This window comes from Marmota monax, unplaced genomic scaffold (genome assembly GCF_021218885.2).
Source record: "Marmota monax isolate L192 unplaced genomic scaffold, Marmota_monax_Labrador192_F-V1.1 WCK01_AAM20220418_F8-fsc00127, whole genome shotgun sequence".
In the NCBI taxonomy this organism is placed as follows: domain Eukaryota; kingdom Metazoa; phylum Chordata; class Mammalia; order Rodentia; family Sciuridae; genus Marmota; species Marmota monax.
The window spans coordinates 1,331,029-1,472,864 of record NW_026692894.1 but is presented as its reverse complement, the minus strand read 5'-3'; the positions used below and the strand labels follow the sequence as shown (position 1 = coordinate 1,472,864).

Genomic DNA, 141,836 nt, shown 5'->3' with positions numbered 1-141,836 from the left:
CCATTTCTTTGTGAGGTACTTTTAAACATGACTGCAAATACCCTGCTCCTCCTCCCATGGAAAAGTGGGTTTATGTCCCTTACCATTCATCTGGATGGGGACTTGATTTCTCCCACCAACAGAATATTTGGGAATAATGCTATGTAACCGCTAAGGCAAGGGCACAGACAGCCATGCAGCTTCTGACCTGCTCTCAAAGACTATTTGTTTGCTCTTAGAATCCAGAGCCCCCTTGTAAGTTCAACTGCTCTGAGTTCTCTGTGCTGGAGAGGCCACATGTAGGTACCCCCAGCAGCTGCCTCAACGCAGTTGATCCGGCAGTCAGCCCAGCACAGCTGCCAGACAAGGGAGAAAACTCCATTGGAAGTGGTTCCTCTGGCCCCCAGCAATTGAAGCAACCACCAGTCATCCGAGTCCTCCCCCTGGGGCCCCAGACACCGTGGAGCAAAGAACAGCTACCTCTGTGCCCTTTCCTAACTCCTGAACCACAGAATCCAGGAACACAATAAAATGATCATTGTTTTGTGCCACCAAGTTACAGGTCTGGGGGTGGTTTTTAATATTGACGTAGACAACCTAAACAATTAGCAGCTTCTCACAGTGGCTAACAATGGATCTTGGGTTCCCTGTCCCTGAGTGACCAAGTGACTTTTAGCCCACAAGGAGAGGTGCCCCCCCGCCTCCTCACACCCTCGTAACCCCCACCCAGCTCCAGTTCGGGCAATGCACCAAGATTTTTTATTAATTAATTTATTTATTTTAATTAGGTATATATGATAGCAGAATGCATTTTGATTCATTGTACACAACTTTTCATTTCTCTAGCTTTGCATGATGTAGTGTGTACCTTATGTGCACACGTACCTAGGGTAATGATGTCCATCTCATTCCACCATCTTTCCTGCCCCTATACCCCCTCCCCATTCCTCCCTCCCCTTTGCCCCATCAAAGTTCCTCCATTTTCCCCCAAGTGCATCCAGATTTGCACCCAGCTCCCCAGGCAGAGTCCTCTCTCCTCCCAAGGTTCTTCGTTTTTGCCATGAGCAGCAGGCTCATCACACTGGATAGTGACAGATTTATCTGTCGTCTCCAGCTAGACTGTGAGCTCTCTGGGGGCATGACTATGTTCATCTCCCTGGGCTGATTCTTTGCACACAGTTGGTGTGAAATAAATGCGTGTGGAATAAAACTGCACACAGTTGGTGTGAAATAAATGCGTGTGGAATAAAACCATGTGGCCAGTTGCTGGCCCAGCCCCTGCTAAGAAACAGCAGACCCAGGGCCTCTTCCTGTTCTCCCCGGGGCAGGACATCATTTCCAACCCGGCTCCATCTGCTTCCAGTCAACTCAAGAACAGAGGACCTGAAATGCTCCATGCTATGGAGACAGGGTTCAAAGGAAGCCTGAGAGAGAGCTCTGCCAGCCGGGACTGGGAGCGGAAGAGAATTGAACCATTCCAAGGTGCCAGACGTCTGTTTTGTGGTCCTTGCCTTTATGAATCCTTGTCCTGAAACTCTGGTTAATTTTCTTGTCCAAACATTAATTTGAAATCGCTGGCTCTGGGAGATACTGTCCTTCAGCAGGTTCTGTTAAAAACTTTGCAACTCCAAGGACTGATTTAGCGGCCAGCTGGAAAACTTCTTGGTTGCTAAGAGACCAGAAAGCAAATTACTAGCTCACAAAAGACCCTGCTAAGGCCAGTAAAACACAAAACAAAAACAAGGTAGAAATTGGACCTCCTCAAAATCCAAGCAAGGTAAATAAACTGGCTAGCAGAGGGTCTGATTGGAAACAACAATTAGAAATATTCTTCATGCTGAAATGCCACCTTGCGCTATAGGTAGCTAAACCCTTTATCACTTGAAGGAAACAGCAGGGGAGCCCCTGGCCAGGCCTGAAATTCTGGATCTAAGAATCAGAGGCATAAAACAAATTGTCCTAGTTGTTAAGAAAGCAAAAAAAAAAAAAATTGTCAAATCGGAGTCATCTGCCTCTTTCATGAGCTCTGCCTGTCAGGACGGTGAATGGGCTGCCTGGGGCTGTGGCCCAAAAACATCCCTGCAAGCCAACAAAAGCTCCCTTCCAGAAAGGTTTCTGATCACTGCCTGTCTGAGGTGCCCGAGTCACAGCAGAGATCACTGACCCCCACAGGAGTCGACCAGACACTTCTGAGATCTGATGTGGGCCTAGAGCAAAGGTGAGAATTAGCCAGGGCTTGTGATAGAAAGGAGCCCAAAGAAAAGTCCCGAATGGGTCCCAGGTGTTTATTTTTTTGAAGTGCCTTGAAAGCTATGATGTGTAGTAATTGCTTTTCTGGCCAGAGGACTTAGTAAACTATTATATTAAAATGCTTTTTAATGATGAAGAGAAAAAGGAGGCCAGTCTCTCGGCTAGGTGGCCACTCAGTCCCTCAGGCACAATGTCTTCTTAAGAGACCACTGCTTAGCTGTACAAATAGTAGGAAATCCCACCCTCACCCTACCACCCTGCGAGTGGAAATTATCAGCCTTTTGAAAAAGGAGTCTGACAGTCTTAGGTGACCACAGAGGAGTCACAGTCATCTGAGGTGTGGAGATGAGAAAAGAAATGAAGAGTGGGGCATAAAGGGGTGGGGGTGGGTGGGGAGCTGGGAAGAACCAAAGCCAGCCAATAGGTGTGTGTCCGGGAGTTATGGAGGGATGTTGCTAACGGCTATGTGACAGGAGTTTCCACTTATCAATGCTCGTTGGACAGCAAAAGATTTCAGAATATGACGGATCCAACAAGCATGAAATAATCTTTAGGGGGAAAAATACAATTCCCCACATGGCAGCTTCCTCCGGCTCGCTCCTGACAGTCTGGTTTGTCAGGCTCCCAAACAGCACGCCGCTGCTCTATTTTAGGCAGAGTGAGTAGCCTCCCGTGAAAAACTGTATTACTGTCCCAAATGTTCAGTGCCACTCCTTGCAGGAGGAATAGGCACTTGCTCTCTGTTGTACACAGCTGCAGCCATTCGATTTGCTTTGACCCATGAAAGGTGAGCAGTGGTCACCTGGGTCACTGTTGAGTGAAATTTCTCAGAGTGACCCTGGGGTTCTCCAGATTTTCTTTCTCCTGCTGTCACAATGGCTAAAAACGTTCTAGGGAGTGCCTTACCCTACAGCCTTGAACCTGGGAGAAGAAACGGCAGAGCAGAGCAGAGCAGGGATACAACTGGGTCTCCAGGGACATGAAGCATCAGTGAGAAATAAAACTCCGGAGACACGCAGGGTCATCTGTCATCACGGCAAAGCCTGGCCCATCTGACCAAGACACACTGCTCACGAGAGCTTCGTGTCAGAAATGCCAAGTTAGCCGGGCGTGGGGGCGCTGTAACCCCAGGGACTTGGGAGGCTGAGGCAGGAGGATCACAAGTTCAAAGCCAGCCTCAGCAAAACCAAGGTGCTAAGCAACTCAGTGAGACCTTGACTCTAAATAAAATAAAAATAGGGCTGGGGATGTGGCTCAGTGGTTGGGTGCCCCTGAGTTAAATCCAAGGTACCAAGGAAAAAAAAAAAAAAACAAGTTGGAGCTGCCTCACCAGTGCTCATTTAAACCAAGAAGCAAAACACAAACAAAAACTAGACCTTCTTATTTCAACCTTAAGAATGTTAGAGAGGGCTGGGGTTGTAGCTCAGTGGTAGAGCGCTTACCTAGAACATGTGTGGCCCTGAGTTCCACATAACCACCAAAAAAAAAAAAAAGGTAAATAAAATAAAGGTATTAAAAAAGAATATTAGAAATGTCCATTTAATTTTTTTTAAAAAAAAGCTTGACTCCCTAAATTGATATAGGACAGAAAATGTTGGACACCTGAGGAATTTTCAGGAAGCAGATTTATTGGCTGCAGGGTCCAGAGGGGCTATGGCCTAAAAGTCTCTGGACCATGAGTCTGGAGATTCTTTGAATTTTATACCCTGTGGGAGGAGGGATTTGAAGGTTTCATGACAAGCGCTTTTTGTTCAATATTTTTTAGACTAGACAAAGATTTTACAAGTTCTTTTTTTTTCCTCTGAAAACCTGGCATTTACAAAAAAAGAGGCAGCTACAAACCACAATGCCTTCTGCAGAAGTTGTTGCTGATATTCTGCGTAAAATTCTTTCCAACAAGAAGAGAAGCTCAATTATGATGGGGGTAGGGGCCAGAAAAGCTTATATGTTATAAATATGGTAGGGGGGGCTCTTTGGTGGGGCACCTGGTCTGCTTCAAAACCATGGGAAATAGCATGTATTTATTTAAAAAAAAAAAAAAAAAAGTATTACCTCCTCCAAAGCCCTTTCACCGCTCCGTAGCCCACAGCCTCCCACCCTTCAAGGCTGCTCTCCTTCCCAAAGGCCTTTTATAAGATGTGCGATGCACCCCTCAAATTAGAGCAAGTGTCCCTCTCTGCTTCAGTCACAGGGGAGCTGAGGCCACTTCTTGGAACATCCGCAGGACTGGACAATTTGCGTGTCTGTGACTTCCCTCTTCAATGTGCTTTTAGTATTTTTCTGAACTTTCTCCCAACTCTCCTAACTGTGTTTTCACTCTTTTCCATTTCTTGTGTGGAGATCCTTTGTGGAGGAAGTGGGGTGTGAGTCTATGAAGAGGAGCACTAGCTTTCCCTCCAAGAGGATAGACGTGTCGCAAGTCTGTCCTGATGTCGTTGCTTTTGTTTGTTTGTTTTAACTTGATACTGGACTGAAAATAGACTCCCTTAGGTTTTATTTCATCCTCATTTTCCAGGCTGTCAACATAATCTTGAAAACCGGTTCTGGGATCCAACATGATCGCCAGCCTTGTGTTCTCTCTAGCATCAGGGAGCACGCATCCTGTGTCCTCATCCCAGTCGCTGTAAACAGGGTTGGATGAGACCGGCTAAGACAGATCCATGAAATGCCTCTAGATCTCCCTCCAGCCATATCGACACATTAACCACCTTTTGTTTTTTATATGTTTAAAGCTGTTAGTACACCATATTTCTACCTTCCAACCTCTGGGGTAGCTGAGAGACCTGGTCAACTTCCTCTGTGGACTCCAAGGAGCCGCTCCCAGGCCTCCTTTAGACCTGCTACTCTTCATCTCTCTCCCCAAACAGGAACTTTTACTGTCGTTGTACTGCTGTTACCTCTTCATTAGAAATTTGACATGGTCTTCCAAAAAACAATAAGCCTGGGCTGCCAGCAGAACCCGTGGTATGGACATGCCACCCAGAGCTCTGGGCTTGATGTCCAGTCAAAGTCTAACGTAGGCTCTCCTCATCAATGGAGGTTGGGTCCCATGACCAGCTGAGAATGTCAGCTCTCTGCATTCTGCCTTTGGGCCGGCAGTTCCCATACATCAGGAACTCAAGCAACAATTAGGACAGCACTCAACGGCAGGCAGACCACATGAAGAATGTCCCTGGAGCCCACACCATAGAACATGGCTGCCCCCCTGAGCCCAGGCTCCACTCTGCAGATCTCAGGCCCTGCTCCAGGCTCCCAGGAAAGGAAGCCTGATGGGCCGACCCTGGATCAGATACTTTCCACCGACAGGCTCAGCGTGTTTGGCCAGGTTTATGGGGTCAGGTGGCTGTTGGTGGCTCACCAGTGTCCTTGCAAAGTCCTTGAATAGCTCCAAATGGGCTTCCACCTGAGTCCGTGCACACTGGGGTCTGGGGTCAGAGAGCTGTTCTCAGGCTGCCTCTCCTCTGGCAGCTGACCAAGGGACTGCAAATGTACCCCAGCCCCTCCCTGATCAAGATGTGCTGGCGAAGACCACATATCACACGGGTTCCCCTGGGAGACTGTGACTAGTTACCTTCTGTGGGACTTTGCCACATACCCCTTCCTTCCCTCCCTGGAGACATTTCCTCACTCTCACACAGGTCCTCAGGGTCTTCCTCTGTGGAAACCAACCTAAGACAGACACACAGGCCACCAGAGGTCTTCAGCGGTCAGTCCCGTGTTCTAGAGAAGGGGTAATGGGAAGACCCTGCAAAAGAGCCCATCTTTCTCCTGAGTTTGACCCTTTCCAGACCACCTGGCTCTGAAAGCGGGGACGTCACCTCCACAACTCCGCCTGGTCCCGCCCTGGCCCAGGAGCAGAGACAGGACTCAAGACCTACTTTGCCAAAGGCGCACACACCTTCCCATGATCCTACTGGCGAGAACCTCCCAGCCAGTGCTCTACCACTCCCAGAATTCACTCTCCCTCCAACCTCCCCTGTGAATGTCAAGAGATCCTATCTCCATTGTTGTTTTTGAGCACAAATCCCCTCCTAGGTCATTTATCAGAGATTAATGACAGCAGCTCCAAAATCACATGTCAAATCCCTCCAAGGCTGCAGGTCATAATTCATCAGGCCCAGAGCCCCAAGTTCATTACAGCTGCTGCTGCCGGCTTCACACTCTCCTGGCCTGTCCTTGCCTCCAGTCCCCTCTTTGCAATGCTTACTTTACCCTCTCGGATTGGAAGATGGCTTTCCTCACTGGAGAAAAAGGAGGTAAAATAGTAATTAGGCAGCTCTGCCCTCACTTTGTCTTTGGCGAACATTAAATCATGTTCTCCAAGCAATGCCTGTGCTTCATCTCTGCACCCTGGACAGAGATAAACGGGATTCCTCACGGAGTTCAGCACCCTTCGCCGTGCGAGGCAGTACTTACACACCTCAGTGGCTACAGATGGGGCCACATGTGGGATCCAGCCCTCTCTCTGTGTCATGGAGGGGACTCTGATGGCTGTTTTACAGTCTTAATCCCTAATACCTCTGGGAATCCTAAACCAACTGTTTTGGTCTCTTGATGACAGCTGTCATTTCTTCTTTATCCCCAGTCACCGTCCTCCACAAGAGTCTGATGAAAGAGCTCTTAGTTTTCACCTCTGAGCCTACTTTGAATCCCCTTTGCTTTTATCCCTGGGGACTGGGCTCATGCAATGCCCACCTCCATCACTTTGAGGGGAGGGCATGTTCTCAAGAGTACCTTCTTCCTCCAGGTTCAGCCCACAGGGGCTGGTGTCTGTGGGTCCTCAGAAGCTTCAGACTCCTGGACCTGGGATCCCCTGGCTCCCTGGCGTCTGCCCCCTGTGCTACACTCCCAGTTCCCACCACTATTTTTCCTGACATTTGTGTACTTTTTTTCCTCAAGCTGACCATAAGAGAGATTCACCTAGTTTCTTTCACTAAATTTTCCTTTTCCTCTTCAGCTGGATCAATGCCCTTTTAAAGCAAAGCCAGGGAGAGGAAAGGAGGATCTATTGAAAACAGTTACCTACAGACTGCGGGTGGAAGGGAGGGAGGGCTTGGTGAGGGAGACTTCGCCAAGTGTACCTTTTATATATTTTTGAATTTTCAGACATTCAAACGTTTTTACTTGTTCAAAAGTAAACTTAAATCAGGAAGGACGAGGAAAGCAAAACCTATAGTTGAATTTTAACAAAAATAAGTGAATCTAACTTTATACCAAGTCACAGAAAAAAATCATCGTTAAAACAATTTTGGGCACAGTCCCCTGACTAGCCCCTCTTAATGGGATATGTTCTACAAAGACGTCTCAAACCTGATTTGGTTTGTGGCTTGAGGTGTTACTGGTATAGTCATTCAAAGTTAGTGACCATGTCAACCTTGTTAAGAACCAAATTCTCACTGTGAGGAAAAGAAAATGTGAAAATGGAATATAGGAAGGGGAGAAAGAATCTGAAGTTCTGAAATTAAATTAAAAGTATCAAAATTAATTCAAGATTTTTATGAAGTATTTTCTATCTCCATCTACTGAAAAGGGCCTAGAAACAACAAAAACCCAGTGATAATGAGCACACCAAGCACCCGTCTCTGGCGTTTTAAATACTATTCTCCACTCAAGGAACCAGGGTTCCTCAGAGAAATGACTGGCTCAATTCTGGAGCAAAGAAAATACAAAGTGAGCTCAGAACATCGGGGCACATTAAAAACCCAGGAAGAACTTGAATGCTAAGGGACACCTGTCAAAGGTGCTCAGCAGCCAAGGGGCCACCAGGCCAAATATGAGCAATTGGAACTTTAATATTTGTAATGCATTATAACACATTGCATCTTTAAAACAACCTTGAGTTCATGATGATATTCAAAGGGGTAGGGAAGTCTTTACAGAAGATTGCCTGCTAATGAAGTAGAAGAGATGATAGAATTAGAAAACTACCATTTTACAATGCAATAATTTATTCAGCTAAGGATTATCAGTGTGTTATGTCTTCCTTGGGTAAAAGATTGGTAGGACATTCCTACCATCAAAATAAATCCCCTCATTACTTATTAAGAAAAGGGGAGAAGGAAGATGGCGGCGAGGGGAGTGCATTGCCCCCGTGTGCTGCTTCACTGTGTGGGAGTATGACAAGTCAGGACGGCTAAAGGATATCTTGTTAGGAATTTCCAGCAATAGTGGGGTGCTCCGGAACCTGGAGGAAGGATTTCCATCGCACGAGGATCGGCTACGGGGACTCAAACGCGAGAGGTTTGTCGCACGGAGGGTAACACTGCTTATTCAGCAAATCGCCCCGCGGCTAGAGTCTGCAGCGCGCGCTGGGAAACGAGGAGATAGCGACGCAGGGATACAGCGCTGCAGTTTCTGCCAGCCGTGCAAGCACCGTACTCAGGGCTGAATTCTGGGTTCGAGACGGGGGAAGGAAGCGGTCCATCTCGGTTCTCCACACCGGTCAGACCACAAAGGAGGCCAGCAGCCACCATGTTGGAAAGCTGACATCACCATCCCTGTTTGCGACTGACCGCAGCTCATTCAGCCATAGAACAGGTAATTTCAGGCTGCAATTCGCCTGCGGCTTGCAGGCAGACTGCTAGGGTTCAGTGCCTGGGTGCTTCTTAGAACCTGATCTTATCGGAGCGAACACCGAGCGCGGGGTGGCCGAGTTCCGGCTCCCAGAACCGTCCCGGAACCGCCCTGGCCCAGGGCTGCGGAGCCTGCGGAGGCTGCTTCTTGGACCCTGCTCCTATCAGAGCATACACCAAGCACTAAGCGGCCGAATTCCGGCTCCCAGAACTGAGCCCGCGGGGACTGCTTCTTGGAGCCTACACTTATAGGAGCTTACACCGAGCACGGAGCGGCCGAGTTCCGGCTCCCGGAACTTCCCGGGCCCGGGGCTAGGAGCCCGCGGAAACTGCTTCTCGGTCCGGGTCCTGCTGAGGGCCGGTCAGGACTCACCCGTTGCTTTGGTTGCCCGGCAAGGGGAACGAAATGCTGCCATTCGCATAGGATACCAACATGGCAGAGATCTGATGTCATCAGAAAGCGGCGGAGGAGAGAGCTTCATCAATACCAGCGGCGACAGAAACAGTTGGTCTCCTGGTAGGGGGGGTGAGGCACAGACACCCGAGTCTCCTCAATTTGTCGTCGAGCCAGAGGGGAGGAGCTGGGCCGCCGCCAGCGCCCGGAGCAGGCCCAGCGGCTCGCCAGCGTGGTGACCGCGTGACCCCAATTGGAGAGGGGGCAGAGCGGAGCCGCCACCCGCACCCGCAAGGTGGGCAGACCCGCGACCCAGAGGTACATGGGCGTGGTAGGAGGGGCAGGGCAGAGCCGCCGTTCGCGCTTGCAAGGTAAACAGACCTGTGACAGCCTGGCAGGTCAGGCCCAGGGGCCTGCCAGTGTGGTACACACGTCACCCCAACTGGAGTAGGGGCAGAGCAGATCCTTCTCCCATGCCCGGATCAGGCCCTGCCGGTGTGGTGGTCACGTGACCCCAATTGGAGTGGGGGCGGAGCGGAACCGCCACCCGTGCCCGCAGGGTGAGCAGACCTGTGACCAACCTGCAGATCAGGCCCAGGGGTCTGCAGGCATGGTAGGAGGGGCAGGGCAGATCCGCCGCCCGTGCCTCCAAGGTAGGCAGACCTGCAACAGACCAGCGGATCAGGCCCAGGAGCCTGCCGGCGTGGTACACACACCACCCTAATTGGAGTAGGGGCAGAGCAGAGTCGCCGCCCGTGCCAGGAACAGGCCCAGCGTCCTGCAGGCGGGGTAGTCACGACACCCCAATTGGAGTAGGGGCAGAGCAGAGCCTCCACCCGTGCCCGAAAGGTGGGCAGATCTGCGACCGACCAGCGGGACAGGCCCAGTGGCCTGCCGGTACGACAGACACATCACCCCATTTGGAGTAGGGGCAGAGTAGAGCCGCTGCCCGCGCCTGCAGGGTAGGCAAACCTGCAACCGACCAGCAGATCAGGCCCGGTGGCCTGCCGGCGTGGTACACTCGTCACCCCAACTGGAGTAGGGGCCGCCGCCAGCGCCCAGAACAGGCCCAGTGACCTGCCGGCATGGTAGCCACGACACCCCAATTGGAATAAGGAGAGAGCAGAGCTGCCGCCCACGCCTACAGGAAAGATACGCAAGCAGTATGAAAAGACAAGGAAAGAAAGGACCACAAGCAATGCAGGTCAACGCAACTTTAGAAGAGGTAACAGCTGCAGCAGATGGAATGTCAGATAAAGAATTCAGGATATACATGCTTCAGATGATCTGGAGTATCAAGGAAGACATTAAACAGCAAAATCAGACAATGAAAGATCACTTCGACAATGAATTACGCAAACAAATCCAGGAAGCAAAGGATCAACTATACAGGGAGATAGAGGTTATAAAAAACAAACAAACAGAAATCCTAGAAATGCAGGAAGCAATAAACCAACTTAAAAACTCAATGGAGAATACTACCAGCAGAGTAGAACACTTAGAAGATAGAACATCAGACAATGAAGACAAAGTATTTCAACTGGAAAAGAACATAGACAGCTCAGCAAGACTGTTAAGAAACCATGAGCAGAACATCCAAGAAATATGGGATAACATTAAGAGACCAAACTTAAGAGTCACTGGGATACAGGAAGGTACAGAGCTCCAAACCAAAGGAATGAGCAGTCTATTCAATGAAATAATACGAGAAAACTTCCCAGACTTGAAGAATGAGACAGAATCCCAAATCCTAGGAGCCTACAGGACGACGAATGTGCAAAATCATAAGAGATCCACACCTAGACACATTATAATGAAGATGCCCAACATACAGAATAAGGAGAGAATTTTAAAAGCTACAAGAGAAAGGAAGCAGATTACATTTAGGGGTAAGCCAATCAGGATAACAGCTGATCTTTCAACACAGACTCTGAAAGCTAGAAGATCCTGGAATAACATATTTCAAACACCGAAAGAAAATGGGTTCCAACCAAGAATTGTGTATCCAGCGAAATTAAGCTTCAGGATGGAAGATGAAATTAAAACCTTCCACGATAAACAAAAGTTTAAAGAATTCGCAGCTAGAAAACCATCTCTTCAAAACATCCTCGCCAAAGCATTACAGGAAGAGGAAATAGAAAATAACAATGAAAACCAACAGTGGGAGGTAGGACAGTAAAGGGGGGGGGAAATAATCAAAGAGGAAAACAAACCATGTTTAGTAACAGAAATAAACAAATATGGCTGGAAGAACAACCCATATCTCAATAATAACCCTAAATGTTAATGGCTTAAACTCACCAATTAAGAGACACAGGCTAGTAGAATGGATCACAAAACAAGACCCAATAATATGCTGCCTACAGGAGACGCATTTGATAGGAAAAGACATACATAGGCTGAAGGTGAAAGGTTGGGAAAAATCATATCACTCATATGGACTTCGGAAACAAGCAGGAGTGTCCATACTCATATCAAATAAAATAGATTTCAAGCCAAAGTTAATCAAAAGGGATAAAGAGGGACACTACATACTGCTTAAGGGAACCATACACCAACAAGACATAACAATCATAAATATATATGCCCCAAACAATGGTGCAGCTATGTTCGTCAAACAAACTCTTCTCAAGTTCAAGAGTCTAATAGACCACCATACAATAATCATGGGAGACTTCAACACACTTCTCTCGCCACTGGACAGATCTTCCAAACAAAAGTTGAATAAGGAAACTATAGAACTTAATAACACAATTAATAACCTAGACTTAATTGACATATATAGAGTATACCACCCAACATCAAGCAGTTACGCTTTTTTCTCAGCAGCACATGGATCCTTCTCAAAAATAGATCATATATTATGTCACAGGGCAACTCTTAGACAATATAAAGGAGTAGAGATAATACCATGCATCTTATCTGATCATAATGGAATGAAACTGAAAATCAACGATAAAAGAAGGAAGGAAAAAGCATACATCACTTGGAGAATGAACAATAGGTTACTGAATGATCAATGGGTTATAGAAGACATCAAGGAGGAAATTAAAAAATTCTTAGAGATAAATGAAAACACAGACACAACATATCGGAATCTATGGGACACATTGAAAGCAGTTCTAAGAGGAAAATTCATTGCTTGGAGTTCATTCCTTAAAAAAAGAAAAAACCAACAAATAAATTAGCTCATACTTCATCTCAAAATCCTTGAAAAAGAAGAGCAAAACAACAGCAAAAGAAGTAGAAGGCAAGAAATAATTAAAATCAGAGCTGAAATTAATGAAATCGAAACAAAAGAAACAATTGAAAAAATTGACAAAACTAAAAGTTGGTTCTTTGAAAAAATAAACAAAATCGACAGACCCTTAGCCATGCTAGCGAAGAGAAGAAGAGAGAGAACTCAAATTACTAGCATATGGGATGAAAAAGGCAATATCACAACAGACACTTCAGAAATACAGAAGATAATCAAAAACTATTTTGAATCCTTATACTCCAATAAATTAGAAGATAGTGAAGGCATAGATAAATTTCTTAAGTCATATGATCTGCCCAGATTGAGTCAGGAGGATATAGAAAACCTAAACAGACCAATATCAATTGAGGAAATAGAAGAAACCATAAAAAGACTACCAACTAAGAAAAGCCCAGGACCGGATGGGTATACAGCAGAATTTTACAAAACCTTTAAAGAAGAACTAATACCAATACTTTTCAAGCTACTTCAGGAAATAGAAAAGGAGGGAGAACTTCCAAATTCATTCTATGAGGCCAACATCACCCTGATACCTAAACCAGACAAAGACACTTCAAAGAAAGAAAACTACAGACCAATATCTCTAATGAACCTAGATGCAAAAATCCTCAATAAAATTCTGGCGAATCAGATACAAAAACATATCAAAAAAATTGTACACCATGATCAAGTAGGATTCATCCCTGGGATGCAAGGCTGGTTCAATATACGGAAATCAATAAATGTTATTCACCACATCAATAGACTTAAAAATAAGAACCATATGATCATCTCGATAGATGCGGAAAAAGCATTCGACAAAGTACAGCATCCCTTTATGTTCAAAACTCTAGAAAAACTAGGGATAACAGGAACATACCTCAATATTGTAAAAGCAATCTATGCTAAGCCTCAGGCTAGCATCATTCTGAATGGAGAAAAACTGAAGGCATTCCCTCTAAAATCTGGAACAAGACAGGGATGCCCTCTCTCTCCACTTCTCTTCAACATAGTTCTCGAAACACTGGCCAGAGCAATTAGACAGACAAAAGAAATTAAAGGCATCAAAATAGGAAAAGAAGAACTTAAATTATCACTATTTGCAGATGATATGATTCTATACCTAGCAGACCCGAAAGGCTCTACAAAGAAACTATTAGAGCTAATAAATGAATTCAGCAAAGTGGCAGGATATAAAATCAACACGCATAAATCAAAGGCATTCCTGTATATCAGCGACAAATCCTCTGAAATGGAAGTGAGGACAACCACTCCATTCAAAATATCTTCAAAAAAAATTAAATACTTGGGAATCAACCTAACAAAAGAGGTGAAAGACTTATACAATGAAAACTACAGAACCCTAAAGAGAGAAATAGAAGATCTTAGAAGATGGAAAAATATACCCTGTTCATGGATAGGCAGAACTAACATCATCAAAATGGCGATATTACCAAAAGTTCTCTATAGGTTTAATGCAATGCCAATCAAAATCCCAACGGCATTTCTTGTAGAAATAGAGAAAGCAATCATGAAATTCATATGGAAAAATAAAAGACCCAGAATAGCAAAAACAATGCTAAGCAGGAAGTGTGAATCAGGCGGTATAGCGATACCAGACTTCAAACTATACTACAGAGCAATAGTAACAAAAACAGCATGGTACTGGTACCAAAACAGGCGGGTGGACCAATGGTACAGAATAGAGGACACAGAAACCAATCCACAAAACTACAACTATCTTATATTTGATAAAGGGGCTAAAAGCATGCAATGGAGGAAGGATAGCATCTTCAACAAATGGTGCTGGGAAAACTGGAAATCCATATGCAACAAAATGAAACTGAATCCCTTTCTCTCGCCATGCACAAAAGTGAATTCAAAATGGATCAAGGAGCTTGATATCAAATCAGAGACGCGCCGTCTGATAGAAGAAAAAGTTGGCTACGATCTACAGTCGGTGGGGTCGGGCTCCAAATTCCTCAATAGGACACCCATAGCACAAAAGTTAATAACTAGAATCAACAAATGGGACTTACTCAAACTAAAAAGTTTTTTCTCAGCAAAAGAAACAATAAGAGAGGTAAATAGGGAGCCTACACCCTGGGAACAAATCTTTACTCCTCACACTTCAGATAGAGCCCTAATATCCAGAGTATACAAAGAACTCAAAAAATTAGACAATAAGAGAACAAACAGCCCAATCAACAAATGGGCCAAGGACCTGAACAGACACTTCTCAGAGGAGGACATACAGTCAATCAACAAGTACATGAAAAAATGCTCAACATCTCTAGCTGTCAGAGAAATGCAAATCAAAACCACCCTAAGATACCGTCTCACTCCAGTAAGATTGGCAGCCATTAGGAAGTCAAACAACAACAAGTGCTGGCGAGGATGTGGGGAAAAGGGTACACTTGTACATTGCTGGTGGGACTGCAGATTGGTGCAGCCAATTTGGAAAGCAGTATGGAGATTTCTTGGAAAGCTGGGAATGGAGCCACCATTTGACCCAGCTATTCCCCTTCTTGGTCTATTCCCTAAAGACCTAAAAAGAGCATGCTACAGGGACACTGCTACATCGATGTTCATAGCAGCACAGTTCACAATAGCAAGACTGTGGAACCAACCTAGATGCCCTTCAATAGACGAATGGATAAAAAAAATGTGGCATTTATACACAATGGAGTATTACTCTGCATTAAAAAATGACAAAATCATAGAATTTACAGGGAAATGGATGGCATTAGAGCAGATTATGCTAAGTGAAGCTAGCCAATCCCTAAAAAACAAATGCCAAATGTCTTCTTTGATATAAGGAGAGTAACTAAGATCAGAGTAGGGAGGAAGAGCATGAGAAGAAGATTAACATTTAACAGGGATGAGAGGTGGGAGGGAAAGGGAGAGAGAAGGGAAATTGTATGGTAATGGAAGGTGACCCTCAGGGTTATACAGTGGAGGGGGTAGAGAGAGAGGAGGGGAGGGGAGGGGATAGGTGGGGAGGGGGGAGGGGGGAGGATGGGAAGGGCAGCGGAGCACAACAGACACTAGTATGGCAATATGTAAATCAATGGATGTGTAACTGATGTGATTCTGCATTCTGTGTATGGGGTGAAGGTGGGAGTTCATAACCCACTTGAATCAAAGTGTGGAATATGATATGTCAAGAAATTTGTAATGTTTTGAACAACCCACAATAAAAAATTTAAAAAAAAATGGCATTAGGGAGCAATTTTCCCATAATAAAAAAAAGGGAAGATTCAATGGATAATTATGGTGAACCCCACTGAACCACACCATCAGACTTAGCATCTAATAACGATACCAATTGACAAGAACAGGCTCCCAGAGTGCTGAAATGGAAAGTGCGTCCCACTCAGGAGCCATTCTTGCCAAACAAGTTGACACAAGTACAATCCAAGGAACCAGCCACAGAGCCAGATTGCAAGACCCTCTACAACGGAAGTGCATGGATTCTCCAAAACTACCAATGTCACATGACACACAAAAAATTGGGGGAGTGCTATTATATATTCAAGGATAATAAAGAGGCAATGCAATGCATGACCTTTGACTACAGTGGACATTCGGGGAACAATGGGGACATTTGCATATGGCTAGCTCTGTCTATTAAATGGCATTGCAGTATGGCATTTCTTGAGGGGCACTGTGGGTTTGTGCAAGCATAAGTATTTCAGGGGAAGTATTATGATGTCTACTACTTGTTCTCAAATGATTCAGATTTATATTTAGAGAGACGGGGGGACAGAACTGCAGCTGAGAGGTGGCAAATGTAAGTGGAAGGTTTTGGTTAGCATTGGAATCCTGCCACTTTTAAGTCCTTCTGGCTCTCTTCCCCCAGCCAGAAGCCTCTGCCTTCTCAGAGCCCTGTCCCCAGAACCTCAGCCCTCCAAGCAGCCCCTCCCCCAGTTCTGCTGCTTCTTCGGGCTGCCCCTGGAGGCCAGAGGCCTGTCTTCCTCCTCCTGCGCTTGTATGGTCTCCAGCCAGGGGGACCTCAACAAGCAAGTGCCAGATGAGCCAAGGTGGGCTCACTTACACTGCGTCCTTCCCTGCCACCCTCAGTGGGGAGAAGTGGGAAAAGCTCATCTTCAATCGGTACAAAGGATTTTATTTCATCCCCCTCAAAGAAAAAACAGAAACAGAAGGTCAAAGAAGAAAGCAGAGAAGTGCGGAAGGAAGAGAGTATTTTATAAAGGACAGTCACGTTGGCCCCCTGTGGACCCTCCCTAGGTACAGATGCTGCCTGTTATCTTGTAAAATCCACCCAGTTGCACTGTCTTGTGATGCAGGTGCCCTCATTCACAGCAAGTTCACCCAGCAGCCGTACACAGCTTGAACCCGGCAGCCTGGGACCAAAGCCCAGCTAGCGACGGAGCTAGACCTTGCTGCCTACAGAGGAGACTTTAGGGTGAAGAAAGAAGGAAGGTCTGGAGATTGAACCCAGCTACTCCTAAGCTACATCCTTGGTCCTTTTTCTGTTTTATTTTGAGACAGGGTTTCACTAAATTGCTGAGGCTGGCCTCAAACTTACCATCCTCCTGTCTCAGCCTCCTGAGTAGCTGGGATTACAGGCTTGCTCACCACTCTGGGCCTTATTTCTTCTTTTGATGAAGCTAAACAAATGGACTCTGAGACAAAGATATTCATTTCTGGCATGTTGCTCAAGGCTAAAAGGCATCACCATTTGCATGGTCCTGTGAGCCACACCCTGGAGCTGTGAGAGGCAGGACCAAGAACATTGCCAGGGTTATGCTGCCAGTCAGTGAGAGTCCCAGGATAGGAACCAGAGTCTTTTGGACTTTGACCTCCCTGGAAAAGCCCTGCTGCCCTCCCCCATCTCAAGTCATCTCTCTGCAAGGATAGAGCTTTCTCTTACAAAAAGAGGGGAGTCTGCCACTGTGCTCCCCAAGAAGGGGCCATTGCCTGAGCTTTTCTAGACAAGCCTCAGCTACTATACACGGGGATTTATCCTTCTGGGGGGGTTTACCTTTCTAGGGGTGAGGAGGTGGTAGGGCTAAAAGGTAAGAAAGGAGAGGCAGAAACGTCTGAGGCACCCTTCCCCTTCCTCTGCACACTGGGGTGGCATTGCCAGCTAGGGTGATTGGTTGTCCAAGTTTCCCCAGGACTTTCCCAACTCTGTCCCAGCAAATGGAGAGGGTTAATGTCCAAGTTAAGGCTACCATAACAAAATACCACAGATGGGGGGGGGGGCTTGCAAAATAGACATTGATTCCTCAGAGTTCTGGAAGCTGGAAGTTCAAAGACAAGGTACATGCAATTCAGCTTCTGGTGGCTTATAGACAGTCATCCTCTCCAGGTTGCTCACCTGGACTTCCCTTGGTTCATGGAGTGGGGGGGGGGAGAGAACAATCTGATATCTCTTATAAGGACCCTGATCTTTTGAGGCCCCTACCCTCATGACCTCATTTAACCCTAATTGCTGCCAAAGACTCTGTACCCAAATGCAATCACATTGGAAGTTAGGGCTTCCATGTAGGAATTTTAGAACATAGCTGTTGGATCTCCTATTGGAGCCAGGCCCCTCTTCTCACTCCTGACTCCCAAGATGCTCAGGAGAAAAGGTTGACTATTCTGCCAGAAATCCACCCAGCCACAGGAGCTAGAGAATCAGTCCCTCCCACAGGAGTCTCTGATCTTGCCAGCCTCCACACTCAAACAAAGAGCTCCGAGTGGCTGGTACCTGACATTCTTTCCCAGGGCAGTCTAGTAAAGAGAGGGTGGTCCTCAGAACTTCTAGCTACTATGGATAAGGAGACCTTGCATCTGTACACAAGGTCAAACTCAAGTGCCTCTCCTGTAGACCTTCCTAGAGGCCCCGATCTAGAAGGGAGAGAGAGACAGGCAGGCTGGGCACAGATGGGGCTAAAATCCTGGCTACTACTCAGCCTGTGTAACCACCCTGTGACTCCAGTTCCTTCTCTGTGAAATAAGGATGATAATGCCTACTATGCAAAGGCGTGGTAAGAGTTAGAAAACAAGGAATTTTGTCAAACTTTTGACACTCAAAAGTTTCTCAGTACCTGGTAGCAATTTTCATTGCTTTTTCATATCTTCCCCCACCCACCTTTCTCTCTCTCAACTTCCTATGTCCTTGGCCCTGGGGATGCAGCAGTGAATAGGCCCAAGTTTGCTGGAGCTTGCATTATGGCCTGAGGAAATCAACAGACCAAGACACAATAGCAGCCAAAGTGACCGGAGGTGACAAAGGTGGGAATGGGGACCAGAGGAGGCAGGAGCACCAGTGACTCTGGAGTCTGGAGCCTAGGAGATCAGAAAGAGGCACCTGGGAGTCAGCAGCACTGCGGTGGTCTCTCAAGCCCGGGCTAGAGGAGATCATCATGGGAGAGACTGTGGAGGTTCGCTGAGGCCTGGGGAGGCTGAGGTGGCAGGAGAGACCTACGAAAGAGACTGAATGGGACTGATGGCCACAGAGGAGGAGGTCGGGAGAGCATGTCTCCCAAGCTCACACTGGAGCAGATCCAAGAGGAAATGGGAAGAAAGGATTGAAGACAGAAAGCTGTCCCCCATCCAGGGTTGTTTCCCTGGGTGTCAGTATCCCCAACTCCATGGAGAAGGCACAAAGGTACAGTCAAGGTTCTGCAGCCTCTCGGTCACCCCAGGACCTATACGGTTCTCAATCAAACTCTGCTGACTTGGAACCAGCTAAGATGTCCTACTTGTGGCCGAGGCAAGGGCTAGGGCTTTCTCACTTCCCAGGCCTTTGTTCTAGGCCTCTGATACCCTGGGGGTCACTGGCAAGCCCACCCATCCTCTGAGAGGCCCCGGTCTCAGGAGGTGTCCGCACAGGCATCCAGCAAGTCCTCAAGTGGCTTCACACCACAGGAAAGTCGTGTGGGCATTCCTGGCTCTCTGGTTAACAAGAGAAATAAATGTCCAGGAGCAGGGGAAGAACTTGGCTGAGATGAAGGGAAAAAAATTTAAAATGTCAGCAACCACTACTTATTGAGCTCTGTGCCAGGCACTGGGTCAAGTGCAGTTCGTGTGCTGACCCTGTCTTACCGCATCCCAGTCGGCTCAGTCTATCCTTGGCCACCCCTCAAGAGAGGCATCATCAACCCTGCCCTACAGTAAGTGACCTTCCTAAAGCTTGAGGTCACCATCCATAGGTTCTGAGCTGCTCTTTCTCAACCTCTGTGTGAAAATTGTCACTGAAGGGAGGAGAGGGTTGATGTAGTAACAGCGGAGAAGAGAGACAAAGCCACTCACACTGCCATCTCCTTCCATGCCTCAAGCTCTATTGGAAGACCTGGCATTCCCTCTTCTCCCCAGCCCACCCCCTGCCACACCACCTTTGCTGGCTGGTGGGCTGGAGCCAGCAACCACACAGCTGTCCACCATCATCAGGGACACAGAGGCTTCCTGAACAACTCTGACCTGGTCAGTGTCCTTCAGCCAACCTTGTCATGGTGACAGCTGCCCGTGCAGTGACAGCTAAAAGGACATAAAAGAGACAAAACACAAACACGCACACACATGTATGTACATGGACACACATACAAACGTGTGCACACAAACACACACACACTCCAAAAAAAAAAAAAACTGGCTCATCTCATTACCTGAAATATTGCCAAATTAAGGTCCACCGGAGACCTATGTGATTGTTATTGTTTATCAATATATTTGCATTCTCTGCACCTCTGGGAAGCCAACATTTAGACTAGAAACAAAAAGAGATCAGCTGTGCTGGCAGAGGGACAAGGATCCAATGAAAAGGCAGCTCAGGACAGTGGGGGAGGCAGAGAGGCCGAGGGTCTCTTGAAGGATGGAAGTCGAGCACGGCGGAGGGCAGGAGTGTAAAAGGTCATCCTCTGCTCTCCTAAGAGCAGTGCTTTGGGGTCATGATTGAGAACGTGAAGTCAGCCAGCCAGGGGTCAACTCCCAACAGTGCCACTTGCAAATGTTGTAGTGTCAGGAAACTTGGCCTTTATCTTTTCATTTCTGTATCTTTATAACAGGAGTAATGAGGGCACTTCTAGCAGGCTTATCTGGAGACTTCAGTGAGGTTATCTATGTACGGTGCTTAGCACAGTTCCCAGCACTGAAGAAATGCACTGTAAATGTTTAATGCTATTATTAATATTTAACTCAAGCCTGCAGCCTGCCTCTGCCATGAGATCCTGCAGCCACAGACTTCCTTTGGTATCTGCCAGGATCTTAGGGTTCAGTGATGCTCTGGGTGTGAATCACTGAAAACAGATTCATGTCTTTAGTTTGGGAAAAAAAAATCTCTCTGCTCCTTCCAATGGTAAAACATCTCGAGACTTTTCTGGGAGAGAAAAGGGTGGCCCTCCCTCAGAGCAAGAGCAATGTGTCCAAGGGACACATCCCTCCCTCTGTGACCTTCGCGCTCGTTTGAAGTTGGCATGATGCAGAAGATCACTAGTAATATGTAAACTGGTACCAGCTGCAAAGACAGCAAAGTGCTAGTAACTTTCAAAATTCCAAATGCACAATTCCTTTGGCCCAAGAATTTGGCTTCTAAAGTTTTTTATACAAATGTGCTTACATGATATAAACACAATGTTATTCACTGAAGAATTATTTGTCATGGCAGAGATCAAGAAAAAAATCTAAACACCCATTCATTTGTTCCACAAACAATGTTCTCTCCTTACAATGGAATATCATACAACTGAAAAAATATGAAGAAATTTTATCCATATTATGGAAAGATCTCCAAGATCCATTGTTACAAAAAGCTATGCTGGAAAGAATATGGGTAAAGTGATAAGAAATAACATGTACTGTTCCCATGTTTACTTAATATGCATAGAATAGCTGGAAGAAAACTCAAGAAATGGTACTATCATCTTTAGGAAAAGAACAAAGAGTCATAAAGACAAGATTGTCAGTGACTTCTCTTTTATGAATTTTGAATTTTTAAATGTCAAAAATGATCAGATGTTATTTAGGATCACTGAACTTGGAGTCAGACAGACCTGGATTCAAAACCCAGATGCACTGATTGTGCTATGTGGGACAGGTCAGTTTGATTTCCTTAAGCCTTGGTTTCACAAAACAAGGATGAAATAATTCCTATATCACAGGGTAGCTGTGAGCATTCACTGAGATTGTATTTTAAAAAACATATGTGCAGCCAGGCATGGTGGTGCACACCAATAATCGCAGTGACTCTGGAGGCTAAGGCAGGAGGATCGCGAGTTCAAAGCCAGCCTCAGCAACTTAGGGAGGCCCTAAGCAACTTAGCAAGACCCTGTCTCTAAATAAAAAATAAAAATGTCTGGGGATGTGGTTCAGTGATTAAGCACCCCTGGGTTCAATCCCTGATACAAACAAACAAACAACAACAACAACAACAAAAACATGTGCATCTTCTGTATTTATCCTAAATAATCAAAGTCATTTACTACCATGATACATGCATATCTGTTAATAGCAGCACAATTCACAACTGCCAAACTATGGAACCAGCCTAGGTGTCCATCAATGGATAAATGAATTAAAAAAATATGTTCTACATATACAAGCAGTTTTATTCAGCCATAAAGAAAAATGAATCATGGCATTTGCAGGAAAATGTATGGAACTAGAGATGGTTATGTTAAGCAAAATAAGCCAAACTCAGAAGGTCAAGGGTCATGTGCTTTCTCTCATATGTGGAAGCTAGAGAGGAAAAAGGAAAAGAAAGATGGAGGGGCTGGGATCTCATGAAAATCAAAGGGAAGTTAGCGGAGGAAAGTGGGTGGAGTTGAGGACCAGAGGGTGGGAAGTGGGCAGGGAGGAGGGAAGTGCTGGGGAGAGATATTGGCCAAATTATATTGTGTGCATGTATGAGTATGTAACAACAAATCTTATCCTTATGTACAACTATAATGCGCCAATAAAAAATGTGGAAAGATTTTTTTAAATTATGCTTTGCTTTACCATAACCATGAACTATATCATTATTGAAGATTTATAGAAATCCCCCCCACAAAAAAAAAAAACAGCCATATAGAAGTGGTCAGAGCAAAGTCAGTTTTGAATAAATGTGAGGTGCATCTGAATTTCTTTCCTCCCACGTGCCTAGGAGAGCATTGTGGGGTGACGTCAGGGACTCACAGTGGAAAGAACTAGAGAGAAATAAAAATAAGGAGCAACTATGTCATAAGTAGTGGGGGCACAGGTTCCTTGGTTTGTGTGTGTGCTGAGGAATCCACGCAGCTCATTGCTTATGGCACCAAGGCAGGGGGTAGGCAGATCCTATCACCAGGTCACTGGGTCTTCTGTAAGGATCAGGTAGCATGAACAATGTTATGCCATTATGAAGATGAAGACGCCATACCGGGCAGCTGAGCAATGAGCCTAATGTTATTAGTCAAGCACACATGGATGGGGAGTTAGCCTGTCACCATGAAGAAGCATGGGTTCTGGGAAGAAAACTGTATTCTGGCTGGCCATTCAATCACCCTGCAGCTCAGCTTCTGCATCCACAAAATGGAGATCACAGAGCTGCTTTGCGGGATGTTGTATGAATTTCAGCTTCAAGCCTGGTGAGGATTGCAATTGATGAAATCTGTGGTTATTTGCCTGGGATTTGTCCCAGGTGCCGGGGAAGGAGTCCGTGTGCACAAGTGCCCAAAAAGTGCCTTCACAATTCAAATAAAGCATCTTTACCTTCAAGCTGCTCACAGTCTGATAAGAGAGAGAGTGCCAATGTGGGTACAATATTCCCTGGCCAATCAAGTTCCCCTTAAAGAAAAAACAAATCTCCTTTGCACAAGTGTATTTCTGAATATTACTGTCTCAGTCTAGGTGTAGTGTAAACCGTTCTCATTGGATGTGATTTTAAAATCAGGAGGTAGTTGTCCCGGAGGAAAAAGGGTAGTAAGGCAGGATGCAAGCAGAGAAGAGGTTTTGCAAAGATCCTGGGAATGGTAAATGAAGGTGGGAAGCATCTGGGAAGAGATAGCCCCGTGAGACACACACCCAGGGCTGAAGGGGGAGTAGATCCCAGGCGGTATCTTATGGAGGGAAGAGAGCAGTGTAGCCCCGCACACCCAGGTGTGCCGGGCGTGTCCCATGCAGGCTGTCCTGCTTTTGTGTTTCTTTCTTAGGAACCTGCATTATTGCAGAGGCTGAGTCAACAACCCTGAGTCATCAAAGTCAAAGGCCTTGACAGTGGGGCACTGATAACAGCAGGACATCATGCACTCTCTGACCAGATGGTCTCCTTACCCTTCCTAGCAATCCAGGGAGCAGGGGACTGATTTATCACCACCATTCTTCAGATATGGAAGGAGGCTCATAAAGATAAAGTCATCCACATCCAGGGCCACACAGCCACCCAGTGGGAAGCCAGGTCTCTCTGTGACCATGCTCATGGGCTTCCTCGTGTCACTACAGATTTTTTACATTCTTTTCACTGCTGTGAAGCAAAATAGATTTGGAAGTGATGGTGGTATATACAAATCTACAGATGTGATAAATGTCACAGAATTATGCACAAAGACAGACCAAAAAAAAAAAAATGAATACAGTTGCCCCTCAGTATCTTTAGAGAACTGGTTCCAAGATCACTGCAGATACATAAATCCACCGGATGCTCTCATTCTTTATATAAAATGATGCCACATTAACATATAACCTATATAAGTCCTCCCATATACTTTAAATCATCTCTAGATTACTAATAATACCTAATACTATGGAGATACTACATAATGCTATGTAAAAATGCTTCATAAATACTTGTTATATACATGGGTTAGGGAATAATGACAGAGAAATGTCTGTACACATGTAGTACAGATGCAGGTTTTTTTTTCTCCAAAAATTTTCAAATGTGTGGTTGGTTGACTCCTCAGCTGCAAAATCTGTGGGTCCAGAGGGCCAATGGCAAAAACTGTGCTTGCAAAACCTGGGGAACTCTGGGGAAGCTCTGGGGTCTGGTTAATTGTACTGTACTGGGTGTACTAAAAAAAAAAAAAAAAAAAAAAAAACACCCATTTTTGTCTCCTTGCTTCTGGTGAGAAGAGGAGAAAGGCAATTGCTCTTCAGCTAAAACTCAAGTTAATTGCCCAGCATTAAGGCAGCAAGCCAGTGATGGACATTGCATGAGTTAGAACTTCCACAATTGACAATCTTGACCATCTTAAAAGAAGCAAATGGGTGATGTAGTGAAATTGTCAGTATTGGTTAAATCCACTGTCTCCATGAAAAAAGGGATTTAAGTTGACTACTGACATGGAAAACTTACTTGTCACGTGAATAGAAGATCAGATAGAGAAGCACATGCCACTCAGGCTACTGACGACCCAGGTTAAGGCAAGAAATCCTTTCCCTGCATTATAAGGGCATAGTGATGATCTTATATAGGTAGCCATAGATGTTTATAGCAAGTGATGGGTGGTTCCAATGCTTCAAAAGGGATCATAATTTTCATAATGTGAAGGTCATTGGTAAAGCAGCAAGTACTGATATTGAAGGTGCTAAAGTTTTTAAGGAAGAGTCACCTGGGAGATTGTGAATGAGAAATATTTGCCAAAACAAATATTTAACATGGATGAAATGAGCTGGTTCCGGAAGCATGTGCCACACTATACATATATTCCTCAAGAATCTAAGACAAGGCTGGATTTGATGCTGCTTTGGGCTGGAAATGTTGCAAAGTTCAGATTAAAGCTTTTCCTAATCTACCAGTCAGAGAACCCTAGAGCAATCAAGAATGTGAGCAAGCATATGCTTCCTGTTTATTATTGCTATTCCGAAAAAGCCAGCATGACATCAGCATTGTTTGAAGACTGGTTTTTGAACTATTTTATCCCACAAGCAAAAGAATACTGTAGGCAAAACAACATCCTATTCAAGAAGCCTGTTTTAGATGATGCTCCAGGGTAGCTACTGCATATCGGCAGCATGTCCTGATGTAAAGGTTGTATATTTGCCTAGGAACCCGGAGTGCTCATTCAACCAAGGGACAGAGGCTCAGTGGTTGTGTTGAAAACAAATGATGAACACCAAATGTTTGCAAAGGGGGTTGAAATTACAGAATCTGGTCAAAGGCTCTGAGAGTTTTGGAAAGGACTTCATACTCTAAATGCAACCCGCAACATTGCAGCGACCTGGGAAGAAGTCACAGCAAGGCATGAATGGCATTTGGAAGAAAGTTTTGAAAACACGTGAACTCATTCAAAGAGTCTGATGTTGATGAAATATTATATAGCACAATAGTAACCCCCATCCCAAATGAAAGAACTGTGGAATGTCACAGCTGCCCCCTAACCTAGTAGACTCTTCCACAGATTTAGCTTATATTAGAGGAACACAAGTTTTCCAGCCTCACCTGCAAATAGAAGGGCTCACATTCACAGAATCACCTGTGTTATCGCCCCTATTTGCTATTACAGAGCTTCTTCTACCCCACCCCAAATCTCACCCACCCAGTCATTACTTGGGGCTCCAGGATGGCTATAGTTAGGCTCCCTCACCAACACTTGCAGCCAGCTGTGATTTCAGTATGTAATCAAGGTCATGAACACCCTCATTCAGCAGATGCACTCAAGACCATAAACATCTGCTTGTATATTGCACTCACTTATGTAACCTGTTGGCATTGTGCCCACTTTGGCCTACACATGTAAAAGGCCTATGAAAAGCTGGGGCGGGGGGAGGCCTGCAGGAGGGTTGCTGCCACATCCAAATAAAGCATGTCTATTACCCCAATTGTGCCTTGCATCTTCTTTCACCTGCTGAGATCCTGGGGGTGAAGCCTTCAGAAAGACAGTGTCTCAAACTAGATTGCTGGCTATATGCTGGTGGGCTGCTGCCCACCCATCCCAACTGCAGGTGCCATCAGCACTCATATACCCCAGGGTGTCATCTCATGAGAGGCCCCAGGCTAGGCATGGAGGTGACTGAGATCTGATACAAGAAGTGCCTCTGGATAGTAGCAGACCCCAACCCAACCCCACTGGGCTCCTTTGGCCTAAAGCCACCCTGCATTCCATGCAGGAGAGTGAATTCAAGGCCATACTCGGTTGCTGGGGCACCAAGGCAGGAGAGCATACGCCCAACAGAGCCCTTGTGAAAACTGTTCCCGAATTCTGCTCTCTGTGTCGAGATTTAGAGATGAGTGCAAGCTTTGAAGCGCAAATAGTGATAAGAGCTAACATTTGCTGAGCATTTACCATGTGCCGAGCCCTGTGGGTAAACTTGTCAGACAGGAAGTGTGCTGTAATAATGACACCCAATAGTAACCAGTGGTTGAAACAAGTTAGAAATGGATTTCTCTCTCACATAATCCAAGGGAGGCTTCCTGATCAGCAGGTGGCCTTGCTCTAGGCAGAGCATGGGACAGGTTCTTTCTATCTCATTTCTCTGCCTTCCCAGAGACATGGTTCTCAACCACACAGTGGGAGCCGGGTCATTGCCAAGCCCACTTGCAGCCAATGGAAGCAGAAGGATTGCCTGGGAGGCATGCTTATTGCCTCAGGCTCTGGGCGGAAGTCCCCTGGAACCTTCCACTCACACTTCGTGATAAGAATGTCATTACATGGGCTCACCTAACTGCAGCAGGACCCGGGAGATGGTGAAATATGTGCCAACAGGATTCTTTTACAGCAAAAGAAGGGGAGATGTGTTATGGTGCGCATCTTTCCCTCACCATCCTCCCTTCCATGTAAAAAAGATGCTTTCTGCAGGTATGTACTTGCCCTGAGTAACAGATATCTGACCTGATAAACTGGTCTCAGCAAATGAGATATAAAATATGTGTTTGGTGTGTCTTAACAGGGAGCTAACAGAGATCAAGATGTAATCCAGAAGCATAGTTCTAGCCAGAGTGGGAGCTGGGGTAGACTGTTCTCTGTGGCATCCGAGTCCAGGCTTGAGATGGGTAGGCTTGGATTTGAAGCCAGGTCCTTCACTTGGGAAAACCCCTGAACATCTTGGCCTTCAGCTCTCCATAGAGGAGCATCCAGGCAGATCATGGATGCAGCATGGCCTGGTCAGCTGTGAGGGGCTATCACATGTTGGGGGTTATTTGGGGCCTGGTGGTACCACACATATCCCACCACCAAACCCGCCCTTTGGGGAGGGACATAAAGACGGTCTTGTTTAAGGCCTGGGCTTGGGATGAACAAGTTTCCAAAGATGAACTGTAAGGAGTTTGAGTGTGTGTGTGTGTGCACGCGCGCGCGTGCGCGCAAGTATGTGCATGCATATTATAAATATGTGTGTGCACAAACGTGCAGCTTCAGCCTGCTGGACAGCCATGCCCGGATCCCCATATATAACTTGGATTTTGATTGAGTTAACAAATACTTTTTAAATAGTTTCCTGAGGGCCTATAGCCAACTGAATGCTATAAGTTACCCTGTACATTTTCATAACTCTGCCTTCTTCAAATGTTGGAATAACGTAAAAATGAGGAGTAAAAGGAAGGAAGAGTCAACACCGAGGAGGAAGATGATGGAGTTAGAGGGGAGAATGGTTGTCATCTGGTTTCTAAACTCCCATGAGTGTATTCATCAGTGAGTACAAAACAACACATCATGCAAATTACCAGAATACATACCCCATCCTCATCTGAGCTAAGGTTCTTTTCAAGAGCCCACTTTTGCTGAGTAAGGTTTGTGAAGCGCCAGGTGCTGTGCTAAGTGTTTCCTATCCACTATCTCATTCAACCCTGACTACCCTGAAGACTGGTACTACTTTCTACTGAGGCAGTGTGTGATCCGCTTTACAGATGCAGAAGTGAAAGCAAGATAAAGGTTAAGCAACCCACCCAAGGTCACACAGCTAGTAAAGGGCAGACTCAGGTTTGATGACCAGACCTGTCTGATTCCTGACCCCTGTACCTAATCCACTGTGCCTACCACTGGCCACAGGCCTGGGTCTCCTCATTTGCAAACTGGGGTCACTACATCTCACTCTGCTTGACTTAGAGGGCTGTCATAGGATCCCTCCAGAAATGATTGCCAAGACACACTGCAAACTTATAAAGTTCGTGCAAACAAATTCAACAACACGGATCCAAGTTTTGCTGTGATATTCCTACTTTAGACAGCTGGACAGCAAAATAGTTGAGAATGACCTAGACCAAGTCTTCCTTTAGTATTGTTAATAACAATGTATTGTGTTCTTGAAAATCACTGCAAAAGTGGATTTTAAGTGTTCTCCCCATAAGAAATAAGTATGTGATGTAATGCATATGCTAATTAGCTCTATTTAGACATTCCACAGTGTATACATGTTTCAAAACATCGGATTGAAAAAAAAAGAAATGAATAAATAAAGTAATCCTCCTCCACTTGCAAACAACTTGAGAGGAAGGATGTTGTTGACTTGTCTGGCAGAGAACTGTTCCAAGCCTGAGAGCTCACAGCTGTTTTTAACCTCAACCGTCTCATCAGAGCATCTAGGAATCAATAAAGCACAAATCAATAATGAAGTCATCATCCTGCAAGGGCTCTCAAGAAGTCCTATGAAGAGCCCCATATAGAGAAAAAGAGAGACCCCCGACAACAAAGCAGCATCAACTTCCAGATACATGAAGGGGTCACTAGGGAGATAGGTCCTCTGGCCTCAGTCAAGCCAGCAGGTGACCACAGCCTCATGAGAGCCCCCCACCAAAACCTGCTCTGAATCCTGACCCACAGAGATGGTGAGAGATCACTAATGACGATTGTTGCCTTAAGCCACTAAACTTTGATGCCAATTTGTTAAACTGCAGCAGATAACTAATACAGAACCTATGGTATTTCATGGCTTAAATGTTAAGGTTAAATGGTATTAATCAGAGTTCTTGGTTCCGAGCAAGAGAAATCAATTCTGGCAAATGTAAGCCAAATGGGAATTTTCTGGAATTGTGTCAGGATTCATCAGCTCCCTGAGAAGACGGAAGGTCCAGGCTCAGGATACCCTGGCAGTCTAGCAACAGAAGTCCAGCCCTGCTCCAGAAAAGAATCAGCCAGGTAGGCACACCCAGATCTCTGTGGCTCTGAAGAACCGCTAACCACGTCACATATGCTGTGTTAGTTCATTCAGGCCACTCTGACAGAATACCATCAACAAGGTGGATCTGTGAAGATTCATTTCTCACAGTACCAGCAGCTGGGAAGTCCAGGAGGAGATACTGGAATATTCAATGTCTGGTGAGGGCCCTCCTCCTCATTTTCAGTTGGACATCTTTTCTGATCCTCATATAGTAGAGAGCAGGAAGAAGGGAAGGCAGTTCCCCTTCTGTCTCTTCTTATAAGGATACAAATCCCATTCTCATGAGCTGATTACTTCCCAGTGTCCCCACTTCCTAAAACATTGGGGGTTAGGATTTCAACATATGAATTTGAGAGGGACACGACCATTCACTTGGTCCCTAGTACATCCTCAATCTACCCTCTCAGGATTCGGGGACTTGTATTGTGTCCTGCAGGCCCCTGGCTGCACCAAGGCAGGAACTCTTATGGGGAAATATGATTCCTGAAAGGTCAGGGTGCTATTAGAGAGGGGCTGGGATGCTCTGCAGCCAGAATCAGCAAATGCACAGCCAAAGGACCATGTCAGGGAGTTCAAAGAGGAAGGCCTTTGATGTGTAAGCCATGGACCAAGTACTGTGTGTCCGTGGCCTTGGTGGTCCTCACAACAGGATGAGGTGCTATCCCCATCATCTGGAGGAGGAGATGGAACCTCCGACATTTTAAGCACCTTGCTGAGATCTGCAGGGAAAAACAATAAAGCTGGAGGTTAAGCCTGTGGGCTCCACAGTCCTTACTCATCCCGATTCATCAAGACTGGGCCTCAAGGGAATGGAAATTCATTCTGCATTGATGGAATCAAATAAATTTAAAAGAGTTCATAAAGGAGAAGAGACAGAAGCTGGATTAAAGGAGTCCCCTGATCTCTCTTGATGAAGAGTGAACCAGAGTCCTACCTAACCTCCTTGGCCCAGAAAGGGGGTAGTCGGAGGCAGAGAGGACAGTGTGGGTGGCAGGAGGGAAGGTTTCCAGAGCCTGCACTTCTCAGGGTTCCAACTCTGTGCACTGACAGTGGCCCACTTCCTCCACCTGGCCACAGATGGTCTCTTCAGCCAGAGCGCTAGCAGCCTGATTTGGGGGAACCCTGTGGGTACACAGCAGGTACCAGACAGATGTGAAGGCTCTCCTGGTAGATTTCTGAGATGACAAGGAACAGGAGAGTCAGGTGTTGGGCCCTTCCCCACCCCATCTCCACTCCCTGCTCCACTAAGGGACTTTTCTTCCTTTCATGTCCACCCTCTTCAGCATTTCCCAAACATTACTCTTCATTGTCTGATTGTATCCTTCCTAGTTGTTTGGAAAGTGTCCCCACCTGAGGCTTGACAACTGATAATAAGCACATTCCTGTCTATGGGCTAATATATTTATGACAGGATGACACTCATCTGCCAGGATTGCTGTTAGCTTTTGCTGGCCAGAAAGTCAGAACATCTCTACCAACAAGGATCTGGCATAGTCTGGATTAAAGTTTACCTAAAAGGACAAAAATAAGTAAAGGCCCACCATGAGTTTAAGCCCATCGTGAGCACTCAAATATGGGCTGGGTACATGAATAAACATACCTGCGGGAGGATTTTTAAAATATGGATAAGGATGACAGGTCTCATAAAAAAGCATTGTTGGTGTTTGTTTTATTTTTTAATTTGGGGGTAGGGAGGTGCTATCTCCATCAGCATAGGACTGCTCTATCTTTATTTCACCTGGTAGGAATACTTGAGCACTATCATCTCTCTTATACCCTTTGGTGATATCATGGACCCTTCCATACCAGCAGAGCAGGAAAGGTATGATACAGAGTAAAGGACAGACTGTCCGGAGAAGGAATCACTGGCACATTGGACAGGGGTCTTTTTTGTGCACTATTAACCCCTCCCTGGCCAGATGAAGCCCACATACTACATTGCAGAGGCTTGGTAGTTCACAGAGCGCTGGGAGGGTTGAAGGAATACACTTGAGGCCAAACCTATGGCTCCTCAAATCGGCACTAGTTTCATGCCCTATTCGATGCCCCTCACCACATACACAAATATTCAATTCCAAATTAAAGCCCTGCCTGGGTTCAGCTGGTTGGCAGAACATAAACAGATCTAGATTTCCCATCTGCTCAGGAGTCTAGGAAATATAATTTGTGTTTTCAGCCTCTGCAGGAGGCACATGAGGCTAGACAAGGTGCAGAATAAACCAACTCATTGCTGTCGGTGAACTCATTTGCTGAATACTTATTGTCTTCATCTGGTTGGACTGCTATAACGAAAATACAATAGACTAGGTAGATCATGTAATCCACAGAAATTTATTCCTCACAGTTCTGAAAGCTGAAAAGCCAAAATAAAGGTACTAACCCAAACGATGCATGATGAGGGTCTGTTTCCTGGTTCATGGATGCTGCCTTCTCATGATGTCTTCACATGGAGGAAGGGACCATGTCCCTCTGGGATCTCTTTTGTAAGAGGAATGATCCTGTCCATGAGGGCTCTTCCCCCATGACCTAATCACATCCCAAAGGCCTCCACCTCCTCATACCACCACATTGGGGGATTAAGAATTCAACACATGAATTTTGGGAAGATGTGAACATTCGGATCACAGCACTTACAATACATGCTGAAGTCTAATCCTGGATTACAGAATCACATGTAGGGACACTGGCCTGAGAGTCCTCCTAAAACTGTGCAGTTGTGCTTTATTGAGAAGATTCTGAAAGTATCACACAGGCACACGCTGAAGGCATGACTCCCTGTGAAGAATTTGCTAGACGGGACAAATTCTTTAAAACTATAGTAGATATCTGTCGTATTCATTTCTGCCCACCAACATTTGAGTATCTTTTCCATATTCAGGGATACAAGCATGTCATAAGTCCCACCTCCTAAATATTGAAGTCAGAATTCCAGTTTCCAGATGTCTTTTCAGCTAGGATTGAACCACGTGATCTGGGCTCTGATAACCTGATGTCACCACTAGAGATTTGATTCAGGAGTGAGTCACATGAAGGATCAGGAGGTGCTCTGAGCTTCCACTTTTGCTGGCCTGGACAGCAGCAGAGGCCTCAGCATTCAGAGGTGGTGTGGAGGTCTTGTTCCTCACTCAGAAGTGACATCAATGTGGCTGCAGTAAAGTCAAGTTCCTGTCTAAAGTGAAGTAGCAAACAGCATAGAGATACAACCCCCGCCCCTCCACTTGAGTCAGCACAGTTTAAGACATTGTTTACAGAAACTTCATCTTAAATCTATTTGCAAGCCCTGCACATGATTGTTTATTCTTTAGTATTTTCCCATAAATCCCACTTGCCTCAACACATGGGCCTTTTGTTTAACCTAGTAGATCCAGAATGCTGATGTCTGGATCTGCAGTGTCCAACAGAAGTACAATGAAAGCCACATATATAATCTTACACATTCTAATAATCACATCAAAAAATGTCAAGGGACTGTGGTGGTAGCTCAGTGGTGGAGTGCTTGCCTAGCATGTGTGAGGCAGAATGGATTCTGTTCTCAGCCACCAATAGCTCACCTGATCTGCTGGGTGTTGAGAGCCAGAGCCGAAGGGGCCCCAGCAAACTTCGAGCTGCCAGCTGATGATTGGCTCACAGCGGCCCCAGCAACTTCTAGCTGATTGGCTCCTCTGCGGTGATGCTCATTGGGCTGTTTCCCCGCCCTTTCAGACTATGGAGCTGCTCACTGGGGGACTTTTTTTGGCTCCGCCCATGCGACCCAGCCAATCAGCCTCAAGAGAGGAGGATTGTGGGAGGTTGGGAGGCTTGGGAGAAGCCGGTGGTGGCAGTTGGGCTCTGAGGGTTTTTCCTGAGGAGCTGTGTGGTGTGGTGTGTGGTTCTAAAACTAAAGTTCGTTTCTTTTGACAAGTGGTTCCTGAATTGTGCCCAGCCAGACTGCGGCAGCTGGGAATCCAGGAACACGTGACTTTGCATTCACTGCCTCTGCACCTGGGCAAGCCGTCCCAGTACAGAGGCCCAGTACAGAGGATGTTTGCCTGCACCTTGTCTCCATTTCCTTCTTGAGTTAGATGCAAAGAAGCTTGGGAGGAAAGGGCCCTTCCCTCTGACTCTCGCCATCCCAGGAGCTCCTACGGAATGAAGATGTTCTTCTTCATTGAATTTTATTGCCAGCAATTTCCACATGGCTTTGCATAGAACAGATATTCAGCAAATGTTGGATGAATGGATGGATAGATGGATAAATGGATGGATGGATGATCAAGTACAATAAAAAGGTATATCCAGCTAGATGCATAGTACAAACCTGTGCTGTCCATTAACTGTACCCACTAGACACACATAACTATTGAGCCCTTAAGATGTTGCTAGTGAAATTAAGGAATTTAATTATTTTATTTCAATGAACTTAAATTTCAAGACCAATTCCTAATGCTATTTTTGAAAAAAAAAAATTAGCTGGTTTAACTTGTATGTGTAAATATAATTTTTCAGCTGTAAACTTTAGGAAAGTTAAATTCAGATCAAATATTTCCCATAAAAATTAGCATAGGTTATAGTCAGCATTCTACCACTGTGAAAAATACCTGAGATAAACAACATGTGAGAAGGAAAGGTTTATTTTGCTTATGGTTTCCGGGGCTTCAGGCCATGGTTACATGGCCTGTGGCTTTGGGCCTGTGGTCACGCAGTACATCATGGCAGGAGCCCATGGTGGAGAAGGCCTGTTCACCACACAATGATTGGGAAGCACAGAGCAAGAAGGGGCTGGAACCTCCATATGATAAGCATGCCCCTAATGACCTATCTCCTGCCAACCAGATCTACCTCCCAACAGCACCACAGCCTGAGGACCAAGCCTTCAACACATGCGCCTTTATGAGACATTTCAGAAGCAAACTATTGAAGAATACAATTTGAGATGTGCTATAATTGTAAAGGAAGTGCCAGATGCCTGACACTCAACATGAAAAAATAACTTAAAATATGGCATTGATCTTCTAATGATTATGTGAGGAAATCATATTCTGGATCTACTAGGTTAAACAAAATATTTAAATTGATGTCACTTGTTTCTTTTTTACTTTTTTTTTAATTGTAGATGAACATAATACCTTTGTTTCTTTTGATGTGGTGCTGAGGATCGAACCCAGTGCCTCACACATGCTAGGCAAGCACTCCACCACTGAGCTACCACCACAGTCCCTTGACATTTTTTGATGTGATTATTAGAATGTGTAAGATTATATATGTGGCTTTCATTGTACTTCTGTTGGACACTGCAGATCCGGATATCAGCATGAATACCACTCAGCAGTCGGAAGGGATGCTGAGCACAGGGTATCCCTGAGCACTGGAGGCTCTAACTAGACCCCCACCTACTTCCTCAACCCCCAACCAACCCACACTCTGATCCCAACAGGCGGAAGTTCAGATGTGGGCCTCAGTTGTGAGAAACATGCTCACCTATCCAAGCCCAAAGAATGGACCCAGAGATACAAGGAAGACCAAAGGGAGGTTCTACTTTAGTAATGGTCTTGCAAGATCTGGTGCCTGGTGGTCAGGGACACACAGATTGGGTAAAAAAAAAAAAATAGTGTTTTATCCCCTAGAGCACAAGATCCCTCCCTAGTTTCTCATTGGCTGGGTAGTATGGGGTGCACAATTCCCCCAAACACCACCTAGGTCTTGCTGTCTCCTACTGGCTTACAAAATATACCTTTAGTTGTCTCCACCTCCCCCACCCCCACCCCACTTTGTTCTCTTGGGGCACTAAAGTCCCCTTGGATTGAGCACCTTTGGGCACATACAGTTTCTCTCTGTTGGTCGGTGCTGGGTGCTGGGTGGTTCCCTCTCACCTCCTGTTTGTCAAGGGGCGGTGAAGTTGTACCCTGGGTGTTAACTGCTTGTGACTTTTCATTCTGCTCGCCCCTGCAGCTGCCTTTCTTACATCCCAAGTCATTTTACACTTAAAGCTAAAAACTGTATTCTGAAAATGGACCCCTAGACTTTCTATTTCTCATACTATGATACCCACAAGGCAGAAGTCATGAATTTGTTTTAGGGACCAGGCAGTAACCTATTAAGGAAAGGGCTAGAGGTGAGGCCATAAAGCCGTGATCAATTGTTCCCTCCAAAGGCAACACACAAAGGAAAATTCTCCGGCTCAGTGAATCTTCCTTGGGTCATCAGTGTGCCATCTCTTCACAGTCTGTGGACTCAAAGGGGACCCTTGACGAGCCTGTAATATGGTCAGTTTGTTCCAAGGGTGGAGAGACTCATGCCCACAGACATGAGAGCTGTTGAGTCAGCCCAACAGCCATGGCTAAGCATTAAGTCCCCAACACCCCTTAGAACACATCTTGTCTCAGCTTTAGGTGCTGTAAATACACACAGGTTTGATTTGAGAAAGGAATGGACCCTTCTGTGGGAATCACCCAGCCTGCACCTGCCCCAGGATTTCTAAGCATCCCTCTGCCAGCCCTGGGAACCCGTTCTGAGAAATTGGAATTGGACCAGAAAGCATTCTATCCCATCCCAGAAACCCCCACGGTTTCTGTTCACAACACGGGGAGACCTGAAACCTTTTAAATGATTTGTTCCGGAGTAGGAAGGAATGCAGAGATGTCTTTGGCTGGACTGAAGGGCTGGGAAGAGCCCATGGGAGACCATAAGAAAACAGAGCAAGGGTGTCAGGGGAGGAAGGCGGCCTTCATGGGTCAATTTTGAACCAAGCAATGGGATAAAGGCCAAGGAGCCAACCCAGAGTGATCAGCAGCCCCTGGTGGGGTGGAAAGAAGAGAGGAGAGGACAAGTGGAGCCCAACTCTGTACCTTGCTTCTACAGAAAGGGAAATGAATCTGCCTGACTGATCATGCTGGACGATGTTCACACCGAAAGCACAACCTACTAAATGCTTCCCTCTAACCCTTATCCATGGGTATAATTTAACTACTCATCCCCACATTCAAATTTACCAATCAGAGCAAAATACAGTTAATAACAAAGAAAGACAATTTTCTTCTTTTTTTCTACATTTTTTATTGGTGCATTGTAATTATACATAATTCCCTGTACAGATTCACTGTTACATATTTGTACATGCACACGACATGACCAGATAATTTGGCCAATAGCATTCCCCAGCATTTCTCCTTTTCCTCCTCCCCCTCCCTGTTCTTGTACTCCATTAGTCTCCCTTCAATTTTCATGAGATCACCTTCTGTTTTTCCCCCCTTTTTCCTTTCTAACTTCCACATATGAGAGGAAATATGTGATCTTCGATTTTCTCAATTTGGCTTACTTCACTTAACATGGTGTCCTCAAGTTCCACCCAGTTGCTTATGAATGACATAATTTCATTCTCCTTTATGACTAAATAAAGCCCCATGTACACAGGTACTGAAAGCAAAAATAACCAAAATGGGGACAGACCTCATCGGATCAGCAAGGCTTTCTTTATTAAGCAACGGGAATGGCACATGTTCAGGAGACAAAATGGAAACTGGTTACAAGAGAGATCTGATTTTTATAGGGTTTAAGTGGAACTTGAATCATAGCAGAATGCATTGTTTGGTCGGTCAGGGGGAACACTTGTGCAAGTTCAAAGCCCAGCTCAGGGGGAGCAGTTGTGAATACTCAAAGTCCATTGTTGCTGGGAAGTGGTGAAAGTCCAGAGCCCATTGTTTGCCTGCTCCATCTGGGAACCATGGTCCTCCTTTCTCCTTGGAGGTTGTTGGTCCCTTTTTCCCTGGGGGTTGCTGTTTTCCATCCTTCATATACTACATTTTATTTGTCCACTGATCCACTGATGGACACCTAGGCTAGTTCCATAGTTTGGCTATTATGAATTGTGCTGCCATAAACATGGGTATGCATGTGTGGCTACAGTATGCTGATTCTTTGGGACAAATACCAAGAAGTGGTAGAGCTGGGTCATATGGTGGTTCCATTCCTACTCTTTCGAGAAACCTCCATACTGATTTCCATAGTGGCTCTACTAATTGACAATCCCTCCAACAGCATAAAAGTTCCTTTTTCTCAGTTGGTCACTGTGACACATGCCTATAATTCCAGCAACATGGGAGGCTGAGGCTGAGGCTGAGGTCTCACTAAGCAATTTAGTGAGACCATGTATCAAAATTAAAAAGGCTGGGATGTGACTTAGTGGTAAAGTGCTTCTGGTTTCAGTCCCCAGCACCCAAAGTAAAAGGACGTGTTTCTTCTCCACACCTCCTCCAGCATTTATTATTGTTTGTATTCTTGATGGTTGCCATGCTAACTGGAGTGAGATGACATCTCAGTGTCATTCTGATTTGCATTTTTCTAATTGCTAGTGTTGAACATTTTTTTCACATATGTGTTGGCCATTTGTATTTCTTCTTTTGATAAGTGTCTATTTGGTTAATTTGCCCATTTTTAAAATTGGGATGTTTGTTTTATTTTGTTTTTTGGTGTTAAGTTTTTCTGAGTTTGTTATATATTCTGGATATTAATCATCTTTCAGAAGAGTAGCTAGCAAAGATTTTCTCCCATTCTGTAGGTTCTCTCTTCACATTCTAACTTATATCCTTTGCTGTGCAGAAGCTTTTTAATTTAATGCCATTCTATTTATGAGCTCTTGGTATTATTTCCTGAGCTTCAGGAATCCTATTGAGGAAGTCTCTGCTTACACCTATGTGTTGGAGTATTGACCCCACATTTCCTTCCAGGAGTTGCATGGTTTCTGGTCTAAATCCTAGGCCTGTGATTCAAGTTGACTTCTGTTTAAGGTGAGAGATGAAGGTCTGGTTTTATTTTTCTACGTATGGATAATCAGTTTTCCCAGCACCATTTGTTCAAAAGGCTCTCTTTTCTCCAATGTGTTTTTGGCATCTTTGTCAAGGATCAGAGGACTGTATCTGTGTGTGTTTGTTTGCCTTCTAGTCTGTTCCATGGATCTATGTGTCTGTTTTTATGAAAAGGCAATTTTCATATTTTACTATACAATAGCATTCATTATAAAAAAAAGCATTAATATTTTTAATTAAGTATAGAAGCAAATTGTTAGGGTTGCCAGAGAGACTGCTGTCCCTTCAACAGATTAACAACACCTGTTTGCAAACAAAAGCATTGCTAGAATCCAGTCAAATCCTCTGTTCTCCTTTCAGGGCCAGCCTATCCATCTCTTTTGTATACAGTGTCTAACACACAGTAAGTGCTAAATAAGTATTTGATGATTGAGTGGGACATTCTTCAACCCCTTTCTTTATTTTCTGACCTTAATCTGGGTCTTCTTTCATGGGTAAAATAGCCCCATTCATTCCTGGGGTAGCCCAGTCTCTTCCAATATGCTTAACATTAGTTTGGAGACATTTGCCTGAGGGGAATGACTGAGGATTTCAAATACAGAAAGAAACCCACAAAGACAGGGCACAGGAACTGGGTAGAGAAAAAAGATGCTAAGGCAGTCAGTGAGCAGATTTAGAGATGGAACAACAGCAGGAAATAGAGGCAAAAAAAAATGAAGTCAATGAAGTCAGAGACTTAAAACTCACACAGTTGGAGGTGAAGAGATATAAAGACTGGGCAAGAATGTTAATCTTGCAGCTTCTTCTCAGCTTGAATGCTTTATGAGAGAGAGAACTGCAGAGAGGGGAAGACAGGCATGAATTGGAACATGAGAGGCAAAGGAAACGAGGGGAGGTTGTGGACAGTAGATGTGACTGCCCAGCTCTAAAACCTTCCTGCCACCCTCCCTCATGCCCACCCGGGCAGCTCTTTAATGTCTCCAGTCCTCTGTGCTTGCTCTTGGCTCCTACTGTGCACAGTTGAGCTCTTTCCCCTAAATCCAACTGAACACCACCCAACATCCTCCCTAAAACCCTCTCCTTACCCCAGGGCCATATTCAACGTCCCTCCCTTCTTGATTCCTAAAGCAAAGCACAGTCCATAGCAGACCACCACACGCCCTAACCACAGGCACCTGCTATTTTAGAATTTGCCCTCTGCTCATGTGAAGGTCATCTTGATTCCTGCAAGGAACCTGTGCTGGTCAAGGGTCGAGGCCTCACCTCAGATACTCCAGTACTCGCCAGTGCCCCAGCCCAGTGCTGGGTCTTATTAAGTGCTCAGTGAACCCTTGTAGACTAAACTGTTGCTATGCGGTGCCCATGGGGCAACCTGGCAGACCACTGGTCTATGAAATAGCTTCCAAGAGGCTGGCCGGACTGTGGCCATCTCCTGGGCTCCCGCGCCCCCTGCTGGCCAAGAGAGGACCTGCACGCAGAACAAAGTTCGTGGGCGCAGGGGCGGTCGGGGTGCAGCCCGCGGGTGAGAGCGCTCCGGTATCCTGGATGGCCTTGGACATGGACTGTGGCTTCTGAAGAGGACTCCGGGCACGTCCATCAAGCTGCCATTTTCTCTCTGGGCAGAAGAACACACCCCCGGCTTCCCCCGCCCCCGAGAGCAGACGCTCAGAGCTTCTCGTCCAGCTCCAAGCCCTGGTTCTCCAGGGCGGCCCCACGGGCGGGGGCTGGGCTGCCTCTGGGTGTCTGGCTCAGGTAGTTCTGGATGACCGAGGCGCAGTCCAGCCGCTCCATGGCGGTCATGAGGTCGTACAGCTCCTGCAGACTGCCATTCTGCTCCTCAAACAGCTCCAGGATGGCGGCGGCGGGGCTGCGCTGGCAGGACAGGAACCTGGCCCAAGCCAGGAGGAGCGAGCTGGAGAGGGGTCTCCCTCTCCTCCAGGCACAACTGCGACCCCCCCCCCCTCCTCTCCAGCCTAGCTCTGGGTCTCCTCCTGCTCTCCCTAGGGTCCAGGGGACTTGGGTGGCCTGAGGCCCCAGGATTTTAAAACCTCAGATTGTTGGGGCTCAGAAGCTAACTCCCAGGTTCTGTTCCTCTCTGGGCCTCAGCTGCTTGGATGAAAGGACCTCTGAGCTTGCTTCCCGCTCTGATTTCTGTGATTGCCTTCTCCTCCCCCACCGCAAACACACTCCTGCCTCACCCAGGCTCTTAATGGCTCCCCTCTGTCTCCCAGGCCACAGCATTCTACCCACCAGAAAGGAAACAGTTGCTCTAAACCATAGATTTTATCATGACTCTCTGCTGCTCAAAAATCTTCCAGAGTCTTCTGCCCACTGAACAAGCCAGTGCTCCTGACTTTCTGGCTCACCCCCGCCCACCCTGAGCCTCCTTTCCTGAGGCCTGTCCCTGTCCCACCTTGCACACACCACACCCACAAACACCTCTGCTGCTCCCCTCAGACAAGGGCTCTCTTCTCTTCCCACCCCTCCTCCCTGAAGCCCTAATTGCAGGTTCCTCTGGTCATAGCTAGCTCTTCAGCTATTGTGTATTTTCCCAGTGTGGTAGGCAACTGTGGTAGATGCACACAAGCAGGCACAAAGATCACTTGACTTTATTTTTAAACTCTCTGCATCCCTTACTACACAAGATATGAGCTCCTGAGAGCTGGAACCGGCTGTCATTCTTGTATCGCAGTGCTAGCAGGACATAGTGGGTCTTGAAGAAATGCTTAAATAAATGGCTGGTTTTTAAACCCACCATTTTCAAAGCCCTACTATAGCCCCATCTCCTGGGAAAGCCTTCCCTGACCCCTGCACTCACAGCCTGGATTCTGGGACCTGGTTCAGAATTATTCTACAATTTCTTTGTGAATTCCTTTGACAGGGACTGTGGCTGCACTGCCACCACAAATGAGAGTTATTGAGTATACATGTGCCAGGCGCCTAGCCACATGCTTTACACACACTATCTGCTAGTAATCATGAGCACCCAGTGACTTGCATGATATTTGATTCATTGTTAACTCATTTATTGTGACCTACTAAGAGCCAGGTGTTACTCTAGGTACTGAGGATACAGTGATCAGTAGAGCTACCCTTCTACGGGGAAGAGGGTAGGGAGTAGTTGCTGTCATTCTTTTAAGTCATCCCCTTATCTGTGGTCCAGTTCCCAGGGTGTCCTGAGGATTCCCTACCCCAACCCACCCGCCACTTCCATCTGCAGACCTCACCCTTCTTACCGGATTTTCATGCCACAGAGCCCCAGGTGAGAGGCCAGTCGTCGCCAGTCATTACCCGTGATGCTGTTTGGCTCCAACAACATCTGCAGCTGCTCAAAGAGCTCTGGGGGCAGCCTGAGCCAGGGGGAAAGGGTGTTCTTGGAGGGAAGAATCAAAGAGACCCCCAAACGCTGTACTTGCCCTGTAGGTGCTGGGGAAGGAATCCCAAACATCCCCCAGGCAGAAAGGTCACCCCTCACCTCACCTATTGCACAGGGGTGGCTGGGAGACAGGGGGTGGTGCTGCCCAGGACTCTTCCTCTGATGCCTGGAATCTGAGGATCTCCATGTACTTGGTTTCCAAGCCCTGAGTTCACGGAGGGGCAATGAATACACTTGGGGTCATAAGACATTCCCCTTGGAAGAAGCTGAGAGCCTACCCCTATTTCTGTGTCTCTGATTCACCCTGTGCCCCAGAGCCACTTTACCAGGAGGTAATGCCCCACCCAGCCCTCTCTTCCTTCTAATTCACTGACCCCAGAACCCCACATTCAACCTCAAGTTGAACCACTGAGCTCTTTGGGGACTGGAACACGAAGACCCATACAGGGTGCATCCTAAGCTACCACGAGAAATCCTGGATGCGGTCATGGGGCAGGGGGAGATACCAAACTCAGGCGCTTGTGCCCCCTTCCCTGCATCCCACCTTCCTCCCAAGAGACAACATCAGGGTACCTGTCTACCTTCCACTCAGATGAAACCCCCCTGATTTCTTCATATAGTCCTTTGAGGCTGTGAGATGAGGAAAGAACTAACTCCCTCCCACCTACTCCAAGCCCCCTTCCTGGTCACTCTCCCACTGGAGATACCAGGCTTCGTCTCTCAGATGTAGGCAGCCTAGGAGACACCAGGTCTCCTTGCTGCCTCAGTCCCTGAGGTGGGAGAAGGGCTAATCTACCATCTGGTTCTGTTCCCCGCTGGATTCCTCCATTGACAGACAAGGGAGTGAGATGTCTATTCTGTGGAAAATGACATCTGTATCTACTTGATTATGTGATTAGGACCATACTCAGCAGGTACCAGACCCCTGGCCCACCTTACCTGGGACTTGTCACAGGCCCTCCCCTCCTTCTGCCCCTCAATAACAACTCACATCCTGGAAGGTGTGCATGGTGACAATGATCTCATTGGTTGATGCTGAGCAGTCCTCGTTCTCATTGACTAAAAAGAGGAGGTAGAAAGTGACAGATGTGAGAGGAAAAGACTTGGGGTGAGAGGGGAGGAGATGTCAAAGGGACTCTACAGGAACACTAGGGCTCTGAAGAAGCAGAGGCCGGATACTGCAAAGATCTGCAATGACTCCCTTAACAGAAAGTCTATGTGCACAGCCCAGCATAGAGCTGCAGAATATCAGGGTTGTTGGTGGGTGGGAGCAGGAGGGTTCGGGGCTCCTGGACTACCTGCTTTTCTCCGGAAGCAGAAGGAGCGGAAGGGGCACTTTCCATGCCAGATGTGGAGATGGGGAACCAGCTGGCTGCTGCTGTCATCCACATTCTCCCAACCTGGGGAGGGGAGAGAGGGCAGAGGGGCTCAGAAGGTGGGGCCTTCCACAAATCTTAAAGGAAGTTGTGGGAAGAGTAAAGTGAGGAGGGTCTCAGTGGATGGAAATCTCCAGAACCTGGGCAGGGAACCAAAGTGGCCTTGTACCCCATACTCCCTCCTCTCCCCCTCCCTGCAGCCTCCATCCCCCATCCATCCCTGAAGCAGCCATGCACCACCACCGTGTGCCCTGCCCACAACCACACAAATATAGTGTGGCATTTGCCCTGGGCAATGCCAGCAGCCCTAGCATAAGGGCAAGAGGACCCAAAGAAAGACTGGAGGCCCTTTCCTGTGCCAGGTCCACCCAGGGGGACAATAAAAGCCTCCACCTTCCCCTCCCCCATTCCTGCAGGGTACAACACCACCCACCTCCCACCTGGCATCACCCTGTCCTGGGTGGGGTACAAGGGCTGGGCGCACAGCAGAGGGAGGAAGAGGACAAAGCCTGGAAGCTTCTGGGCAGCAGCAGAAACCAGGAGGTCTCCTTTCTGCTGCTGCTGCTGCTGGCCCAGGAGTCCAGGAAAGAAACTTAGGGTTCCCAGGTTCCCAGCCCAGGGGGCGGCCACGGACCCCTCTTTCTCATGGGGCTCCCTGCTTCCAGTTCCCAGGCCCCACCCGCCTCACCCTCAGAAATGTACTTGAGCTTCAGGCACTGGTCACCTCTGGCCCCAGTGAAGTCGAAGAGCTGGCAGGGCCCGCGCAGGCGCCCACCGTGGGGCTGCTCGTTGGTCACCGCCCACTGCAGGGCGCAGGGCGTGTTGTTCAGGAAGTAGACACGCAGCTGCAGGTGGGACTGCCCAGGCACCAGCGGCGAGCAGAAGACGGCCAGCTGCAGCCATTTACGGGCAGCCTGCCCCACAGGCGCCTCTAGCACGCAGGTGTACAGGCTGCAGAGGAAGATGGTGGCAGGGACTGACACGGGAGGGCAGGGAAACGCCAGACCCCAGTGCATCTACCACCAGGCTCCTGTCACCTGAAGGGCCCAGTGCAGGTCTCCCAGGAGGTGCAGAGAACACTCCAGAGGGACCTATGGAGAGGACCTGGAGAGGGGTGGGCTGGCTGCTAGAGGTGTCCCAAAGTGAATATGTCCTGGTGCCCCTCACTGAGTGCAGAGGAAAGCCAATGAGTATTCTGTGGCAGGGAGAGTGGGAAGGTAGGCTCAGAATCCCCATGCTTGTGAGGGGCCCCACAAATGGCCCTGCTGTCATCAACAAGAGGTAAGGACATGGGGAATCAGACACCTTAACATTCCAGAAGGTCAGAGATGGAGGACAAACATGAGTTGAAACTGGAGGGGACAAACTGGCCTCAGTAGTTTGGAGATAGTACTGGACAGAGACACAAGGTCGAGACAGTTGCAGAGAGACCCCAGTAGGAATGGAGCAGACCCCCTCCAGGCAGGCAGAGAGACAGGAGTGGGATGCACAGCCCCGGACAATGTTGGAAATAAACAAGATGCCATGGACAGTGGGACAGAGGCCCAAAGAGGGACACGGGGGACCCAGGGATTTGCAGACCATCCTGAATAGATAAAGGGGCAGTTCTAGACAGAGCTGAGGACGAGGCAGAGAGACAGGAGTCAGGAAAGACAGCGGCAGAGACATGGGAGCAGGAAGACAGGCCAGTGGGCAGGTGCCTACCTGAAGTGGGAGAGGAGGATGCGGCACTCATCCAGGGACGTGTGGGCCCCGGGCCGACCCAGGGGCCTCCAGGCCTTGGCATCTAGCAGGGAGGTGTCGCTACTGTAGGTGCGGGCGTAGCTGGGCTGCTGGGCACAGTGCTTGAATGTGAGGGTGCAGGGCTGCAGAAAGGAGGCTCCGTGGGGGCCACATGCTACCACAGGGCTCACCAGTCCCTGAGACCTGGACAGTGACGGGGCATCTGACAGGTCCCACACCAGAATCAAGGATACCCGCTCCTGGCGGCCCACGGCCACAGCACCTGGGGAGATGGAGAGTTGAGATGGGTCTGGTAGGCAGGCACCCTTACCCCGGAAAGAGGTCAGCCAGAGTAAGAGAGTAGGTAGGCAGGAGCCTAGGAGAGGCCCCCAGCAGGGCCCAGAGAGGCCATATGAATGAGACCGCCATGAGCTGACTCGTGGCCTAATCCTAAACCAGTCAGTGCCCATCCTTCCAAGGCTGCTGCTAACCCATGCAGGGCCTTGTGTAGATTTGCAAACCGTGCTCTTCCTTTTATCTGAGAATTGTCAACGCATAGTGTCACTAGAACAAGGCACTTTACTTCCACCTGCCAGGAAGCTGTCACAAAAGATAAGTAATATGTCTGTCTTTGGATTCAATAAGGTTAAACTAGAAAAACAATTTTCAAAATTAAAAAGATGCCTATAAACAGATGTGGTGTCCTAATGCAGTTCCAACAACTGTATGCCGAGGAGGAGGCTGGGAGTGGCTACCTGGAGGGATGTGCAGGGAAATGCCTGTATCCTGGAGTATCAGGCAACCGCCGCGGTGATCCACCTCTCGAGCCGAAAACACCAACAGTTTGTTCATCAGCTGGCGGATGATGGTCTGGCCCTGGGTGGGCATGTGCAATTCCTGGTAGAAGGCAGCTATCTCTGGCAGTGTGGCCGGTGGACACTGCCTTGGAGCATCATATTCTGGTAGTGGGGTGGACGGGGACACTGGCTCTTCTTGCCCATCTGGCTTCAGACAGGTCCCCAGCAGCCAGCGAGAGCGATACCAGCGAAGGCACTGAACCAGAAGGAGAGCACTCGCCACTGGGATCCCCACCAGCAGGAGGAACTGGGAGGGCTGGAAGGAACTCTCCTGGGGGCACATCCGCCTGGTCACTAGATGCTACTGGCTCTCCTGCACCCAGTGCCAGTCAAGGCCAAGGGCCTGGAGGAAAAAATGGGTTGGGTCAAGACTTGTAGAAGCCAAGACTTGGCTTCCATGTGGCTGCAGTGAAGGAGCACATTCCAGCACAGCTGCTGGATCAATTCCTTTCATAGACCTTCACCTCCCCCCATCTCTCTCTCTCTCTCTCTCTCTCTCTCTCTCTCACTTTTCATGACCTAGTACATCAAGATAAACTCTGAGGCAGAAAGAGTTTACATTTAGACAATGAGTTCAAATGCTATCTAGGGCATTGTGGCTGGGTATGCTTATCTGATTAGTATACCTCAGTTTCTTCACCTGTCAAAATATCTACCCTGGCCAGGTGTGGTGGCATACTAGCAACTCAGGAGGCTGAGTCAGAGTATCACAAGTTTAGAACCAGCCTCAACAACTTAGCAAAACCCTGTCTCAAAATAAAAAGGAGGAAAAAGAGGACTTGATCTTGATCTGCAAGTGCTGATACAGCAAAATCTTAAGTGAAAAAAGCAAGACACACATAGGCCTCCTTTGATCTTATTAATGTAAAAAAAAAAAAAGGCATAGGCTGGGGGCATGGCTCAGTGGTAGAGTGTGTGCTTAGCATGTGAGAGGCCCTTGGTTCAATCCCCAGCACTGCAAAAAAGATAAGTGTATATAGTATAGATATGGGTTTATGGGTGTGTGTGTGTGTGTGTGTGTGTAGATATAAATGTGTAGAGAAAGATTTGGAGTAGTCGTGTGCAATAAAAACAAAATGCAAGCCAAATATGTAATTTTAAGTGTTCTGGTGGCCACATTAAAAAAGGAATAGGACAAATTAATGCTATTTTTATTTAACCCACAACGTTCAAAATATTATTTCAGCAGTCAATTAATATAAATTTATTGCGATATCTTCCATTCTTTTTCCAACACCAAGTCTGTGAATTCTGTGTGTATTTTACACTTAAGGCACATCTCAGCTGGGACTTGCTGTAGTTCAAGTGCTCAGTAGCCACATGTACTAGTGACTGCTGTCTTAAGACAGTGCAGGTCTGGAAGGATACCCCCCAAACTCTTCCCACTGGTCACAGCTAAAGGCCATGGCAAATTGAGAGGGCGGAAGATGTGATAAGGACTACGAATGGCACCAAACATGTATTTTATGTAAACTTTATCATTCTTTTCCAAAGTTATTAAAAGTGGAGGGGAAATGTCCCAGGCGATCCTGAGGATGGAGGGAAGTCCTGTGACATCATTCGTGGATGATAAGCACTGTCCAAATGTGTTTGTTTCTTTATGCCCCGCCTTCTGCCAGAAACTCCCAAGGTAGTTCCCAGGCAAACACACAGTACAACATGAGTAACAAAAGTTAAAAGTGAAAGAAGCAGAAAGAAAGAAAGAAAAACAAAGGTGGGGGCCTGCTCCTCACAGGAGACTTCCCAGCAGCCTCCAGTAGAAACGCCAGCTCTTCCTTAATCCACCTTCAAGTCCCCCTGATTTCCAACACCCTCTCACTCTATGGGACAAGTTCATTCTGGCTCCTACTTTTCCCACTTCTCCCCACCTGCCTTGTGTCCCCCCTGCAGCCCTCCTGTTCAGTAGAACCTCTCTGGGTCACCAACCCTCCCTTGGAAGTCTCTTCCCCAACTCGCATCTCTCTCCATCGCCATCCCACCAGCCTGAGCAGCTCTTGATCATCTGCCGCCACATGCAGCTCTCCCAAATGAGTATTTCCTGAGCACCAGCTGTGTATCAGGCACTGTGGGAAGTTCAGTCCTGTCAAAGATGACGTCTTATTCAGCTCTCAAGGAGCTGCTGAGGGAGTGGAATTCATTCACTTGGCGGCTGAGATCTGTGAGGCAGGATGTGCTCCTTCCAAGTCCTCAGAATCCCCTCGGGTTGATTCACCAGGATCTCCACTGAAAAAGTTCTGGCATCCGTTACGTCCTGCTCCTTCTCTCACACCACCCACCTGGAGCTGAGGTTTTGCCTACCTTCTTTCCTTCCCCAGGAAAACTAAGCCCCCTTCCCACCCTCTTCCAGACAGGGCAGAAGCTGCTCTATGTCCTCGGGATGGACTCAAGGCGGGGCCTCTTTACCGGGCTTCCTCGCTGAAGATGTGGACCGGAAGGGAGGCTTGCATTGCCCCTTGTGCCTTAAAACCCGACCCTGCGGTCAGTGCGCCAGCCTCTTCAGCCAGCCTGCCTGCAGGGCACACAGGTGACTCAGGTGAGCTGACAGTGCCCCACATCTGGTGGGAAGGTGGGTTCGAGCTACTCCTAGGTTCCATCCCTTTCTTTTGGTTCTTCCATATTCATAATTTTAACTCTGATAATAGCTATCATCTATGGAGCTTCACTTTGCACCGCTGCCCTCTCCATGGCTCATCTCATTTGATCCTCAAAGAGCTGGTGTTATTTGTATCTCATTTCATAGATCAGGATGGACAGGGACTATTAAGCACCAATTGAAGACAGAAAGGAAGGATGCGCCAGGATGACAAGGACTTTCAGAAACACCCCTCACCCTCCCCGCCCATCCTTTTGACCCAGGCCTTTCTTTCCTCCTCTAGAGGGAATGAAGCTGGACAAGAAAGAAATAGAAATAGAGTAAAAAGAAATAGAAGGACCTAACGGCACGCCCTTGGTTCCACCAATGCACTAGTGTCAGGGGACCAGCCAGCTAGTGGGAAGGGAAGGGGGGGACCCACTTCGTTTCTACAGCAACAACCTTCTTGGGGCCTCCCAAGACCAGAGTCCAAATCCTCCCCACCCCACTGGGTGGTGCAGTGATGTCCCTTGGCCCAGCGTCCCCACCCAGAGAAGCTGGTATGTATGTACCACCCCCAAAGCCTCAGGGCCCTTCAAGAGGAGACCATTCATTTACCTAGCAGGTTAGCTCCTCCCCCAACTCAGCCCTGGGGCCCCAGGCTGAGAGCTCTTGCAGATTGCATTGACTCTCAGTCCATCCTCCCCCTAGCCCCAGGAGGGGAAATGGTCCCCAGTTTTGCTGAACAGAACCTGCAGCACTACAGTTATTCAAGTATGAATTGGAGCCTCCCAACTCCATACCGACCCCCCCCCACACACACCCACTCATTCCTCCAGTTTGTCTTGCTCCAGGCCCCAGATTGTCCTGAATAGCATTTCCCTAAAATGAGGGCTCTTGAGAATCCCGCCATCGCCTGTCCCTAGGTAGTTGCTTTCTCCAACACAAAGATCCAGAGTCCTGCTGCAAAGTGCTGCTCAGATCTGTTAAACTCAACCCTTCTCCCTCATTGTTCTCACGGCACCTCCCAACATCTGCTAGATCTCCAGTTATCATTACAGGACATAAAAGCACTGGGATGAGTGAGGCCGCGGCTGAGTCACAGCCAGCGCTCATTAGCGATGCCCACATTTCTATAGTGCACAGATCAGCCCAGCAGCACCCAGCAGCAGGGGCCCTTTTCCTCTCCTGCCACAGAAGATCCCCACACTCTGGCCTCGCCCCTCCCCTGAGTCCAGGTGACCCCGCTGCAGTGCCCACCCACCTCCAGGTGCCCCAGAAAGGGGCTCACCTTTCTGGCTAATTCCTCCCAGAGGCTCCTGGCTTGTCCCGGAACAGTAGTTCCTTCTCTGAGAAATAGACAGGTCAGCCAGACACGGTCAGCCAGGCCAGCCTACAAGTGGAGGTGGGCGGAGAATCAGGTAGGAGTGGCCTAGAGCTTCCTGGCCGACTCATGCCTCCCAGCGTCCATAAGGAGTTGGGGAGAGTGTCCTTTTCTATTGGCAAAGTCCAATCGAGTCAAGGTAGGAGCCGAGGATCCCAGGAGTCAGTCAATTTAGCTAGCAGGATAGGTCCAGAAGGGAGGAGAAAGGGAAGGATTCACCTGGGTACAGGCCGTGCACCTTGAAACACCTCCCTACGGCGCCCCCTGCTGGTGAGCGACTGCCCCAGCCAGAGGTTATTAAAATGAGAGAAGGTAAGAGAAGCCAGACTTCGCCAGAGCTTCTCAAATTACAGTGTGTGCATGAATCACCTAGAGGATCTTATTAAAATGGACGTTATGATTCTCCGAAAGTCTGGATTGGGCCTGAGGCTCTGAGGCTGTAAGAAGTTGCAGGCGGGTGCCAATGTACAGGTCAAGGGAGCTTAGCATATAGCCTGCCCCTTCCTGCACAGGGAAAAATGCGGATACATAGCTGGTGGCATGGGAATCCGCTTCCTACCCAGTGCTGGTACCACTCCTCGCACTCAAAGAGTTAGCAGAGACACTGCCCCTTGGGGGAGAGCTGAACTTTGGGGCAGAGCCCTTAAGAACTCTGGCCAGGAGAGATGGCACCACTAGAATGAAAGTGCCTCCATCTGTGTCCCTGCCGTCTCCTACTGTGGCCTCAGCTTCAGGTGCATACAGATGTTGCATAAAGACTTGTTGAATAAATGGCCAGCGGAGAGAGAAGAGGATATATTTTGGATCCCAGGTGACCTGCATTTTGGCTATGTAATTTTGGGCAATCTTTAACCCCTCTGAGCCTCAATTCCCTGGTCTGTCAAATGAGATAATAATATCTATCTTGCATAGGATAGTAGTTATCATTATTGAGCTAGTAAATGAAAAGCAAATACCACAGAATGGGTGCTCAGTAAATGGAAACTGTTATCATCGTGGTCTGGCCTGCCTCCCTACGGAATCATGGTGAGTTCCTGCAACCTCCAGTTACCATTTCCCATAGAAAACAAGTAACTTCCCCCTTTCTGCTTTCTAATTCTATGAGAGCAACTGTTTTAGATTCTGCATGTAAGTGATATCACACGGTATCTATATTTCTGTGCCTCGCTTAATTCATGAGACACAAATGATAGGATTTCTGCTTTTAAGGCTGAATAGTATCCCAGCTCTTAGGGTGATTCCCTATTGGTACTTGTGAAAAGTGCTGCAATGAACACAGGAGTGCAGGTATCAGAAGGAGTGCCATATGGGGAGAGGTTGATTAACAGGTACAAAGTTACAATAAGACAACACTAAGTTTTGCTGCTATATTGCACAATATGGTGACAATAATAGACAATAATGCATTGTGTATTTCAAAATCACTAGAAGAAAGAATTTGAATGTTCTCACCATTAAGAAACGACAAATGTTTGAGGTGATGGCCATGCTAATTGCCCTGATTTGATCATTACAAAAAGTATGCAAGAATTAAAACAGCACATGGTACCCTATAAATATGTGCATTTATTATGTGTCAACTGGAAATAAAATACAACTTAACAAAAAAGATAAGTGGTCACTTCCTCTGCTTTTGTCTCAGTTGATGATTCTCTAGCCTCTTGTCCATGACACAGCCCCCTCCCTGCTTCTCCCTTCCCTGTCAGGAGGGAAAAGAGAGAGAACAGCCAGTTGGGAAGAAGACCTCATGCTCAAATGACCAGCAAGGAAGGGGTGCCCAGAATTTTGACATGAAAAAGAGGGAAGGGGTTAGTTTTTGCTGGACGAAGCTCTGAGTCACACAGGAGACTGGACTTTGACAACAGACAGGGACACTTTCCCTTCCCCTCTTCAGGGTGACTGGGAGGTAGGACTCTTCCAGGAAGCACCAGGCCACTCCTGCCCAGATTCCCCACCCACCTCCACTGTCTGCTGCCTTCACCTCTGAGTCATGAAGTTCTAGGGCTTTGTAAAATATCTGTCAAGCTCGAGTTCCAAGTCAGGAAGGGTCATGCCGACAAGAAGCCTGTTCCAGGGTCTGTGTTCATGAATAATGAATTCATTTCCAAAGTCAGTATTTGCCTCACTTGGGGACAATCCTGGTTACAGAAAGGCACTGAAGAAATCCAAAGGTCCCTACCAGTCCTACAGACACAAATCTGGTTCATAGGATGCAAAGACCAGAGGCATAAATGGGATCCTGGGGGGGGGGGGGGGGCTGAGCTATCACATGAGGGCCAGCCCTCCCAGAGCCAAACTGTCTTAGTCAGCTTTTTTCACTGCTGTGACTAAAAGACCTGACAGGAACAATTGTAGGAGAGGAAAAGTTTATCTGAGGGCTCAGTTTCAGAGGTCTCAGTCCATAGAAGGTTGGTTCCATACCTGGGGCCTGCAGTGAGGCAGAACCTCATGGTGGAAGAGTGAGGGAGGTAGGAAACTAGCTCACTTGATGATCAAGAAGCAGAGAGGGACTCCACCCACCAGATATAAAACACATACCCCAAAGGCACGCCCCCAATGCCCACCTTCTCCAGCTACACCCTACCCATCTTCAGTCACCACTCAGTTAATCCTATCAGAGGATGGAGTCACTGATTGAGTTAAGGCTCTAATAACCCAATCATTTCTTCTCTAAACCTTGCATTTTCTCACACCTGAGCTTTGCAGGGCACACCTCACATCCAAACCATAACACAAACCCCTAACTATTCCATGAAGGGGCTCCCTCCAAACACCAGGCACCAAGGATCTAACAGGGCTAGGAGTATAGTTCAGGGTGGAGCACTTGCCTAGCGGGCATGAATGCTTGAGACCCTGGGTTTGATCCTCAGTAACCCCCTCCCCCCACCACACACACAAGACTCTTGCAGACCAGGGTAACCTCTGGTGAAAGAAAACTTTCGGCCCCTGCAAGCAGCAGCCTGGACTCCCCAACTAGTGTTGCTACCTTTGAGAAAAGTAGACCAGCTGGGAGCCCTGCTCCCCCTTCTTCCCATCCCTCGGCCTCTCTGCCTCCACATCTCATGCACCATCAGACACGGGTAGAGAAACCTTGCTGCCTGCAGTGAGGAGAGCATGAGGCCTGGGGAAAAGGAAGCCCTGGGAGCCGTGGGTAACGGGAGGAAAGAGGATGTGGGAAGGGAGGGGCAGTGAAGGGAACGTCCAACACAGGAGAGAAAAATAGGAAAAACTAAGACAGGAAGTTAGAAGATGAGCAAATGGATGGTGAGAAGCCAAGAAAGACAAAAAGATGCACAGGCAGGCATGCAGGGCAGCCCTCTCCCGGAAGCTTCCAGGACAAGTGTTCTTGGCAGGAAAGGATGGATTAGGTTGTCACTCTAGAGCATTGGAAATAATTGGGTAATTTTCCTTCAAATCCAGTCAATCACAGGGAGATAGCTGAAATGTTAAGCAGATGAGAAGAATGATATTGGGTGAGGGACTTGGATGAAGGAAGGTCTATCCCTTGTCTCACATGCAAGTGACATGCAAAGAAAGCAATAAGCAATTGAGCATGGCAGCTTTTTAATCAAAGATCAGGCTTTTGTTTCCTTGAGAGGCCACAAGAAATCGGATATTTGCATTTGCAGCTCAACCCCCTGGAATTAAAAAGAGGTGGATGAACTTCATCCCAACGGTTCCAGCAGACAAGAGCTAAGGCTTCAAATAGGGAGCATCCCAGTGCCAGTTGCCCCTGTGTAGATCTGCACAGGAGACCAGAGTACGCCAGTCGACCCCATGAGGTAAGGCTGGAGCAGATGGACTGGCCCCCTGTGGATAGAAATGGCCCAGGAATCTCTGGCTCCTGCCTTCAGAATGTGGTCCTTCCAGGTTGGTTACTGTCAGCTTAGGTAAGACATCATCCTCTCGAGGACCTGGCCACTGTGGAAGAATGAAAAGATGGTCATACCTGAACCTGACCTCCAGAAATCACATACACCTAGAAGGAGGAAAGCCTCCCACTTAGAAGAGGTTACCAATACTGGACAGTGTCCTCCAGGTGCCAACTGAGTGGTGTGAAGAAAATAAGTCCCTAGAATCCAGAAAACAGGCAAGACACTGGGGCCAGGGTTGAAGGTGGTTCAGAGCAGCAGGACTGGAGAAAACCCTCGGTGCCTGCCTGGAATCCCAACCAGCCCTCTTCTTCCACTCTCTCCAAGTCTCCACTCCCCTCCCACCAGCTCCCCCTGGCCCTCAAATGAGGACCATAATGGCTATCCCACATTTTAGTTCACAGGGCTCCCTCTTGGTAATCAAGAGTCCTTACGCCAGAGGACCTCCTCCAGATGCCGAGGCACAACCTCTGTTAAGTGTTTCTACCACCGTCTCTCCAGGGTTATGCCTTCTACTTGGGGTGGAAGGACCTGGGAGGGAACTTTGGGTGGCCCCTGGTCCCACCCCTTAGACTTACGCCCTTTAACTCACCATAAGCTGGACTATAATGATGTTCTTCCTAGCAGCCCACAAACCTGATCTAGTAAGACACGTGGTGGTTGTAGCAGAAGCAGTGCAGGAGGAGGAAAAGCACCAGGCCCCAGAAGCAGATCATTCAGATCAGGTACAGGATGGAAGGCTACTCAGAGCTCCCACAGGGCCCTGGGACTTGGTTCTTTGGGTTGCAGAAAGGTGGAGGGGCCCAGCTCTCAGGCAGCACATAGACCCTATCCCTCAGAGCCAGCCCTGCAGTTCCACCAGCTGCTGTACAGGTTCATGCTGAGTAAAGTGCTGAACCACACCCCATCACCAAAGTGGCCACACTGCTGCCGACACCCTACCTGTCAGATCCACTATGAACACTGCCATGACCTGCCACCTGTGGAGAAACAACCTGTATCCACTGCACCAGCCTCAATCCAAGGCTGAGAACAGCAACTGGGACCCCAGGGCATGGAAGAGGAGGCAAGAGTAAGGAGAGACTGTGAGCAGGCTCAGGAGCAGAGACCCATTGTGTCTAATATGGCCACTCTCCTGGGTACCCTGGTACTGTTTTTCCTTAGAATTTAGAGATCTGGGAAAGAGGGAGAAATCTTTCAATACTTAAATATGAAATGCTACTAATAACTTTGAAAGTATGATGCTAAGTGCACATTTGAGTGCAGGGTGTCCAGGGCTGCAGAGTGGGCATAGAAGCTTCTGCCCCTGCATGTGAGTAGACATGAATGGGTGATCACACCTGGGTGAGGGTAGGTGCCATCTCCATCCCTCTCAAGCCCTCCCAAACTCAGCATGATGGTTTAGCACTTAGATTTCTAATTACATGAAAAACAAAACCTTTTGAAATATTACATAAAAGCAAAACAGGAAAATAAAGTAAAAAGGATACTAATGTCCCATGTTAAGATTAAAGATTATATAATTATATATTATATAATACTAAAATATTATAACAATATAAGTTATAACAATACTAAAATAACAAGCTAAAATATGTCATGCTAAGATTTTATGTGATTATCTCTGATGTAAGATTACAGATGCTTTTTCTTGTTTTCATATATTCTTATACTTCCAATTTTTTATATCACTTAACTATTAATATAATAAGGAAAAAAAGTGAATGTAAGCCTTAGGGAGCTGGGAGGTGAGTTCAGTAGGAACTTCTTATCCAGCCTTCTGGTTTCTCCCTTTCTCCACCCTCTCTGTGGCTTTTAAATTTTTGTCTCCACCCTCCTCCTATTTTCCTCTGGTCTTGTTTCAAAGTTGCGATGGTGGCAAGGAGTGGCTGTCCTGGGCTGCCTCCCCAGTGTCTGCACAAGGCCAGCTGGAAAGCCCCATATGCCCTGCAGTCAGGGGGCCTCCACCTGCTGCTTGGTGGAATCACCAGGAAGTTTTTAAAAATACTGATCAGACTCTCCAGGGATGAGGCCAGGGCATTGATGGTTTTAGAACTCCCCATGACTGCCTCTGCTACAGCCAAGGCCAAGAACCCTGGCTTAAAAGTGTGCCAGAGCCATTTTTAGCATTTTAAAATAGACATGTTCCTGGGGCCCCAGTGGAGACCTGTGGTTTAGACCTTTTGCCATGAGCTCCCGGCATCTTTAGATTTAACCCGATCCCCAGGACTTTTGTCAGCTGCCTACAAAAGTTCAAGGGCTCAGGACATAGATCATTTCTCAGGCCCTATTTAACTTTGACAATCTGTGGTTTTCTGAGAAGGAGCTTGGGAATTCAAACAAACAGTCCTCTAGGGTGAGGCTGAAGACCTTACAAAGAGGGCAGCCAGGCAGCAGCAGCAGCATCTGAGAAGGGAATGAACTTGCTCTTTCCAGAGCTCACCCAGCCTCCCCTCCTCCACCAACAGCAGACTCCACCCAGCCAGGCCAGTCACCTGAGTCCAGGGAAAGCAAACATAGGTCCCACCTACCTTTGTATCTGCAGCCCCAGGGCAGGGAAGGACACAAAGTAGATACCCAGACCTACTTTGACAGATTGAATGGATTAATGAATACATTGTCACACTTAAAAAAAAAAATGCCACCACTCCCACCCTTACTTTGGACCAACTGAAAAAGAAGGGAAGGGCTTTAATAGTTTTGGAAATCTCTGGTTCTAATCTGCAGCCAGATGGAAAACTGCTGCTATAGAGCATTGCTTCTCAAAGTGTGGTCCAGCGGCCTTCTGGGGGTACTTACTGAGGTACAGAATGCAGCCCAGCTCCAGACCCAGGGAGTCAGATCATTTTGGGGAATGAGGATAATATGGTGTAGTGGTTTGTAGTTCTGGACATGGAGTCAGACCAACTCGGGGTTGGAGACTGATTCTGTCATTGATTAACTGGTTACCTAGTGCAACCTAAGCTGTCTGTGTTTCATTTTCCTTATTTCTAAAATGAGGACCTCACAGATTTGTGTGGGGGGGGGGGGCGGGATAAATGAGATAATGGCAGAGAATAAGTTCTCCATAAATGTCTGTTGTTCCAGGAATGGACCCCAGGAAACCACCTGGCTGGTAAGCACCTGCGGTCCGATGCAGGCCTACTCTGCTCCGAGTTGCAGGCAGTAAGTGAAGTACTTCCCAAACCTGACAGCTAGCAAATTGGAGCCTCCTCCTCAGGTCATGAGCTAACCTGGCCATCATCACAGGCACAAAACAACCAGCTCTTACTTATTCTTGTGTATCTTATCTTTACCTCAATCAAATTGTTAAAAGCTGCTTTTAGACTGGGTGTGGCTTAGTGGTAGATCACTTGTCTAGCATGCACAAAGCCCTGGGTCTACCCCCAGCACCACAAAAAATAAAATAAATTTTGCTTTTGATTTAACTTATGGCTCCATTTATATACATTAACTGTTTTAAACTTTTAAATTTCCAAATTTGATTATAAATTCTGATGGACAGAAGATGGGCCTGGGAGCCACCACTGCATGGCTTCTTATCAAGCTCTGTTCTCACTGTGGGACCTTGGACAAGTCAACATCCCAGGAACGCCTATTGGTACTACTATCATTACATACAGGCATTATAATATTTGCTGCTGATTTTATTCACATAACCAGTTAATTCCAAAAGTTAAGCTGATTCTCCAAGAAGATGCACCATGTCTGTGATATGACTCTGACCTCCCCAGGGCAAGCCACAAACCAGCTGTCAAGACCCATAGTCCTAGAAAGAAGATTAACTTGGGCAGTGTCCCTAGCCCTCGCTGGCATGAGCCAAACTAAAGGGCTTCTTGACCTTGTACAGAAATTCAGCATGAAATGAAAGGGTAGGATCCCAACCCCAAGCTCTGAACCTAAAGATCTGACCCTAAAGATCTGTCCTTAAAAATCCCCCTCTGCACCAGCTCCCTGATCCTAGGCAGAAGGCTCTAATTTCACAGTCTCTCAATACTTCTGGGCCTCTTGCCCTTCCCCTACCCCAACTCTGAGTTTAGAGACTAGTCTGGAACAGACCTGCATTCTTGTCACCAGAATTGTGCCTATAAAAGAGTTGGAGCCACCTCTTGTCTTTGCCCAATGTATGCCATCCAAATCACATACATGTGCTTCTTTGTCCTTGGGTAGTATTATTCCTTATGCATCGGAATGGGTATCTGAATATGATTTATTCTGTGCGGGCGGAAGAGACAGACTCCTCACAAGGCTGCGCGTATTTCCCACCCCATGGCTGGAGAGGTGGGGAGAGGTAGGCGAAAGAGCAAAGCCAGGTAGAGATATCTTCATCTCTCCTCTCTTTCCTCAACAATTTGCTCTTCTTCCCTTTGCCAATTTCTGCAGAATGGAAACATGAGAGAGGAGAGGTAAGACAGCAGACTTGTAGGTGTACATCCGGTGGGCAGAGGTCAGTCAACCGGGCTGGGAGGAGGCAGGGGCAGGAAGTGCACTTCAGGCTCCTGCAACCCTCAGCAGGCAGAGCTGATGGCACAGAGGCCACCCTCCTCTTCATCAGGCTTGGGCCAGGCTCCAAAATCACATCTTCCTTTGTGGGTGGCTACCACCCAGTCTATCTCTTGAGGCTCTCCTATACCCTAAGCTCAGTTTCAGAATCTTTCCAGAGTTCCCCTTTCTTGTAGTTCCAGGAATCAAGCCTGAGACCCTTTCGTAAGGATTTTACTGCTGATCCTCACAAGCAGCTCATTAAGTACTCAGTCTACAGCTGGACTTGTTGGGGACTCCCTCAGACCCCGAGCTTCCTCTTTTATAATCAAGTAGAGCCCCTGAAACATTTCCTTCCCTCCAAGAACCCCTCTGCCCTCCAGCTTTTTAAGACCCTTCATAAGGTCAGGTCCCCTCTTCTAGTGTGCAAGCCATGAGAGGCCTCCACAGTGTCTATTCAGGGTCTCATTCTTGACCTAGTGTCTATGTCTACAAGGTTCCCGGACCCACACAGAAATTGTCCACTCAGAGGAGCACGAGAAAAGCCCCCTACTCTTGCACCTGGATCCACTCCAACAATTTACTCATTTTAAGGGCTGGAATTCTCTCAAAAGTTGATTGCAGAGTTTATACTTTGTCCCTGTAGGTCTGTTGGCCTTACAAACACTCCTTCAAAGGAACCGTATTAGTCACCTTAATGGGCAGATTCTTATCAGACCACTTTCTTCAAAGACTCAAGCCAGGTAATGTTGAGAGAGCTGGGCAGAGCCAGGAGTGGCTGCTGGAATGGAGGATCACAGTGACCAGCACTAAAGTCCTGGGTGTCACCATTTTCCCAGGGCAGCGTGTTCTACAAGGGAAGGCAAGCGCTGTGTCCTTTACTGAAGATTGAAAAACCCGGTCCACCCTGTGATTCTGGTGCCCTCGCCAATCCCAGCCTCAGACTCTGGGAGACCCTTGGCCTCCTTCCCTGTCCCTGGCCATGATGGCTCAAAGCCCTGGACACCCCGTGTTTATGTCAACAAAGTGGTTTCCAGAGAGGGCAGACTCTTGCCCGCCAGGGGGTGTCTGGTGCCCATAGCCTGCCTGTTGTTTGTGTACCTTGTCTCAGTAGTGACCGAAGGGGCAGGCGCGCCCGAGCTGTCTCTGGGGCAACACTCTGTTGGGGTTCCAGCTGTCCCTGCACATAAAGCACCGACTCCAACCATGCACCCCCAAGGTATCTTCTTTCAGAGTGAGAATTTAAACTTTCCTCTGAGGTTCTATTTTCCATTAGCCTTTTTCCTGGCCTCTCTGCTTCACATCTAGCCAAGGCCCAAGGAACAGGCAGGCCTGACCCCATCCCCTCCCTTTCATCCACCAAGAGAGCCCCTGAATGTTTTCTGAAATAATCATGGAAAAAATGGGACGGGGAGTGGCTGGCTGCAACTATCCAGGGTCTCACCCATCCTTCAGGGACAGGAGCCCACAGAGAAATGCTGGGAGAGTTCTGTTAGCTTTCTCTCCTCACTCACAGTCATGTGGTGTCGCTATCCCTGTATCCCCAACACACACATGTACCCCTCAATATCAAATACTTGCCAGAGACTGCTCTCCCTGCAAGAGCTCCTGTCGGGCCTCTCTAGCTGCTCTGGCTCCTTCTTCCCCTCCTCACTAGCTGGCCTCAGGAATCCTGGTAGGGTAGGGACTGAATGGCAAAGGGGTCAAGAGCATGACACTGGAAACAAATAGCTCTGATTCACTAGTGGCACGCCGCTTAACCTCTAGGTCTCAGATCCAAGATCTGTAAAATGGGCGTTCTAACAGTACCTACCCCAAACATCCTTGTGAGGAGTGAAGGAATTAAAGTGCAGGTGCTGAGGGTATTGTCCGACCAGCAGCCAGGACTGTGTTAATGTCAGTTCACTGCTCTCCTTGTTACTGAGGTCCAGGCAGCATAAGATGCAGGAGGGAAAGGCTAGGTTTAAACTCCAGCACATCACTGAGCTCCTGTGTGACCTTGAACAAAATACCTCACTGCCCAGTTTCCTCCTGTGCAGGAGGACATTGATAGAACCTTCCCCAACAGGGGTAGGGGTAAGGGACAGGGCACCCAGCCCCCCAAAGCGTGTAGTAGCAGCTGCAGGGGGAGGAGCCAGGATCTTGGCACCTGATCCCCCAGATTAGCTGTTGTAACTCTGGGGCCAGTGGGGGGAACTGGTCTGACTTGGAAAGGAGAGCCAGGAATTTAGGTCTACAGGAGGAGCCATAAATAGCCAGAGCAGGTCAAAGGGCCTCCAGGGATGCCGGGGGGACATGACACGAGGTGCTGTGGAAAAGGAAGCTGTCAGTCATCAGCCTCAAGGCACTCTCCCACAAGTTAAAGGAAAACTATCCAGGGCTATGGTGGGGGCAAGGGATCATCTCTTCAGGGAGAACAGTCAGGGACTCCCTCTGCGCCCTCTCCCAGGGTCTCTCAGAGCTATTAGGAGAGTCAGAAAGCTCACCACCACTTACCTGTGCTCTGTGGTCTTTGCCATCCCCCCAACCTTGTCCTTCACTTTGATTCCTTTGACCATCCTGGAGGAGATAGCAGCAGTTAGCCCGTGTCATGGGAGGAAAACTGAGGCCCAGAGATGCAATTTAGCCAAGATCACACGAATCAGAGGCTGAGATAGGATTGTGAACACAAACTGTTTTTCCTCCTAATCCAGGGTATACATGAAAGCCAAAATATAAGAACCTGGGCTGGGTTATAGCTCAGTTGGTGGAGTGCTTGCCTTGTGTGCACAAGGCCCTGGGTTTGATCCCCCACACCAAAAAAAAAAAAAAAAAAAAAGTAAGAATCTGCCCTCAGGAACAACCCCATCCCTACCAGGAAGAGTGAACTGACAGGAGTCTTCCTGTCAGAGAGTTTTCCTTGCCCTTAGTTGATCCAAGCACATCAACTAAGGGATAAGGACTCCTGCTTCTAATGTGTCAGAGATGTTCATTAGCCCTGGAAATCAGGCTGAACTTAGGCTCAGAAGGCCTGGACTCAAATCCTTGGTGATCTTGTACAAATCATTTTGCCTCAGATCCCTAATGTACAAAATGAGGGCATCATCCACACCCATGAGAGCCTGGGGTGAGGTTAATGCCCCAAGTGTCATAAAGACTGTTAGTCCCTGCTCATGTATCTTTGTTTTCTTGGTATTTACTACACACAGAAGCCCTTGTTAAGTGTCGATTAAATAAAAGGATGAAGTAAACTCTTCTTAATTAAATGTTGTGAGTTTGTGTGATGATAAATATTCTTTGCTATTTATCAGTTGCTACTATCTTTTCATGATGGACATGGGCACTATTCCCTCTATCCTGTGCTTGATTCCTTTGGGAAAATGCCTACAAAATCATCTCTGGACAAGAATTAGTAACAGGCAGGGTGACATATAATTCACTGTCCACACTGAGACACTTTGGGGAGTCAAAGGGTTATGCATAAGTGACCAGGCACTCTACAAACCCTGCACCATGCTGCTCGGAACTCTCTGGAGGCAGGAGTCCTCTGTAACCAACAGTCCCGGCTGCTCCTAGGCAGACCCTTGGAAAGGTACCCTATGTTCTTAGCACTATCCAACCCCAAGTGAAGCTATGTTCAGGCCAGTTTCCTAGTGTTTTTCCATTCCTCATTTCAACCTGCAGATGACCCTGATCCCTCCCTTTCATTTTCCCGAGAATGTTCTAGTGTTGATTTACACTGCCCCAAACATGAAGACTTATGACCCGGGGAAGCACGTGTCAGGTGAGCTGCAAACTGGCCATCTTCTGCTGCCTTTTAGCTCAAGGGCTTTTGCTTTTCCTCTCTGCAGTTTCAGCAGGCTTCTAACTGGTCTCTACTATTGCTCCTTCCCACCACTGCCCCGATCTCAATCAAGCAGCCAGGGAGATCCTGCAAAAACTAAGTTGGAGCATGTGTTTAATGTCTTCAGGGATAATGGCTTCCCATCTCACCCAAAGAAAAAGCCAAGGTCCTTAGAAGAGTCCACAGGGCCCCAGTCTCCTTAGCTCTTGCTCCCCTCTTTCACCTTCTCTCCTAGGACTCTGCAGCCTTTGCTACCTTTGTTCCTCAAACACAGTAGGAACATTCCACCTCAGGGCATTTGCACCACTGCTTCTCTCCTTGGAACTTGAGCTTTCCCTTTAGAGATCCTTATGATTAGTTCCCTTGCCTCTTTCAGAGCTTATCTCAATTCTTGTTCCCTGGCCAGCCTATGAAAAAAAACTCAGTCTCACACCTTGCCCCTTTATCTTCCCTTCCCTGCCTTTTCTCCTTAGCCTTTAGCAACACCAAACATCATAAAGATAAATATTTTACTTATATTATTTATTATCCAACCCCTGCAAGCTCCATGAGGGCAGGGACTTTCATTTGCTTTGTTCTTTGCCATCATTTCAATACTAAAACAACACCTGGCATAGAGCAGATGCTCAGTTAAATATTTGTTAAATGAATCAAGGACTGATTGAGAGGGAACATGGCATGCAGGCTGAATGTTTGTCTTCCGGACAGTCTGTGAATCTCCCCGTGTGCAGCATGGGTATAGCACACATGGTCTCCCACAGCAGTAGAGACGTTAAGTCTAATCTCCTGTGTAGACCACTAAACTCACCGCCAGGCCCATTTAAAATCTTGGTCAATGTGCAGCTCCTGTCACTCCTGTTCCATTGGCCATGGCATCATGGGTTCACAAAAGCCAAAGTAGCATCTACTCCCTTTGAGTCACAATTTACACACTCTTCCCAAATCATGTTTTTATCCTACCTCTCCTTGGGACTCTTCCTCCCTGAATCCAGGTTCCCCCAGTGAAAATGGCTGGGCTCTCTGCAACCACCCCCTTTACAGCCTGCTTGAAACTCTGAGCTTCTCCTCGTAATCTTCAGATGTCTGCCCCGTGGCCCTTTCACAATCTCCCCCATGAGCTGGGAAGGTTGGAAACAAAGGGCAGAGGGAGAGGAAGGCAGGGAAAAGTAGGCCTCCCATGCCCACCTGCCAGCTTTCTGTCTTTTCAGACTGATAGATAGGGGATAGTAATGGCCAGAGTTTCCATTCCCCCACCCTGGCACCCTCTGTCACTCAATTAAAAAAAGATAGAGGGAGAGGGCCTGGGGGAGGGGCAGGAGGCCCTGGTTATAAAGCCTGTCACTGAGGGACACAAGCACAAAGCCTGGCCAGCCAGGTCCTCTTTCCGTCATCCCCAGCCATACTTAGCTGCTGACAGCTGCTTGGGACTCTGCCGCCAGGCCCTGGCCCAGACCCGCAGCCTCTCCTCTCTCAGTAACTCCTGAACCACAGCCCCTCTATGGCCCAGAAAGAAGAGGCTGCTGCGGCTGCTGCACCGGCCTCCCAAAATGGGGAGGACCTGGACGACCTGGAGAACCCCGAGAAGCTGAAGGAGCTCATTGAGCTGCCGCCCTTTGAGATCGTCACAGGGTGAGACTTGGACATGGGCCTGGGTCCTCCTCCCTAGGAGATTTTAGGCGTGCGGCATGCTATGGACAGTGAGTATGCAAGAGCAGAGGTCAGGGTTAGCCACAGCTCTGGGAGAAGGCACCTGTGTACCTGGCAGGGGTCTTCAGGGTGTCTTGGCCTCTTGGGCACCAGTTTGGGCTCTCTCAGGAGAAGGCAGAGGAACTCTTTGGAGGCAAGCACCCAAATATGAAACCGCCACTATGGCCTCCTGATATTGGGAGTCACCTGCCTTTCTGGAGAGAGGCTTATTCCCAAGAAGTTTGGTAAGACTTGCACATTTTAAGATGGCCCCAAAGTCATGTTCCCCCGCCCCCACCACCACCACCACCACACACCTCATCTCTCTGCTCTGCTTCTGAGTAGGTCTCTCCTTATGTTTATGTCTCTGGCACTTTCTTAGAGTTTCTCTCTGGAGTAGAAGATTTTAAGGCAGATCTATCCTTTTCCAAGGTTGAGTGAGAAACAGTTTTCACCTTATTAAGTCTCTTCTGAGTCTCCCCAGAGACTGTCTGCTCCCCTCCTAGGGAAGAAATCACAGCACAGATAACACAGGCCAGGGACTTCTGGACAGAGGAGCTGTTCCAATGAGCTCAGCTCAAGTGAGGCTGAGTAAAGTGTCTAGAGACTCCAGAGGGGAGCCATGTATAGGGTCCCTCTATCTTGTCGATTGTGCCACTTCTAAGAATAAAATCAAGTGTCTTCCTCCTTTCCCCTCTCTTTCTATAGAGAAAGATCCTGCTGAATCTTTAAGAATCCTTAAGAAAGGAAAATGTGGGCCCACACTTTCTCCAGGTCCAGGATTTCCTTCACAGGGGGCTCCAGCACCGTGCACAGGCAGAGTGGGCACCCCACTGAGAGAAGTTTCAGAAAGAATGGAGGCACCATGCCCTCAAGGGTGGGAGGAGCCCTGGGTGGTAATTTGAACTTGCTATTTGATGCTTGACAAGTGATTTTCCAGTCTTGGTTTTATCATTTCTAACTGGAGAAAGTTACGCTAGTTGACTTCTAGACCCCTTCTAGCTCAGATATTTTCCGATTTCTAAAGGAGCCTAAGGGAAAATGCAGCCTAGTTCCTGAAGTGTGAGTAGCCCTTGTACTTCCGTTTGCCCATGCTCAACCAGCTAATCGTACCCTCATCCTAGGATTAGGGGAGCAGCTGGGCACAGACTAATATAGACACAGGGAAAGCCTAGGGCAACCAGGCCAGGGGCGTCCTCAATTCCAGGGGCTCTTATGGAAGATCCTTTTTCTAACACCTCAGCATGCTAAGCCACGCTGTCTTTGCTCACACACACCCCACTGCATGCAGCACTGTGCTCTCCCTAGCACAGAAGCTAAATTAGACTATTGAATTGAACATGCTCTGGGTCCCGTGGAAGTGGGTCCTGAGGGTTAAGTCCTCTGATGTAACTGACATTTGTCAGGGCTTTAAAATCACTCATGCTTTCAAGTGAATGAGCTCATTCAAATCCTCAGCAGATGCTAGGAGAGGGAGATTGATTACTGCCCCTTACAGCAGGGGAAACTGAGACTCAGGGAGACTTTGTGACATGTTCAAGGCCACAGAACCAGGAAGTGGCAGATCTTCTGACCACCAGTCAAGTTTCTTGGCCACTGGTCTCTTTTTACTTGATTTCATTTTTGCCACTTGTCTCCTATCATCCTGGGTCCATCTGCAAGGTAGTGAGGGTCAGAGGCTTCCCATGACCCAAGGCTCAGAGAAACAGGCAAAGTAGGCAGCTTTCTGCACACTCTGAGCGCACTTCAGGTGGAAGGTGGAGCCTGAGTCTTTTCTGGCCACAAGCAACAGCTGTGGAGATCTGTTTCCTTGGCCCCTCTGGGTAAACAGATGCTTAAAATAGCCCAGAGGTGGAGCTTCCACATGCCCAGAAATCCAAGGGACCAGCAAAGCCAGTCCTCTCCTAGCCTGGACTCCCATAGGGAATGGATCAAAATGCTCCCTATATTTTTGAGCTGGAAACCAGCAGAAGAGAGATGACTTTTCAGAGAATAGTCCGAAAAAGGGGGTAGCTGGTAAGGATAAGAGATGACTGCAGTACTTCAGGTTGAATAAGGTGCTCAGGATGAAGCAGACCTAAGTACATTAATAAAGCAACATGGTGGAATGTGCTGGAAAAAGGGCCTAAAACTGCAATGAAGCTAGCTCCTATTGGCTTGAAAGGTGATCATGTGTATCTTTTCCCTATTCTATGTTCAGTGACTTCTCCATAGCAGAAGTAATTACATTACAAAAATCAGAAAAGGTTAGAAATCGGGGTTGTTGTTGTTTTTCTTTCTTTCTTCCAGAGTTGAGTGTTAAATATTTAGCAGTACACCACTCCAACTGCTAGAAGTGAGAGGAAGTGAAGAAAAAGGAAAGGTTTGGAAATGTAGGAGATGGAGCTCTAGGACAGGCAGGGTGGCACACACCTGGAATCCCAGAGCTTTGGTTGTGGCAGGAAGATCACAAGTGGCAATTTAGTGAGAATGTGATTCATTAAAAAAAAAAAAAAAAAAAAAAAAAAAAAAGCTCAGTGGTAGGAGCACCCCTGGGTTCAAGCCACAGTACCACAAAAATAAATTAATTACAACGAAGCTCTAAAGACATGATTTGAGCCTGGAAAAGGCACTGTCCATCAATACTAGCTTTAATTTATTGAGATTCTACCACTGTTCACAATCTAAAAGGCTAGATAATCTTTCAGATAAGGAAGCTAAACCTTAGAGGGCTAGGTAATTTGCCCAGCTAGTAGAAGGGCAAGAACTCCAGGATTGTCTGATTCCAAAGCATCCCACCACAACCGAAGCCATAAAGAGGATTACTTTACATTCACAAATATTTCCTGAGTAGGAATTGCTATTTACTGCCCATTTTTCCCCAATAGTAATATTTACCCCACAGGGGGCAGGGACTTTGTCTTTTTCTGCTTTATCCTTAGCACCTGTCTCCTAATAGGTACCCAACACATATTTCCTGAATAAAGGAATGAACTAATGAATGAATATTTATTATGTATTAGTCTCTCTGCCAGATCTGTGATGGGGAATGAATTGGAGAAAGATCTTCTGGCAGAGAAAAGCTCAGGATGTCTGGGGACCTGGTGGTGCTGGGTTTAGATGAGAATTCTCTGGGTGCATACCTAACTCTGCCTGCAGGAAGCTTAGGGGTGCTCCGAGGCACCATGGTAGGTTGTCTCCCCATCTCCCCATCCCAGCAAGGAGTGACTGGCAGCACCCTGCTAGTTGTATTGTGTATGTTTTTGCAAAAAGCAAAATCTATCATCAATGGGATTATTACACAACAGAGATAAGTGGCAGATGGAGTGGGTCTTCTTTCAACCACTTCTTGAGCTACCAGGAATTTCCTGTGGCCAAATGAGGGATAGAGAGAAGAGGCAGCGTCTAGAGAAGGATGCCTCTGGAGCATGATGGGTGAAGAAGACAGCCCACCGACTGCCACCCTGGCCTGCATGGAGGGTTGGTAGGAGGTCAAAGCTATGTGCAAATATGGTACCTCCTGGGGAGAAGGGCTTGCCTGGGGCAGATCCTCATCCAGTCCTGTGAATCTACAGCTCCCTCCTCAGCTCTGTAACCCTCTGCCTCTGCGCCACACTCCTCTCCCTGACTAGGCTTACTCCTTGGCATCCACTTTGAAAGTACTCTGAAAAAGAAGGCAACCGAAGAAAAGAGCAAGGCTACACCTTCCACACAGGTCACTGGCAGGTCTAGTGAGGGAAAGCTGAAATGAGTCAATGTTCAATCCCTTGTGAGTAGGTTTTCCACTTAGAGAGTTGTCTGGAAGCAAACGTTTCATTTCAGACCATCTTCTACTGCCCTCCAGGTTGCCCCTTTTCATAGTACAGATTTCTACTTTGGAAATGCAAACCTTTAAAATGCAAACCTGAGAAAAAGACGTACTCACAGCTCTTCTCCCTCCTTCAAGCAGACCATCTTCCCAATTCTTGCTAGATATTAGGATTCTGGGTTTCCCTCTTAGATAATTATGATGCCCATGGCCTTGTATGCAGAAAACATGAGACAAGGATGCCTAAATTAAGTGCTGCCTGAAGCTGCAGGAAGAAAACAGGAATCATATAATGGTGGTTTCTGTTCCTGAAGAAGGGACTGAATGCAGAGGGAGGGAGATCTACTACCATCATCTCTCGGTCACACCACTCCAACACACATGTGCATGCACACACACACACACACACAGATAGAATGCACCCCCTGCACACACACACACACTCCTTTAATAGTGAAATTATCTGCTGGGGTTCTAAAAAAAAAGGTGTAAGTAGATATAATGCCTAGGCATATCATGTTTTTAGAAAACACCGTTTGTGATTAAGAAGGTAGGTGTCACTATGTCCTTTCTTCCACCAGTGGGCATAATAGCGTTGACTTATCTTGTGATTCCACAAAATCAACTGAGGTGGCCATGCTATCCAGCTTGCTGCAGAAATGCCAGACCTCCACTACCTCTGTTCTCCTGGATTCCCTCCAGGACCTGGCTGTTTTAGTCTGCGGGAAGCCCAGAGTACCTCACTTGACCCTCATGCTCCTTCTGGAAGACCAAGAAGCCCATCGAGATGCCAAGCAAGCTCAGTCTCTGGGCAAGCCCAAAGGAAAGACTAAAAGCCAAATCTTCCCTGCCTTTCCTTTGCCCATTGAAAGCTCTTCTCCTCCAGCACCTCTTCCAGAGGGCCCCGCTGAGGGACAGAACCAGCTCTGGGGCTGCTGGCCAGAGGGGTCAGAAAACGATATTTATAGAGAGATGACCTTTCTTCTCCCTGCTTGGGTTTCAGGTTTCTGATTCTTCTCCTCTTGCCCAGGGAAGAGGTAGGGAAAATGTCAGAACTTTAGTGGGGCAGAGAGAAGCAGGCTTCTCACAACTACCCAGCCAAACTTGCAGTTGTATGCAGCCAAATTCATACTTCTGGCTGAACTACACTTAGCAAAGGTGGAACAATGCTTTGGGAGATTCCAGAAGAAACCTGAGGGACCTCATAGGTAGCTACTGCTGAAGTCCCCAAGTAATGATGAATATTTCCAAGGATTTCCACTGGAGAATCTATCATACAGGTGGCTCTGCATTGACCTGGAGAAGGGAGGGTGGCCTGGCAAAAGATCTTGAGGAATAAAACAAGGGTCTGGGCTAAAAAGATGAGTTCTGTACTTCTCAGGAGCAAAATCTACTCCAGAGAGTGATGGGACCCCTGAGCAACTTGTAGAATTCAGGAGCAGGCAGGTGGAGTAACTAGGAAGAGCTTGGGATAAGTGAATTTTCAGCAGGGACTGAAAGAGGAGAGAGGAAACATCAGGTGATCTATTCTGCTAAAATGTTAAGTAAATAATAAACACCTGCATCTAGGGACTCAGGGGCTTAGAGAGCTAAGTATAGTACTTGAAGGGAATGTGGGGCTGGGTCCTCAAACACATTCATCTCCACAGTGGAAACTTAACCTGACAGCAAGAGACATGGAAACTTGTGTAGAAAAAATTTGGTGATGGAGTGGGGGCAGGGAATCCTGCAAGGAAACAACTCAGGTCAGCTCTTGGCATCTGCTGTTACCCTTAAGCAGCCAAGGCTCTGGGATACCAGGGATTCCCCTGTAGCCCAGGGAGTCTGGTGACCTTTCTGGGGAATAAGAAAGGGTGGAGACAGGGCATGTGAGTTAGTGATGCCACAGTTATCTTCTCGGGAAGGCACAAAGATTACTTGTTTGGCTATGCTGAGCATGGAGGGAACCTAGGGCCTTGTGCATGGTAGGGAAGTGCTCTGCCCTGAGCTACATCCCCAGCTCTGAGATTATACTTTTAAAAAGAAATACATTCGGCGTTTCTAGTTGGTACTCACCCCTCCTTTACTTCTGAAAATCAATCCCTCCTATTAAAACCTCCTCATTCTCCTTGACCTTCACACCTGCACAGATTTTTCCTATTTTAGAAAAACACACACATAAACAGAAATACAAAAACTATCAACTCCGACGCCCTCTGTAGCTCTTCTCCTATTTTGTCTCCTTCTTACTATTAAAAACCTGGCCTTTTCCTAATTTTCTAATCATCCTTCTCCTCTTTGAAGCCACTGGACACCTGAACTCCTTGTCACTAAGTTTGGTGTCCTAAGACGATTAGTCACTTTTTCACCCCAGCTACACTCCATTGGCCATAGTAACCTGCTGTGGATGTCACTTTTAAATGCTTTTCTACAAAAAAACTGGTAACAGTTCTCTGCTGCCTCCTGATTGAATCAACGTGAAAGTTTTAATACCATAGGTTCTCTAGTCTACCTCTCCACTTTTAGCAGTTTTCTAATGCTCTCAGCTCTTTTATTTTTGCCTTCTTGGGCCAGCTAGAATCCAGCTGCTGGACTATAAGCATGTGGATGGCAGTGGCTACATCTTTCATGACTCTGAAATGACTCAATATTACACACAAGCTTGCTTATCCCAAGGTATCCTTGGGCAGTCTTGTCTCACAGGTAGCAATTCTCACACAGACCATGTGACAATCCTTTCACCTGAAGGAAAAGACAGACTTGAGAAACTGTCTACAAGCATACTACAAGACCTAGGCCATTCCGCGCTCAAAATGCAATTTACATGAGCTACAAGGAGAAATGAAAGCATGAAATGCTTTGCAAAATCTTTGTCTTGCTCTGTCATGAGAAATTTAACACACTTGCTACTTGGTAAAATTGTTATTTGAGCATTGCTTGTCAATCCTAGACACACATTAGAATTCTCTAGAGAGTTTTAAAAAAATACGGATGCCTGGGACTTTTCTCTAGACATTCTGATTTAATTGATTTGGTGTGGGACCCAGGCTTAGTCCTCCTTGTGACTTGAAGGTATAGCCAGATTAAGGGTTCACTGATTTAGGATGTGCTGTTTAGATGGTGGAAAGTGTTGAGGATCCTTCCTAGTGAGGTGACCAGAACACAAACCCAATCCAAATTCTCTCCCTCCCTCCAGGTAAACACTTCTGGGTTCTTTCATGCCTTTTTATGACTGTCATTAGCATAGGCAAGACCTATTTTTAGTAAGAGTGGATGTCTTGGAGATCTACCTACTCTAGGCTGGGTCTAGACACAAGAACTCATCATTCTCTCTCTCCTTCCCTGTCCCTTTGTCTCCTTTACCTACAGGGAGCGGCTGCCTGTCAACTTCTTTAAGTTTCAGTTCCGGAATGTGGAGTACAGTTCTGGGCGGAACAAGACCTTCCTCTGCTATGTGGTTGAAGCGCAGGGCAAGGGAGGCCAAGTCCAGGCATCTCGGGGATACCTAGAGGATGAGCATGCAGCTGCCCACGCAGAGGAAGCCTTTTTCAACACCATCCTGCCCACCTTTGACCCGGCCTTGCGGTACAATGTCACCTGGTATGTGTCTTCTAGTCCCTGTGCAGCTTGCGCTGACCGCATTATCAAAACCCTTGGGAAGACCAAGAACCTGCGCCTGCTCATTCTGGTGGGGCGACTCTTCATGTGGGAAGAACCAGAGATCCAGACTGCTCTGAAGAAACTGAAGGAGGCTGGCTGCAAACTGCGTATCATGAAGCCCCAGGATTTTGAGTACATCTGGCAGAATTTTGTGGAGCAAGAAGAGGGTCAATCCAAGGCCTTCGAGCCCTGGGAGGACATTCAGGAGAACTTCCTATACTATGAGGAGAAGTTGGCAGACATCCTGAAGTAGGCAGCTGGGCTCGGCCTCATGTGAGTTCTCCTGGTTCCAGGGCACCATTTTTCCACCAACCGTTCACTTGAATAAGACGCGAAGTCAGGTAGAATGAGTGGCACAATGTTTAATCTGCATTGGAAGGATTGCACTTCTCTCCTTTTGGTTGGTTTTAAAACATTTTAGAACATTTTGTTTCATTTTCTCTTACCTCTGAATCTTTGTGCCAAAATCCTTTCCCTTTTCTATCCTTTTATTTCAAACTAACTTCCTATAACTTGGAAAACCAAGGTTGAAAGGGATCCTAAAGCTTTGACAAAACTTCAGTAAGATTTAGATGGCACAAGGGCCACTTACCGGACAACAGTAGAGAAGATAAGTCCCCCAAGCATGTCCCCTTGAGCATGTGTCCAGACTTACTCTGCTCCCAAGCTGTCTGCAATCTACACATCTGCTTTTCTCTAATGCAGGTTTTTCGTTCTTTAGGGGCAATTCTTTCATTTTTGGTAATTCTGAAATTCCCAAGTGGATTTGTAGTCAACTTTTGGTTTTGGCCAGACCTGCTTTTATGTTTTCAAGCAAATGGTTATGCTTTGAGGGAGATCAATAATTGCTGCATGAATGCCTAATGCAAGAACATTTTCCTTATTGAGAAGACCTCAGCATTGGAAAATGCTGAATGCAAGAATCAGGATAACACAGCCACAAACTTGTTTATACAGGAATGTTTAAAGGGTTAAAAAGATGTTTATAAATTAGGTGGCAGCTCAGAAGTAGCCTCCTACAGATATCAAGAGGTGATAGGAGAACTGGAAGTAAAGATTAGCTATTTAAGCAAATAATTAGGACACAATTAAGGCCAATTTGGCCTCTTGCTGAGGGTAAATTAGACTCTTACAGAAAAAGGCCAATTATCCTCAGGAAAGAGGGTAAAGGATCCTTTACTATCTTTTTTTAAATTTTGTCTGATCTAGTTTGCTCCCACAGAAATGCTATGACTGAACTGAGCCCCGTTACAAGGCCACAGTTACTGATCAAAACCTCTGATGATAGAGATGGGTATTTAACCCCCCTCATACTCAACTTTAATTCTCAAACAACTCCCATATTAATAAAACATGAAAGCAACATGTTTCTATTAATTCTTCTTCTTTTTTTTTTTTGGTGATTCTCACTCCTAATACCCCTAAGACAAGATGCTGCTTTATAGACACATTTAGGAAATATCAATGTTCTGGAGCTTGCTGTTGGCAGGTGTTTTCTATTAGGCACACACATAAGGCACTTGCTCATTCTCAGGCTGAGTATTTGCAATTCCTGAAGACATGATTTTCAGTCATTTCTTAAAAAAGAAGGACTCAGTCTTTGAATTCAGTTGGGGAAAAGCATGAGGTAATCTGCTCACAGAAAATATGACACTTACTCTGGGTAGTGGTGAGCATCAAGAGACAGACTGCTGAGAGTGACCTTTTAAAACTTTCAAAATTCCTGAAACATTTTTTTAGTATAATTGGTATCACTATAATCATAAACCCAACATAGACTCTAAAGAGAAATGAAGAATAGTTTAATTTTAACCCTATTATCCTTTCTTAAATATTTTTCATGGGCCACTTCTAGCTACCTAACTAACAATCCTCAGGGATTTTGTTTTGATTTTTCAGGGATTTTTTTTCCATTAAAATTAAGCATTTTCAGGGGTAGTATGATTTTGGATAATTGAGGGTTGTAGCTCATACTGATTTAAGTCAAAAAATAAACCAGTTTGAAGAAAAAGTCCATTTCTAAGTCAGATTATTTAAAAATAGAGTATTACTGGGACATCGCCCACATTATAAGCCTCCTTCTTCAGCATACATATAAAACTATGCCCTCTAAGTCTACTACATGCTCCCCTGTCCTCTATTTAAATGCTCACAATCCTGAAGGAAATGCACCAAGTTTTTAAAAAGGCATGAAATAGAGTTGTAGTCTAAAAGCCCAAAAGAACAACCCAGCTTAATTAAAATCATCGCAAGAAATGAACATCTGTTAAATAAGATTTGCCTCTTAAAAATCATCCCAAGAAATGAGCATTAGTTAAATAAAATTTGCCTCTTATCTCTTACTTCACCTTTTGGGAAAAAAAGTTTAACCATATATTTAACCAAGAGAAGAGTTAAAGATTTCTCTGGGCCTTTCCCTGCATAAATCACACCAAAACATGAATGAAAGAAACAAACCCAATCCTGGCTCAGTCAGGAACCACAGAAAACTATGGAGAAGAAATTCTGGATTCAGGGATTTGTTGGTACCTACAAGGCTCTCAGTAACAATCTGTTTTTTTCATGAAGGTCTGCATGCTGCCGTCAAGAGACAGTAGTGACATATATGCCATCTTGAACCTGCCTGTCTTCCTAATATGACCATCTGGAGCTGGACAACATCTGACATCAACTAATCGCACTGGACAAGGCCCTCAGAGGACTCAATACACTTCTCACTGCCATAATCCATTTAGGTTGTGCCTGTCTCTCTTATGCTGCTTTGGGGAAACAGGAAAGTGAACAACAAGGAGAGAAAAGCAACTACATATGGGCACCAGGCATCTGTGGGGCTGCAAGTCTTAATGACTCCCCATTGGAGCTGCTTAAGGCATAGGGCTTCAGACCCACAGTATAGATATTTGAAATACATCCAGAAATGCATTTTATGTTAAATTGGGCTGTTTTATTTTAAGAAAGAAAAACAGCAACATTAATAAAAGAAATAGTGTGGTTTTTCTGTGGCCTGATATTTTAAGGAACTTGTGCATCAGGAAGTTACCATGGACAGTAAGTCAATCAGGTGTAAGGACGTCTTAGACCATGACATGAAAGGGAAGATTAAACCAGAACCTCCCAGACAACAGGAACTACCTTTCCCATGCACACTGCCCACCACGGTCTTGCCTCTCTTAAACTAATTTCTTCCGAGGTGACTTGTAAATGAGGGCTTTCCCCCTTCTCTGACAAAACCATAGCAGAACGTGGAACAAAAAGCAGAGGAATGTTGTAAGATACCAACATCCCAATTGCCAGTGAATAAGCAGTTAGCTTCTTGATTAAGAGGAGGATGAAAGGCACTTCAACGTGTAGACACACACATCACGTAAGAGTATTCAATACATGATTCTTGATAGTGTTGGAAGAAGAATGTCAAAAGTCTTACTTCTTAAAAGGTTTGAGTCCTACATGGAAACAAAATTTCACATGTGAACTTCTGGGTGTTTGCCAAACTCCAACTGGGTTTCCAAGAATAATGTGTTCATTTTGATTATCAGGCCATGCCTCCTTTCCCCAGGCTTCAAGTGTGATAAGTCATCGGAATTTGACCCCAAGACTATCTGCAACTGACAAAACACTTTATCACATCCCTGCTGAGTCCCAGAATTCCACTTACAGCCAATCCTGGATGAGACTAGGTTTTGTTAAAAGAATCATGTCTCATACTCCAAGAAAAAAATTAGCTGTAATCTTTTTAAAAGTAAAGGAAGCCTAGAAAACCAATGTTTTGACCGAGTGTTAAGATTTATTTGCCTAGGAGTGGAGGTGTAGTCAGTGGTAGCCTAACATGCACAAGTCCCTGGGGTCAATACCCAGCATCATAGTGGAGTTGGGGAGACATGAAGATTTATTTTGCCTAGAGTTAAACAAAATACTTTAATTCTTCAAGTTTCTACTTATCACCCCACTTTCATTTTCAATTTTGTGCATTTAGATATCCTCTCCCCACTTTTCTCCCTTCAATTTTATTTTCTGTAGATAGAAAATAAGAAAAGCCTTGGTCTCTTTGCTGATGAACTTGCCCCTGCTCACCAACAACATGCAGAACTGTCTGCTCCAAAAAGAGATATGAAAGGGAAATACTTTTTAGCAACTGTTGCCTATCAGGCTGAAATGTGATAAGAACATAAGTCTAAAGTACGAAGATTATATTTAACCAGTACTTTTCTGGTGTTTCAGTAAGCCCCTTCTAAATTCCAGTTGTTCTTTGACACTTAGCAAAGCAGCAAGTCCTGACAAACCCAGCATTCATCTTTGGGAGAAAAATCAGTAACATGTCTGGCTGTTTTAACTCTGAGAACCACAGCTAAGAAGGGGAAAAAATATGCCTCCTAGCTTTCCCAATAGCTCCAATACCAAGCCATTGTTTAAATCCATGAACTTTATTCTTCCATTATGAAAGTTCAGACTTGACATCTGAACTTCAGAAAAAAAAAAAAAAAAAGAATATTTACAGTGGTATTCTTGGGATCCCAGTTAGCTGCACATTTGAATGTTCTAGGGAAGTTAAAACACAAACTTGTCACCCCACCTTGCCAACAAATTAAAACTTTGTGAGAAAGTGCCTTTATAATTTTCAGAAGATTTCATAAGGACTTGGTTTAGATCACTGAGTTACTGCATCTCTATTCTGTGTGAAGCACTCTACCAGGCACTCAACACATGCTGCTTCCTGTGTGTCATGATTAAATTCGGATATATTCCATCACAGAATCTATGCAGAGGATGAGTTCACCATGAGATTCAAAACCTGCCTTCCAACTGCACTGATCCATAGTTTTTGTCCACTCATGTTTCTTACCTTGATACTCTTCCCAGTGGTCCCTCCAACTCTGAAATTAAGTTATCAGCTTATTCTCTGCTACTCAAGTCCAGAACAGATATGAGCACAGAACCTCATTGAACCCCAAGGAAAAGAGATTTATTTTTCCGTTTTGGTCACAAATTCCTTGTTAACAATGTAGAATTCAATTTTGTATTAACAAACAAAACATGATTCTCTCCTAGGATGAATTTCACCAAGAATAATGCCAAGTTAAGTGCACAAATGACAAAAGATGTACAAGTAATTTAAATGTTCAATCTTCCCGAAATTTCTCTTAAACGGCAAAGAAACAATCAATGTTGCCACCTAGTGGCCAGCCAACAAATCAGGTAGCATACTGGAACAAACAGAGGTCACAGGCCCAACTTTCTGGGTTCTGGGCCCAGTATCAGGCTGCAGACTTCTGACCTCCAGCAAAAAGCAGAGAAACATATCCCAAGCTATCCCTCCTCCAGAGTCCCAATCCAAATACTGGAATACAACAACCCAAGATTGGCCTATGACACAGAATATAAAGTGAAAATTTTCTGCTGCCCAATTTAAGGTCAGTTTGCTCAGTCCTATGGCCAAGTAGGAATGACACAGGAGAACATGAACACATAGAAAGTGTTTGTCTCTCAGAGCGTATACACAGTAATTTTGATGTCTGTTGCCTCAAATACCTCCTCAATCATTGCAGATACATTTTCCCATTGCAGACGATCAAGACCACATCCAATCCTAAAAAACAAAGATAAAACATTTCCATTGGCTGTGATGAAGGCATCTAGGAGACTGCTCTTTCCCTTTTCCTTTGGGCTATATCCCCCCAAAGCAGTTATTTGGCCTTACACCTATAGGCAGCCATGGTCAGAGTTTGGAAATAATTCTTGCTGTGAAGTCACCCGAGACCATTCCTACACAGCTCAAACATCCAATAGCTGTCACTTCTCTTTGCCCATTAAGATACCACTTCCCAATTATTTCATGCTAGATTAAAAATGTGTAACTCTGCCATGATACAGGAGATTCACTATCCCATTACCTCTCTACTGATAAAAACTGGCTACGGATGGATATGAAAAGGTTGGCATTTTTTTTTTTTTTTTCAAATACTGGGGATTGCACCTAGGGACACTTAACCACAGAAACACATCCCCAGCACTTTTCATTTTTTATTTTGAGACAGGGTTTCACTAAGTTGCAAGTCTCAAACTTGCAATCCTCCTGCCTCGGCCTCCTGAGTTGCTGAGATTATAGGCATGCGCCACCACACCCAGCTAGTATTTTCCAAATACATTCAAAATAATGTAATGTTAAGGAAAATGAAAAGGAGAAAGGGGACAAGGGACAGGACCTCTGCAAAAAAAAGGAGGTCAAGATGGAATGTTGGAAAATGCCGAAATGCTTGAAATCCAGGACTAAGGTCTTTGCAATACCCTGGTGAGAAACTTACATCACCTAGCACCTTTCATCCAAGATGTTACTTTATTGATCTTCAACATCCCTCAGGACAAGACGGGGTTAAAATTGCTAATTTCACATCATCATGTGATAATTAAGTCCCTGAAGAATTATGATAAAAAATAGTTACAGATTCATAAGCCATGAGTATATTAAAGACCAGTATAAGATAAGGGACACTGTAGCACATGCAAAGTAACTTAAGACTTGCAATAAACCTGCATGCATGGTCAGCACTGATGCAAAACTACTACGGTAGTGGGGAAAAAAGAGGTAAGGACTACTTCCTGAAAAGGAAATAAAGGACATGTTGAATACCCACTGTCCTTCCCATAAGTCCCCAATATCTAAGAAGTTACATCAGGGACAAATCCTCTGGCTACCACTCATGCTGACCACAAATAAGCATGCAGTGTAAAAGGCAACGATAATCTACAATTTTCTTGACACAGGATTAATTGGTTTGGGAGACCACAAGTGGCCCAAGAAAGAAATCACAATTGCCATGGTCAGAGTTTGGAAATAATTCTTGCTGTGAAATTGATTCTTTAGTTTACTTGGCAAACAGGCTTCAAGAAAAGTATGCCAAGAATTCAATAAATGTGACTGAATGGAAATGGTTTCTCCCCTATAAGTAGGCTGAGGCAGGCGTGTGTTTTGATGTGGGTTTATACTGATTCATTCAACTCAAGCTAGAAAATGGCTATCCCTTGGCCTAAATCAGACAACTGGCTCACTGGTGATCATACAAAGTTTGGAAATTTGTCTCTTTAAATCTGTATTTTCAGTTAAACTTTGAAGTTGTTCATCTTTGACTAAAACAGTCAACCCCACCAATTAAATCTTCATTTAGGGCCCTGGATTTCCTTGCCTGGGCATGGAGAGATCCGTGACTCCATTCTTCAAACAATGGGACTTCATGGCCTCTAAGCTCTTCTGTAAATTTTCATAAGTTGGCTTGTGTGAAGCCCTTTTCTTTGTAATCTGAACACAAAGATTCACATTCTCATTAGCTCAAAATGAAAAAGCCATTTGATTCCTTTACATCCTAATAAAAGAATAAATGCATTTTATAGAATAATTAATCTAGAAAAGGAATAGCAAATGTCATACTACTCCTTCCACACTTTATAGGAGGTCCCCAGAAAAACTCACTAAAACTGGATTAAGAAACTCAGACTCCACCTTTGAAATCTTTCTTTTCCCAAGGAAACTCAAGAGATTGGTAAACTGTGTCTATTGTCAATTGTTTCTAAGCAAAGCAAATGAAAATCTTTGTGCCACTTCCAAAAGATAAGCTGCATACCTGTAACAAGGAAGAAGCCATACCACCTGAAAATTCCCTATTAAAAGTCTCTATTTAAATAGTAACTGTACTTGCTTGCTTTTATGTTTCTCTACCAAAGAATAGAGAGGAAATGGTAGTTTTCCAAAGTAAAAACACTGAAAATCACATCAGCTATAAGATCAGAATTCATCAACTAGGATATTTGCTCATTCAGATGCTGTCCGGATCAGGCATGTGGTGGGTTGGCTCTAAGCCACCCACCATCATCACTAAGGAAGCCACGTTCCCTCTGGGGGCAAAGGCATTTGGACAAGTGGAGAGTTCCTTATTCTACCAGCAGGCAAAAGAGGAGCTGGGTAATACTTGGCACTGCATCTGATATAGAAAAATAAGGAAAAAAAACCCTTTGGGGTTTCTGTTTTTTGAGACATTGTTGCTTCTATCACTATGACTAGGAAATAAAGTATAGGAGGCATCACAAACTTTTGCTAGTCTTAGAACATAGGACTTTGGGGCATAGCACAGTACTCTTGACCATGGAGCTGGGATGCAGCCTTATGCTCCTTTCTAACTGAGTGCTCCAAGTAGCCAGCACCATTGGATTTGAGTTGTCACAAAATCAAAAGCATTCTGATATTCTTTGTTGTGTAGAATGAAGCATCATAATCAACACAAATGCAAGGCAGCCCATCTGTTCACCAATCCTTAGAATGTATTAAGATTTGGCCCCATCTTACCAAATAATATATATATCGCCCATCTCTCTTGAGGACAGCCACTTCTCCAGATTTCTTTTCTAAGAAAAAAACAGTTCTTTAGTAGAAAGGAAAGCCAAAACACCAATTTCCACTCTTAAGATTGTTTTAATCTTTATAAATCTTAAGTTTATCTAAAAACTAGAAATAATTTGACTGTGAAGAAACCACTGTCTCCCATGAACTGTTTGCTTTTATTAGCCTTCCCAAATACTGTTACTGATAGCTTACTTATAATCATGTTTCTTCAAAACCCATTTTTTTGTCTTGCCCATAATTTCAAATATATCCTTACCTGACCATATAAAAAACTTTGAAGTCTATTGCCTTATAATTGTTTTAGAATGTACTATTTCTTAAATTACTGAAAATGTTCATTTGCTAATGACTTTTTTATTTTTTGGCTAATGACTTTTATAACTGTGTTCAGCATTATAAGAAACAAATCAAAAAGTTAGTAAGTATTCAATTCAGAGAAGATGTTCTCTTTATAAATAGCTACAATACAAAGCTGTAAGAAACTGTTTTTGTTTGAAGTCGGAATCAGAATGACTGGTAGACACTCAGTAAGCCTGGAATTTGGTGTGAGAAATTGTTTCAGAAGCTCCACATGTGATTCTAATGTATACCTCTGATTTAAAGTCATTAGTAAAAAGCGATGGAAGGAGTCTGTGAAGGAGGTGGTTTCTGAACTCCTTCTTGAAGATTAGGTAGAATATTAGCAAACAGAAGATCTTGAATACCAAGCTAACACCCATGGACTTTGCTCAGTACTTTTGAGTTATTAAAGGTTTCTGAAAAGTGGAGTAATATTATCATCGAAGTTTTATGATAGAGATTAGAAACTATTACAAGAATTCTGATTTGATGTGATAAGGGTCCAAACCAGAAGCCATTTTTGTAAAGAAAAACTTGAGCTGAAGAATTAAAAGCAATTATTAGAAATCCTGTTTGCATGCATGTCTTAATAAAGTATAAGAGAAAATGCTTTTTAACTAGGGAAAAACAGGTATATTGTTTGCAAAACTCACGTTGATTTAACAGTTCTTGCACCCCTCCAAATTTCTTCTTGAAGAGGACAGCTATCCCCGCACCCATGCGACAATCCTCACTGATACAGTGGGCTAGAGAGTCTGTTTTGGGACATGCAAAAAGGTCTCCTTTCACATATGTAATCTAAAATGTGCAAAGAGAAAGAATGCTTTATTAGATACAGAAAAATACTATTTTTTCATATCCTTTAGTTTGTGTCCCCCACTACCTCTTCCCACCCCTCCTGCAATATGAACAAAAACCAAAACCACAGAATTTAACAAGTTTACCACAAAAAATTAAGGCATGTGTAAAAGAAAAGTGATGGCTGGTCCCTGACTAGGACTGTATTAGCCTTTCTTGAGTAAATCAACTAGAGAGAAACAAAACAGACGATCCAATTATTGGTTTAATTAAAAGGTGTTTATGCTTTTGACCTCAATTATCCTGAATTTCAGTTCACCGATAAGCTAATAGTTGTTACGCACTCTGCTTCCTTCTGGATCTTCATTAAGACTGCTGGCCATGACAGTCGCTATTTCCAGAATTTAAGTGTTTCTTCTGCTATGAGAGGGAAAAGCAAGTAAAAATGCTTAAGCAGCCTAAAGATATTATATTCAAACGGCCTTGACCACCCACTTATTAGTTTTTTTCCCCAATGTTTATTGCTGAATATGACTTCGTTCAGCAGCACAACACTGTTCTGGGACAAGGAAAAGGAAAGACGCCTGGGTTCGCAGGCTGCAGCGACCCGTTAGCTCTCTTTTCGCGCTTTCCAGGAGAGGAAGCCCAGGCGGTCCCAGACACGCCTCCTCGCTTCTCCAAGCCCGCTCCCGAGCAGGACGATTTAGGATTGTCTCCTTTTCTCGGCAGGACGCAAAAGCATTTCTCCAGTGGATTTGGCTTATAAATGCAACGGAGGGACCCAGCCACAGTCCCGTTAAGCCGCAACTAGTGTTCGGGGCAGGGACGTGCTGAGCCGCAGGGAGGGGCGAGGAAAGGCGGCCTCACGTGGAAGATTCGCTCCCTAGCTTGAGGAACTGGGGGAAGAAAGAGTCTAAAGATTCCCATTCTCTCTCCCACCCTAGGAGGGGTCAGTCCTGGCATCCCGTGGGAGAGTGAGTACAGGGGTCACTCATCACCTGGAAAGGAGTCGGCCGTTAGGACGCCCCCGCCCAGCGGGGAAGGGCTCGGAATCCGACCCTGTTAGGTGGGGAGCAAAGGACGAGCCCTGAAGCGGAGCCAATCCCGCCACAACCCTTGATTGCACGCTCCCAAGATGGCCGCACCCGCCCTGTAGCGGGGCGGAAACAAGCCCCTCTAGCTACCTAGGCGAGCTAACTCTCTATGGTGATGGCCGCGGCACTTCCGGCGGTAAGGCCGTGTTCTCCCGCCGCCGCCCGGGCATGCGTAACGAAACCCGACCGCGAGTTGGAGATAGCGACGCTTGCGCATTAGACCCAGGGGTGTGTCCCAGTGGCCTTTTAGAAAGGGATGGGTAGCTGGCAAAGAGACGATTTAGCGCCTGCGTGGTACTACGCTCAAGGAGGCGTTGAGTTGAAGGATTCGGTGCGACCCCAAGGCGCCTGCGTAGTTCTTTAACTCGAGAAGTAGTCAAATCAAGGAAGTGGGCGTGGTCTCGGAGGCGCCTGCGCGATGCTTCTCGGAAGAGGGGCGGGACGTGCCCGGCTGGGGTTAGAGGGCGTGGTCTCAGAGGCGCCTGCGCGGAGGCGGTTGGAGGGAGGCCCGATTCCCCTTTGTTCAGGTTCGCCATTTTGCGAGGCAGCGGCAGTGGCGGCGGCAGCGGCGGCTGGAGCCTCTGATTGGGTTTCGGGGTCCGGTACTGGAGCCAATCAGCGCGGGCAGCGAACCGGGGGAGCGAGGCACGGTGAGTATGAGGAGCCAATATCCAGCGGCCCAGAGCCGGCCCCAGCGCCCCGATTGGCGGGTCTCGCTGACCACTCAGGAGAGGCCCAGGCGCCCGTCGAGCCCGGGGAGTCGAGCTGAGCCTAGCCGAGCAGGGCGGCCGGAGGCCCCGGCCCGGAGCCTGCTGGCGACTCGGGGCACTCCCGGCCGGGGCCTGCAGGGGCCGCCCAGTGTGGGGATGGCGCCCCCGGGGGAAGGCTCTTTGGGTTCTTGTCCCTTGTGGGGTGCCAGTGCCAGTTGGGGATGCAACCTCTTTCCTCCGACCCTTATGCCTGGGTTCTCCGGCCCCGGACATGCGGGTGGTGGCCTTGACTGCCACAATTGCCCCTACACTCAACACAAGCGTGCCCTGGGCCCCGGCGGTTTTCCCCGTCCTTCCAGCCTCATCCTTAAATCCGCCCTTGTACTCTCCACGCCCCGACTCTCGGGACGAAAGGACCTCCCGCGGGCACGTGTCCCCGGCCCTGAGTGAGTCCGGGCCCCTGTGTCCGCAGCCCCTGTGGGTCAGCAGGGAGGCCTGGAAAATACGCGCGCCGCGGCCACAGGCTCGGAGTGCGGCGGGCGGAGCTGGCCGGCCCGCCCACGCCGCAGGCCGCTGCTGACCCGCTCCGCCACTCCGGGCAGGAGAGAGGGCCGTTGGTTCTCCCCTGTCCCGCCGCGCCCCCCCTCCTGGCCCACTAGCCCCGAGTCTTTGGCCGGGCGCCGTTACCACCCCCTTTTGGCTCGTCATTTCCTCTCCTCCCCGCCTCGCTTGTCCGGGCAGGACCGCACACCTCCGTGCTGGAGCCCAACCAAGCGGTCCGTCTGCCAGGCCCGGCCATTCGGTGCTTGGAACCTCACTCTTAGAAGATTGATAGCCCTGCGCATTCTTTCCCGGAGGCTGGACAACTACTGTTTATATTATTTGTCTTCTCCGTTGCTCATTCTGTGAACTCTTCCTCCCTTGGAAATGTACCGATTATTATTTTTTTTTCCTTTTACCTTTCTGTGTCACTTTAAAAGTATCTGACTTGACAGTTCTGGCCACACATCTGTCCGTGGCTTTTTTTTTTTTCCTGATATACTTCTAATCCCGAGAAAGTGTTGTGGACTTTTTTTGTTGGCTGAGGGGGAAACTCATCACCTATGGTGCTGGAGAAAGGGAGTGGGTAGAGGTAAATAAGAGCCGCACCTGCTTGATGGAGATTTACAGGTGAAAGGCAATGAGTCTAAATGGTTAGTGCTGTGTAGGGGCCAGTTTCCGTCCTGTAGTGTTTTAAGAGCAATCAATGGCTCCTGGCCACATTTTTGGTTAGCCTTGACAGTTGATATCTTTGGACGGAAAGAATGGAAGAGCATTGCTTTCAGAGAGAAGCATGTTCAGAGGCATCATATTGTGTTGTGTTTTTGAGGCAAAAGGATAAAGTAGATTAAAGAAGTGGGCAATAGTAATGAGATTAGGCAAGAAAGATCACCCATATAGATCTTGCCAAGAAATTGTTTAGAAGCAGTTATTTTGTCTGGAGGTTCAGGTAGAGGGGAATCTAGAACCTGTGGGTGGCATGCATATTTTTTTCCCTCCTAAGATTGGAAAGCTAGTTTCTCATTTGTGGATTGTGTCCCATGGTAGTGGTGGACTTCTTGGGGGCTAGAAAGTTGTTTTTTCTTGGGAGACTAAAAATTATTTTTACTCAGATGAAACATTTATTCCAGTCCTTCCTCCATTAACTTAAGTATATGGTAACTTTTTTTTTGTTTGTTTTAATCACATTTTCTGAGGTCAAGAAAACTAGTTCAGTATTCTTTCCACTATTAAAACTTGTTTTTCACTTTTTAGGAAGAGTTTTTCTTTGTTATTTAAATTATTTTTTAAATCCTATTAATTCTCATATTATTTGTAGTAGATGGGACAGCATGGGTTAGATGTTTTTAAGAAGCATTTATATTTGTATTTGAATCACGTTTTAATCTTGGTAGCTAAAAATAAGTACATTTGATCATTTTAAAAATACCAAATACTTTTGCCTGATATCTTTCCACTGTCACCCTTACCCGGCAGTGCTAGAGATCTAATGCAGGGTCTCACCATCTAGGCAAGTGCTTTCACTGAGCTACCTCCCCACCCAACTAGACATCTTTGCAAAAGGCATTTGCTCAATACCTCAAGATCCTCCACCTGTGTGCAGAAAAACTTTGTAGTATTGCCTGGCATTTTAGAGACAGTAGTGTGACCTTTCTCTGGGTGTGGGGCCTTATAGTATACTATTAATATGCTGAAATTTATATCCCCAGCCCTTTTTATTTTTTGAGAAAGGATCTCACCGAGTCTCCAAGGCTGACTTCAAACTTAATTCTCCTGCCTCAGCCTCCTGAGTTGTTGGGATTACGGGGGTATACCACCACACACAACTACTTCTTACTCCTTTACTAAATTTAAAAGTATTCTTTGAAGTCAGAATCTTAATCACTTTTTTTTTTTCTTTCCAAAATCACTAGAACAGTGTCTGACAACATGGTATACCGTACAGGAGAGAAGGGGCAAATTAGGAAGCTCCAGTTCAAAAACTTCAAGGGAGATGGACATTGGACAGCCCAATGTTGTCCAGCCTTTTATCAAACACACATGAAACTACCCTTTTCATGTGTTAAGTTTTGAAATTTTTAGTGAGTCAAACTGGCCATTTTTAATAATAAAATTTAGAATATTCAAGTGCATTTTATGTTGTATAAAGATAAGTAATGTTTCATGAAATGTTTTAGCAACATGTTTTGTAGTTTATGTGTGTACTGAATTGTGATACAAAGTGTATTTCTTACTGTGATTTGTGGTTTAAAAAAATTAAAAGTTAGAGATCCTTAGAAAAGTAAGTCTAATGTTTACCTGGTAATGATTGTCAAATGTGATCAGAGGGATTTTCATAGGCTTGCAAGTTGAGTTTCTGGAAGGGTTGATTTTAGAATGTTATATGTACAAATAGAATGGATACCTAGTCATTGGCCAAATTTCTGCTTCTGCAGTTGGAAATGGCAGGGCACAGATGCTCTGGGAAGAGAATTTTCATGCTAACCATAATAAATGCACACTCTCATTCTTTCTCTCTTGGAGGAAAAAAAAATCAAAACTTTGTGTTACAAGTAAGAGCTAGACAGACTAAATCTGGTTGACTTAATTTTGTCATAATCTTAGGCAGAGAAGCTCTTGAGGAAAGACAATGTGTCAAGATTGTGTTACAGTTCCACTAACTGAAGTTCACAGTAGTGAGAACATATGGCTTCACTGAAGCCAAATGCTCATAGCATCCACCATTAGTAGTGTCAGTATCGAACTCCACTCCACACTGAATCATCCCCTCATTAATGTTAACGAGTTATGCTAGATTTTGAGGCTTCTTCTATTTTTACCCTTCAGAGTACAGTGGATTTAAATGTTCTTAAATTGGAGCATTTGTATTATCAGAATAAACTAATTAAGAAAATCTGTATGTTATACATATATTAGTCATTCCCATGTGCTTCAGGTTATATTTTAGTCTGATAAGATGTGAATTTCTGACTGGGCTTCATGGTGTCTGTATTCTTGCTACTCAGGAAGCTGAGCCAGGGAGGCTCACTTGAGCCTAGGAGTTCAAGTCCATCGTGGGCAACAGAGCAAGACTCAAAACACACACAAATGTAAATTTCTGGAAATTAGAAGAAGAGAATTTGGTTGAAAATGTTGAAATACAGAGGACATCTCATGATCTTTATTTTTTAGTTTAAATATTGGGATACAATTTAGGCTCAAAGTATAATCATTATAAGCGAGCACTTTAATGAGTTTAAACAGATATATACCCCTGCATAACTACCCCCATAATGAAGATGTAAAACATTTTTATTACCAGGAAGTTTGTAAAACTCCATCTGCCTTTCTACAATCCAAAGGAACTACTGATCTGTTTTTTGTGTTTTTTTTTTTATCTCTAGATTACTATCTTATAGTAAGGTTCATAAAAATATCCTGACCTTGATTTTATTAGTTTAGAAACAGGTGTATTGTGTGTTAGAGACTGGTTAAAATTTGAGGAGGTCTAGCAGAGCCACTTAGTCTGGCTGATAACCTGATTTTTCTGTACTATATTCAGAGTTTCTCCAGCTGACTTAGTCCACCAATTCAAAAGAGACTGGTATAAAAATCAGAAGATCTATATGTCAGTATGCAGTGAAAAATATCAGCTTTACATATGTGTTAAGCCTATTAGTTCCCTATGTGTAAATCCAAATGGTGGCCAGAAATGTGCATTCTGATGGAGCAAAGGCAGTGATTTGGACAACCATATAGCCACAAGCCACTGTGCTAGGATGGCATAGCCATCCTGTCATAAATAAAGACTTGTATAAGCTTATATTGTACCTATTTTGACTATGGGGGTCATAGGCGTGATTGGTTTTTAGATTAGATTATGTATTTCCTCCCCAACAATTAGTGTAAAATTCTTTGAACATATAGTAAAGTTAAGAATTTTACAGTGAACACCTGTATACATACCATTAACATTTTTCCATACTTACCTTACCAGACCCATTCATCCATCTTACTTTTTGATACATTTCAGAATACATTTTAGTATAGTACACTTCCTCCCAAGTGCTTGGATGTATATGTGAATGTTGTGTTACCTTTCTGATGTTATAACAAATACTTTAGATAATCAACTTATAAAGTGAAAAGGTTTATTTTACCATTCAATTTTTGGATTGATTGATTGGTCCCATTGCTATGGGGCCTGTGTCAAAGCAGGACATCATAGTGGCAGCAGATGTCTTGGCAAAACTGCTTACCTCATGGCCAGGATTCAAAAAAAAGAAGTAGAAAGAGATAGAGGAATAGATAGCGGTTCCCTTGGAGGACAGACCACCAGTGACTAGAAGACTTGCCATTAATTCTCTCAAAGTTTTCTTTCCAGTAGCACCAAGCTGGGGCGTTGGGGGAACATTGCAAATGGAATCTATTTTGATTTCTTCATTTACAACATGGTATTGAGACATCTTTCAAGTGATTAATCTCATCTACCACACATAGACTGATGGAGAGTGGTACTTCACTTTGCCCCTGTAATGTGCAACTTAGTGCACAAAATTTTATCTTTCAAATTTTGGAATTTATGAAGGCCTAGAGAAAAATTGAAAAGGAATGGTTTATTTACATTTTGTTTATTTCCAAAATGAAGTTAATCTTTGGAATTTTATAATGTTACTGTTTCAATCAAATCTTTATTCTGGGTTCTCATATCACTTCAGTTTATCTAATTGTGTCCTTATTTCAAAAAGGAGTCTTCAAATCTGAAAGTGTGTGAAAAGGATAGATTTGAACAGTTACTGGTTATTTGCTGACTTTAAGGATTTGGCAGGTTGTTCCCTCCACCATCACCCTCCCTTATACTGGGAAGTGAACCCAGGAGTACTCTATCTCTAAGCTACATCCCCAGCTTTTTTTATTTTATTTTGAGGCAGGATTTCATTAAATAGCCCAGGTAGGCCTCAAACTTGAGATCCTCCTAACTCAGGTTCCCAAATATTAGCTGGAATTACAGAGGTGTGCTACCCTGCCACGCTTACAATGGTTCCCCCTTATACAAGATATCTTTCCATAGTTTCAATTACCCACAGTCCCAAAATATTAAATGGAAAATTACAAAAGAAAATAACTCATAAGTTTTAAACTGTGTTATTCCAAGTAGTGTGAGAAAATCTCACATTGTTTGGCCAAAGACAGGATAGTGTATCCATGCTAATTCCCACCATTAATTGTTTACTGGCTCTCTCAACTGTCGTACTGTTGGTTGCAGAATCACACTGCTTGCATTCACGTAATGTTCATTTTACTTAATAATGACCCCAAAGTACAAAAGTAATGATGCTAAGGAGACACCAGTGCATAAAACGGAAAGACAGATTAACTCCGATGGTGTGGCAAATTTTGACATTGTATAATGTCTTTTTTAGTTTTTGTATTATGATACAAACTCTTAAACTTTTGCTAGAGCTTTCTTAGTGCTACCAAATGGAGATTTTCTTATCTTTTTTTTTAGGTGACACAATAATTGCACTGTTCATAGGATAGAGATTTTGATATAAAAAAATTTGACTTCACATTTGGAGTAAACTATTTACTAAATAATAAACCCTGAAATTTTAAATTGCTTACCATATATAGTGAACTAGAGTAACATGTTTGATGGGCAGCAAGTGTGTGGTACAAAATAAAGAATCTTTATTCTCTAAAGTACTCCCACAGATCTGAAAATCTGTGTTAAATAGACCTTGCAACAAAGATATTATAGCTTAATGAGTATTGCCAAGGTGTAAGTGTTGTTCTGGTAGTATTGAAAGGTAAGATCGCTTATAAAAAAGGACTAAAAGCATTTTCATGAAAATGGTGTTGTGATGTTATTTTTGACCATGTAAGTCTAGTTAAAAATAACATTGATAATTAACATTTTCTTTTATCCCATTTTATTGTAAATGTTAAACACAGTTATAATTTGACAATCTCATTTTAATTTATTTTCCCAACTTTTCTAACAGGAGTGCACCACCTCACAGGCTTCTAGGCTCTCCAAAGTGAAGCTCACTGTGGACAGGATTCTATCTGGAAGGGGCCATGGATCAGTATACAGCGAATAGCAATAGCTCAACAGAGCAGATTGTTGTGCAGGCTGGACAGATTCAGCAGCAGGTATGAAAGCAAAACATCCTGAAACATCACAGCAGTGGAACTGATAATAGCACAAATTGGCTGTTACATGATTATTGGGAATTATTTAAGAGGTACCAAATCTAGTGAAATATTTGGTATAATTTATGCTAAAGTGTTATGAGTTCATGACCATCTAGAATCTGCTCTTTATGGGAGCCTGGTTTAATAATAAATTGCCTCTTTGGTCTCATTGAAAATGATAACATCTGGTTTGTTTATCTGATGGACATTTGGAGTTTGGGTTTTTTTTTTTTTTTTTTAATCATTATTATTTTTCAACCCTCCCTCCCACCCCTTCTTTGAGCTAACTTGTGATTTTGTAAAGATTTGGCCATAGTACACACCACTCAGATTTCAAGAAATTCATCATTCTTTGATGTGGTCCACCCTAGTACCTATTCTAAAAAGCTTTAGTTCAACACTCAGATATTATTTAAACATGTGGATAACCACATATTAGAAAGAAATTCCCAGCTGCTAGTTTATTCCTAAATAAGATAAATTGCATCCTTGAATATATACACTTTTTGTCTAGATTTATTTCAGTAAAACTTCACTTTTTTCCCAATCCTAGAAGAAAGGGGAAAAAAGAAATGTATTATGCTTTCATTTGACCTTAGGCCAAGATTGATATCTTAGAAATAGTTTTTGCATTCAAAATCCAACTTAGCAAAGTAGGGAGAGCAAAGGAAGTGTTAATGGTGACTTTTTCTGATCTAATAATCAAAGGAATTAGCTCCTCTTGATTAAGAGATTATTTATACTCCCTTGCTGCTTTTCCCTTCCTTGTAGCTGCTGTGGCTCTGGCAGCTTCCTCCAGCTGCCTTTGAGAAAGGTACAAAGGGTCCTCCGTGCAGGCCAGTGTTGTGGTGTGTGGATTTCTATTCTGTCAAAACTTATGAGAATATCAAAATAAGGTTGAATCACTGAAAACATTGTTTCTAAGACAGTTCATTTGGATAGAAATAAGTCTTGGTCTTGGGACATAAAAGCAAATGACTATGAAGATGATGGTTCACAGTGATTAATTCATCCTTCCTTTATTGGTGATTGCATTTAAGCCCCAGAAATTCTTCATTGTTTCTTGTGAACTTATTTGACGAAATATAAAAAGGATTAAAATTATGTAAGCAGAAGAGTGAAATATTTCTGGAGGGAAAGTCTATATACAAATTTTTGTGTTAATGTTATTTGGCCTTTTTGAGTGTGGAAGTAAGTTTTAAGGTCCATTCTGGGTGCAGGATGCTTATATCTTTGATCCTGCCACACAACAGTTCAGTTTAGGGAGACTATACATTTTGAAAGCCCTGTGTAGGGTAAGGCTTTTGAAAGAAGACTTTCCTCCCCCTCCCACAAGAGGTAAGGTAATCTCATGTCTTGAACTATACATTTCCTTCCTGATACATTTCAAGATCTTCCTGTTCCTGTTCTCAGCAGCAGGGTGGTGTCACTGCCGTCCAGTTGCAGACTGAGGCCCAGGTGGCATCTGCCTCAGGCCAGCAGGTCCAGACCCTCCAGGTAGTGGTGCCCTCTCTGATTCTTTGTGAGCACTGCATGAACTTCTCCTTATGTCTGGTGCTGTATGTGTTAGGATCTCAAGTAGGAATCAGTCAGTTGCATGTTTTTGATGCTTCTAACTTGTCTTTGAGGCTAAGTTGCCACTTCCCTAATGTTCCATGCTAAGTCATGTAGTGACTGCTGTATCTGTTTTCAGAAAACTGTATTTGACTAGTGAGCAAGTCTCTGGAAAAGAAACAAACATGACAAGAAAAAATTCTTAAAAGTGGCATTAGGACTCATAAAGTGCTCAGATTCAATCTGCTTGCATGGCAAAATTTCATGAGTTTGTATTATAGTTGAGAAGGAATTTTACACACATGCAAATTAACTAGGCTGTTTATTATTAAAGGGACAACTTGATTGTAAAATAATAGTTGAGCAAGGTTTAAGCACAGAATCATGTTGATGTCTTCATAACTATTAGTTTTCACTACCTTTCCTGGGAAAATAATGACCTGTCTTACTACTAGATTTGTAGAGCTTATTCCCATTCTGTTTGGTTCAGCAGGGTGGGATACAATTTCAAGACTTAGGTATTAGAGCGACCCTAATGATTCTTAATAGTTACTTGGATATGCTTAAATAAAACGTATATTTTAAAGGTTTCTAAACTGAACAGTGCAGTTTTTTCATTATGTATGGCCGTGTTCATTGCCATAAATTAGGGTTAAACTTTGGCCTGTTCCTATTTTCAAAAAAACAATACAAACAAACAAACAAAAACAGAAGTAGAGGCACTAGTCTTTTCTTTGTAGATTACTTTGATTAAAATGACTATATTGGGCTGGGGTTGTGGCACAGCGGTAGGTCGCTTGCCTTGAAAGTGCGAGACCCTGGGTTCGATTCTCAACACCACATAAAAAATAAATAAATAAGTGAAATAAAGATATATTTTTAAAAGACCATATTTTTGAAAAATTATAAAATGTATATGCCCTTTTTTCTTTCATTGAATTGGAAATGATTCAGAGTAGGGTCTAGAATATAAAACCAGCATTTCACTTTATTACTAGTGCTGCTAAGAATCCTTTTTAACTGTTTCATACAGTCATTTCACTTTACCCTTTCAACTCCTGCCTCTGCCACCAGTAGCATTTAGTGATGATATAATGCAACTAGGTCTGAGCATAAATTGGTCTAAAAGAAGCTGAGCTCATTGGTAGTCCTGAACTTCATTGGAATCTTAGTTCAATAGCTTGTTTATGTTGTTCATGCTTGCTTCATCTTATTAATGTATAAAATAGTATTTTGGATTGTCGTTAACCACTTGTGGAATGGGAATGTAACATGCTCTTAACTGTATGGCTTATTGTCTGATGCATGTGTCCTTGTATCATTTATGTGTTGTAAACACAGTGAGCTCTTTGGAGTCTCAGTTTTATCATGTGCATATAGCATGTCAGTGGGGGAGGAAATTAAGACAGTGAGTAGCCAGAAAATGATTAATGATGTGTCTTGTAACTACTTAAATAAATTGTATTTTAAAGAAATGGAAACCTTTTCTCTAAGGGTCTCATTATTTTTGGAGAATTCTAAATACTTCCTGCAGTTACTCATGCAGTAAGTCTTCTAATAAATCTTTTCTGATACAGCATATGCAAGCATTTGGCGTAGCAAAGGGAATTTGAATGGGGAAGTAAGGGAAGGAGAAACATGAAAGTCAGGCTGTAAAGTCCTTAAAGTGAAATTTCTCATGAAATAGTTAAGCAAAACCTAGTATTTAAATATTTCTGTAGATTTAGTACATTGTTGGCAGTGGTGGTGGCAGTGGTAGGAGGGTCTTACTATCCTACTCATCTAGCACATTAATTTCTGGCATTAAGAATGAATATAGTCATACAAGTATTCTTTTGTTCTCTTAAATAATTCCTCAAAACAAAAATTGAACATGAAAATGAAAGTTTGGGTCTCTTAGCTGCTGTGTTGATCATTCCTGTTTATTCCTAACATAGCTTATATTTTGGCTTCCAGAAAGCATTCTTCCTATTAGGTATTTGAGGTTTAAGATGTGGTGGAGCACTTGCAGTGACCTGCTTTCTAGAGTAGTTCATTTACTTCTAGGCCCTTGAAAGTTGGAAATTCTGTTTGTACACTTGACTGCTCTAATTTCGGTATTTGTCATTGCTTCTGATAAAGCTAAAATGACTGTAGATACTACAAGATGCAGTGTGAGGAACTTTACCATGAAGATTGCAAACTGACCAGAAAATATTTGCAGGAAGTCTTTAATAGTGGACTTTTTAAGCAATAAACATCTAGATTCAGAGAGTGAAGATAATAAAATGTGTACATTTCACTTTTGCTTGAGAGACTATGGGGAAAGGAATCCTCTGCATAAGCTTTCAGGACTCATGTTACCCACTTTCCTAGAGCAGTTTGATTTACTCCCTCTGGATTATTTGGAATTGCACTCAACCATCCATCACCTTCCTCTCAATTCATGGTTTGCAGCCCTCACAAGAGACCATTCATTCATGGGTATTGGTTTAAAAAGGAAAGCTTTATTTGGTGATAAATGTCTTGTATCTTTTAATACTTCTGAAGATTTTAGATATGCTCCATTATATCAGACCTTAAAAGATTCAGTTTGGTGTTCAGTCAGAGATACCAGGGATATTTGAAAAAGATAAATTGAGAACTAAGCTTATTTTCCTAGTATTTCTCCTACCTTTCCCCCCTCTAGCAAGTTAACAGAATAGTTCCAGTGATTGTCTTAGTAAAAATAATTTTGTGTCTTGTGTTATTTCATTGTTCTTATTTTATTTCATTCTAGGTCCAGGGCCAACCATTAATGGTGCAAGTCAGTGGAGGCCAATTAATCACATCAACTGGCCAACCTATTATGGTCCAGGCTGTCCCCGGGGGACAAGGTCAAACCATCATGCAAGTACCTGTTTCTGGGACACAGGGTTTGCAACAGGTGAGTGCTATTTTAAAAATGTTTCAAAAGTCTGTCACATAAGAAGTTTAAAAGAATAGGTTGTTGAAGACTGCTAGACAGTCATGTTACATTTAATTGCTTTTTACCCACTATTTCTTACTTAGTTAATTTTCTTTCTTTGTAGTACTAGTGATATAAAGCAGAACTATGCAGAAATTTAACCTCTCCAGTTAGGGCTAAGATATGAGCATGATCTTGAATTGCTATAAGGAATATAAAAAGATAACGATCTCTTTTATTAAGTGATTTATTGATATAAGTTATATTGGCACACTTGAGGGTTAGGGGAGGGAGTATACCAACCTGCTTTGGATTGTTTCTAGTCAGAAATGTTATCCTTCTCATTTTTTCCCAAATAACTTGTTATTTTTCCATATAACTTGTTTTTTTCATAAATAATGGAAAAGAAAACCTACCTAAAGATGTACTTACAGCAAAATTTGATAATCTGAAATGCTTTACTTTAAAAGAAATGAAAATAAATAGTATTTCTCTTAGAAAGTTAGGAGAACAAGAAAATGAATGAAAAGCAGGTTAAAATTAATTTGATACAACATTACCAAAAATATAGAAAGAATTTTTAAAAAGCAAGATTCTTTTTGAAAATCAATTAAAAAGATAAATCGACTTGAAAACTGATTGGGAAACAAAACAAAAGTAAATAGGACATAGGTGTAGAAGAAATTGAAAGAAATATATAGGGAATGCTAACATGCAACTCCGTGGCATCAAAATTTTAAAATTGGAGGGATATTAAATTGGTTATATCCACTGCTAGAATGGATGTGGAAAAACAGAAGCACACATTGGTTTTGGTCATTTCCCATTGGGAGGTCATCTCACTATCTCTTAAATACATAAACCATTTAGCAGTCCCACTTGAGAATCTATCCTATGGGAAGAAAAGTATCAATGTGTAGAGAGAAATGTACAGATATTTAGTGCAGCATTGTGCTAGCAGAACAATTTTTTGTAATCTGAATCCATTAATTATGGAAATGATTTGAATAAATTATACTCACATATGAAGTATTATGTCATTGCTAAAAAGGATGAACTGTTGACTTGGGTTAATGTTGAAGGATTTTTAGTGAAAAATAGTTTGCAAAAACAATGTTCACTGTGTGGTTGCATCTTTAATCGGTATCAATTCCCTATGGGTATATATGTTTATGAGCCCAGAAAAGGAGATGTGGGAGAATATTAAATTTTTACTTATCTGAATAGTTTAATAGTTACAGTAAATAAGTTTTAAAAAATCAGCCATGACACTGCTTATAAATTCAACTTGTAATTTTTGCATAATCCCTTGTATTTTTATGTGTAATTTATACCATGCCCATAGGTTTTTTCTTTACTTGTTCTTTTATTTACTTATTTTTAAAAAAATATTTTTAGTTGTAGATGGATTCAGTATCTTTATTTTTATGTGGTGCTGAGGATCCAACCCAGTGCCTCATACATGTGAGGCAAGTGCTGCACTACTGAGGTTCATTCCCAACCCCCTCAACCTGTTCTTTTAAATATATATTACATTGTTTTCTTAGTTGTCATTTTTAATTCCTTCATAGTGTTCAATTTGATGATTCAGAAATTCAGAATCCTTAAAGTGTAGTTGAAGGTTTGGGGGTTTGTTTTTGCTTTTATAGATGAGGCTATTATAAACATAGATGATTACAGTTTTACTTTTCAATTGAGTTTTAAGTGTAGTTTCAAAGTGGGGTTGCTTGAGCAGAGGGTAAGAACATTGTTAATGCTATTGGCATATTTTTACCAAAATCGAGTTGTAGCTGAGATTAAAAATAGTTTCCACATTTCTCCATGCATAAATGTATGAAGCTCTAAATTTATTTTCAATGTGTGCTTTTTCAATTTCACATTGCTCTTTCATTTCTGCCCTTCCTCTCTCTGCCTCTTCTCCAGTCCCTGGTAATGATGCCTTCTCCACTGTCAAATAGAGACACTATGATCAAGTTGTAGGCACAGTATACTGTGAGAGTAGTAACCTAACTTCCATTGCCAAGCCATTTAATCATTGGTTTTTCCAACCAGAAATGTAGTTTATGTAGGTGACATCTAGGATTCATTCTAGTTCTGAATTCTCTGATTTAATGACATTTGTTTTTCTTGGAAGAGTTGTGTATTTCCCTGCTTTTAAAATAGGATTGTAACTAATTAAGCTGAAAAATTACTTACACACACACACACACAAAGCTATAGGTGAGATTCCAGTCTCCCTTAAAATGCTTAAGGTTTAAATCCCTTTTATGTAAGAAATGGCTTCTTATTAGTGTTCATTGATAGTCATTATTTTAAAAAGAAAAAAAAAGGTACTTCTTAACCTTTTTTGAATTGTATTCTCCATTTTAGCATTTCTGTGAAACCATACACCTTCTAAGAAAAAGGATAGATATCTAGATTGCAAAACATTGCATATAATTTTTAGATTAAGATTCTTGGCCTGATATAGACAATAGAATCAGAAGAGAGAACAAGGAAATAGATACAAGAATATTGGGGAACAACATCAGAAAAAGGCCAGCAAACATTAATGATAGCACTGAATATTAGTGAGGGCATTGCATTGGAAAGAAGATTAGGATCATTCACGTTGTCTTAGTTACCTATTTTTGCATAACAAATTATCCCAGAGGTTCAAAACTAAAACAAAAAAACATTTCATAGTTTCTGTGGGTCAGTAATCCTCGTACTGCTTAACTGGATTCTGTGGTTCAGTATCTCTCTCATAAAGATATCTACCTGTGCTACCATCAGTTTACCATTGACTTGGGAATGATATTTTGAATACATATAATATCATCTCATCAGTGAAAAGCACTTCAGAATATTGTGGGGTCTTTTTTGTTTTTGTGGCACTGGGGATTAAACCCAGGGTTTTGTGCGTGCTAGTGAAGCATTCTACCACTGAGCTACATCTCCAGCCCCAGAATGTATTTTTAAGTGAACATTCTTCTAGAAATAAATGACACCCCTGTCATCTTTTTAAAAATAAACATTTATTCCCCAATATCAGATATCCAGACCATATTAACATTCCCTGATCATTTTATAAATGGAAAATAAGTTGTCACTAATTCAAAATTGAGAGCACAATAGGACTTCTGTCTTTTTCCCCTCTTCAAAGCATTTCCTGTTTTCTAGAGAAATTCATTTAACTAAAGGAAAGTGGTGGCAATAGAATACCATTTCTTTCTTTGTGTTCTTTTCCATAGATACAACTGGTTCCACCTGGACAGATCCAAATCCAGGGTGGGCAGGCTGTGCAGGTCCAGGGACAGCAGGGTCAGACCCAGCAGATCATCATTCAGCAGCCTCAGACAGCCGTCACTGCTGGCCAGACTCAGGTAATGAGTCAATTCAAGAGGAGAACTGACTTTGAAAATCAGATAGCAAAACCAAGTATTTCATATATAATAGAAATGGGGAAAGGAATCCATCAAAAGTGTTGTGCTTTAAAGGACCACATGGTCAGTTTTCTTTGGTAGATATCTTTTGGACACTATCAAATTGTGTTGTTATTTATTTCCCACAGACTCAACAGCAAATTGCTGTTCAGGGACAGCAAGTGGCACAGACTGCTGAAGGGCAAACCATTGTCTACCAGCCAGTTAATGCAGATGGTACTATTCTCCAGCAAGGTAAGTAGGTCCATAGGTTCCCTGGAACTTCTTAGGGCATCTTTTTATATTCTGAGCAATTGTAAGTGCTTCAGAAGTTTTGGCTATGAGCTCAACAGGACTCATTTACAGGACCCCATGAACAATGTTTTTTTTTTTATAGAATGGAGTTCTCACTGTGGTTGTCAAAAGACTGATCCAAGGGATTATGTGAGCTTTCAAATGTTATAGGGAAGAAATATTTCTAAATAGAAGATTGGAAATACAAAGTTTCTATATCAATAAACAAGTTAATATTTTGTCCCATTGCTGTTGTGTTTTGTTTGTTTGGTCACTCATTATTCATTCCCAAAAGATTTATATGTCTATTGCATATATAGCATTTAACCAGGAGTAAAGAAGAGTTCTCAAAGAGCCTCTAGTATAATAAGGGAGATGTGAACAAATACATATAGTGCAGGACCCTTAGAGAAGAGTGTTCCAGGAATAAATGCATAAATCTGTTTTGCTTGGGAAGAGAGGTGCTCAAATTGAACTTGAAGGCTTTTGGAAACATTTGTCAGATAGTTGGGTAAGTTAGGCCAGGCAGGCGCTGGGGTGCTTACCTATAATACCAGAGACTCAGGAGACTGAGCAGGAGGATAATAAGTTGGAGGCCAGGCTCAGCAACTTAGCAAAGGGCTGAGGATGTAGCTAAGTGGTAGAGCACTTCCTGGGTTCAGTATCCAGTATTGCCAATAAAAAGAGAATACCTCATTTAGATTCCATGACTAAAGATTTGATTTGTGAATAAAATTTTGCAGTATACAGAATCCATAGAGTACAAGAATCATGTGCTATCATCCAGCACCAGAGTCTGAGCTGGACTGGGCCCTCGTGAGAGCTCAGACTGAATGGTGAACAAGTACTGCTGATAGTTTAAAGACTTGAAGTGCTTTAAGATTATAACCCCTCAATTTGGGGTCATAAACTTATAAATTTATAAAACCTCCTGCCTGTGGCAGATTGATAATTCCTACCTATAAGAGCAGTGGGTATAGCTGTAGTCAGACTAAGGCATAGGAGAGGCCCCCATATTTTCTGGCTTCCTTTTGAAATTATTGGATTGTCCAGGGCAAGTACTCATCTCAAGAATAGATTTACTCTGGACAAGGTCCTAAACAGTTAATAGAAATTTCAAAGATTTTAATTACTTGGATTTTATGTATAGAAAACCAGAGTTAAGATTAGGAAAGTACTTTTTCTCTTGTGCTTTTCAGCATGTTTTTCCAGGGTGGATGAATGTTGTCAGGTAGAAGAGGGACTAACTGTGTTCCCTTCTTTCTGTTCTGTGTGCCTGTTTTGTTTTTACGTTTTATTTTCTTAAAGTTACAGTCCCTGTTTCAGGCATGATCACCATCCCAGCAGCCAGTTTGGCAGGAGCACAGATTGTTCAGACAGGAGCCAATACCAACACAACCAGCAGTGGACAAGGGACTGTCACTGTTACATTACCAGTGGCAGGCAATGTGGTCAATTCAGGAGGAATGGTCATGGTAAGGAAATTTACTTTTCAGCTTGCTGTTCTTATATACTGTTGTTTTCCATGTATTTTTGCCTGCTAATAATAATACAATGAAACATAATTTATTCTGAGCCCACACTATGTGCCATGGACTAATTCAAGTGCTGGAGATGTAGCAGTGGTTAAAAAGATGTAAATATCTAATTTTTTATGATTTTATTCAGAATTCAGATAATGAAAGGAAGAATAGGCTACTGATCATTGGAAAATGGAAAACACATTGCCTGTGGTGGATGAAACAAAAAATAAACTAAAAATTAGATTGTAATCATTAGAGAAACACACAAAAGTATAAATATGTGGGGAGTTGGGGTATGAGTAAAAGCTAAATACCATATGTCAAAATAGAACATTAGTTCATAGCTCCTAAATGCATAAATTAAGAATGAATAGAAGTCTGCATAGAGGTGAGAAAGCTACCAGAAGGATTATTAACCTATTTCTATATCTGTAGGCATTTAGTAGCACTTGGTCATCCTGTACCTCCCTTCCTTTTTGCTATTTCATTCTTATGATGACTGTTTCTGGCCATTCTATGGCTGCATACCTAGAAAGTTAAGCCATGAATATGAGAGGCCCAACCCTCTAACGCCTCCCTCTAACCAACAGTGGTGTTTTCTGGTTTTTTGTTTGTTTTTTGGTTTTGGTTTTGTTTTGTTTTGTTTTTTCCTGGACATAGGTTTGTTTTTTGGAGGCCTAGAGCCACCTAAGCCAATAGGCTTTCTTGTGCTTGAGCATAATACCCAGTAAAGCCTCATGAAGGGTATTGCTTTTGCCTTTTCATAAAGAGCAAAAAAGTCCAAGGCTGAGCCTGTAACACAAAAGTCCAAGATGTGGCAGCACCAAAAGATTTGTCTGAATGTTAACAGATGTACATGAAGTTAAGTGTGGTGTGTGTTTGTGGGTCCTGACCTCCCTATAAAAGAATCATCTGAGGCTGTTGTTTAAAATTCAGATAGACCTTTAGTGTAATAAATGTTCTTCAGGAATCTATATAACAGGAACCCAAAAAAACTATTTCCTATGCTGCTTGTAAACTCTGTTTTCTTCTTTGTGCAGATGGTGCCTGGAGCTGGCTCTGTCCCTGCTATCCAGAGAATCCCCCTACCTGGAGCAGAGATGCTTGAAGAAGAGCCCCTCTATGTGAATGCCAAACAGTACCACCGTATTCTCAAAAGAAGGCAAGCTCGGGCAAAACTAGAAGCAGAAGGGAAAATTCCAAAGGAAAGAAGGGTATGTGTAACATTGGGAAGGACACAAGACGAGAGCAGGAGTATCACGATTATCCTTTATGTGGTTTATTTTCCTTCTAAACAACTGAAGCTAATTAGGAGGCTATTATCTTTTGTAAGAGTTAGCACTTGTTATGGCTTATGTATAGCTTCAACTATAACAACAGAACCAGTGGACTAAATGGGATTTTTTAATTATTATTTTGGTTTGGTTTTTGGTAGTGGAGACTGAGCCCAGTGATACTCTACCAGGACCCCCCCCCCCCTTTTTTTTTTCTAAATCTATCTATTTTTTGAGACAGAGTCTCACTAAGTTGTGGAGGCTGGCCTGGAGCTAGCAATCCTCTTGCCACTGTGTCTGAACTTTTTTTTTTTTTTTTTCTTTCTTAAAAGAAATTTGGAGATAAATTGTCCTGGATTGGTAGTTAGATCATTCCTTCAGTTCTCAAGATCCCTTCTCCTCTGTCTACTGCTTTAATTAATATTTTCAGTCCGCTACTTAACAGTCCAAGGCTGGGCTCTGGTCCAGGAACAGAGGAAACAGGAAAGTTACCCTCTCTCAAGAAGTTAGATCCATCTCACTAGCCAGTGTTTAGTTACATGGTCACACCTTACGTCAGTTAAGGCTAGGAAATGCAGTCTTTTTAACTGAACAGCCATTTGCCTAACTAAAACTTGGTATTCTATTAAGGGGGAAGTAGTGATCTCTGCTATGCCCCCCTTTTTTTTTCATTTAACGTTTACGTTCTTACAGTAGTAGTTATGTATGATTAACTGCATTTTATTCATGTTCTAGGTTAAGTACTTTCTCCAAAACTTGCTCCATAATTCAAAGTCTTATCTCTTTCTCTGGTCACAGCTCTCTTGAATTTTTAGCAATGCAGTGTGTGTACTAGATAATTCTGCTGGTTCTGGCTAGTCACTAAGTGGTTTTATTTCTTATTTTAGAAATACCTGCATGAGTCTCGGCACCGTCATGCCATGGCTCGGAAGCGTGGTGAAGGTGGACGATTTTTCTCTCCCAAAGAAAAGGATAGTCCCCATATGCAGGTGAGGTGATAAGAGCTCATTCTTCTATTTATTGCCTTGTATTTTTCTTGGGTTGAAGCCTTTACCAGTGTCCTTTTGCCATTTCATGCTCAGGGACTAATCACATTCTCTAAATTGAATGCAACATAATCTCTTAGTTTTTCTCTTTGGTCTTAAAAGCCCTTGAGGTCCTGAATCCTGTAACCTTTCTTCTCTCTTCATTTTTCCCAGTTACTACTATTATTTCCTTCTTGAAATTCTTTCTTCAATTTTCATGGAATAAGTTATAGTGTTTCTTAGTGTAATAGTAACAGCAGTGTTCACTAATACTATATATGAGAGGTATTATTTTAATCATTATGTTTTTTAATTAGCTCTAAGCAACCTCAAGCCCCATGAGATAATAATTACCTATCATCACCATTTTACAATTGACGCAGATTGAGAGAAGTTAATAATTTACCTAATATAAGATACTTAATAAAATGGTTACTGAAATTAAATTAATTATCTTACAGGCATTTCTAGGTCAGTATATCTTGATTTTATCTTTAGAAATATAATTTGAATTGATTTACCTTTTTCCCTCCCAACTATGTCAGCCTGGTTCTAGTCCTCTTTTCTTTGACTTAGATATAAAAAACAATTTGTCTTCCTTCTTCCACTCTTGTCCCCGCCTTCACATTCTTGACCTCTTAGTGTGGTCTTCTAAATATGTATAACTGTCCTGCTTGAGCTCCTTCACCCCTGACCCTCTCCTATTTGCAGTTGGCCTGAAATCCAGAGTTCTTACCATGGCCAGCAAGGCACCCATGTGCTCTTGCTCCTTTCCCTCTTGCCATAGGCCTTTGTCCTTAAAGTTTTCAGTCTTCAATCTTCTTCACTCAGTCTTTCTGTATAACTGTCTCCTTTTTTTTTTTTTTAGACCTTGGTTTAGATTGGAAAGGTTATTCCTAGCCCACATAATATCTGGATGGGTCTCTTCTATTCCAGAATTTTCTCGTGCTATCTTTTTTTTTTTTTTTTTCAGTATAATTACCGTTTAATTATTTAATTTGTCTAAATGTTCAAGATCATTTTCTTCCTAGAGTACAGTTATGTAGAAAGTAGAGAATTTTATTCTCTACTGTATTCATCGGTCTTAGCAAAATGTCCAGTTTTGAGCAAGCACTCAGTAAATGATTGTAGAATTAATGAATTTCTTCCATGTACTGATAATTCATTCTGTATAAATACTACATTCCATCACACTATTGTAGTATTCTCTAAATTGATCTCCAGTCTCCTTCAATTGATCTTATACAGTAATGCAAGGTCAATCTTTATAAGATAGTGTAGTTTTTTTTATCATGAAAGTCCCTTACTCAACAATATATGTTCTTCATTTCTTAATCCACCACAAATTAGGCAATTTCTTTGTAGTTTCTAAGCAATTTTTCTCATTATGTCTCTCAACAATTGTACTAGATTTCCTCAAATGTCACCACACAGGAACACTAACAACTCTTTGAAGCTATTAGTCCTCACCTGTAGTGTTAGAGCTCCTCACTCTCACTGCTATTCATCCATGTACTGTGTGAATGGACTGCCAAATGTGGTAGGCCACTGTGCCAAGAGCTCTTCCTGATTCCAGGTGCTAACAACATGACCTTGCTCTTAACTTGGCCTCTCTGAACCTGTGTCTTCTCATCTGTAAAGTAGAATAGTGTTGGGTACTTCATAGAAATATTGTGGGGACTTCATGTAGTAATGCACATTAGGCACCTTTTTAGCCTGTCCCTAGTGCATAATGAGTGTTCAGAAAGTGCTAGTTATTATTCAAGGCCCAACTCCAGTCTTTATACATCCAGAAATCTTCCAGCCTTTTCTCAGATCTTGCCAACTGAGATTTCAGAGACTTTTATGGTGAACTAAAGGTGGTTCCTGTGGAGTATTGGAAAAATCCTCCCAGGACTGATTTTTGCCTTTACACTGGTCTCAAGTGAGAAGCAGCACCCCGAGTTTAGTGAGAAAAATCATACAGAAGACAAAAGATTTAGGAGTTGACCCTTGCTGGCCTCCCGACTTTTTGATTATAGTCCAAACAAATCACTTTATCCTTTCAAGCATCAAGTATCTACAAAATGAGTGCATTAAATTATATAGGTTTTTTCCAGCCTTGCTAAGCACTCAGTATTTAAATGTGATGATCAGAAGATGACATAAAAATGCAGCATGTCACAGTGTTTTCTCTGGGTCTGTTTCTTAGCCACCTGATTAACCCTTAAGAGTAGAGCACAGCTCCATGTGTTTAGGAAAGAAATAACACTATCAACTCTGAAGTGTTTGGTGATAGAGGTCCAGGCTACACTTTATATGTTTTTTAAGAAATAAGGTTTATTGTTTCCTTCCTAATGGAGCTACATTTAAACCATGTGGATGGACTTTAAAGATATATTACAGAACTTTGGTTTTCTTGGCAAAGTTGTACATGTTCCCTTGAGGATAAGCTTTGAAAGCCAGGAGGTCATTGTGCTATTGCAGAGGACTCTAATCATTATTATGCTGTCTTTGTCTCTAGGATCCAAACCAAGCTGATGAAGAAGCAATGACACAGATAATTCGAGTCTCCTAACCCCAGGCCATATGATGGAGCTGATCCAGGTCATATTCCTTGCCGATGTTTTCCACTGTTCCAGGAAATTGATCTACTCTTCCAATGGGACACTGACGATCACTTCTGCCCTTTTCTACAGGACAGAAACCACTTAGTTTTTAATAAGTGGCTCAGTATTATAATTGCAGCAATGTCTGGCAAATTGAAGTTGCAAGCCTTTGTCTCACCCTTTCAGTCAGGACCTATTTTAGACTGTTTAACATTTGACATTTCATGGATTAGGATGATACAAGGAGACACTTGCCAGCCCAGCAGTATACAAGCACTTATGTTGACTGGTGAAGCCAGCCAGCCATCTCAGCAGGGAAGAACATCCTTCTCAACCTGAACTGCAGTCAGGGAAGCCGCAGCTCATTCCTTCCCATGGAATCTAGATAGCATCCATCCCTCTGGTGGGGGATCTCAGGCTGACCAACTGAATAGACACTTTGTATTCAGATGGCCTCTGAGCAAGAAAGTTCCATACTGTGATATGGAAACAATAAATTCTCTGAGATACAGCCATCTAATCTGTGGTAATAATAAGAATCTCTGTGGGTTCATATTTTTGGACTCTAGGGATAAAGTGATAAAATTTTGAAGAAGCTAAAATATACATTGCTGAATCTCTCTTTTTAGCTTTGACAAGTTGTGGTCTGCTTGTCTCTGTTAACAGGTCATCAGGACCATAGGTCTTGCTGTGGCTACTTTTCAGACAATATAGAGGGTCCTGGAACTGGAAACTGCCTTTCCTAAGTAGAAAACAAAACTTTTCAAAAACTTCTTTGCTGATGCACTGAAAACATCTGTAGTAATTCCTAAACAGAGAGGCAAATTACAGATTTTCAAGTGTAGTCTTTTTGATGACATTTGGGGAATAGAAGAGTGTTTCAGTCTAGGAAGAAAGAGAAAGAGTAGTCTACCTATCAGGTGTTGTCATAGAGCTTGATTCTCCTCCAGTGGATGAGTACCTGGAATGGATCATTAAGATGAAGAGACTAATTCACATTTATTCTAAAACCTTTTTACAAGTACTGCCAGGGAGAATTTTGAGATTGAGTCCTTGACAAAGGGCCAGGAAAGCACTATTCAAACACACTGTCCTGGACATAGTCCAGGTTACCTGCTATAGCTTGATGTGGATGTTGGCCTCATTCCAGCAGCATTTTGTGCTGGCTCCAGAGAGCAGACATTCTTATTCTTCCCATGGCAGCTGATTCTTTGGTGCCATTTGCATTTGTTTTCCCCTTTCTCCATAGGCCTTGTGCAGAAAGGTTTTCACACTGCACCCATACTATAGGAATAAACTACAGTCTGGAAAAAAGTAGAGATGCCTGCAGGGTCAGGAACTGAGCCACAGTTGCCAGAATGAGTTGGACCTCAGAAATCTATTTTCCAGGTGTTGAACTCTGGGAGACAGAACCAAGATGATATTTCAGAAGAGTTGGCTGCCTTCTCTGGAAACAAAGAAGGAAAATCCAATAATTCTGAAGACCATTTGGGGTTGGCTTAAATACCAAGAGTAAAGATTGCATCCTTGATATCACTCTAAATGCATTAGGACAGAAAAGAAACCCTTTGAAGAGAAAATCAGAGGGGGAGGCCATAGTAAAGGTAGAAATAGAGGTATAGAGCTATGCAAAGGAAACTGGAAGTGAAATATCTTCCTAGATCCGGGAATCTAGTAGTTTTTCCTGCTTTCCAGGTGTCAGAGGGCTGACTGGTAAGCTCACTCGAAATTTCTGGCTCTTTTATGTTTCAGAAATTAGACCACCCCAGTTTTTTCAGATAACATTAAAGATGATGAGGAATTTATCTTGGGGTTAGTTTAGGAGTCTAAGATGGAGAGTTTAGAGAGAGATTCCTCAGACCTAATTTCTAGTGCTGAAGCCAATGGTGGTTCTAAAATACTATTTATTTGTGTCTATAAGTTTGTACATAGTAATACCAACCTCATTGTTACTGAATTTTTCATGGAGGGGGGCAAGTTTGACTTTTGTTTGAAATGAAATGCATCAGTTGTCATTTTGTCACTGCATTTCAGATAGCTCATGACCCTTTTATAATGGTTATTTTTTGCACACCGTAATAGCCCACAAAGTGGGAACAGGGGAGTTGACCTTTGGATTTTTTTTCCTTTATTACTAATTATTCTACTCATTTGTCCTTGTGACTGCAGTGATGACTTCAATGATGCAGAGCGAACAGATGAATGAATAATTGGTTTGATGCATAGTTGTGTCACTTCTTGAGAGCTTTTTTCTTTTTTTGCAGGATAATTGTAAATGTATATATTTTAATTGCACTGGTACATTGAACGTGTCAGTGTCTATGCCACTGGACCAACAGCATTTTCTAGCTACAGGGTGCCTAATAATGTCTTGATTTTCCTTTGGGGCTCACTATATAGGTTTTCTCCCAGCTGTAGGGGGAGTACAGGCTATCAATCATTGATGTCATTGCAATTGTTATTTTTTAAAATAAATTTATTAAAATACTAAAAAATGATCTGACTTTTGAGGAGTTTGCATCCCTGGATTGTAGGTTGTGTTTATAATGTTAAAATTGTGAACTTTGTAGATAGACATTTGATCTCTGTTATCACAATCTAGTAGTGTCCAGGCTTCCTAGTTTTCTCTCCCTTTTGGCTTTCCCACCCTGCTGAGGAATGTCACCTGTGGGTTAAACATAAATTTGGTCTTAACTACCTAACTACCGGAAATACTCATCAAAATGTGAGGTTATACCAGGAGCATAATTAGCCCTTTCATCACCAAAACAGCCTTCATTTATTAGGTATTTTAAGTATTTAGACCTAAAGGGTGCAAAGAGGCACTTTTTATATTTTCAGAGAGCTAAAACAAAACAAATTCTGATTGTTGAAAATCCGCAGCATGCTCATCCTATTGCTGCTTTATGGTCTAGCAATTTGAGCAACAAAGACTAGCAGCTTCCAATGTGCCATTATCACAAGAAGTCTTGGAACCAAGAGCTACAGAAAAACAGACTTTGGGAGCTTTCTTGGGATGAGGCCATAGGCCCGTCCTGGCAGATAACAGATAATGTTAAAATTGTGACCTTTAAAGATAGACATTTGCTCTCATCACGATTTAGCAGTTTTCAGGCTTTGTAGTTTTTACCTCCTCTCAATATTCCTATAATAAAGGAAAATGTCAGTGTTGAATAGTTTAAAGTAATTTGAGCGTGTGTCCTTACTAAATTCAGAGTGACCCAAATTTCTACTCTGGTGATATTTATCCCAGATTATGGGTTTTATCCCAGGAGCGTCTTTCGCGTTTCAAGGAGTCTAAAACCTGCAGTCCTCAGAAACCACCTACCCTAGACCCTGGTGGAAGTTGGGAGCCTATGCGGCGGAAAGCAGGTGGGGCGGAGTCCCAAGGAAGCCTGCGCGGATTGGTTGGGGGGCGGGCCCCGCCAGGGCTACCGAAGCGGATTGGCAGCTGCTTGGAGGGAACCGGTTCACGGTAACCGGCAGCCCCGCCGCCGCCATGGCGACGGGCGAGCGGGAGGCGGCGCCGCCTCTGTGGCCTGTGGAGGCCCGGTTGGCGGCGCTGCTTCCCGACCTGCTGGTCTTCAGGAAGCCCCGGGGATCGGAACCCGAGCTCGCCACGGCCCAGGGCGTCCTCCTAGGAGTCCACGTGATGGGTGAGGGCGAGGAGCGGCGGCCGTTGGCCTGATCCCCGGGAGGCGGCCGCAGTTACGGCCCTGGTGCCCCGGCGACCTAAGGCGCGGTTTAACTGCGCGCAGGAACCTTTGAGGACCTTTGTTTTCCAAGAGGGAAGACACCCTTTGGGATGAGCTGGTTTAGCCCCGGTTCGGAGATGACTAAATTGATACGCGGGGGAAAGGATTTCTTCAGGCCACAGGAGGCTTTGAACCCAAGTTTCCCTCAAAACCCCGAGTATTTTCCAATAAGCATTCCATTTTATCCCATCAGTTAACTCAATCTAAGTATGCGCCCACGTGTTCTACTTGCTAGCAACCTAGCAGTCACTTCGAGAGTCATTCATTTAATAAATATGGAGTATATGTGTCATGGATTTGAAGATGAGTACCATGAGGTGCCTGCCCTTACCATATGAGTTCTCTATCAAGTTTTAATCCTTTTCCCTTGTCAAGTGTTTTCTTGCCATCACATGGGGCAAAATTGCACACTCTCCTCTGGCCTGAGAGGGAGGGTGGGAAGAAAGAGGCAGCTGGCTTCAGATGAAAAGAGTACTTGTAGGTAAATCATCTTCATTTACAACAGCAACCAGCCTAGGCCTGGGTACTTTCCAATACCCAATACTATGCTAATGGATCAAGGAATTATTCCACTTGAAAGGATCTGATTACCTTAGGCAATACATGGAAGGAAGAGGGCTTAAAAGTTTAAATTTGACAGCTAATATAATAACTTTTGCTTTGTTGGTCAGGGTTTACAGCATTAATGGACAGGTTCAGCCTGGCGTGCAAGTCAGAACATGACATGGACAAACTGGCCCACATCTTCAGTTATTACATTAGTGACATCGTGGAGCGTGAGTGATCCTTGTAGGTCTGGTCTCCTGAGGGTTTATAAGAAGGAACCTGGGGTACTTTAAAATAGGTACTAAATGGTCATTCCTTAGGCATCACTTATCTTTGTTTTTATCAGATTACTAATGATAAATTAATTCTTTGCCTCTATCTGCCATTCTATCCAGTCTCCAATCCCATTGATTGATTGCCCAGTAAAAGGAGAGGGAGGGAGGGACCTAATATTGATTTTTACTTTGTACATTGAATTTTATTTAGAAATAAAATTCATGATATGTCTTCTAATAATGTGACCCATTTATAATATATATATATATATATATATATATATATATATATATATATATATATATATATATATTAGAAAACACCTTTCTACTCTGTTATGGCATTTTGATCTTGAGAAATGAATGTGTTCTCACTGTTTTCTTAGATGTGTTAAGCTTTTGGATATCTATCTACTCTTAAAAAATTCCTTATTTGTACAGCAAACATTTTAAGTACCTACTCTATGACAAGCACTGTAATTGGTTTTTGGGTGGCAGAACCCCATTCAAACTTGCCCAACAGAAATAACTCTGGCCCTGTACTGTTTACTACTTAAATAATATTCTCACTATTTACAGATAGTGCCCCCATACAGTTATATCCATATTCTGAGATTCACCAGAATCATTACTATGTGACACCTCCTTTAGGAACTTTATTATTTCACTCACCCCTCACCTATGAGGAATGAGTATAGAAAGTCTTTCTCTCATCAGGTTTGAATAAAGAGGAAGATTAAAAATTATGTAGCATTCATGTATTATAATATCAGGAACAGCTGGGTGCTAGAAATACAGGGGAAAGTAAGACATACTACCTGCCCTTGTGAAGTTCCCATGTTAGTAAGAGAGACTGATAATAAGGAAACCCAGTGATTATAGATTATACATCCTATTAAGGAAATAAATCAAGTGAAGTAAAATAAAATGGTAGGGAGTTTCTCTAAGAGATCAAGTGATCATAGGCTCCTTTGAGGAGGTGACATTTAAGCTGAGACAGGAATGATGAGGGGAACACTGTGAAGAGCTACCAGTAAAGCATTTCAAGTAGAAGAATGCCAAGGACAAAGAAGAAAGCATGGCATGTCCTAGGAACTGACAAAAGGCTGGTGGGACCAGAGTATAGCTAGCAGAGTAAAGAGTGGCTTAAGGTAAGGTGGTAGGAAGGCAGCTATGAGATTATCAAGCTCTGGAATTCATAATAAGAATTGGACAATTGTGGTTATTTTTATACAAAAGGGAACTGTTGAAAGGTGCTACAAGAGTAGTAATATGATCTGATTTACATTTTCAAAGCTCATTTTTGCTGCCTCGTGGAGATTGGATTAAAGGGAGATAGTGGAGAGAGAATGGTAAGAATGGAAGCTTAAAGAGGCAATTAGAATAGTCATGGAGAAGCTGGTTGTAGTGGCACATGTCTGTAATCCCAGCTTCTTGGAAGGCTGAGGCAGGAGGATCACAGGTTTAAGGCTACCCGGTCTAGGGTAGTGTTTTTCAACCTCAGCTACACATTAGAAAACCTGGGGAACTTTTAAAAAAATCTTGATGGCCAGGGATGTAGTTCAATAGTAGAATGCTTACCCAGCATGCACGGAGGCCCTGGATTCCATTGCCAACTCCAGGAGAAAGTTGGGGAAGTCCTGATGGCTTCACTCTAGACCATTTAAATCAGAATCTCTGGGGTGGAGATATCCAGGAATAAGGGTATTTTAAGTTTCACAAGCAGCCCCAACGTATAGTCAGGATTTAAAATTGTTGATTTAGAGATGGCAACATAGCTGTATGGGGATAGATTAACTTGAAATGTATTTTGCAAGTTCAACATATAGGAGTTGCTGATAGATTGGATTTCAGCAGGAAGTGGTGAAAAAAAAAGGGACCTTTGGTTTTTTGGTTTCCATGACTGAATTGCTATGATAGTGTCACTGAAATGAGAAAAACTGACCTCTTAAGAAAATATTAAGAAACTCTTTAAGAAAAATATCCTTAGAAAAGGGTTCTGTTTTTAGTATGTTGAATTTGAGATGCCAGCAAGTCATTGAAGTGGAGAAATCATGTTAGCTATAATTGAACCTGGAGCTCAGAGGCTAGATCTCCTTTAGAGATCTACTAATGGCATAGAGATGGTACATAAAAATTGTTTGAGTTCATGTGGAAAGAGTAGATAACAGAAAGAGCCTTAGGGAAAGAGAAGAGAAAGACTGAGACTTGAGGAACACCAAGGGAGGATTATAATTAGGGAGAAAGAACCTACAAGATAGTCTATAAAGCAGCAAGTGAGGTAGGATATTACAGTGTTCCTGAGGCTGAAGGGAAAATGGTATGCCTTAGAAGAAGGCTGTGACTAGCTGTTGAAAATGTATGTCATCAAGTACTGTGAACTTGGAAAAATGCTGAATTAGTTATATGAGTGTTGTTGATGACCTGATCATTTAGGTGAGGTGGTAGAGATGCATATCATTTTGGCAAAAGCTGAGAAGAGAATGGTAGAGATATTTAAAAGAAAGAGTGAATGGAAAATGAGACAAGTATATACAGTCAATTTTCTCTTTATCTCTCTCTCTCTCTCTCTCTCTCACACACACACACACACACACACAGAGAGAGAGAGAGAGAGAGAGAGAGAGAGAGAGAGAAATCAGAAAACAGCCAATAGCAAAAGAATGAGATAGACTCAAAAGAGGTAGATTATTTTTGTTTGGTTTTGTTTGATTTTTTTTTTTAAGATATGGATAGGAATGATCCTTAGAGAGAGATAAGAGTAAAGTCCTTGAGAAGGTGAGAGGTGATAAGATCCCTAGCACACTATTTGTGGCTTTGAAGGGAATAGGAGTACTTTTTAGAGACGATATTCAGAAGTACAGATCAGCCTGGCATGGTGGCGCATGCCTGTAATCCCAGCAGCTCGGGATGCAGAGGCAGGAGCATCCTGAGTTCAAAGCCAGCCTCAGCAATTTATCAGGTGCTAAGCAACTCAGTGAGACCCTGTCTCTAATAAAACACAAAAAAGGGCTGGGGATGTAGCTCAGTGGTGGAGTGCCCGTGAGTTCAATCCCTGATACCAAAATAAATAAATTAATTAAAAATTAAAAAAAAAAGAAGTAGATCTGAGGAAAAGGTACAGTCCTGAGGCTGGGAATGAATAAGTAGATGAGAAAGCAGGAAAAAATAAATAAAAACAGTAGGCCTTTTAAAAAAATGTACTGTAATTCTGCCATGATCTGATATCCCTCTAATCTTGACTTATTTTCTCCCTTGCTTGATTTCAGATGTGCTCTGTTTTGGAGGGGATATCCTTAATATCACAGGTACTTTTTATGAATATTTAAAGGACTGTGAGTGAGGAAAACTGTGTTTAAGTGGAGTTTGGCATATTTGCTTATTCTGCATTCATTGATTATTTAATAGGTACTGAGCACTAGGGAAGTATCTCTGCCTCAAAGGATCTCCCAGTTTAAAAAAAGCTTTGCCCGTATTTGCTTTACATTCAGTTTAAATTAAATGATAGGAAAATATGTGCCTATAAAGTGTTTTTGAGAAAAATGATGAGAAATTTGGTCATTAATACCAGAAGCTAAATGTGAAATAGGGAAGACTTAAGAGTCTCCTATCAGGAGAACTCTTAGGATCATTAACAGCTGTATGGTCCAGAGTTAGCCTGTCACCTTATTTAAACTTAATAAACCAGCCTTAAAATTAGATTTTTAACTTGAACCTACGTGTTATGAACCAATTTGCTAGAACCCATACCCTTGTTAATATACTGGTGGAGAAAAAATAACAAAAAATATCCTTAGAACATTTTCAGTTTTTACCTAGTTGGGTTTTTGTATACTGAATGATTTTGAAGATCAAAGGCAATATTTTAACCTTGCATAATATATAGTGCTGAGAAACCTTGCCTGGCACATTGCATGATATCCACATTAGATCAAGTTGGTATTCTGCATAATAGGAGGCTTTGCTATAGGACAAGTCTAGATATTTGACTCCTGTGTCTATAGGGAATGTACTCCTGGCACTCTGGACAGTGGAGAAAAATCAACTGAGTGACATCATAACCCTGGTGGCAAAATGCAGTCTAGAGATACAGGAGAAATTTGGGATCTACCACACCAGAGAAGGCCAAGATCTGCGTCTAAAGATAGGTAGTAATTCCTAAAAGAGAGCTCCAATTGGAAAAAGAAAGAAAAATCTTTTCAAAAAGTTTCAAAAGATAATTCACAAACTGAGAAAAAAATATTTGCAACTCATATAGACAAAGGGTAAATTTCTCTAATATTGAAAAAGCACCTAGAAATTAAAACTAACATGAGAGAAAAATGGACAAGGACATGAATAAATGCTGCATAGACAAACATGTATTTAAATCTGCATAAAAGATGGTCATCTTCATTCATGATTAGAAAAATGCCAGTTGAAAATACGTTGAGATACTTTTTCTTACCTGTAGATAGGCAAAAATTCGGATGCTAGAAAACACCAGTTGTTGGTAAGATATAAGGAATGACTATTATACTGATGAAATGAAAAATGGTCAGTATCTATGGAGGGTGATTTGCTAATCTTCATCAAGAGTAAAGGTGCATTCTTTAACCCAGCAATTCCACTTCTGAACATTCATCTTAGAGGCATTCCAGCATATGTGAAGTGTTATATATACAAGGTTATTAATTGCAATATGGTTTGTGATAAACAATGGAAAACAGTCTAAAGGGACTGATTAAATAAGTAATATGTCTACAGTGAGATTTTCTGCAACTTTTTAAAAAACACATTCATTACAAAAATTTTCTTGTGTCCCTCTGTACAAGGTTTCTCCCACCATTCCCTTTCCACATTCCTAAGCAATCACTGATCTTCTTTCTGTTGCTAGATATTATTTTGCTTCTTAAAAAGAATGTTGGGCTGGGGATGTGGCTCAAGTAGTAATGTGCTCGCCTGGCATGTACGGGGCGCTGGGTTCAATCCTCAGCACCACATAAAAATTAAAAAAAAATAAAGATGTCGTGCCCACCGAAAACTAAAAAATAAATATTAAAAAATTCTCTCTCTCTCTTTCTTTAAAAAATAAAATAAAATAAAAAAATAAAAATGTTATAGACCTGTGCATGTAGTTTAGCACATGTGAGACCATGGTTCAATTCCCAACACTGGAAAAAAAATGTTATATAACATATATACTTTTTGGCTATTTTCATTCAGCATAATTACTTTGAGTTTCATCAATTGTATAGCATGTATCACTAGTTAATTTCTTTTTTGCTGCTGGGTAGTATTAGGAATTAACTAGTGATACATGTGTGGCTATAATATACTACAGTTTGTATATCTGCTAATTTATGGATGGACACTTAAGCTATTGTCAGTTTTTGGCTGCTACAAATAAAGCTATTATGGACATCTATGAACAATTATTTGTATAGGTATATCCTTTTATTTTTCTTGGGTAAATAAGAGTGGAAGAGGTTGGTTATATGGTACGTTTTATTTTCTAAGAAATTGTCAGTCTATTTTCCAAAGTGATTATTTCATTTTATATTTCCACCAGCAATGTATGAAGGCTCCAGGTTTTCTGTGTCTTTGTTAACACTCATTATTGTCTATTTGAAGAACTTCCTTTAGCATTTCTCATAGTGCAGATTTGCTGAACATATAGTAGTTCAACTTTTGCATGCCTAAAAAAATCTTTATTTCATATTTAATTTTGAAAGGTATTTTCACCGAACATAGACATTCAGATTGATGAAGTTTTCTCTCATTGAAACTTTTGTTCCACTGTTTTCTTCCTTACAGAGTTTGCAACAAAAAAGGCTGCTTTAATCTTTTATTTTACTTCTTTGTACATAATTTGTCTTCTCACCACCACCCCTATGACTGTTTTCAAGATTTTCCTCTTTATCACTGGTTTTAAGTAATCTGATTATGATGTACCTTGGTATAGTTTTCTTTATTTTTCTTGCATTTGGAGCTCATGAGCTTCTTGATTCTATAGGTGTGTGTGTTTGTTTTCAAACTTGAAAAATATTCCCTCATTATTTCTTCAAAGAATTGTATCTGTTCCCTTACTCCTCTCTCCATTTACACACATATTAGGCTGCTTGTAATAATCTCACAGTTCAGTTCTTTTATTTTTCCCCCACTCTTTTTTCTCCCTGTGTTTATTTTGGATCATTTCTATTACTAGGTCTTCATAGTAATACCTTTCCCTTTGCAGTATCTGATTTGCCTTTTATCCTATCTAGTATATTTTTCATGTTAGACACTATAGTTTTCATACTTATATATTTGGTTTGAGAGATATGTATACCACGTCTCTAGTTGTTCAATCTTTTCTCTAGGTTTTTGAGTATATGGAATCTAATTATCATAAAACTTTTAGTGTCCTTTTCTACTAGTTCTATTATGGGCTCAATTGGTTGATTTTTCTTCTTATTATAAGTCAGATATTCTTCTTTTGCCTGCACAATAGTTTTTGAGATGGGCGCCAGACATGAATTTACTTTGTTTGGTGCTGGATTTTTTAATATTTCTGAAAGTATTCCTGAGCTTAGTTCTGGAATATGGTCAATTTAATTCTTTCAGGATTTGCTTGTCAACTTTGTCAGGTGAGACCAGAGAATGTTTTGTCTAAGGCTAGTTTTACCCCATTCCTGAGGCAGACGTCTTCTTAATACCATCCCTGATGTCCTGTAAATTAAATTTGACATGTGGCTAGTAATAATAAGTACTATTCCCATCATTGTGTAATAACAAAGATTATTTTTCTAATCTTTTTATGTAGTTTTTTTTCTCAGCATCAGACATTTTTCTCATATTCATGTACATATCAGTATTCAGCTAAAGACTTGGAAGGGACCTAGTGCAGATATGTAGGATTCTTCCTCTGTACATGACTTACTGCTCCAATACTCCTGTCAGTGCTCTGTGAACTCTAGCTATCTAGGCTTTCTCATGTTCCCAGCTCTGACTTCTCAACTTGGAGTCTTCTTCACTGTACCTAGGTTTCTCTCCTTCCTGAGATGTGTTTTGGAAACTCTCCAAAAGTAAACTAGAATAACAGCTTATTTCCTGTCTCTCGGGGTTCACTGTTCTTTATTACCTGATGTCCAGTATTTTGAAAACCATTGTTTCATATATTTTTTCCAGTCCTTTAGTTATTTCAAGTATTAGGAAATATTCTGTCTTGGCTGAACATATAAATCTTTGCCATTCTTTTAAAACTTTTTCCTGTTTTTATTTGTTTGTTTGGGGCAGTGTCTAACTAAGTTGCTGAGGCTGGCCTCAAACTTGCAATCCTTCCTCAGCTTCCTGAGCTGCTGTGATTATACGCATGTGCCATTGTACTTGACTTTTCCTTTTTTTTTTTTTTTTTGCTTTGAGCTCAGATTAAGTGACTTAGCTAGGGGTAGACTTCTATTGGTTTTATTATATATATATATATATATATATATATAATTTTTTTTTTGATAAGCAAACCAGTATTTCTGCTGTATTAGCAGTAAGAAATCCCTCAGGGTCAGAAAAATGGAAGTAGAACAAAAGGACCCATGTCTGATACAATACTGATTGCCTAGTTACTCAGTCCTGGTAACACTGAGGAGGGATAGTAGCAGTTTCTTAGTATAACCATATGGTCTCCTCCTTCAGTACTCTGCTATCAGACCTAGCTATACATTAGAATAGTAATTTTGAGAACAATTTAGAGAGATAAGATTTCTTACTTCTTCCCCCCATGCAACCCAGGGGTATTTGAATTTCAACCTCTAGGTCTATTTAAGTGAAAAGGAAATCTGGGACAAGGTGTTATTTTTAAAGGTGAGCTCACCTAAGACTTTGCAACTAAGAGTATTGACAAGATTGGCATGATACATAAAGCCCTGTGGGATTCTAGACCCCTCCCTTTGTATAGTTTTCCAGTTGAGTTTGGCTATTCTCTGCTTCTCTCTCTCTTTCTTTTTCTTTCTGGATAGGTCTGTCTGCAGGTCGGATATCCCAAGTTATTGTTGGAGATGAGCAACGGCAATACCTCTTGGTGATTGGGCGTGATGTAGATGGTGTCCAGTTAGCTCAGCGTTTGGCTCAGGCAAATGAGATTGTCCTGTCCTGGAACTGCTGGAAGCTCTGTGAGCAGTACATGTTTGAAGTGGAAATCATGAGGGAGGATGAAGCTGTGAAGGTAGGAAGCTGGTTCTGTCCATAGCACATCCTGAAAAACTTCCCACTACATAGGGCAGTGCTCTGGTGGTGTTCACATATTATGTGAACAAACCAGTAACCACTGGAACGCAAATTTGGAGGGAGGCCAGGGATATTCTCCCAGAAAAGAGATAAGGCAGAATAGTAAGGCTGGGGAGATACAAGATAAATAAGGGAGATAGAGTCCTCAGCCCCTCTGTTAAGGGATCAGTGGTAATCAAGTTAGTGTATGAACACAGAATTGAGCAGTTTTCCTTTCTCTAGTTAAGAGATATGCGGATCATTAACCCATTTGATTTTGATGAGCATTTTGACAAGTGCCTTGATTATCTGCCACATTACCGTACAAGTGCTGGTAAGTTACGTGTCCTTTCTACCTAACTCTGAAATTTTAAAGATTAATTTTCCATATGGCTAGAGACATTTTGTTTTTCTTTTGTTAGATACACTAAGAACTGCCCTGGAATTGGATCCAGACTCTGCACTTGAGCGAACACTGCGGAAATACATAATGAAAAACCTTTTGAAGAAGGTTATTTCCTACTTCTTGAATCATTACACAAACTGTGTGTGTTTGTGTAAATAAGTGTACATTAAATGAGATAATGTTTAATATTGATCTAGTTCATCTCCTGTGCCCCACTCTAATCTCAGCAGATGTTACCATCTGCACTAATATAATTACTGTATGAATGTGTCTTTTAGTTGGCTTTCTCAGTTCTAGAAAGTAAAAGCCACATTTGTTCTTGTTTGTCCTTGAAGCATTTATTACACTGTAAGCAGGGTTTAGAAAACATGATTGGTAAATATGTGTTGTTTGATTGTGTATGTATGAATATGAACATTTGATAAATACAATGATTAGCACAGTTAGGCATATCAAACTAACTCTTAGAAAATATAAAATCCTGGCAGTTTCATCAGGGAATTAGGTTTAAAGTCAAATAATTTAATTCTAAGCACACTGGTTTATACTTTTTCTGTACCTCTCAAACCTGAAGTTTTAGATCTCACCTGGCACCCATAAGTTATTTGCTTATATTTAGCGTGTAATGGATAATTACAATGCCTGAACATGATACTGAGAGTTGAAGACATAGGCAAAGTAACTCTTTGTGTCTTGTAGATTGATGAAGGCCAACCTATGGAGTATGTATCTGAATTCCGTACAGTGACTATGGTTTTGGTGAATCTTGAGTTCCATAAGACAGCGTGGATGTTGCATTTGTGTCATCTTATCCAGGAGGCTGCCTTATATATCTCTACAGTCATTGAGAAAGGTGGTGGCCAGTTAAGCCGGATCTTTATGTTTGAGAAAGTAAGTATTAAAGGTGAGTGAGAAATAATACATCTTGTACGATTTGTTTATCACCCATGTAACACAAGTGTAAATCAGATTTCCTGCTGCTTATTTTGTAGGCCTCTATATAACATTAAAACTTCAAGTAATGTAAGTTAAGAAATGCCATGTTATCGTTAGTTTAATTTTCAGGGTTACTGAAGATTTTATTCAGTTCTTGTTGAAAAAGCCTTGGGAAAGCATTAGGAGTGTTTTACTGGATCTAATAACAAAGTAAATAATCATATTTTTCTCAACCAATTGAGCTTGAAAAAGAGCAACATATTAATACTTGACATTATAGGCAAAGAAAATGTGGGCAGATAGACTTAACACTAGCAATTGCATGTTTTTTTATTTGTTTTTTTGTTTGTTTTGAGACAGGATCTTGCTGTGTTGTCCAGCCTGGCCTCAAACTTGGGTTCCTTTCAATCCTTTCAAGTAACTAGTACCCTAAACATACACTACTGTACCTGGCTTGAATGGTTCTTTTTTTTTAGGGGGGGGGGGAATTACTGGGGATTGAAATCCAGGGCACTCAACCAACTGAGCCACATTCCCAGCCCTTTTTTGTATTTTATTTAGAGACAGGGTCTCACTGAGTTGCTTAGGGCCTCACTAAGTTCCTGAGGCTAGCTTTGATCTCAGGATCCTCCTGCCTCAGCCTCTGAAGCTGCTGGGATTACAAGCATGTACCACTGCACCCAGCTTGAATGGTTCTTGATACCACCTTTTCTTGTGTTTTAAATTCCTATTTTTGAAGTAGTTCATTAAATCAAGATTTTTTTTTTCTTCATGAAACGGGATAGAACCCAGGACCTCATGCATGTTACACAAATGCTCATACCACTGAGCCACACCTCCGGCCAAGATTTTTTTTCCTGGTTTTGTAGCCCAGAGTACCCACTTCACAAATCATATAGAATACTCTATTCCCTGTAGCAAACCAGTAACGTAGTTGAGGCAAGTCATATTCCTTCATCAGATAAACTGTTCTTCCTCTGTCATCTATCCCAGGGCTGCATGTTCCTCTGTGTTTTCGGCCTTCCTGGAGATAAGAAGCCAGATGAATGTGCACATGCCCTGGAGAGCTCCTTCAGCATCTTCAGCTTCTGCTGGGAGAATCTTGCTGAGACCAAGTGAGGAGGAAAGTGGGGCAGAGAGGAGCTTCTCAGGCCCCAGGGGGCTCTTCAGGCAGGGTAGGAGGCAGTAACAAGTAGCAGGGGTTGAGGGTATTCAGAATCTGCTTGATGGGGAGGGAACTTGCTAAGGAAAGTCAGCAAACAAGATATTCAGAAATTATTAGATACAGAATTCTATACTGGATACCCAGGGGTGGGGAATATAGGTTTCCATTTAGTGAAGCAGGAAAGATAGAGGAACAGAATATACATGACAGAATTCAAGAACATTGTAAAGGAATAAGCAAATAGGGAAATTTATATAGTGCAAATAACATAGCTGTATATGGAAAGGATGCAAACACAGCTACCTATTTATAAGAGGGAAGATGAGAGAAGTTGTAGGATGATTATTACCTAGAGAGGAGGGGACCACAGCTAGTTAACACTTGTGTTTTTGGCTCTCACTCTTGGTCTTTCCCAGATCCCATTGCTTTTTCTGGACTTCACACTGAACTGATCTCCTGCTTTCATATTCACTCCCAGTCCACCCACACCACCTTCTACAAAACCTAATACTAATGAAGGCATAGAAAGTGCCCCTTGTTGCATTATGACAAAGTTAGTTGGAATTTCCCGAGTGACCTTTTTTTTTTCCAATAGAAAGCCTTAAGAAAAGTATGAATGAATGAATTTGAAAAACAGTTGTTTCCAGTGTTAATATTGAGTCAAAGATTAATTTACTTGCTATAACTTATTCAAGATTAATAAAGCTTGGCATAGTGGTTCACACCTGTAATCCCTTTGTCTCTGCAGCTGAGGCAGGAGAATCACAGAGTTCAAAGACAACCTCAGCAACTTAGTGAGGCCCTAAGCAACTCAGTGAGACTCTGTCTCTAAATAAAATACAAAAAAGGGCTGGAGATGTGGCTCAGTGGTTGAGTGCCGCTGAGTTCAATCTCCAGTACAATCCCTCCCCAAAAAAAGAATGAATAAAAATTTTATCACACATGTATATAGCACTTGAGCATTTATAGATTACTTAAGGTACATTCTACCAGTGTGAAAATTTATATCCCTCTTTTAGACATGAAGAAACTAAGACTGTATAAGAGAATTTACTAGCATGTAGCAGAGCTAGAAATTAAACCCTGATCTTTGGTTTTCAAATCCTATGTTGTTTATTATTCCATAGCTGATTCTTACAATATGCAAAGGTTACCCCCAAAGGATTACATATATTATTAATATAATTGTAGATACATAGAATGTTAGTAATGAAAAGGAATTTAGAAATTATCTGACCTAACTCCTGATTTTACAGAAAAGAAAGATGCTATAGTTTCTTAATACATAATCAAATTCTCAGCCCAAGGCAAATACATGTTGTCACTTCTTTCAGTTTGGGTGGGATCTGCAGAGACTCTCATAGCCTACCTACCAGTTTTATGCAAGGCCTCCTCTTCTAGTACTGATCTATTCTGTTCTTGAATATTGCTTTGACCTGTGGCCTTCAATGGTGCTACCCTTGAGTGAGATACTCATTTCTCTGGCCTGTAGAGGCTGTCTTACAATGCCCTAAAGATACATTCTGTGACTCTTAGGCCATAACCTTGTCGTTTTGGTCTTATTTAGTTTATAATATAATAGATGTTAAGAACTAGATGGAATATTAGAGCTCATCTAATCTGATCTTCTTAACCTAAGGAAACTAAGATCCAGAGAGATTATGTTGTTAAGACAAATAGTGTGACAATCTCACAACCTGAAAGCTAGATTTCAAGGTCATTATTTTTTCCTTGAAGACAAATTACCAATTCAGCATTTCCCTAAGAATGTTTGGTAGAACTCTAGTGCCTTATCATACTAATGGGTAGTGAAACAAACTCTATTTCCTTCCTAGAGATTCACAGTATACATTTATACATAAAAGGGTCTGGGTAGTCTTATGATGAAGAAAATTAATATATTTAGTTTTACTCACAATTTTCTACATGTACTTGATCATCAAACTCTTTTCTCTAAAAGGACCTATAAATATCCAGAATGACTAGTGTTCTGGAATATATTTTGGGAAATGCCACACTAATCAAATGCTGAAGCTTCAGCAGTGCTTTTGGAGCCTCAGTAACAAATGTCATTCATTGTTCATGTCTGTCTGCATCACATCAATTCTCACTCAGACCCTAAACTGCATCCCGTGTCTCCTGTTCACCTTGAGTCATCTTGTAAGTTCCTCTTTCGAATCTGAAAAAATACCTTTAGTTTCTAGCTCCTTTAGAGAAAAGATGATTCCCTGAACAAGTCTCCAGGATATTTTGGAGACTTAGGGAGTGATCAGGATGGTTTTTAGTACCACAAATACTATGTATAATTGCATATGTCAAATAAAGAATATATTCTTCATCAATAGAGAATGTTTTTAAAATAAAAAATGAATATGGACTGCCAGGAAGAACAGGGGGTAGTTATAAAATACAATAAAAAGAAGAAACAACCAAGTGAGAAAAGTACAGTGTGTCTTATCTTGTTAGTGATCCAGTGCTTGAGTTTCTCATGTGCATAAATGCATTCATTAAGTATTCTTATGCCTTGGACATAAGAACAATAAGAGACCACCTCCTCCTCATCCAGGTAAACACCTTTCTTGTAGTACAATGAAATTTAAGTGCAGGAATAAAATTCTCTGGGAGCTAAAGCAAGAAGCTTTAGGAAGAGATAGTTCATCATCCCCAGAGATATCAAAGAAGTCTTGACTCTAGATGACTTCTGTGCCGGGTAGAAAAAGAAAGGAGTTTGGCAGGTGGAGAAAGTGAGAAATGTCATTTTAGCCTGAGGAAGCATCTTAAACCAGTAGAAGATTTTGAGTCTTGCTGTTGGGGTGATGATAGAATCGACTACCTGGTTCTTGTCTTGTGCACTTCTTTTATTCACCATGGACAGTGGGTACAGCATATGAATGGTGAGAGCCCTCAATCCTGTCCTCAGGAAGCCAGGAGAATTTGGTTGGTATAGGAGACAGTCATGTTAACATGATCACTACTTTTCACGTTCTCTCTGAACCACTGAAAATTGTTTGTTTGTACATTAGCTTGCGCCTAATTATGCCTCATTGCTCCTTCTTTCTCCATCCACATATCTGTGACCTGTCATGTCAATCAAGTAAATCTGCCCATTCTCTATTATACTCTCTTTTTAAGTAATCCATATTGCGCATGTTTTCCCATCTCTCATCTATGTAAGATCACTTCTCCCTTCACCTCTCCCTACTCCAAACACCATCGGTGCTCTAGCCATCTTGAAGTACTTAGTTTTTCATAACTACACCAGGCTTCCAAAGCCTGTGCCTTTTTCTACTGGAAAAAATGCTGTTTCTCTGTTTTGACAGTGTCTTCAACTTTCAAAATCTGACTAATGTCCTCTCCCTTATGAATACTCTTTCTGTACGAGTTAGTACAGAAAGTTAATACACCTTCTATTTGCTTTATGAATGTGCTTTACTGATCTCTAATAAGAATATTTGTCTTGACATCATATAACTGTTTCTTCACCTCCCTTATTCCCAACCTTCTTCTTCCCCAGCCTGAACTTCTCCAGGACAAACATTTTAACCATCCAGCTAAGTGTGTGGCACTGTGCATACTTCTCAGTGCTTATTGAATGAATAATTTTTTGCATGTGTGAATGATGAAAAAGTTACTCATTGAAAAAGTATATTCCGAAGATCAGTTTGCTTCAGAATTCTTCCACCAGCAGTCCTGACATTCTGATTATTCTGTTACTCTGACATTGCATTATTTGATTCAACTCTGTATTGCCATCTGTTGCTCTACTTTTCATTTTTTGGGTTTTATCTAAGGGCAGCATGGAATAGCAAAAATAACACTGATCTAGGGATCTGGAAATCTAGATTCTCATTCTGACTTTTGCTGTATAACTCTGGGAAAGTTAAATTAACCCCTTTAGTTTTTTCCTCTTTTCTCAAAGCCTATTAAAATATTTGCTTTGACTGTCATACAAGTTTGTTGTTAATTATATCTCAAAGGACCAGATGAGGCAATCAATTTGAAAGTACCTCAAAAAGCATATATAAATCATCTGACAGATAAAAGTGGTTTTTTTAAAATCTTTTTACCAATAACAACACCCCAAATAAAACTCCTAAAAGAGGGAGACAATTCTGTAGGTTTTGTGGTTTTCTTATTAAGTTCTTCATATTCATCATGTGACGCAGATTGGCATAAGCCACTGACCTTTTTTCATTCTGAGCTCTAAAACTAGACTTCTAGATCTAGAGAGTGGCAGATCTTGTGCCTGAATTTGGAGGCTTCTGACCATATATTTACTCAGTTGTTACTTTTCTGATCCCCAGGCTTGTTTCCATCAGTATCACCAATGGACCAGTATTCTGTGGCCTGGTTGGGGCAGTAGCAAGACATGAATATACAGGTAGAATAGATTGGATTATTAGCTCTATGACTTAAGGGATGAAGATGGAAGAGGTGGTCCAAAAATTTTCCACCCTTTACTTTATTTCTAACACAGTTATTGGCCCAAAAGTGAGCCTTGTGGCCAGAATGATAGCTGCTTATCCAGGCTTGGTATCCTGTGATGAGGTAACGTATTTAAGGTCCATGCTTCCTGCTTACAACTTTAAGAAACTGCCAGAGAAAATAATGAAAAACATCTCCAACCCCGGGAGGATGTATGAATATCTTGGCCATAGAAGATGTATGTGAGTATTATTGGTGAGAGTTTATTCTCATCTCTTACAGAATAGAGGCATGAGAATGGTAAATTTTCAGTTGTATGAAATTTAGTAATACTAGTACTTCCATGTTGGAATAAGACACATAAAAGGAGGCTTTCTCATCTTGAGATTTTTAGCTTGTCTGTTTAGCTCTTAGCTACTTCTTTGGGGAATTTCTTTCTCTCCAACAGGAAGAAAATAGCAGTAAATCACTAATCTAGGTGTTCTTTGGGTGTGTGTGTGTGTGTGTGTGTGCGCGCATGTACTTCACAATTTACTTACCTCTCTGAGCCTGCAGATATCAATACTACTTTCCTTTTCTCACTCCATAACAATTTTTAGTTCTTAAAAACACTTTTGCACAGATCTCTGTACCTCTTCAGTTATTTGAAGTACTTGCTTAGGAAGACAAGAGTTCTTGATGCTATTTTTAATAAAACATTTCTCTTTGTTCTTTTTTGCAGAATGTTTGGGAAAAGACATTTGGCCAGAACAAGAAATGAAAATCGCCCTTTGTTAGGTGAGTTTTCTAATTAGATCATATTTGTTTCAGCTGTAGATGGCTAGAAATGATTTTAAAAATAAAATGGAATGCAAACTAAATGATTTTAAGTTTATATTAAAAAATAGAGAGCAGCCTTCTTAGTGAATTTATTTTGTTTTGAAGAGGATCTGTCATTTCTTTTTCATGTTGAATGTTCAGATTTCAGGTCAAGTTCTACCACTTTGCTTGAGAAGTACCAACATTTAGTTAGAATCTTTGTAAGTTAGGGTTTTGCTACTGGGGTCTCTTCTGCCACCTGCATTATATAGTCCCTATTTTTATTTTAATCTACATTTATTAATCCATTATCTTTACCTAACAGTTTCAGACCTTGAAGACTAAATTGTTGTTATGGAAATTTTTATAACAAACTAAGAAAATAATAGTAGCCCCACATCCATATGGTGCCTGGTTGTTCTGAATGTTATTGCTTAGGCTCCACAACAAACCCTGAATCTATCCAGTTCCTCAGCACATACTTCTGTTTGTCTCAAGTTGATTTTCTAGACCTAGATATGAAATTCCATCAAAGAATGGGATTCTGGATTCTGCCAGGGATTCTGGGACAGGGAGGTGATAGAGCTTTTAAGAGAGCTAGCTTTGAAAATCAATTCAAATAGTCTCTATTATAAAGCACAGAGTGCTTCTTGTCTCTTTGCAGACAGGGAAAAGGAACTGGAGGCCTTCAGATCGGCACAGCAGTCATGTTTGCAACAGAAGAAGGGTCAGGCAGTTCTGTATGAAGGTGGAAAAGGCTATGGAAAAAGCCAGCTTTTAGCTGAAATAAACTTCTTGGCCCAGAAAAAAGGGGAAAGGTAAAGACACCTGCTTTCTGACTCAAAACCTACTTTTAGGGGGGCTTCTTTACCTTATTGGTACAACTACATGTCATTAGATTCAGCAACCTTGGACTGGTGGAATGAGTAATCTCTGTGTGGGTCTGGGGTCTCCCAGTGACCATGCTAATATTCACCAGGGTGTTGCCATTGAAACTGAAGGAAGCAGATTCCCAGCAGTGCTTCTATGTTATCCAGACCCTCATGGCCATCTTCTTTGAGATTGATACATGCCCAGCCTATTATCGGCAAGAGTGCCTGCACAGACAGCTCCATGGAATGGTGGATGAACCACTTCATTGCCTTTTTAATGACCTCTTCTTTGTGAAGGTAACAAAGACTTTGACTTTCTGAATTGGGTTACTGTTATTCTTTGTGGATAGTCAGATCCACTGTTGTCTTCTAACATAATTAATACCCTTAGGACATATATATGTAGCTTAAGAACACATAGTCTTGGGAGGATTAAGATTTGGATTCACCAAAACCCAGGGGTTTTTTTTTTTGTTTTTTTTTTTGTTTGTTTTTTTTCTTTAGAGTGGATTCTAAGATTAACTCTGACACTTGCTAGTTATATGGTCTGGAGCAAATCACTTAGCCTCTCTGAGCCACAATTTTTTCATCTGTAAATGATTTACATACTTTATATGATTTTACATAAATTTTAAAGAAGATAGTGTATAAGAGATTGTATTATAAATTTTAAACAGCTACATGTGTTAAGGTGATCCTGATCCTAGGAATTGTATTCATGTCTTCTTAAGTCAGTTGTGATTTTTTTATTCCTTAAAGCTGCCTTCCTATTCCCTAGCCATGGAGTATATCCCTTGAGCCAGCATTTAAATCTCAAAATCTTCCAGTGGTCTAGGGTTTATGTGGTACCCAACAGCCAGCAAACTAAAGATACCCTGTTCATTCTCCATCACTTCTAACTTCTAATCTATCTCCAAAGAAAGTATTTGATATAAAGTAGAGAATACTAAAATCTATCCAGTTTCTCAGTATAGCCCTCTATTAAGTTTTGTCTGGGCTCTAACCGTTGTTCATATGGTCAAGCAGGAATCTCACTTTGGCTAACAGATCCATGGTAGCTTATGTGCCTTAACCTAGCACAGTAAAAAAATGTTAGGTGATATCCATTGCATCTCTTTCTGACAAGTTGCATGTAGAGATTCATCCTGGTATATTTGGTGTAACTTATATACTGGAGCTGCCCAAAGTAGCATTACTAAGTACAACCTGTCATTTATTCCTTAGTTACAGCCTTTAATAATTTTCTAGACTCTGGTATAGCAAAAAAGATGTAAGTATCTGTCTTTAACCCTCAATGAACTTTCAGTATTACACTTTGAGCTATACATTAATATTGGATTGGACCTTGTCTCTCTATGCTCAATCTCACAGAAACCTACTCTTCATTAAAATAGAATTGTTTTCTGTTCCTTTGGAGAATATGCATATTTTTATTAGGTTGCCATTTTAAATGCTAATACATAATATTTCTTTTTGATCAGTTTCCATTGTCCTTCAAAGTTTCACACATGGATGACCTGGCCAGACAAAAAAAGGTTAAAGAGTGTTTTATTGAAGTGCTTCAGGAGGTGGGTACTTTTGCTACATACCATTTATTCTTAATATTTGGAGATGGTTTATGTTTAACCAGTTTGCATCATACATTGTTTTAGGCTTTTCTTGGCCTTCCATTTGTTGATATCTTCAGTGTTTGTGTCTATCTGCAAACATGTATTCATTCCACAGCATGGCATGGCACACAAAAGAGTTTTGGCTCTTTCTTGGTCCTGTTTCTTAATGAAATTTTAGTAATTTGATGTAAAACAATGATTTACAGTGCAGGTGAATAGCTATTTTACCTATTATTTATTAAAAGCACAGATACACAGACTCTACCTCAGAATTACAGAATCAAAAATCTATATGAAGAGAAAATGATGTGACCATTCTGGAAAGCAATCTAAAAGTAACAATTCAAATTTTAATAGCATGTATCCTCTAAATCTAGGAACTCCCAAGGAACATGTCCATTGTGTTTATTTGTGGAGGCCAGAGAGGTACTGGCATGAACACATGGATGAACACAGTGAAGTAAATGTTAAAGTTAGAACTAAGGGAATAAGATGAAAACTTAACAATGTGGAGTGATATAAAAACAATTCTGAGGGCTGAGGTTGTGGCTCAATGGTAGAGTGCTTGCCTAGCATTTGTGAGACACAGGGTTTGATTCTCAGCACTGTGTATAAATAAATAAATTAAATAAAGGTCCATCAACAACTAATAATAATATTAAAAAAAAAATAGTCTGAAGCCAGAGGATGTAGCTCAGTGGTAGAAGGCTTGCATAGCACGTGCAAGACCCGAGGTTCAATCTCAAGCACCTCAAAAATAAAAACAGTCCTGAATAAAAAAAGAGGAAAAATAATGAGATCTGTAATACAGTAGTATTTATATAAAAATAATGTATTTGGCAAAACAACAATGCATATTTTGAAAGAACAAAATGCAAACAAAAATCTATAGGATAAACACATTAGAGTAATCACCTGACACCATGGGAAGCAGAGGAAGCAGAGCGGGAGTGGGGATAAAAATGGATACAATTTTTTCAGAGTGTTCAGTGAGTGGAGCCTGGTAATGAGAGTGTTGACAAGCACTGCCAGGAGATTCTAATGTGCAGCCGGGTTTGAAAGTTGCCATTTTAAAATGTTATAAATTCTCATACAGAATAAAGTCTTTGTCAAAATGAAATATTTGAAAGCTTCAAGTTTGAGTTAGAGAATATTTCGATACTTATTTTTAGCTAGAGCATTTTCTTGTTCACTTATTTTATCCATACATTTTTTATTTAGGAATTAGATATGTAGGTTATATTTTATATTTAGAAAGTAAAATGTTACCTGGACTTAAAATACATTTTACTCTGAAAATTCCATCCTGTTTGACATTTTGTTTAAATTGTTGATGGAAAATTTGCAGTAGATCTTTATTTCTAATCAGAGGTTGTTATTGTTTCTTTGCTGTTATTTCCAGGCAGTGAGGGAAACACCACTGATTTTCCTCATTGACGAGGCCCAGTATATGGATGCAGCTTCCTGGGAGTTTTTGGGAACATTGCTCTCCAGTGTGCCCATCATCATGGTGATGACGTTGACCCCTCCTGTCACCCTGTGTGGCTGGGCCCAGCACTTCCTACAGAGTCCTCAGGCTATCCTTGTGCCCATTTCAAAGTTGGCAGCAACCTTGCTGTTGAGAATGGCATGTTGGGAACTAGGGGTGGTGAGCATCCCCCAAGAGCTGCAGATGTGAGTGGCTAGGATCAGCTGGGCACTTCATTAAGGGAGGAGCCAGTGCCATAATATAAAAGAGAAGGCTCAGGGCTCAACAGAGTTGGGGGAGAGAGTGGCATTAGTAAGCATGATGAAGCCCAAGATGAGATTTCAGTCTCCTTGTAAACTATGAAGGGGCTACTTCCCCGGCTGCCCATTCAAGTTTTAACAAGACAGTTAGGACTTGGATGGCTTGCTTATAGTGTCAGTTTCTCCAAAGCCTTTTAGCAAGGAGATGTTAGCTCCTTTTAACATCAGTAGAAGCAAAATAGTTAAGAAAAAAAAAGTTACTGCCAAAATATATTTCAAAGCCAATCAGAAATTGTTTTTCTTGCTGGGAATGGTGGTGCACACCTGTAACCCCAGCGACTCGGGAGGCTGAGGCAGGAGGATTACAAGTTCAAAGTCAGCCTCAGCAACTTAGCAAGGCTCTGAGCAACTTAGTGAGACCCTGTCTCTGAATAAAATATTTTTAAAAGGCTGGGGATGTGGCTCAGTGATTAAGCGCCCCTGAGTTAAAACCACAGTGCCCCCCCCCAAAAAAAAACAACCCAAGAAATTGTTTTTTCCCTACGTTTCTCCCTGCGGCTGCTTCCCTCTGTTAGTGTATATACATCAAGATCTGACTTTAACAAAAGAAGATTCCTCAGTATGAAGTACCCTTAATATTTGGCTCCCCTCAAGTGGTTATCTTTAGTCAACAATCACCTACTTACTTTCTGCAGCTACCTTCTGCACAGGTGCTTTGGAAACCCCCTGTATTGTGAGATCCTATGCCAGGACCTTCTCTCTAAGGACATATTGCTTTTTCATGACCTAAAAAAGGAGGAGGAAGAGAACAGCAAGTGGGAAACCCTGTCAGGTAAGTTTAGCCTTGCAACCACTGACATTTGATCTCCATCATGGCATTACCTAGTCTTTATGAAGCTTGTGGTCATTCCCTGTTGACATTGTGGGCCAGATTAAGCCCAGCTAAGTACAGTGTACAAATACTATGCAACTAGGGTGAAAACACTAAATCGCTGCCTCAGATAACTTAATTCAGTCAACCAATCTGCAATAGTTTTATTTTGAGTAGCCTAGGAGATCAGGTAGGAAATAGGGTTTTTAACGATGAGAGTCCAGAACAGAGAATTGTATATTAATGATGAGGAGGACTTGAGGATTTGGATGGGGGATGGGAGAAGGAAGGAGGATGGGCTAGGAGGAAAGGGTAGAATTACATGTATATCCAGAAAGGCATCCTAGAGCTGTGATATCATAGAAACAGGGCTAGTATAAAGTAAGCAGGAATAATGAACAGTGATGAAATATAATATGGTACAAAGGATGCTATTAGTTTATAAGAGAAAATTAAAGAACAAGCAGGATGGGTTGGTGTGAAGCATGTTAAACCATAGTGTTGGGCTGGGGATATGGCTCAAGCGGTAGCGCACTTGCCTGACATGCGTGCGGCCCAGGTTCAATCCCCAGCATCACCTACAAACAAAGATGTTGTGTCTGCCGAAAACTAAAAAATAAATATTAAAAAAAAATTCTCTCTCTCTCTCTCTCTCTCTCTCTCAAAAAAAAAAAAAAAAAAAAAAACAAAAAAAAAAAAACGTGTTTTCCATTCATCTTCATCCTGAAGTCTCTTGACTTAATCTTGCATTTCTGTGCCTTTAAAGCTATAGTCACTGAGCTTGGTGTTTTCCTCAGTCATGGTCCTTTTTTTTGCTCCTACAGCCAATGCCATAAAATCCACAATGTATAGTATTTCTCCTGCCAGCTCCAAAGAAGATCAGGAACTTTATGTCTGCACAGTCAAAGATGATGTAAACTTGGATACAGTGCTTCTCCCACCACTGTTAAAAGGCAAGTTCTTTGAATACCACCAGTGAACCAATTACAGGTGTCACTGCAATTAGTAATTGGGTGAGTGAATGAGTACAAGTCTCTCATTATCATTCTGGTTTCATTTTATTCTAAACAGGAAACTTGTCTTCCAGACATAAGTTCTAGCATGGCCTGCAGAGCCTTTTGAAGACATGAATAATGTTTACTTAAATGGCCTTTTGCTTTCTTTTGATGATCTGGAAACTTTTTCAGTTTATTAATAAAAATTAGGTCCTGAGTTTCCCTTTGTGAAAATTCCTCTGCCAAGGGAGGCAATAAGCAAGGGAGATGATGTTGCTGAGATTTAAGAAAATCTATGATGCTGATAATGTTGTGTATATAGCAAGAGTTTAATAAAAAAGAATGCAAAGTATGTTTATTTTGACCGATAAGGAACAAAGAATTTGGCAGGCATAGTTGGAGAGGAGATGTTCTTTGAGATTAATTATGGCTTTTTTGTTTTTAACTTTTTTATTAATTTTTATTTATATATGACAGCAGAGTGCATTACAATTCTTATTACATATAGAGAACAATTTTTCATAAGTCTGATTGTGTACAAAGTATATTCATACCAATTCATGTCTTCATATACTTACTTTAGATATTCATGTCCATCACATTCTACCATCATTTCTAACCCCATGTCCCCTCTCTTCCTCTCCCACCCCTCTGCCCTATCTAGAGTTCATCTATTCCTCCCATGCTCCCCCTCCCCACCCCACTATGAATCAGCTTCCTTATATCATAGAACACATTCGGCATTTGTTTTTTTGGGATTGGCTAACTTCACTTAGTCTTATCTTTTCTAACTCTATCCATTTACCTGAAAATGCCATGATTTTAATCTCTTTATTATGTTTTGTTTTTCAAATGTTCTATTCAAGTGTTTGGTGGGGGAGATACTATATTAAGCCCTCTTAAGGAATATTATGATAAATATAGTTCAAGTAAAATATCATCTTGTTGAGAAAATAAGACATGTACATGAAACCACCATAAAGACATGCTAGTCAATTGCTGGGACTCTGGAATTAGAAAAATGAGGACACTTTTGGCCCCTCCACTTACTCGCTGGAGGCCTTTGATAAGTTAGCTGCAGTCTTCTCGTCAGACAAGTGAGGATAACAATAGACCCTACGTCATGGGTTCTGTTGAGGATTTAGCAAAATAAATAATGTCACATAATATTCTGTTAATGTATGACACCATAGTTCTTCGTCCTGGAGATTTTGGGTTCAACTAGACAGTTTTTGCTCTAACCATGACAGGCCAAACTTGGCATTGGCTCTAGTTAGAAGTAAATGCAGCATGCTGGCAGGACAGTGGCAGGTGGTTTTCTTCAGTGGGAGTCCTTACAACAATTTACCTGGCAACCCAGGGACTATTCTCTGGAGCCTCAAGGAATAATAGTCCCAGTATCAGGAATGAGACCCATGAAGCATGGATTCTTAGAAACAGCAAGTCCCAGATAAGGACTTGGCCCTGCAAGGATCATGATCTATTACAAGAATTATTACACTCAAGGAAGCCCCAAACTGTATCTCACAATCAGCTCATTCACATTTCCCTGGTCCAAATTCAGAGGTCATTCTTAGCAAAAGCCATGTTGCCTGGTAATACTGCTCATGTTCTAATTTTATTGGGATCCCAAGAAACAGCTAGAAAATTAACCCAAAGTCAACATTGTCAGGGAAGGAAAAGAGGTTGTAAACTTGCAAGCTAAAATGAATAGGTCAGCAAAGCCTTGGTCTAAAAGAAAGGCCAAAGCTAGATTGTGAAAGATCTCACTGAGTTTTAAAGGTATTTGAGAGGGAGACTGACTTGATCATATTGTGTTTTTAAGATATCTGATTTTGCCACTAGTTAATAATATATTGTTGGGATGAGAATAAAAAGAAATTGGAGATGTGCAAAACAGGATTTATAGTGATCCAGGTGAAAATGGCTTGCTAGTCATTTAAAATTGTTTAGTATGAAATATATCCAAGAGACATTTAGAAAGAGGATGGATGGATGACCAGTAGGTTGTGAGGGAAAGAACAAAGTTTAGGATGATTTCAAGTTTTTGAACTTGATGAAATCCTTGGAGTTTATTAAGATCTTTACAGTTATTAGAGATCTAGGACCAGGAAATCTGCCTTGAAAGTTTAATTTAAAATAAGGATCTTGGGCTGGGGATGTGGCTCAAGTGGTAGCACGCTTGCCTGGCGTGCACGGGCACTGGGTTCGATCCTCAGCACCACTTAAAAATAAAATAAAGATGTTGTGTCCACCGAAAAACTAAAAAATAAATTTAAAAAAATTCTCTCTCTCTCTCTAAAAAATAAATAAATAAAAAATAAGGATCTAAGTACTAATAGGTCATGAAGTTGGAAAGGATTAGTGTAGCCGAGTGATCCAGAGCACAGTTTTGGTCTACCAGCAAAGGGTTTTGGTGATCATAGGAGAACAGTTTCAGTAGTGTGGTAGAGACCTAGTTGTTGGTTGAACAATTAATGGGAAAAAAGAACTTGGTGACAGAACTCTTTCAAGAGGTTTGGTTGACTAGATAAGTAGGGATTAAGGTAGGAAATAAATAGGGGTATATAAGAAGCAAGCTTTTTTATTTTTAAGATGTACAAATTATCAACATAATGTATCCCAGGTTTATAGAACCATTGTTCACTGCCGTTTCTTGCTTTCCTTTTTTTTTTTTTTTTTTTTGGTGGGCATACAGAAATAGCAGTAAACCAACTGGATCAACTGAGCCCAGAGGAACAGTTGCTAGTGAAGTGTGCTGCAATCATTGGTCACTCCTTCCATATAAATCTGCTGCATCACCTCCTACCTGGCTGGGATAAAAATAAGCTACTTCAGTTGTTGGGGGCTCTTGTGGATATGCATGTGCTCCGCTGGCTTGAGCTTCCTGCTGAGTCCATGTTAGTACCTTCCATTATTGACATCATTGATCAAACCAAAGAGAAGAAAAAGTCAGGTGAGGAAGGCGGGGGTATTCTGTGTTTAGAAAGACCATTAATATCATGTATTAGGGCCTTCTCTCTGAAGGCTGGCGATTCAGAAATGGAAAGAAAATTTTTGTTTATCTATGAAGGAGCCATGGTTATAATAGAAAAATATCCTGTATCAGAGTTATCCTTATTCCAGCTCCTTGTTAACTCCTGTGTTAGTATTTGTGTTTTGATTTTTTTGGTTCATAAAATATTGTCATAATCATTTACTGGTTTTCTAGGTACAAATAATAAGGAAAAAAAGATAGATCATTTTGAATTTTAGAAATTTATAAGGAAAATGACTCATGTGGTATTGAAACAGAGCAAAATATCAATTGAACAGCTTATGATCTCAAATTCTCCATATGAAAGAATAAAATCATAGCATGGATGATCCAAGAATATATAATCCACAAATCATTCCTCTTTGACTTTGAGATGTTTGCACTCATATTTGAACAGAATATGTCTTATGATTTGAGATTTGTAACAATTTAAAGTAAAAAAGCTCAGTTAAGAGGAACCGACAAGAAATCTTCCCAATGTATTTCAGTAAAACTAATAATTTCTTCCATTTTGTACCTTATCATCAAGTAGAAATGGTCGATACCACTTTCTGATAGGTACAAAATTTTTTATACAAAGGAGGCAGACACACCAAACATGAGTTGTAAATAAAATCTTATAAAGTAGCAAAAATGTGCTTGGGAGTTTGCTATACTGAAGCGTTGAAAGACTATAAGGGAGAGTCTCACTTGGATTTTCCTAAATTTCAGACGCTGGCTCAGCCTCTCTTCTCCGGCTGCAAAAAGAACCATCCCTGCCTCAAACTGATGTTCTAGAATTTGGAATGCCTCTATTGCGGGAAGCTGCTTGGGAGCTGTGGCCCAAGGAACAACAGATTGCGCTGCACCTTGAATGTGCCTGTTTTCTCCAAGATTTGGCCTGCCGCTGTGGGAGCTGCCATGGAGGGGACTTTGTCCCCTTCCATCGTTTTGCAATCTGTTCTACTAAGCGCTCTGGGGGGACCTTTAGATTCTGTACTTACAAAGATACAGGCTCAGTTCTAACACAAGTGACCACAGACAAATTGCAGCTGCCTTCTCCCCAAGGTAAACCAGTAGGCAGAAAGAACTCATGTGGGCAGCACTTCTCTTTTTCCATGCACTTGGAGCTCTCCATCAAAAAGTTGAGATTCAGATTGGGAGAGAGTACGTAGAAGGGAACTGTTTAACCCTGAAGTACAGAGTGTTTTAAAAAATGTGATCTCAGAGTTCCAAGGAATATTTGATTATCTTGGGAAACTTACTTGATCTCAATTAATTGGAAAAAGTAATATCAACTTCATATTATCATTTTGAGAATTGAATTGGTTGTAATGTGCAGCTTTTATTGCCAAGCACATGTTGGGTACTCAGTACAGTTTAGTAATTGCCTTCATTATTTTTCAGTTCACTACACATATATTGAGTCCTTACATGTATCCGATGCTACACTGGATATTAGGGATACAATGTGGGTAAGCCTCAGCCTCTGAACTCCTGAAGCTGTCAGTTTGGGGGGTATAAATTGAGAATTCTAATATGACATGGTAAAAACATTGAAAATGGCCTACACATCGAGTTTAGGGATGCCTAGAAAAAGGCACCATTAACCCAGACTGAGGAATGTTTCAGAGAAGACACTTCCCTGAAGGAGATAATGCCAGAATTAAATCTGTGAGATAATGAAGTTGGCCATTTGAAGAATCTTGTATTAGTTGATAGATGTTCACCATAGCCTCTTAAACCAGACCAGGGTTCATCCATCTTTGTTTTAACCTCTTCAGTTCGCTTACCTGGAGGATTTCATATTTCTTTATGTCAGCCTATCAAAAAATTTCTTCTTTCATCAGGCTGGGATCTACCTTCTTGCACTCCACCTAGTTTTCCCAGTTGTGCCATCTTCCGTGACTGAAACCAGCTGTCAAGATCAAACCAAATCTTCTCCTTCTGTATTTGTTAGAAGTTGGTTTGGGTAGAGGGTTAGGGGCAGGGACACTAGGGGAAAAGTGGTAGATTATTCCTGTTGGACAGCTAAAGTGAGAGAGAGATTTGACCTATGATCCTAATACCTATTCTACATATAACATAATTCTATGAAGGTGAAACCAGTGACTTGGAGCAATTCTGTGGGCATTTGCATTTTTTGTAGTTTCCAAAATCTGGTATTGTAAAGAAATTGTGCTATCATATTTCCTGTATGGCCCCTTTACTTTTGAGAAGTCAGTGTCAGCTTTAGACTAGATGGTTTGGTCAGTCTGAAAGAGAGAGGCTCGAGACTTCCAGAGCCCAGCCGAATGCTGAATGGGCTTCCCAGACTCAGGCCATACAGCCTTGACATTACTCAACTCCAGAGGGCACTACTCCCAGAGGCTAGAAGGAGAAAGTGCCACTTGGAGTTATGCCCACAATAGTGCTGCCAAACCCTTTTCCTTAATTACCTTATCTATTATAAAGATCATTACCATGAGAGAGCCAGTCCTTTTAGTTAACCCAAACATTCTTCTAAAAATGCTCTTAGACTCTATCAATCCTGCCCAGATTTTATCCTGTAGGTAAAATCTCACCATCATTCTTAATATTTGCTATTTATTATTATTATTATTATTATTATTATTATTATTATTATCATTTTTCCATATTATGTTTTAAAATTTGTTCTAATTAGTTATACATGACAGCAGAATGCATTTTGATTCATTGTATACAAATGGAACACAACTTTTCATTTCTCTGGTTGTGCAAGATGTGAAATCACACCATACATGCAGTCATGTATGTACCTAGGGTAATGATATTCATCGCATTTCACCATCTTTCCTGCCCCCATCCCCACTTCCAGTCTCTCCCTCCCCTTTGCCCAAAGTTCCTCCATTCTCCCCACGCCCACCCCCCTGCATTATGTATCAGCATCCACTTATCAGAGAAAACATTTGGCCTTTGGTTTTTTGGGATTGGCTTACTTCAATTAACATGATATTCTCCAACTCCATCTATTTACCTGCAAATGCCATGATTTTATTCTCTTTTAATGCTAAGTAATATTCTATTGTGTATATATACCACACTTTCTTTATCCATTCATCTGTTGAAGGACATCTAGGTTGCTTCCACAGTTTAGCTATTGTGAATTGAGTTGCTATGAATATTAATGTGGCTGTGTCACTACAGTATGCTGATTTTAAGTCCTTTGGGTATAGACCAAGAAGTGAGATAGCTGGGTCAAATGGTGGTTCTATTCCAAGTTTTATAAGGAATCTCCATACTGCTTTCCATAGTGGTTGCAACAATTTGCAGTACCACCAGCAATGTATGAGTGTACCTTTTTCTCCACATCTTTGCCAACACTTATTATTGCTTCTATTCTTAATAATTGCCATTCTGACTAGAGTTGAGATGAAATCTTAGATTAGTTTTGATTTGGATTTTTAGAGATGAGAACATTTTTTCATATATTTGTTGGTCAATTGTATATCTTCTTCTGAGAAGTGTCTGTTCAGTACCTTGACCTATTTATTAATTGGGTTTTGTTTTGTTTTGTTTTTTTTTTTTTTTTTTTGGTGTTAAGTTTTTTTGAGTTCTTTAGACCAGAGACTCTGCATCTAATAGAAGAAGAAGTAGGCTCAAATCTTCATCATATCAGATTAGGTTCTGACTTCCTTAACGAGACTTCTAATGCACAAAAAATAAAATCAAGAATCAATAAATGGGATGGATTCCAACTAAAAAGCTTCTTCTAAGCAAAGGAAATAATCAGTAACCTGAAGAGAGTGCCCACAGAGTGGGAGAACATCTTTACTAAACACACATCAGATAGAGCACTAATATCCAGAATATTTGCTGTTTTGATCTGCGAAAGGCAGCCGCAGGTCAAATGTGGAAGATAAAGGCTAGTTTAGGTCAGCTAGTAGACTGCAGCATCTTGTGCTTACCATAGTTTTCTTCTGTTGGTCTTTGGCCCTACAATTCATTCTGATCTGGTCATCTACTTGATCCAAATATATTTAGGGATTTCCCCCATTGGAAGTATCCATCAAGCCAGAATAGACACATACTTCTTTCATTTTTTCCTTCATTTAGCAAACATTGAGGATCCTCCTTCAAGCTGGGAACTGTTTTGAGGAAATTGACAATGAGGATTACTTATGCAAATCACAAATAATTGTCATTAGAAATTTATAATGTATCATCTTAATTTTGTATTGTAAGTTGCAGAGAAAAAGGTAGTTAGGAATTTTAAATATTCTCAGTTAATCCAAACATGGATAATTAAAAATAATTGTATTTTTTCTCCCCACAGATAGTTTTAATTTCCAGGAAAAAACATTCAGAAGTCAGGAGACCTTCTCAAGTGAACAGCACAGCAGGTAGATGAAGATGCCCAGGGAGGACACAGAGGTCCCAGAATGAGAAACAGATAGCCATCTAACTGGGGTACTCACCTCACCCTCATACCAGAGGGAGTCTGACCACTCTGGAAGAGACTCTTTTTTTTCCATTTTTTATTGGTGCATTATAATTATGTGTAATGGTTGGATTTGTTGTTTCATATTCAGACATGCACACAATATAATTTGGCCAAAATCATTCCCCAGTATTTTCCCTTTCCCTCTCCTCCTCTCTTCTCATGGTCCCTTTCCTCTATTGATCTCCCTTTGATTTTCACAAGATCCCACCATCAACTTTCTTTTCCCTTTTCCACTGTAGCTCCAGTATATGAGAGAAAACATACAACTCTTGACCTTCTGAGTTTGGCTTATTTTGCTTAACATAATGTTCTCAAGTTCCATCTATTTCCCAATAATGACTTTTATTTTTCTTTATGGCTGAATAAAACTCTGTTGTGTATATATGTAACACATTTTATTTACCCATTCATCTGTTGATGGATACCTAGGCTGGTTCTATAGTTTAGGTACTATGAATTGTGCTGCTATAAACATGGATAGACATGCATTGATGACTTTAATTTTTTAGGATAAATAACTAGGAGTGGTGTAGCTGGGTCATATGTTGGTTCCATTTCTAGTCTATTGAGGAACTGCCATACTGATTTCCATAGGGATTGCACTAATTTACAATCCCACTAACCATGTATAAGTGTTGCTTTTTCTCCCTACCTCTCCTGCATACATTATTGTTTGTATTCTTGATGGCTACCATTCTTGATGGCTGCCATTCTGATTGGAGTGAGACAGAATATCAGTTTAGTTTTTATTTATATTTCCCTAATTGCTAATGAAGTTCAACATTTTTTATATATTTGTTGGCCATTTGTGTTTCTTCTTTTGAGAAGTGTCTGTTTAGTTCATTTGTCCATTTATTAATTGGGTTATTTGAGGGGGGAGGGTGTTAAGTTTTTTAATTCTTTGTGTATTCTAAATATTAATCCTCCGTCAGAAGAATAGTTAGCAAATATTTTGTCCCATTCTAGTGATTCTGTCTTCACATTCTTATTTCCTTTGGGATGGCATCAAATTAAAAAGGCAATGCACAGCAAAGAAGTGGGAACTCTTATAATCAGCTCCAAATTCAGAATGACCGTTCTCTAAAGGGAAATTATTTCTTAAGGGTCAAGAATAATTTTATTTAAGCTTTCAAACATTGTATACAAAGCAGATTTTTTCAGCTATAAATCTGTCAATTTTTTTTGCTTCAGATGATATGAAAATGTGTATTTCCTAACCATGCACTTCCTGACTTTCTAATGCCTATCCCATCAATTTTAAATTTTCATTTTCACCAGCTGCTCTAGGCATACTTTCTCATTCCACTTACCTAACCTGCTACTCTACTGATTTCAAACAAACTATTAAAAAACCCTATATTCCTCATGAACTACCCATACTCACCTGTGCCAGCTATCCCTCTTTCAATGCTGAGTGGCCTCTGCCTCCCTCCATTTATCAGCATGTTGACCAACCTTCAAGCCCCTCCTCAATTTTTACTGTTTTAGATCATTGTGGTTCAGGAATATCTGACCTCTTTTGACCTCAGGATGCCTTTAGAAAGTACATGCTAGTAGTCAGAGTGGTGAGCTCTAGTTTGGGTTCTATTTCTCATTAGCTGTGATATCATAAGTCATGTAATTTCTCTGATCATTAGTTTCCTCACCAGTAAAGAGAAGTAATTTTTGCCTTCCTGATAGAATTGTTATAGGATTGATGATGCTATATACAATAATATTTAAATATTTTATGAAATTGCATATTTTTTACAAAATTGAAATATGCTACTAGAAGATGTATTATTACATATTGGTTTGTATCATTTTGTTTTATTTAACATTTATTTTGTTAGCTTACTCTTTAGGCGTAATGTTTCCCCATTTAGATTATGAAGTACTTAGGTTAGTTTTAGGTTTTGGGGGTGTTATATCTTTGTTTTTTGGTGGTTGTTTGTTTTTCTCAGTACTTGGATGGAACTCTGGGGTGCTCTACCATTGAGCTATATCCCCAGCCCTTTTTATTTTGAAACAGGGTCTTGCTAAGTTGCCCAGCCCAGTCCTGAACTTGCAGTCCTGCTGCCTCAGCCTCCTGAAGAGCTAGGATTACAGGCATGCACCAATGTGCCTGGCTGGCTTTAATTTTTTTAAATCCCTAATAGAGCATTGCAGTTATAGCTCTGTTTTCTGACTTATTAAATTTTATAGAGTAATAGAGTAATTAATTATACAGACACTTCCCGGGAAAAGTGGTTTTGAGACCTTGTAATGCCCCAACAAAAGTGGCAGCTTTGTGGCCACTCTCAGTTATTGATCTTCTCTCCACAAAGAACAGAGGAAGAGTTCCTAGAGCGAGTGAACAGGAAGCTGGCTCAGACCAGCCCCAAGAAAGACCTGTTGACCACAAAGCCCTGCCACTGTGAGGAAATCCTGAAACTAGTGCTCTCACCACTCACCCAGCACTGCTTGGTTGTTGGAGAAACCAACTGTGCATTTTATTACCTGCTGGAGGCTGCTGCTGCCTCCTTGGACCTGTCTGATAATTACATGGTGAGCAAGCTCAGCTCTCTGCTCTTGAACTGAGCCTTTTTACTCTGGGAATTTGATTGAGAGTGCTTCCTGTCAAGTAGGAATAGAAAGTGGAGGAAAATGGGAGAGAGAGAAGCTGGAGGGACTTAGGAGAAGATGTGAAATGGGAATGTGGTGAGAGAGAGCACTGACCCACACTGGCCCTGCCCTTGACTTGCACAGCAGTCTGGGCCCTCACTGTACCTCAAAATCCTAAACCTGATTCAAATTCAGATCTTGACCCTCATCCTAACCTTATCCAGCATCATCCTAACCTTACCCCCAGCACCATCTTAATCCTAATCCAGTTTCTTCATCCTTTGTCTGTTTGAAGGCCTTCTTTTATTTAAGGAAGGCAAGCAGTCTTCTGGGCCAACCCTCAGCATTCTCGTTCTTGAAAAAGCACAAAGTGAAGATCTGTCAGTTTGAGGAGGCCACTTTCTGCAGGCTCCGGTCAGAGGTAAGGATGAGCATAATCTTCAAATTTTGTTTTTTCTAAGAATTACCCTATTTTTTAAATTCCATCATGTCTTTTTTTTCCTGTATGGTTATAAAAAGTTGGATATATTTTATAGAAATATGTGTTATATAGAAAATGAAATAGCCCCCACTCATCTTACATCACTCCCATCATAGTTAAAAATTTGATCTGTATTCTTCCAACTATACACAAACATGTCATTTTTCAATTATATCATTTTAATAGGATCATATTCCATATTCTTTTTCCTCTGCAGCTAATTTTACTTTTCATAGTATAATTGAACATATACTTGCATATGTGCATACATATTTATCCATCAAATAATTGCAACTGCCAAGAACTCCAAGTATATTGTATGGATAGAGCATAGTTTATTCCTTTTATTCATGTGCATTTATGTTGTCTCTAATTTAGGGGTTGAAAATTGGTGTAGTGAATATTCTTGTTATATATCTCTCTTCCCTTTTTGTAGGAACTTCTTTGAGAAGTTCCCAAACGTAGAAATGCTAAGGCAGAAGATATGGACAATTTTACTAAATATATCATCAAATTGACCACCAAAAATATTATATAAATTTGAATTTTTCCCATTTCTTCATATTCTTAACAACATCAGATATTATCAGTCTTTTCTAAACTTGGTAATTCCTAGACAAGTTATATTGTGTTTTAATGCGTACCTCTTAATTACTAAGGTTCTTTATTATGTTCATTGGTTATTTCTGTTTATTTTCCGTGAATTATCCATTTATGTCCTTTGCCCTCTGGAGTAAATAAACTAATTTTAAGATAAACACTAAGATAATATGGTTATGAACTTCAATATATAGGCCTTTGTAGATTAAAGAGAATATTAGAGTTTTCCAGTGTTGCATTATTTTTGCTTCAATGAAGTGGTCTTTGGAGTAAAGTTAAACATTTTTTTCCTTTTTTGGAAAGAAATTATTTGTCATTTCTCCCAAGATTGTTCAAGAATCACATAAACTTCATCACTTTCTTGGAAGATTGAGCCTTAGAACATGAAGTTATAGGATATCCTCAAGGTAGTTTTGCAACCCAACACCTACATCCACATCTCTGGTAGTACAATCTATTTAGGAAGGAAAGATATGGGATTTTCTTTCAGATGCCTTCTGGCAGCTGAGAGTATCTTTTTTGGTGGCTGTTTGTTTGTTTTTCTCAGTACTTGGATGGAACTCTGCCCAAATGATGATGCCATCTCAATCTAGCCAACACCACTTTCTTTCAGTCTGTCTCTACTGCCCACTGACAGATGTGTAGGCAATGAGAAAGGAAG

At 42.7% G+C, this 141,836-nt stretch overlaps 7 protein-coding genes and 1 long non-coding RNA gene across 31 annotated transcripts; 5 read left to right on the top strand and 3 right to left on the bottom strand.

Moving 5' to 3' along the window:
* Positions 1–36,866: 36,866 nt before the first annotated feature.
* On the bottom strand, positions 36,867–49,833 carry Unc5cl (unc-5 family C-terminal like). 2 transcript variants are annotated; one of them, XM_046450777.2, is made up of 9 exons: positions 49,385–49,833; positions 45,447–45,891; positions 44,674–44,974; positions 43,658–43,920; positions 42,892–42,993; positions 42,585–42,652; positions 41,698–41,798; positions 41,454–41,567; positions 36,867–40,105 (listed from the first exon to the last, which is right to left on the bottom strand). In XM_046450777.2, exons 2-9 carry the CDS (start codon positions 45,829–45,831, stop codon positions 39,883–39,885), a joined length of 1,557 nt encoding a protein of 518 aa, XP_046306733.1. In that variant the 5' UTR covers positions 45,832–45,891; positions 49,385–49,833; the 3' UTR covers positions 36,867–39,882. The 2 variants fall into 2 exon arrangements, with proteins under 2 accessions (XP_046306733.1, XP_046306732.1); XM_046450776.2 differs by having other exon boundaries at positions 49,412–49,833.
* A 1,947-nt stretch (positions 49,834–51,780) lies between these two features.
* Positions 51,781–65,861, bottom strand: LOC124096683 (uncharacterized). Its single transcript, XR_006852981.2, has 3 exons — positions 63,685–65,861; positions 60,355–60,417; positions 51,781–53,425 (listed from the first exon to the last, which is right to left on the bottom strand). It is a non-coding gene; the product is annotated as an uncharacterized LOC124096683 (long non-coding RNA).
* On the top strand, positions 63,030–73,789 carry Apobec2 (apolipoprotein B mRNA editing enzyme catalytic subunit 2). The gene is made up of 3 exons (XM_046450632.2): positions 63,030–63,310; positions 70,503–71,066; positions 73,362–73,789. The coding sequence occupies exons 1-2, from the start codon at positions 63,180–63,182 to the stop codon at positions 71,044–71,046; spliced, it is 675 nt and encodes a 224-aa protein (XP_046306588.1). The 5' UTR covers positions 63,030–63,179; the 3' UTR covers positions 71,047–71,066; positions 73,362–73,789.
* A 1,942-nt stretch (positions 73,790–75,731) lies between these two features.
* On the bottom strand, positions 75,732–81,645 carry Oard1 (O-acyl-ADP-ribose deacylase 1). 3 transcript variants are annotated; one of them, XM_046450635.2, is made up of 6 exons: positions 81,504–81,645; positions 80,664–80,739; positions 80,175–80,319; positions 79,126–79,184; positions 77,972–78,084; positions 75,732–76,377 (listed from the first exon to the last, which is right to left on the bottom strand). In XM_046450635.2, exons 2-6 carry the CDS (start codon positions 80,700–80,702, stop codon positions 76,275–76,277), a joined length of 459 nt encoding a protein of 152 aa, XP_046306591.1. In that variant the 5' UTR covers positions 80,703–80,739; positions 81,504–81,645; the 3' UTR covers positions 75,732–76,274. The 3 variants fall into 3 exon arrangements, with proteins under 3 accessions (XP_046306591.1, XP_046306589.1, XP_046306590.1); XM_046450633.2 differs by lacking the exon at positions 81,504–81,645 and adding an exon at positions 81,318–81,486; XM_046450634.2 differs by lacking the exon at positions 81,504–81,645 and adding an exon at positions 81,318–81,486 and having other exon boundaries at positions 80,664–80,736.
* A 295-nt stretch (positions 81,646–81,940) lies between these two features.
* Nfya (nuclear transcription factor Y subunit alpha) lies at positions 81,941–105,926 on the top strand. 21 transcript variants are annotated; one of them, XM_058581405.1, is made up of 10 exons: positions 81,941–82,063; positions 88,648–88,798; positions 90,257–90,337; positions 93,153–93,299; positions 96,554–96,685; positions 96,874–96,979; positions 98,345–98,493; positions 99,582–99,755; positions 100,703–100,804; positions 103,344–105,926. In XM_058581405.1, the coding sequence occupies exons 2-10, from the start codon at positions 88,724–88,726 to the stop codon at positions 103,395–103,397; spliced, it is 1,020 nt and encodes a 339-aa protein (XP_058437388.1). In that variant the 5' UTR covers positions 81,941–82,063; positions 88,648–88,723; the 3' UTR covers positions 103,398–105,926. The 21 variants fall into 21 exon arrangements, with proteins under 21 accessions (XP_058437388.1, XP_046306583.1, XP_058437386.1 ...); XM_046450627.2 differs by having other exon boundaries at positions 98,327–98,493; XM_058581403.1 differs by having other exon boundaries at positions 90,257–90,340.
* A 902-nt stretch (positions 105,927–106,828) lies between these two features.
* Positions 106,829–113,151, top strand: LOC124096665 (adenylate cyclase type 10-like). Its single transcript, XM_046450591.2, has 4 exons — positions 106,829–107,084; positions 107,855–107,959; positions 111,274–111,312; positions 112,009–113,151. The coding sequence occupies exons 1-4, from the start codon at positions 106,928–106,930 to the stop codon at positions 112,164–112,166; spliced, it is 459 nt and encodes a 152-aa protein (XP_046306547.1). The 5' UTR covers positions 106,829–106,927; the 3' UTR covers positions 112,167–113,151.
* Positions 113,152–115,739: 2,588 nt separating this feature from the next.
* Positions 115,740–118,034, top strand: LOC131424414 (adenylate cyclase type 10-like). The gene is made up of 5 exons (XM_058581432.1): positions 115,740–115,752; positions 115,978–116,183; positions 116,468–116,558; positions 116,647–116,735; positions 117,330–118,034. The coding sequence occupies exons 1-5, from the start codon at positions 115,740–115,742 to the stop codon at positions 117,540–117,542; spliced, it is 612 nt and encodes a 203-aa protein (XP_058437415.1). The 3' UTR covers positions 117,543–118,034.
* Positions 118,035–123,760: 5,726 nt separating this feature from the next.
* LOC124096702 (adenylate cyclase type 10) lies at positions 123,761–126,900 on the top strand. The gene is made up of 5 exons (XM_058581431.1): positions 123,761–123,933; positions 124,619–124,772; positions 124,934–125,123; positions 126,308–126,394; positions 126,859–126,900. Exons 1-5 carry the CDS (start codon positions 123,879–123,881, stop codon positions 126,898–126,900), a joined length of 528 nt encoding a protein of 175 aa, XP_058437414.1. The 5' UTR covers positions 123,761–123,878.
* Positions 126,901–141,836: the final 14,936 nt, after the last annotated feature.

Bases quoted from the DNA above. Each gene is read 5' to 3' on its own strand.
- LOC124096702 (XM_058581431.1), top strand. From the start codon at position 123,879: ATGTTTGGGAAAAGACATTTGGCCAGAACAAGAAATGAAAATCGCCCT. The intron at 123,934-124,618 runs GTGAGTTTTCTA...GTCTCTTTGCAG, and splicing joins TGAAAATCGCCCTTTGTTAG to ACAGGGAAAAGGAACTGGAG. The intron at 125,124-126,307 runs GTAACAAAGACT...CTTTTTGATCAG, and splicing joins ATGACCTCTTCTTTGTGAAG to TTTCCATTGTCCTTCAAAGT.
- Oard1 (XM_046450635.2), bottom strand. From the start codon at position 80,702: ATGGCCAGCAGTCTTAATGAAGATCCAGAAGGAAGCAGA. The intron at 78,085-79,125 runs GTAAGATGGGGC...CTTTGTGTTCAG, and splicing joins GGCGATATATATATTATTTG to ATTACAAAGAAAAGGGCTTC. The intron at 76,378-77,971 runs GCAAGGAAATCC...TTTGTTTTTTAG, and splicing joins ACGGATCTCTCCATGCCCAG to GATTGGATGTGGTCTTGATC.
- Unc5cl (XM_046450777.2), bottom strand. From the start codon at position 45,831: ATGTGCCCCCAGGAGAGTTCCTTCCAGCCCTCCCAGTTCCTCCTGCTG. The intron at 42,653-42,891 runs GTAGTCCAGGAG...TCCTCTTTTTAG, and splicing joins CTGCTTCCGGAGAAAAGCAG to TCAATGAGAACGAGGACTGC. The intron at 40,106-41,453 runs GTAAGAAGGGTG...GGCTTGGGCCAG, and splicing joins CTCTGTGGCATGAAAATCCG to GTTCCTGTCCTGCCAGCGCA.
- Apobec2 (XM_046450632.2), top strand. From the start codon at position 63,180: ATGGCCCAGAAAGAAGAGGCTGCTGCGGCTGCTGCACCGGCCTCCCAA. The intron at 63,311-70,502 runs GTGAGACTTGGA...CTTTACCTACAG, and splicing joins CCCTTTGAGATCGTCACAGG to GGAGCGGCTGCCTGTCAACT.
- Nfya (XM_046450624.2), top strand. From the start codon at position 88,724: ATGGATCAGTATACAGCGAATAGCAATAGCTCAACAGAGCAGATTGTT. The intron at 90,341-93,152 runs GTGGTGCCCTCT...ATTTCATTCTAG, and splicing joins AGGTCCAGACCCTCCAGGTA to GTCCAGGGCCAACCATTAAT. The intron at 96,980-98,326 runs GTAAGTAGGTCC...ATTTTCTTAAAG, and splicing joins TGGTACTATTCTCCAGCAAG to TTACAGTCCCTGTTTCAGGC.
- LOC124096665 (XM_046450591.2), top strand. From the start codon at position 106,928: ATGGCGACGGGCGAGCGGGAGGCGGCGCCGCCTCTGTGGCCTGTGGAG. The intron at 107,085-107,854 runs GTGAGGGCGAGG...TTTGTTGGTCAG, and splicing joins CCTAGGAGTCCACGTGATGG to GGTTTACAGCATTAATGGAC. The intron at 107,960-111,273 runs GTGAGTGATCCT...GCTTGATTTCAG, and splicing joins CATTAGTGACATCGTGGAGC to ATGTGCTCTGTTTTGGAGGG.
- LOC131424414 (XM_058581432.1), top strand. The intron at 116,559-116,646 runs GTAAGTTACGTG...TTCTTTTGTTAG, and splicing joins ACATTACCGTACAAGTGCTG to ATACACTAAGAACTGCCCTG. The intron at 116,736-117,329 runs GTTATTTCCTAC...TGTGTCTTGTAG, and splicing joins TGAAAAACCTTTTGAAGAAG to ATTGATGAAGGCCAACCTAT.